Source organism: Mycena indigotica (genome assembly GCF_014461135.1).
Source record: "Mycena indigotica strain 171206Taipei chromosome Unknown Mind.scaff0017, whole genome shotgun sequence".
Classification (NCBI taxonomy): domain Eukaryota; kingdom Fungi; phylum Basidiomycota; class Agaricomycetes; order Agaricales; family Mycenaceae; genus Mycena; species Mycena indigotica.
Genome location: NW_023503016.1, coordinates 1056165 through 1196020, shown reverse-complemented (window position 1 = coordinate 1196020; position 139856 = coordinate 1056165). Strand labels below are relative to the sequence as shown.

The 139856-nt window shown below is 52.1% G+C and overlaps 22 protein-coding genes across 22 annotated transcripts; 15 read left to right on the top strand and 7 right to left on the bottom strand.

The window, feature by feature from the left end:
* Positions 1–3511: 3511 nt before the first annotated feature.
* Positions 3512–4658, top strand: MIND_01402200 (CxC2 domain-containing protein; the record flags this gene model as incomplete). The annotated part of the gene is made up of 8 exons (XM_037370425.1): positions 3512–3731; positions 3781–3870; positions 3933–3938; positions 3989–4124; positions 4171–4252; positions 4306–4378; positions 4436–4516; positions 4567–4658. The coding sequence occupies 8 exons, from the start codon at positions 3512–3514 to the stop codon at positions 4656–4658; spliced, it is 780 nt and encodes a 259-aa protein (XP_037213426.1).
* Positions 4659–33549: 28891 nt separating this feature from the next.
* On the bottom strand, positions 33550–34104 carry MIND_01402100 (ATP-binding cassette transporter; the record flags this gene model as incomplete). The annotated part of the gene is made up of 4 exons (XM_037370424.1): positions 33550–33570; positions 33611–33720; positions 33766–33893; positions 33944–34104. 4 exons carry the CDS (start codon positions 34102–34104, stop codon positions 33550–33552), a joined length of 420 nt encoding a protein of 139 aa, XP_037213425.1.
* Positions 34105–52749: 18645 nt separating this feature from the next.
* MIND_01402000 (ATP-binding cassette transporter) lies at positions 52750–53791 on the bottom strand (the record flags this gene model as incomplete). The annotated part of the gene is made up of 7 exons (XM_037370423.1): positions 52750–52770; positions 52811–52920; positions 52966–53093; positions 53144–53345; positions 53396–53457; positions 53505–53587; positions 53636–53791. 7 exons carry the CDS (start codon positions 53789–53791, stop codon positions 52750–52752), a joined length of 762 nt encoding a protein of 253 aa, XP_037213424.1.
* Positions 53792–53943: 152 nt separating this feature from the next.
* On the bottom strand, positions 53944–56715 carry MIND_01401900 (ATP-binding cassette transporter; the record flags this gene model as incomplete). The annotated part of the gene is made up of 15 exons (XM_037370422.1): positions 53944–54131; positions 54181–54289; positions 54334–54461; positions 54511–54708; positions 54753–54844; positions 54892–55109; positions 55165–55174; positions 55225–55240; positions 55288–55368; positions 55411–55672; positions 55727–55851; positions 55901–55956; positions 56004–56245; positions 56293–56405; positions 56454–56715. The coding sequence occupies 15 exons, from the start codon at positions 56713–56715 to the stop codon at positions 53944–53946; spliced, it is 2100 nt and encodes a 699-aa protein (XP_037213423.1).
* A 251-nt stretch (positions 56716–56966) lies between these two features.
* On the bottom strand, positions 56967–58328 carry MIND_01401800 (uncharacterized protein; the record flags this gene model as incomplete). Its single annotated transcript, XM_037370421.1, has 2 exons — positions 56967–57931; positions 57983–58328. 2 exons carry the CDS (start codon positions 58326–58328, stop codon positions 56967–56969), a joined length of 1311 nt encoding a protein of 436 aa, XP_037213422.1.
* Positions 58329–59499: 1171 nt separating this feature from the next.
* On the top strand, positions 59500–62300 carry MIND_01401700 (uncharacterized protein; the record flags this gene model as incomplete). Its single annotated transcript, XM_037370420.1, has 6 exons — positions 59500–59928; positions 59974–60021; positions 60071–60279; positions 60325–60781; positions 60834–61871; positions 61923–62300. Exons 1-6 carry the CDS (start codon positions 59530–59532, stop codon positions 62298–62300), a joined length of 2529 nt encoding a protein of 842 aa, XP_037213421.1. The 5' UTR covers positions 59500–59529.
* A 6342-nt stretch (positions 62301–68642) lies between these two features.
* Positions 68643–69956, top strand: MIND_01401500 (Ribose-phosphate pyrophosphokinase; the record flags this gene model as incomplete). Its single annotated transcript, XM_037370419.1, has 6 exons — positions 68643–68676; positions 68737–68776; positions 68832–69296; positions 69349–69626; positions 69677–69735; positions 69789–69956. The coding sequence occupies 6 exons, from the start codon at positions 68643–68645 to the stop codon at positions 69954–69956; spliced, it is 1044 nt and encodes a 347-aa protein (XP_037213420.1).
* A 146-nt stretch (positions 69957–70102) lies between these two features.
* MIND_01401400 (PUA domain-containing protein) lies at positions 70103–71794 on the bottom strand (the record flags this gene model as incomplete). The annotated part of the gene is made up of 6 exons (XM_037370418.1): positions 70103–70941; positions 70986–71160; positions 71205–71300; positions 71348–71458; positions 71511–71698; positions 71752–71794. 6 exons carry the CDS (start codon positions 71792–71794, stop codon positions 70103–70105), a joined length of 1452 nt encoding a protein of 483 aa, XP_037213419.1.
* Positions 71795–72013: 219 nt separating this feature from the next.
* On the top strand, positions 72014–73810 carry MIND_01401300 (Carboxypeptidase; the record flags this gene model as incomplete). The annotated part of the gene is made up of 5 exons (XM_037370417.1): positions 72014–72248; positions 72303–72613; positions 72661–72837; positions 72886–73685; positions 73732–73810. 5 exons carry the CDS (start codon positions 72014–72016, stop codon positions 73808–73810), a joined length of 1602 nt encoding a protein of 533 aa, XP_037213418.1.
* Positions 73811–76138: 2328 nt separating this feature from the next.
* MIND_01401100 (uncharacterized protein) lies at positions 76139–76799 on the bottom strand (the record flags this gene model as incomplete). The annotated part of the gene is made up of 5 exons (XM_037370416.1): positions 76139–76247; positions 76297–76402; positions 76453–76500; positions 76552–76665; positions 76712–76799. 5 exons carry the CDS (start codon positions 76797–76799, stop codon positions 76139–76141), a joined length of 465 nt encoding a protein of 154 aa, XP_037213417.1.
* A 5845-nt stretch (positions 76800–82644) lies between these two features.
* On the top strand, positions 82645–84441 carry MIND_01401000 (Carboxypeptidase; the record flags this gene model as incomplete). The annotated part of the gene is made up of 4 exons (XM_037370415.1): positions 82645–82879; positions 82934–83472; positions 83517–84316; positions 84363–84441. The coding sequence occupies 4 exons, from the start codon at positions 82645–82647 to the stop codon at positions 84439–84441; spliced, it is 1653 nt and encodes a 550-aa protein (XP_037213416.1).
* Positions 84442–86570: 2129 nt separating this feature from the next.
* Positions 86571–87667, top strand: MIND_01400800 (TAFII28 domain-containing protein; the record flags this gene model as incomplete). Its single annotated transcript, XM_037370414.1, has 3 exons — positions 86571–87241; positions 87291–87475; positions 87525–87667. 3 exons carry the CDS (start codon positions 86571–86573, stop codon positions 87665–87667), a joined length of 999 nt encoding a protein of 332 aa, XP_037213415.1.
* Positions 87668–87809: 142 nt separating this feature from the next.
* MIND_01400700 (Glycoside hydrolase family 76 protein) lies at positions 87810–88868 on the top strand (the record flags this gene model as incomplete). Its single annotated transcript, XM_037370413.1, has 1 exon — positions 87810–88868. One exon carries the CDS (start codon positions 87810–87812, stop codon positions 88866–88868), a length of 1059 nt encoding a protein of 352 aa, XP_037213414.1.
* A 4354-nt stretch (positions 88869–93222) lies between these two features.
* Positions 93223–94583, bottom strand: MIND_01400600 (Kinase-like protein; the record flags this gene model as incomplete). The annotated part of the gene is made up of 5 exons (XM_037370412.1): positions 93223–93434; positions 93479–93647; positions 93693–93814; positions 93874–94400; positions 94450–94583. 5 exons carry the CDS (start codon positions 94581–94583, stop codon positions 93223–93225), a joined length of 1164 nt encoding a protein of 387 aa, XP_037213413.1.
* Positions 94584–102703: 8120 nt separating this feature from the next.
* MIND_01400500 (Amine oxidase) lies at positions 102704–104354 on the top strand (the record flags this gene model as incomplete). Its single annotated transcript, XM_037370411.1, has 5 exons — positions 102704–103031; positions 103075–103374; positions 103420–104070; positions 104119–104155; positions 104207–104354. 5 exons carry the CDS (start codon positions 102704–102706, stop codon positions 104352–104354), a joined length of 1464 nt encoding a protein of 487 aa, XP_037213412.1.
* Positions 104355–104690: 336 nt separating this feature from the next.
* MIND_01400400 (SET domain-containing protein) lies at positions 104691–106033 on the top strand (the record flags this gene model as incomplete). Its single annotated transcript, XM_037370410.1, has 5 exons — positions 104691–104766; positions 104818–105015; positions 105072–105277; positions 105326–105447; positions 105502–106033. 5 exons carry the CDS (start codon positions 104691–104693, stop codon positions 106031–106033), a joined length of 1134 nt encoding a protein of 377 aa, XP_037213411.1.
* A 2168-nt stretch (positions 106034–108201) lies between these two features.
* Positions 108202–109520, top strand: MIND_01400300 (SET domain-containing protein; the record flags this gene model as incomplete). The annotated part of the gene is made up of 4 exons (XM_037370409.1): positions 108202–108256; positions 108307–108743; positions 108792–108871; positions 108968–109520. The coding sequence occupies 4 exons, from the start codon at positions 108202–108204 to the stop codon at positions 109518–109520; spliced, it is 1125 nt and encodes a 374-aa protein (XP_037213410.1).
* Positions 109521–110104: 584 nt separating this feature from the next.
* Positions 110105–111189, top strand: MIND_01400200 (SET domain-containing protein; the record flags this gene model as incomplete). Its single annotated transcript, XM_037370408.1, has 5 exons — positions 110105–110159; positions 110207–110286; positions 110343–110639; positions 110691–110827; positions 110880–111189. 5 exons carry the CDS (start codon positions 110105–110107, stop codon positions 111187–111189), a joined length of 879 nt encoding a protein of 292 aa, XP_037213409.1.
* A 9652-nt stretch (positions 111190–120841) lies between these two features.
* Positions 120842–122299, top strand: MIND_01400100 (Amine oxidase; the record flags this gene model as incomplete). The annotated part of the gene is made up of 5 exons (XM_037370407.1): positions 120842–121145; positions 121182–121547; positions 121594–121730; positions 121776–122097; positions 122142–122299. The coding sequence occupies 5 exons, from the start codon at positions 120842–120844 to the stop codon at positions 122297–122299; spliced, it is 1287 nt and encodes a 428-aa protein (XP_037213408.1).
* A 6816-nt stretch (positions 122300–129115) lies between these two features.
* On the top strand, positions 129116–129616 carry MIND_01400000 (Amine oxidase; the record flags this gene model as incomplete). The annotated part of the gene is made up of 3 exons (XM_037370406.1): positions 129116–129332; positions 129381–129417; positions 129469–129616. 3 exons carry the CDS (start codon positions 129116–129118, stop codon positions 129614–129616), a joined length of 402 nt encoding a protein of 133 aa, XP_037213407.1.
* Positions 129617–129952: 336 nt separating this feature from the next.
* On the top strand, positions 129953–131125 carry MIND_01399900 (SET domain-containing protein; the record flags this gene model as incomplete). The annotated part of the gene is made up of 4 exons (XM_037370405.1): positions 129953–130028; positions 130080–130537; positions 130586–130707; positions 130762–131125. The coding sequence occupies 4 exons, from the start codon at positions 129953–129955 to the stop codon at positions 131123–131125; spliced, it is 1020 nt and encodes a 339-aa protein (XP_037213406.1).
* Positions 131126–133414: 2289 nt separating this feature from the next.
* MIND_01399800 (SET domain-containing protein) lies at positions 133415–134735 on the top strand (the record flags this gene model as incomplete). The annotated part of the gene is made up of 4 exons (XM_037370404.1): positions 133415–133469; positions 133519–133955; positions 134004–134083; positions 134180–134735. 4 exons carry the CDS (start codon positions 133415–133417, stop codon positions 134733–134735), a joined length of 1128 nt encoding a protein of 375 aa, XP_037213405.1.
* Positions 134736–139856: the final 5121 nt, after the last annotated feature.

Below are 139856 nucleotides of genomic sequence, written 5' to 3'. Positions count from 1 at the left end.
GACTTAATGATCACTTGATATCTCACTGGAAAATCCACGAATAAGCCTAGTGCAAGTTGTGCTCTGTTCCAAATAAATGGCCATCGAAGATATAGGAGCTCCTTATGATTTTACATATTATATTTACCTCCATATATGACATATATCCTAACACACCAATCTTCCAATAACTGAATTAGAAGTGAGGGATCCCCAATGGTATAAGGGTAGGAAGCATGAGAAGGGTCCCCCTATAGGATTACACTTTTCACACCATATTATATGCATGAAAAATCTTGTTATTCCCCGTTCTAATAATGAATAGTACTGCACATCATATTAGCAATACAGCTGTAATCTGCTAGTTGATTATAGATCAAATATATGCAAGTTGGCAAATGAGGTGTATAAATCTACCCACATACTCCGATTGATCTACTACTGGAATTCCTGAAGGCACTATAAGACCTTAGAGAAGTATGTCTCTGACTGCAGCTTGCAGTTTATTGAGAATAGAGCCCTGAAAAGAGAAGTAGAGGAGATCTTGGATGCCAGAGTCAGGTATAAACAGCTTAATTACTTTGTCAGGTAGAAAGGCTATGACATGTCATACAATTAATAAGTACACTTTGGGCCATAGTGATAATATTTAGCTTAAAAAGCTTTAGGAATAGCTAGAATAGTGGTAGTCTAGAAATCTAAGTATTTCTAGTCCCTATGTTTTAGTTATATAATCACTATTATATTATTATTCATTTAATTATTTTCTGTCTTAAAATTACCTTAATTTTGATGGGGATTGTCATCTTTAATATATATGATTAATGTGGAGTGAGTTTTTATGACCATTAGTAGGTTTGATCACTATGTCAAGCTATATCATTTTGATCCCAATTAGAATACAGGCCTTTTCCACTACATGCCAGGTTATTGGCCAGAAGAAAAGGAGTTAGCATTACTGTATAATAGTATATATAGTATTTTCAACATTATATCTATCAGTTTAATGTATTAATGACGCATTTCTAAAGTCTTTGTTAGCTGAAAAAATTCTTTCTAGAGTTTTATGCTACCCTTATTCAAGCTACTCCTAGAGCCTAGACTGATTCTTACACTTGCAGGTGATACTTTGACCATATCTTTGCCCTGGATGAGGTCAGAGAGTTTGATAGGAAGTATGCAGGTAAGCCACAGCACATTGCCTCTACCACCTTTGATGTAATACTCTTCTGGTTTCAAAGGGGTGGGTGATGTCAGGAGAACCTCTCTTTTAGCCTCTCGGTCTCTAGTAAATAAAGGACTTATCAGTGTCTTGTCAATATCTTATATACTATTGAAATATCTTATCATAGGCTTTATTACAAACTTCTAAGCTTCCTATAAGAAACTTATAAGTGTCTTGTCAGTATCTTATATAGTATTAAACCATATTAGATTAAACATAATAAGATTATTAAAAGATATTATAAGAGCCTTATAAGACTATTAAAAGATATTAAAAGAGCCTTATAAGACTATTAAAAGATATCAAAGGAGCCTTATAAAACTATTAAAACATATTATAAAGCTGCTCATAAAGAGCTTATAAGTGTCTTGTCTGTATCTTATATACTATCAAAACAAAACATATTATAACAGTGACCAAATGTCTTTGTAATCAATTTAGCACTGTCACACTTGTGCTTGTGTTCATAACATGTGACGTTAATAGGAACCAAGTTCCAAAATACAATGAGCACAACAAACCCCACTGGGCTAGGGCCAACCAATTCTATAGAGTATACAATCTGCTGCTAAATTGACAATGCATCAGGCCCCTGAAGGATTGCCTGATTCAGTCTGGCCAGTCATTCAACTCTGGCTGTGCATCTTTTTGGTAAATGTGAGTCTGAGAGGACCTGCAGCCACTGTCTACCAGTGCACAACTTCTGCACCCTTCACTAGTCTATGCATTGAGACACCACATTCAAAGGGGAGGGTGATGTTAGGAGAACCTGTCAGGGGAAGTCCCCTTTCGGCCCCTCGGAGGCGTGTCCGATTCCGGTCTGATTCTGGTTCCGACTCCGGTCCGGCCCCCCATCTCGCCCGCACAATCACCGATGCGTTAATGATCCGTCAACGCCCTCCCAACGGTTGCCCGGGGACCTTGCCTGCTACGCCGCCCAAGCCTTCTGTGCCCAACGGCGGCAGCTACGGACAAGCAGTATATAGTCAGCTACCTAGCAGGCGGACCCTCAGAGTTTCTTCTCTTTGGATCCTCCCTGCTAGGTCAGCTTTATTCGTATTTGCTTACCAATATTCACGCTTTGGATCCTCCCCTGCTAGGACCTTGATCTCAGGCCTCCGGGGTTGCCCTTACAGAACCTCCCTTTTAGCCTCCAGAGACATCTCTGTCTCCAGTAAATAAAGGACTTATAAGTGTCTTGTCAGTATCTTATATACTATTGAAACATCTTATTATAGCCTTATGAGACTATTACAAATTCTAAGCTTCCTATAAGAAACTTATAAGTGTCTTGTCAGTATCTTGTATAGTATTAAACCATATTGTATTAAGATTATAATAAATCAGCGGACGAAATTAGTCATAGACGATTACTCAGGTACTCGTAATCAGGGCACGTGCGCTCATTCCTCAGACTTGCCCATTGCCAAATAGCAATCTCCTCCTCGTCTCTCTCTCTCCAGCCCGGGCTGCAGTACCCCCGACTTTTGTGCATCACCATACTTGGCCAATCGAAGACCTTGTTGGAGCCCCGGCTGATGCTTCCCTTGCCACCACGATCCATCGTTACCAGCGACAATCGGCGTGTCGTGCCGAAACTGTCCTGGTTCCACTTTCCTCTCCTGTCAAACGCGCCCGCCCCAGCCATCTAGCGTGTTAGGAGCCTCCCTTCTTTTGCCCGGGGACAAGCCGGAGAGATACGAGATTGGCTCTGAAGCTGAACCTTTAAGCAACCCTGCCGGTGTTCGCCAAAGTCAGCCAGCTGTAAGCATGCTCTTTGCTTTACCGCAGCTCAACATATGACAGGATAAAGCTATGCAAGCCTGGGCCAAAAGCTTTTGAGACAAGTACCTTCAAGCTATGTTATGGAGAAATGGACGTGGCAGGCAGTCTGACCTGTGTGCTTCTCATTCAATTGCGAGACCTGCCACGGCATGGTTTGCGCTGAGTGCTGTGTTCGAAAGCATGAAACCAACCCAACCCATTTTATTGAGGTAAAAATTCCTATCGCGTCGATCTTTGCTGATCTTCCGATGCTAGAAATAGACTGGTGTCTACTCCGTAAGAACCAGCTCACGCGATTGGGCCCTTCGAATCCAATTTGGCCACTTGCTTGGACAGACATGTCCTCTTCCCGAACTGGCCGTCCCGACTTGGTCATAATTATAATTGCCGACAATGGCATTCGCGACGTTGCGATCGACAACTCTTGAAAGCCGGCTATTATCCTGCAACGACCTTCTCGCGCGAACGTGCGCCACATTCTCTTGTCTTGACAGATTTCATTATCTGTATTTGCGTGCAAAAATGACGGCCTACGACTATTACTCGACATTGGAGTCGCTAACCGATGGCTTGGGGATCAATCCACCGGACCGTCACTCCATCTTTTTGCGAATTTCTCGCCAGTATCGACACCTGAGGCGTGATGGGAACTGGGCCGGGCGAGCTCGCCCTCAAATGTCCCGCTTGTCCGCGGCCAGGTCCACCTATCCGAATGATGGGAAGATGCTCCTCCAGGAGACCAGTAAGCTGGTTGCATTTCTTCCGGCAATGATAATCTGATCTTCGTTCAGATGCTTGTGCATCATATCATGTTCATTGCCATGAATGCCTGCTTCCGCCTCAACGACCAAACGAGCTTCGAGACCCTGGTCTTGGAACGGGTTGGCGGCACATGATCGAATGACATCCCTATCGCGAATATCTGTTGACGGTGACGGACAAGCAGGAGGTAACGTGTTTCGTTTCCGACAAAATATCTTCGACTGATTGCACTTGCAGCGGTCTTGCGGCTCTGGACCGTGCAAATTCCAAGTTCTCCCGAGGCTATAGTGTTACTGGTGTTGGTATGGGGGGTTTGCGCAAGGGACGAATTCGTGCTTCCTAATGGTGTAGGTGATTTGCAAGCGGGCGAGCGGTAAGTCGTCTTACAAGAAAGTGAGTCGCCTCTCATACTTCGTCAGCTACAGCAACCTGGACTGCATCTTCGCTTCCTTCATGCGCCGCTTGAACTCCAGACTCCCCAAGTTAATCTCCTACGACATCGTCTGTCCGTGGATGAAATATCTGATTGAACGCTTGGCCAAATTGCCTCAAAGGGCAAAATGCACATCAAAGGTCACTTGATCCAGTGCCAAATCCTGTTTTCTCTACTTTACATTCTCGGTTCGGGTATGACGGACGGCGAAAGTATTGAGCGCTAATGGAACATGATCGGTGGGGTTGCAGGCAAGCACACCGCGTCTGTGGACCTGGCGCTCGATGGGATCAACTCGACGACTTGGAACTGGATGAAGACCCTTGGACCGGGTGAGTATCGTCTGATAATTCGCGTTTTGTTACTCATTGGCATCTGCTAGCGCTGTTATTACTGGACATGGCAGCGGAAGAGTGGGCGAAGCAAGAACAAGACATTGACTTTAGGCGACAACTTCGTGCCCAATCTCTCTGACGCAAAGTCTGAGGGTACGTTGTTTGACTTTGAGTGGTCGACTAATGCTCATCTTGATCAAGGTTGTTGGGAAACGCCGTATGCAAAATGTTCAGACAGAATTGGATAAAGCGGGAGCAGTCCCCATTCGTGATGTTTCCCTGACCAAGTTCATTACAGCGTTGCTGGGACGCTGAAACTGACCAGTGCGTGTTGTTTTTGTCTTGGGGTCTGTTTCACTTCTGATCGTTTTCCGCTTAGGCGGCGTATTCGTGGATTGGTGGATTTGAGGAAGACAGTAGCAACATCAGGGAGAGTCAGTTTTCGGCGACTGCGTCGAAAGCTTTCCTCCGGGCATTGGATGCTCAAAGAATGTTGCAAGAGACACTGGCCGGACGCGTACCTCTCTTCTCACCTTCCGCAATCCCACGATTGGATCGCGGCAATGGTGGTTGCCGCGAGGGTTTGGTGGAGATCAAGCACGCCTTACGAGATGCTCAATGTTGTTCTGCTTTGACCCGTCTGCAACTGCAAGTGCATGTCAAGTCTCGACTGCTCATCTACACACGGCAGCACTCGCACACTCATTCGCGGACACTACACCACCATCCGAGTCAAAGCGTTAACCATATACCTTGGTTACCCTCTAGTGCCGAGGTAATCTTGCTTTTTGAGGAGTACCATAAAATATCTGTCGGGCCATTAGTTTCAAGTCGGATACTATACTGATGCACACACCTTTTCCATTCATCGTTGCTCGTTTCCGTCCGAGTCCCCGTATCATCCACCAGATTACCGACATGGCCGCTGCAAAGACCGCCAAACGACCCGTCCGTCTCTCGAATGTTGCTTGTGTCAACGATTTGGGAGGGAGTAGCTTGTTGCTGTGTTCTGAATCGTCTTGGAGTTTGTTCTGTAAAGTCTCGCTCACTGGCATTGTCGTGGGTCACAATCCTTTCTTCAGAATTCGATGGCTCAAGCACCAAATACAGGGCACACCGGGGTTTCGCGCACCTGGAGCTGAATCTTTGTAAGAAATCATGTGCCAACAATCACCCAATTGTAGTTCATACTCTAGGACCAGGATATAGAGCATACACTGCGGATCTGCAATAAGCCACCATCTGGGACTCGGCCTGATAAGCCGATCTGGGACAGTCCGAGTCCCAGATGGCGGCTTGTTATTTTAAAATAGTTGGCACCGTGGGTTCAAACCCACCTTTTTGCCATTTTTAAATGCAGTAGTAATTATTATATTTCTCAATGAATTCTGAATATAAGAAGATGATTTGGATATCAAAAAATCAACAGGGTGATTTTATCAATCAACTCCAGACATCAAATTCCCATATACGGACCTTTGCTAATCAACTTGCATATTGCTTGATTATGTCAGTTTCTACTGAGAAAATTTAAAAAAAAAACTTTGACTTTATATTGGACTATACAAGGACTCAACATATATAAATTAGGTGCCCACTAGAATATGGCCCCAGCAGAGCTGCTCTAAACAAGAACAAGAAGTGACATTCAAGTTAATGTATATAAAATGTCATTCATGCTCTGCTCTTCACTTCTGCCCCATAACAGAGTGAAAAAAATCTGGAGCTAGAGTAGTCTCTGGGGGCTCAGAATAGGGGGGGAGAGTTCCCCTGACATAGATGGGAAACATTACTGGTATTACTGTAGCATTTTATTCAGTTTGTATGTCACGTGTCACACTAGCTATAAAATTCGAAATTTTTGGCATATCACACTATTTTGCTCAAAATCCCCTTCTGAAAAGGCAATTCTTGACATTTCCGGGCGCCTCCAGTGCCAAGGATTTCCTACTTGAGAAATAATTTAAACTTATATTTTCATATTGAGTGTCACACTACTTTTGGCATTTGAATTGAATAAAATACAACAGTATATAAAGCTTTGGAATTAAGCATCTAAAGAGAAGAAACTCTAAGGGTCTATCTGCTAGGAAGCTAACTATATACTGCTTGTCTGTAGCTGCTGCTATTAGGCACAGAAGGCAGTGTTGCAGGCGAGGTCCCAGGGTGACTATCAGGAGGGCGTTGACAGATCAGTGATTGTGCGGGCGAGATGGAGGGCCAGACCGGAAGACATAATGGACACTAACCGTGCAGTATCTATGACATGCCTTCTTTAGTATCTATGGGTAAACCCATACCCCTACCTACAGATATGGTACTGTGACTGTGTGGGTACGAGTAGGTCCTCCAATACCCATTGATATACCTGTGCTATTCTCTAGCCCTATGTGATAGGCAGAAGTCTCTAGTTAGGAGAGCATGATCTTGCTTATTCCCCTTGATAAAACTGAGTCAAAACTCAAAGATAAACAATGCCCAGGATGGAAATGGAAAGTGCACTTAGCCAAGTGTTAGTGTCAAGAGTGGTTGTCAGGGGAACCTCCCTTTTGGCCCCTCGGAGATGATTACAATTCCAGTTCTGACTCTGGTCTAGCCCTCCATCTCGCACACACAATCACCCATAGCTGACTATATACTGCTTGTCCGTAGCTGCCACTGTTGGGCACAGAAGGCTTGGGCAGCGTCGCAGGCAAGGTCCCAGGGGAACCGTTGGGAGGGCGTTGACAGATCGGTGATTGTGCGGGCGAGATGGAGGGCTGGACCAGAGACACTATCGGAATCGGACCGGAATTAGATCGTCTCCAAGAGGCTGAAAGGGGGGTCCCCCTGACACTGGGGCACAGAAGGCCTGGGCAGTGTCACAGGCAAGGTCCTGGACCATTGGGAGGGTGTTGACAGATCTATGGATAGTGGGCCAAAGGGGAGGTTCCCCTGACATCTATGTAAAGGTCCAAATCAGACTTCAAAGCATGTGACTGGGAAATAGTGTTGCTGTGAGCCCAAGCTGACTTGTCCACGCTAAACTTGGCTTATTTCAAATCTGTCTGATTAAGTTGATTGGGGCTTGCATTGCCCAACATGGAAATTCAGTATATGTCCTGGCTTTTAAAACCAATTTCTTTGCTCAATGGCTTCAGAGCATGAAGAAACTAATGTACCACTTCTTGGATGAAGTAAAAGTCAGATATTTCATAATATTTGACTCTTGCCGTCATCAAGTGACAGAAGTGACCATGTCACTCGATTGAAGAGCTGAGTCATGAGCTGCAGATTCAGCGGCTCACACTGACACTGGTGGCAATGCCAATGGCGGTTGGCAATGGGGGGTCCAACGGCGGCTTGAAAGGAAATTTTTTTCCTTTGTTGCAAAGAAAGAAATCTTTGTCTGCACCAAGGCTGCCCTTAGACCCCCCATTTACAGGCCGCCATTGGGCTTGCACCTGGTGTGAGCTCGAACTCGGCTGGTGGCAACACTGCTGGGAAATTACTAGGGTGCTGTGAGTAACTGTGGTTTCGAAACAGTTCCAAAACCGGTTTCAAAACACGTGTGAGTTTTGAAATCCACGGCCAGTTGACCCGGTTTCGAAACCGACACGTGATGCCCCGGGGAACCCGGGCCCGGCTGTCAGGGCTCAACACCCTCCCAATATCACCTGCACTTACCAGCAGAAGGCCAGGCAGATGGTTTTCATGGCAGTAGGGCTCCGCTGCTGCTCCGGTTGGGCTTGGCCCATAGTGTACCTCAGGATTATGATACCCGGCGCTGTCCCGAGCTGCCGAATGTCAGCAGACTCCCTCGGCTGGCCGGTTTCAAAACTGTTTCGAAACGGGGGAGGGGGGGTTTCGAAACCAGTGTGAGTAATGTTTTTTGCATTACTCACAGCACCCTAGAAATTACCAAATAAGGTAGTTTCCACATCATGTGTATACATGCAGGCTGGTAGCACTGAGCTATCGGCAATTGGGTGCCCATTATTGGCACCTGATTTCCTACAAAGAAATCCAGCTCCAGATACACAAAACCTTGTCTCCATTAACCAGTTAAAATTCACGGTGGCGCACAGTGCAACACTTTTAAGGGCTTCTATATCAGACTATATGAGTGCATGAACAATTTAATGCATACAGTGTCTTTGCTATATTATTTCTATGTTACAAAGTAAAAGCACTAGGAAATTGCTACATGGCTTCATCTCATTCTCATTTGTTGTGCAGCCTTCCACTCATCTGCAGTCTTGTACTGATTAAATAGCTGCAACAAGGCCTCGGCTAATTGGGTTAATAGTGGTCTCCTCATCAAGTCTCCACAATATGTCCTGCGAGTAGTGGGTCCGTAAAATAGACATTCGACTTGGATGTAGAGCGTCAAGGGATCTGTCCCGAACTTGTAGAAATCTGCAACCTTGGTGATGTCATTGTAGAAGAACAAGGGAAGAAATTTGTCATATATGTGTGTCTGCTCAATTTGAAAGAGAAACACCTCCAGATCCCAGTAGTCATCGTCCTCTGCCAAAATGGTTACCTGCCAGTGTTGGGGGCTTGGAGGCAATGGCTGATAGTTGAAACGTAGCATACTTTCACCGTCGTGTACACAATCCGTCCGCAGCATTTTACGACTGATACGAGAGACGCTGCCCAGAGTTCCTACTGCAGTATTCCACTCATCTGCAGTCTTGTACTGCTCAAAGAGCTTTAACAAGGCCTCGACTAATTGAGTTAATCGCGGTCTCTTCATGAAGTCTCTACAATATGTACTGCGAGTGCTGGGTTTGTGAAACAGACGATCGACTTTATTGTAGAGCGTCAAGGGATCTGTCCCGAACTGGTAGAAATCTGCAACCTTAGTGATGTCGTTGTGGAGGAACAATTTGTCGTATATGTGTGTCTCGTCGATTTGAAAAAGAAACGCCTCCAGATCCAAGCACTCATCGCCCTCTGCTGAAATGGTTGCGTGTTGGGGGCTTGGAGGCAATGGCTGATAATCGGAACGTGGCATGAAACCTTCACTCCCGTGTACACAATCCGTCTGCAGCACTTCACTACTAATACGAGAGACGCTCCCCATAGTTCCTACGGCAGTATTGCTGATTTGTGCAATGGCCGCAAAAGGTGTAGAATTGGCCGGGGTGATGTGGATGAAGTGGAGTGGTACAGAAACAGAAGCTATTTTGGCGATTTGATGCGCGGAGCATCTCTTGCCACCCATCGCAGTGAGTTTCGGCGCATCTAGTCTTCTGGCGCTGGAGCGAACGGGTTTGTGTTCGGCGGCTGGTGGAGGAGCACCCTTCAAGACTGCTTTTTTTGTAGACTGTCATCGCTAGTAAGTATAATATCTGATGTTTGTGTATTGTGGGCATTCACACGTTTTGTCGTCACAGCTGGACGGCATTCCAACATATCGGCTTGGATCAATTCCTTTAATTTGTCTTGGTCAGCGAAGTCGACATCTTTTGTAACATTGTCCTTGACAACTTTGCTGCCGGTGTTGTGTACTATTCGGGAGATAGTGCCAGAATTGCTTTTGAGATGTCGTGCAACGGCCTTCTGTGAGGCACCTGCACGGACGGCAAGGCGAATTTCTCCCCGGCTCGATCTAACATGTTTGCCGATTGCCAGTGTAACCTGTTCCTCCCCACTGGCAATCACGCTGAAGGAGCAATTCAGCTGTTTGTATGGTTCTTGGGGGTTACTGACGCTGCGACATCCTGCTTTTTGTTTCCGAGCCCTTCAATGTTATCATCAGTTGATACGTTAGTGATACCCCAGTCGACCTCAGCTGTAAGGCGTTGCTGAGAAAGAGTCGGAGATGTGTACTGTGTATCGCTGTGCGGGCTGTTTGTGAGTTCGTCGCAATCTTCGGACTCGCAGTCAGGCGGCGATTGACGTTCATGAGCGTTTTGGCCACCGGCAACGGATATGGAGTCATCAGGCAAAATCTCTTCAAGTTGTTCGACGTGCCCAAAATCTGCTGTGAGTCTCGCCATGGTGGCAAAGAGCAAGGACAAAAGAGTCACAAAGTCACAGCATTCACTGAGTTACTATTTCCGCAGTCAATTCATGCCTGCGCAAGGAGAAGCGGGGAACATACCCGGATGGTATCCTCCTATCAACCGGGCTAGACGAAATGGCGAGGACAGCCGCGACATGGCCGACACACGCCGCCGCAAGGCCGCCGCAGGGCCGCGACATGGCCGCAACCACCGTCACGCTCCATTGCACTTGGCCGTACAACTCGAAATGAGAAATGGTAAAAGAAGACAGGAAGGTGAATACTGGTACTCAGCTTACTTCAGCCACGGTTGGCAATGTACCAGTGCCCGAGTCATGTTTGTTAGTTCCAGTGCGCCGGCGGGACTCAGGCTGAGTGTTGAATCTTGATTAATGTTGCCTGCAGCCTGAGTGTGCCGCAGGGCCCGGGAACATATTCACATAGGATTAGCCCAAAGTATGAGGTCGCAATTCATGCAGGAATTGTATAAGGTGCAATATTGGGAGATCGTGATATCGCGGCGGCGCATTACTTATGTAACTTGTCGCGCTTGAATGACGCGAATCGCGATAGCACTGCTACAAAGTTGTATTCAGCCCAGATTTTCGAATTGGAGTTTCTGAGAGTGTTGATATTCGACAAAGTGTGGCCAGCGGGAGGGCGAGAGTCGGAAAGACTCAGGTTGCGGCTGTGTGACTGATGTTGCAGCCATCTCACTGATGTGTGACATGGCCGCAGCACAGCCGCAGCAAGGCCGCATCAAGGCCGCGACAAAATCTTGGATGGCTGCGGCCATGAAGGTACAGCCACATGAAGTTGGCCGCAGGGCCGCAACATGGCCGCCCGTACTGCCGCGACATGTCAATACTTAAGTCGTTTCTCTCGTCAAACCGAGCCGCGATTGATTTATTTTAGCACTACATGTCCCCTTTGACCAACCTGCACCCAGCTCTATGCTCTACTGTGGCAGCCACGTCCGTACGGCCTACCTGCGGCCGTGTGGCTGTGCAATCGCGGCCCTGCGGCCGTGTCGCGGCCACTTAGCGTGGCCCCCTATCAACCCTGCCTCCGGATCATCCGCGTCCACCTAGCGCAGGAAAGCCAGCCATAAACGTACAGTACGTGCCAGAATACGATACTTGCAGTAGATTCGATACATAAGGTCAGAGCTAGTGATCGTGGTGAGTAATAGCAGGATAGAAACTAGCAGTATAGAAACACAAGTCACGCACAGATTCGTGGTCTTGACGCGTGGATTCCAGCCTCGTTTCCCGCGTTTCCCTCCCTTGCGACTCACTGTCTTGACACAGCTGAGCCCCCAAGCCTCTCTCAGGCTATCGTGTTCGTCGTCCTGAGAGTCGTTAGGTCATCTTCGCGTGAGAGTCAGACTCGCAGTCAGAGTTGTCGATTTGGAGTCTGGTGTCGGCAAGTAGCGTGCTGTAAGAGTCGATTTCTTCATTAGAGTTTAAGTACAAGTGTGTATGGGCCGCGAGTTTGACGCGGTTGGGATCGAATATGCTCTTCTTCAGGATTTGGCGGAGTTGCCAAGCGTGCGGGACGAGGCCTATTGGAGGCGTCTGAGCGCAGCTGGCACTCGATGAGCTTCCTCTGCGTGTTCTGAGGCTTTGGACCTTTTCTTGGACGCGGTTGACGAGGACGGCAAAGACTCCTGGCAGAGGCAAGGGATGAGCATCACATCGCCGTGTCACGCTAGATTCGATTCTTAACTTACATCTGCTGGATGCGACTACCGCCGCTACTGGGGCTTCTTACTCTCATCTGGACAATGGCGCTCTGCCGTTACTGCAACAAGGACTTCGAGTCATACATTTTTCTCATTCAGATTGCCTCTTCTTATGTTTACTTGGAATCGTTGAGCTTGCACTTCCCAATTTCTACATCTTCGCTTCTTCATCTAAATCTTATTTAGAAGCTTATTTCCGAACGGTTAAGTACTCACCATACTGATGCCTGACATATCGAGCTTGCTCGACTTCGACTCCTCGATGAGTTTTGCGGTCCACCGGAAGCTTTGAGTCGCCTTGAGATGGCAATGTCCGCGACGGATAAGGCTCATAATAAGATGACGACCGTGCTGTGTATGACTGCGCATAAGAAGATCTTGGGTACATAGCCTCCCCACGCCGGGGCGAAGAGTGGGAAGATGATTGACCCCTTCTACCATTTCGTCTGCTGGGAGACCTTGACAAACGTGGTCTGAAGCGATCCTCCCGTGGGCTTGAAGACCGATCTCTAGCCCCTCCTTTGATGTGTGGGAAACGAATGGTCTGTAGCTCTTCCGTCCTGAAAACGAGCGCCTCGTGCGATAGCCCTACTGGTACCAAGCATGGAGTTTCTAATAGCATTGGACTCGGATGTCTCATAGCTCGACGATGTAATTTCATTGCGTCTTTTCGCGCCTACCACCTAGACTGAGTGAGTGACGATGATCAACAATATGGCTAACTCGAGTACCGCAGGATGGTCATCTGTCTCCACCGCTGAACTTACATTCCAGCAATCCAGAGAGTGAGCCGCTTTTGCTTTGTCTGCATCTCCTTCTATCGTCTTGCCTTGTCCTTCGCCTTTATCCCGGACGACGCCCTCGTCCATCCTCATCCTCTGCGTATGAATTTCATTTTCGGTCACTTCCGGATCGATTACGGTGGTGTTAGGGATTGAGACGACCCGGCCGATAAGATGACGGTGCTCCGCCTTCACAGTACCTGAGAGGTAGGCCCATTCCGATCCTGGTAGCTTCTTCCATTTTTGTCCGTTCTTAACTTCGAAGGACCAATTCGGTAAAGGAAATCCATACAGTTCAGCCTCATACGCTTGTTGGGGTATTTCGGAAGTCGGAAGGCAAGCCAATACAGCGTTTGCGAGCTCGGTCATAGACTATGCGATTTGTCGGGATGGGTTGCTTTTGGCCTAAATACATTTGGAATCCTTCTTCTTTTTGCTCTTCGTCCCAGGTAAATTTTTGCCACTTTCCTTGAGGATCTGAGTCCGTGATCGGAGGGGGGGACTCTGTATTGGATGTAATGGCTCCATCTTGGCACGAATAGAGTGGAATCTTCTTCATCGTCTTCCCAGTCCATGGGATTGTCCTGAAGACCAGTATTTAAGCGAGGTATTTCGTCGAAACTGGTGTCAGATCTCGAAGGTGGGTGCGGTGGTACTCTGATGGATTCCATGGTGGACTCAGAGGCTGATATGAGTTTAGTGGGCGCTTAGTCGAGTTCGGGACCGTCATAACCACCTTCATGTTCCTTCAGGCGAGTTGGTGCTTGAGCCATCGAATTCTGAAGAAAGGCTCAACTCGCCGTGTGACTGCGGGCCGTCACTGATTGTGACCCGGACAATGCCAGTGAGCGAGACTTTACAGAACAAACTCCAAGACGATTCAGAACACAGCAAAAAGCTACTCCCTCCCAAATCGTTGACACAAGCAACACTCGAGAGACGGACGGGTCGTTTGGCGGTCTTTGCAGCGGCCATGTCGGTAATCTGGTGGATGATACGGGGACTCGGACGGAAACGAGCAACGATGAATGGAAAAGGTGTGTGCATCAGTATAGTATCCGACTTGAAACTAATGGCCCGACAGATATTTTATGGTACTCCTCAAAAAGCAAGATTACCTCGGCACTAGAGGGTAACCAAGGTATATGGTTAACGTTTTGACTCGGATGGTGGTGTAGTGTCCGCGAATGAGTGTGCGAGTGCTGCCGTGTGTAGATGAGCAGTCGAGACTTGACATGCACTTGCAGTTGCAGACGGGTCAAAGCAGAACAACATTGAGCATCTCGTAAGGCGTGCTTGATCTCCACCAAACCCTCGCGGCAACCACCATTGCCGCGATCCAATCGTGGGATTGCGGAAGGTGAGAAGAGAGGTACGCGTCCGGCCAGTGTCTCTTGCAACATTCTTTGAGCATCCAATGCCCGGAGGAAAGCTTTCGACGCAGTCGCCGAAAACTGACTCTCCCTGATGTTGCTACTGTCTTCCTCAAATCCACCAATCCACGAATACGCCGCCTAAGCGGAAAACGATCAGAAGTGAAACAGACCCGAAGACAAAAACAACACGCACTGGTCAGTTTCAGCGTCCAGCAACGCTGTAATGAACTTGGTCAGGGAAACATCACGAATGGGGACTGCTCCCGCTTTATCCAATTCTGTCTGAACATTTTGCATACGGCGTTTCCCAACAACCTTGATCAAGATGAGCATTAGTCGACCACTCAAAGTCAAACAACGTACCCTCAGACTTTGCGTCAGAGAGATTGGGCACGAAGTTGTCGCCTAAAGTCAATGTCTTGTTCTTGCTTCGCCCACTCTTCCGCTGCCATGTCCAGTAATAACAGCGCTAGCAGATGCCAATGAGTAACAAAACGCGAATTATCAGACGATACTCACCCGGTCCAAGGGTCTTCATCCAGTTCCAAGTCGTCGAGTTGATCCCATCGAGCGCCAGGTCCACAGACGCGTGTGCTTGCCTGCAACCCCACCGATCATGTTCCATTAGCGCTCAATACTTTCGCCGTCCGTCATACCCGAACCGAGAATGTAAAGTAGAGAAAACAGGATTTGGCACTGGATCAAGTGACCTTTGATGTGCATTTTGCCCTTTGAGGCAATTTGGCCAAGCGTTCAATCAGATATTTCATCCACGGACAGACGATGTCGTAGGAGATTAACTTGGGGAGTCTGGAGTTCAAGCGGCGCATGAAGGAAGCGAAGATGCAGTCCAGGTTGCTGTAGCTGACGAAGTATGAGAGCGCGACTCACTTTCTTGTAAGACGACTTACCGCTCGCCCGCTTGCAAATCACCTACACCATTAGGAAGCACGAATTCGTCCCCTGCGCAAAACCCCCATACCAACACCAGTAACACTATAGCCTCGGGAGAACTTGGAATTTGCACGGTCCAGAGCCGCAAGACCGCTGCAAGTGCAATCAGTCGAAGATATTTTGTCGGAAGCGAAACACGTTACCTCCTGCTTGTCCGTCACCGTCAACAGATATTCGCGATAGGGATGTCATTCGATCATGTGCCGCCAACCCGTTCCAAGACCAGGGTCTCGGCTCGTTTGGTCGTTGAGGCGGAAGCAGGCATTCATGGCAATGAACATGATATGATGCACAAGCATCTGAACGAAGATCAGATTATCATTGCCGGAAGAAATGCAACCAGCTTACTGGTCTCCTGGAGGAGCATCTTCCCATCATTCGGATAGGTGGACCTGGCCGCGGACAAGCGGGACATTTGAGGGCGAGCTCGCCCGGCCCAGTTCCCATCACGCCTCAGGTGTCGATACTGGCGAGAAATTCGCAAAAAGATGGAGTGACGGTCCGGTGGATTGATCCCCAAGCCATCGGTTAGCGACTCCAATGTCGAGTAATAGTCGTAGGCCGTCATTTTTTGCACGCAAATACAGATAATGAAATCTGTCAAGACAAGAGAATGTGGCGCACGTTCGCGGCGAGAAGGTCGTTGCAGGATAATAGCCGGCTTTCAAGAGTTGTCGATCGCAACGTCGCGAATGCCATTGTCGGCAATTATAATTATGACCAAGTCGGGACGGCCAGTTCGGGGAAGAGGACATGTCTGTCCAAGCAAGTGGCCAAATTGGATTCGAAGGGCCCAATCGCGTGAGCTGGTTCTTACGGAGTAGACACCAGTCTATTTCTAGCATCGGAAGATCAGCAAAGATCGAGCGATAGGAATTTTTACCTCAATAAAATGGGTTGGGTTGGTTTCATGCTTTCGAACACAGCACTCAGCGCAAACCATGCCGTGGCAGGTCTCGCAATTGAATGAGAAGCACACAGGTCAGACTGCCTGCCACGTCCATTTCTCCATAACATAGCTTGAAGGTACTTGTCTCAAAAGCTTTCGGCCCAGGCTTGCATAGCTTTATCCTGTCATATGTTGAGCTGCGGTAAAGCAAAGAGCATGCTTACAGCTGGCTGACTTTGGCGAACACCGGCAGGGTTGCTTAAAGGTTCAGCTTCAGAGCCAATCTCGTATCTCTCCGGCTTGTCCCCGGGCAAAAGAAGGGAGGCTCCTAACACGCTAGATGGCTGGGGCGGGCGCGTTTGACAGGAGAGGAAAGTGGAACCAGGACAGTTTCGGCACGACACGTCGATTGTCGCTGGTAACGATGGATCGTGGTGGCAAGGGAAGCATCAGCCGGGGCTCCAACAAGGTCTTCGATTGGCCAAGTATGGTGATGCACAAAAGTCGGGGGTACTGCAGCCCGGCGTTTTCGAGAGAGAGACGAGGAGGAGATTGCTATTTGGCAATGGGCAAGTCTGAGGAATGAGCGCACGTGCCCTGATTACGAGTACCTGAGTAATCGTCTATGACTAATTTCGTCCGCTGATTTATTATAATCTTAATACAATATGGTTTAATACTATACAAGATACTGACAAGACACTTATAAGTTTCTTATAGGAAGCTTAGAATTTGTAATAGTCTCATAAGGCTATAATAAGATGTTTCAATAGTATATAAGATACTGACAAGACACTTATAAGTCCTTTATTTACTGGAGACAGAGATGTCTCTGGAGGCTAAAAGGGAGGTTCTGTAAGGGCAACCCCGGAGGCCTGAGATCAAGGTCCTAGCAGGGGAGGATCCAAAGCGTGAATATTGGTAAGCAAATACGAATAAAGCTGACCTAGCAGGGGAGGATCCAAAGAGAAGAAACTCTGAGGGTCCGCCTGCTAGGTAGCTGACTATATACTGCTTGTCCGTAGCTGCCGCCGTTGGGCACAGAAGGCTTGGGCGGCGTAGCAGGCAAGGTCCCCGGGCAACCGTTGGGAGGGCGTTGACGGATCATTAACGCATCGGTGATTGTGCGGGCGAGATGGGGGGCCGGACCGGAGTCGGAACCAGAATCAGACCGGAATCGGACACGTCTCCGAGGGGCCGAAAGGGGACTTCCCTGACAGGTTCTCCTAACATCACCCTCCCCTTTGAATGTGGTGTCTCAATGCATAGACTAGTGAAGGGTGCAGAAGTTGTGCACTGGTAGACAGTGGCTGCAGGTCCTCTCAGACTCACATTTACCAAAAAGATGCACAGCCAGAGTTGAATGACTGGCCAGACTGAATCAGGCAATCCTTCAGGGGCCTGATGCATTGTCAATTTAGCAGCAGATTGTATACTCTATAGAATTGGTTGGCCCTAGCCCAGTGGGGTTTGTTGTGCTCATTGTATTTTGGAACTTGGTTCCTATTAACGTCACATGTTATGAACACAAGCACAAGTGTGACAGTGCTAAATTGATTACAAAGACATTTGGTCACTGTTATAATATGTTTTGTTTTGATAGTATATAAGATACAGACAAGACACTTATAAGCTCTTTATGAGCAGCTTTATAATATGTTTTAATAGTTTTATAAGGCTCCTTTGATATCTTTTAATAGTCTTATAAGGCTCTTTTAATATCTTTTAATAGTCTTATAAGGCTCTTATAATATCTTTTAATAATCTTATTATAAGCTTAATCTAATATGGTTTAATACTATATAAGATACTGACAAGACACTTATAAGTTTCTTATAGGAAGCTTAGAAGTTTGTAATAAAGCCTATGATAAGATATTTCAATAGTATATAAGATATTGACAAGACACTGATAAGTCCTTTATTTACTAGAGACCGAGAGGCTAAAAGAGAGGTTCTCCTGACATCACCCACCCCTTTGAAACCAGAAGAGTATTACATCAAAGGTGGTAGAGGCAATGTGCTGTGGCTTACCTGCATACTTCCTATCAAACTCTCTGACCTCATCCAGGGCAAAGATATGGTCAAAGTATCACCTGCAAGTGTAAGAATCAGTCTAGGCTCTAGGAGTAGCTTGAATAAGGGTAGCATAAAACTCTAGAAAGAATTTTTTCAGCTAACAAAGACTTTAGAAATGCGTCATTAATATATTAAACTGATAGATATAATGTTGAAAATACTATATATACTATTATACAGTAATGCTAACTCCTTTTCTTCTGGCCAATAACCTGGCATGTAGTGGAAAAGGCCTGTATTCTAATTGGGATCAAAATGATATAGCTTGACATAGTGATCAAACCTACTAATGGTCATAAAAAACTCACTCCACATTAATCATATATATTAAAGATGACAATCCCCATCAAAATTAAGGTAATTTTAAGACAGAAAATAATTAAATGAATAATAATATAATAGTGATTATATAACTAAAACATAGGGACTAGGATGTTACACTTTCTAGGCTGATCACTGATGACAGTGGCACATTTGATCCCATCATCAATTTCTGATGATATCATCAACCTCTACCACATCACACCAACCAACCCCAAACGACGGCTAGCACAGCCTTACCATATTTGGTTAGATGATATCATCCATCAATCCATCAATGACTCAGACTGAGTCATATCAATCTGAGTCAGAGTGAGTCATGACGTGAGTCAGGGTGAGTCGGTATGAGTCAGAGTGAGTCAGTATTAGTCAGCCTGGAATTAGTACATAAGTAGGACACTGGTGGCCTTCTGACTCTGGATTAGTGGTTGAGAGCTAGTCGTTTGGTTGACTTCACATGTGTTTGAGCCTTCATCCGACTTTTCATTCTCCTTGTTTCCTTTTAGCGCTCCTCCTCACGTGCAGCCCTCCCACTTCTTATTTTAATATTTGACTTGACTGGCTCCACCGCCAGCGACGCTTTCCCAGCTCTGAGCAGCCCAATGCTCTGAATCAGAATAACAACTCATTTTAATTGTATGTACCTAAACTATTGATGGCTTGGCACTGTCACCGAAGACCTTCAGCACTGACACAATGGTGTTGTGTCATCAGTTTGATGTCCGATCATCAGACACTGCGACACTGGTGGGCATATAAGGGCTAGTAAGTGAGGTGGGCCAAAAGTGGGTAAGGTCACTGTCACTGACAGCAATGACAGTAGAGGCAGTGATAGGTCGCTGAGATATCATTTAACAGAGATTAATGGCCTACATCCTAGGCTTCGGAGCGCACATTGTTTTAAAAGATTTGGTTGAGAATTGAGCTTGTAGTAGGGCAGAAAAGTTGGAGGCAATGGCAGTCTAGGCAAAAGACAGCCAAAACCCAATTTGGCAATTCAGGGTAATTTCAATAGCAGAGTGAATGCCCTGCCAATTCTGGTGAAGAATCACTTACAAGTATGTGAAATAAGCTACATTTGGTAGAGATACAGAGGTAAAACTACAGTGATCAAGGTTTATTGTAAATCAAAAAATTCACCAACTGCCATCATATATGCAAACGACAATAATAGTGTTAATATTCCAGTACTTAAGTTGAAGGTCATCACTGTCCCCCAATGGCTTGTTATGAGTGGGTTTAGCAGTGGATTTCAGTTTGTTACACCATACCCGGGCTCATGCCTCCTTGACAAGTTCACGTGTTTGAAGCTCCGAGGTGCAGATAGAAAAATAGCGGGCAGACTTCCCCAGAGCTCTAGTTGCATTCTGAAGCGACCGTAGCGTTGAATCAGTGTGAATCCGCATCTTAGCATATGCATGCCATATCGACATCCAGCCAATCAAATCAACAGTCATCTTGTTGAAGGGCTTGGGGAATAGACCTTCAAATGCCAGAAGTGCACACTGGAGAAGGTCTTCAAAGTCACAGGCAGCGAACTTCTGTTATGGAATCGTCAAATGACACTCACAGCCATGATTCAAAAATGTTTAGGTGGGAAATGTTAGTGGGAATGTATAAAGTTTTGCAATTAATTTTTTATTGTGTAAAAAACTTTGAGTTTTTCTGTCCAAAAAATGTTGACTTGGCTGGGCAAAAGGATTTTTAGGACCAAAATATTTAATGTTTTGCAATGAGTTTTTGGGCCAAGAAAAAACTTTATATATTCCCACTAACATTTCCCACCTAAACATTTTTGAATCACGGCTGTGACTCCGCCAAACGTTCACAAACTGATTTAGGTTTTTCACAAACTGATTTAGGTTTGTGCTTATACACCTCTGAAAATTGCCGTGATGGTCACCACCACCGCATCACTGCATGCCGTGTCACATTTTCCCATGTCAACGGGTGCATTCTGAAATCTCTTGATGCCAACAAAAAATATTCTTTCTGAGCATAAGCAATAAGAATAGTTGCTGCAGACTTGCTTTAAATGCCAGGTGATAATAAAACTAAAGCTACATTTACTCTGAGATATGATATCTCATCAATAATAAACTTCATAATTTGATGCTTCAGGAGAATATTCCTCTCTGCTGAATAAATTAAAATCTAGATGAGTCCCATTTCAGAGTAGTTTCAGATCTGAAAATAAGCACATTTGGGTCCCATTAATATTGCTACTTGTTTGACACAAACACTATAAGTCAGTATTTCAACTTGAAGTCACTATTACTGATTCAGCTTCTGGTCACCAATATTTATGCAAGGCTCAATATTCCATTGATTTTACAGTGTTTTTAATCAGTTTGTGCTATGCCGCTTGTCGGCCCACCTTAAATCATGCTAATGTACCGTCGAAAGTGGCACTGATTGTCACAACCTTGTATTACTCATCCATCAAATGTCACATTTAGAATGGCAGGAACGGGCCGCATCTTGTCAACCTCCATAATAATTTAATAATTGTTTGTTTGTTTGTAATATGTTAGATGTAGCCACATTGTAGCAGAGATAAAATATCCATTGTCTGTCTTGAAGTCAGGGCTAAAACCAGTCCTGTCTATATCTGAGTCTTTAGGCAGTCTAAGCATTATTATAAGTAAATTCTAGTCAATTTTTTGTTGGAAAATTAGTGTGTAAGCAAGTGGGTTAGCATCCTTGAGTTTACTCTCCAAAGCCTCCCAGACTGACCTCGGGTCTATAATCAGTTTGTGCTACGCCGCTTGTCGGCTTACCTTTGATATTGGGAATACTCGGTAGCTATAGTGTACATAAGTAACTGTTAGTAACAGGAAACACAGTCACACGCACCGCTGGTCCAGCTTCTGAACTGTGTCTGGCCCAAACAACTTGCACATTCGAAAAGAGGGAGTAATAATTAACCCCCAACTTGCACAGAAACTCCGAGAAGGCACTGACAACAGGGGCCTGGGAGTCGGAACCAAAACGAAGCTTGGCTTGTATCGACTGGTGCTTTATTGCATACCCTTCCGAAACATCTTGTCACGAGCCACCGCAACCGCAGCCTGGCGGGCCTCACTATCAAGCAGCTAGAGCTTCTGGCGTCGTGCAGCATCTGACTTTGTACCCATCAGGTGCATCAAGTCCACTGTTGTATTACAGCAGGGACAAATGAAGGGTGTCATTGTGCGAATAGCAGCCAGAAGCATCCTACATAAGCATTCAGCAAAGCTCATCAGAGTGGAATGGCACACTAACTTCTCGGGATAGTCATTGGAGTTGATCAACAAGCGAATAAATGCTTGTCGTCGAGTACCTTCTCCACAAGTCGCTGGCTCGCCATGACAATATGCACGAGCAAGTTCAGGCGTTAGGATAAGTCGCCATACTGCCTGGAATAGATCTCTTCGCAGCTGTGCGATGACAGTTCTGGTAGGAGCTGTCCCGTAAACACGATGGTATTCATCGTAGACTTCATCGGGGAGCTAAAAAAGAACTATTAGCCTGCCAAGTTACCCAAGAGGATAGGACTACCTTCGGAATATATGCCAGATGACGAGCCAGCATTTTCGAAGGTTTAGCCCTGCAAATATTTCGAGTAATTTGCGACCCAGCCATATATCGGCCACATAGAAGCAGTTCCGAAGTTCGCAAGATGTGTCGCATCTGAGTGGATAATCCAAGCCACCACCACGGTCTCCAACGTACAGCTGTCAGCATCAGGACGGTTACGGATTTCTTCCTCAAATTGAAGGAGAGCATCAGCCGTGTAAGCTTCTCCGTGAACGCGTTCGGGTCCATGACTGGAATTAACCATCAGGATATGGCCCTTGATGTTCATTTCCGCCATTCCTGGGTCGCGCAAGGCAGCCTTGGTGACCTCCAACAAGTCGCGATATTAGACACCAGCAACCTCGAAAAGTGGTGCCTCAGCTTCAGCAGCTTGGCTCCTGGCTTTCGGCAAGGCCAGACGAACTGTTCCCTCTCGCCATTCATCCTGCGGGTGCTCTGGATCTGAACTAGCATCTTCTTCGCCAGGTGTGGACCCACCAGCCATCGACTCATCAAGTCTTCTCATCTCACGGTGCGCGTTAAAGCCGTTGAGGTGTTCGCGATTGAAACGGGGGCTCGAGGATAACATCATGAACGAGTTTATTGAGGGAAGATGCAGTAACTACAGTCGTGTCATATGCCCAGTGTAGCAACGAGAAGATCGACCAGTTCTTGAATGGCCCACAGGAACCATCTGGTTGTTCTTTGAACGCGTCGGAGCCAAGGCCAGCTAGTGGATGACGTGGGACTTCAGGAGTCACGTTGAAAGTGGCTGCATCAAAGGCCTCGTCTTCGCCGTTTGTCGTTGGCAGGCATTGCGGCAATTCTTTGAAAACAGCAAAGACACCGAAGTCGTCGGGCTCTGTAGCGACGTATACGTCTGGTACAGGCAAGGTGTTGCTGGAGGCGGCGACGAGTACATCTACCACCGGTAAGGTCGGGGAAGGAGATCGCATTGTGTCGATTTCGCGCAGTTGGGGAAGTGGAATGCGTGTAGCGGCGGGAAGTACATCAGGGACTGTTCGAATGGGTTGTTGCGCTATTCGGGTGGACCTGCGAGGACCAGGAGATCGATTGGGAATGGGTAGCATGGGTTCGTCTTGGATTTGAGCTTGAGATTGCAATGGCGCTGTCGTAGGTGGTGGGGGTGGTAGATGCTCGACCTGTTGCAAAGTTAGCGAATTATACCACTTGCTGTACCATTCACACCTCCATAGTATCAACTACATTCACTGCCGCCTCATCATTAGCCTCCAGCAGCATGGGCTCCGCTTGCGCTTGCGAATTTGCGAGTGACTGGTGACGTTGATGCTGTTTTTTGTGTCGCCAGCTTTTGAGGGATCACTTGTAAGCGAATAGACGTGGCGTGACTGACGCGTGACACGTTTCTTTCTGCTCGACCACCATGGCCAGTAGCAAGTCGTCTTCGGCTGCTGTTGCTGCCAAGTTGTTCCCCAGCTCGATTCAGCCTTACCCAACCGTCAACGACGAAAAAGAAGCCCAAGAGAACCAAGAAACCAACCCAGACACCTCCAACGCGACGCGCAGGACGAGCATGAGCAGGAGGGGGACTATAACGATGAGGAAGCGATGGAGCCGCGCGTTCGGGCTGTAGGACGGCAGCCTCGCAAGAAGAAGGCGAAGAGTGGGACACGCAGCCGAATTGAGGCCAAATCTTTGTGTGTTGCATTCCACCTCCCCTTCACCATGCTCACGACCTCATAGGGAAACATACTTCCGCCATATCTACGACAAGTCGCGCATGCTTGCCCGCACAGCCCAACCCTTCATCAATTTCCGTGGAGTCTTTTGAAATCAAGCTCGACGAGATTGCCGAACGACCTATCCATCCTGACGACAAGCCGCACCTCAAGACATTCGACATCCTTGCGCAAACCATCCCTGAGCTCAATAATCTGATCAAGAAGGAAGACTACGACACGCTCGACAATGTTGTGAGAGTGGTGCGTGATTGTCCTTTCCTCTACGCTTCACACTCATCTGCTCAGATGCAAGAAGGTGCCAACCAAGCGAAACACGCCGACACGCGCCTCTGTCGTCGACGCAAATCGAGAAGATGATCCCGTTTTCCCCTGACACTGCCCTTTCGCCCCCCTTCCTCATCAAGCACAAGCCCGACCGTGGCTTCCATCACCCGGAAACGCCACTCACTCCTTGCGCAGGCGGATATCTCAAAGCTCTCGAATGAAAGGTACGTCTAATTTATTTGTGGTCCCAGTCTAATGTGCTGTTAGCAATTGAAGGACAACAAGATTATCTACAAGTACGAGGACTACCCAGCACTGATGTACGATCAGTTGAAGGCCACCGAAGAGGACGACGAGGCTGGGTTCATGGAGGGCCATGTACCAATCCGGGTGAACCAGGGATATCTGGCCACTCCCGTTGCTGACCGCATTGACAGGTTCTTCGTGCGATCCTCAACAGCCCTTCCAACGCCTACCAATGGCGTGAAACGGTCGAACGCGGAGCGGAAGAATGTTCGACAAGTTACGGGCAGACTTGTCGCGTACGCTCATGTTCAGGTATGTGATATTTCCCCAGATACTATGACTGATCCGCAATAGTGGCGATATTTGAAGAAGACGAAGACGATGAGAAGGTGCAAGCCATTCTCAAGACATGGGACAAGTACGTGTCCCCATTATATTATGCTAGCTCTGACCTTTCCTAGCGAGGTATTCGGCGAACGTCAAGTTCGGGACGCCGCAAACATTGTGTCCGATCCCACTTCCCGTTCCGCACGGGCCGTGCTGCTCGTCACGCCGCCAAAGGCCGCCGCTTCCACTTAAACACTGTGTTCTACTTGCTCCAGCTCCTCTGTCCCATTCCGAGAGTTCACAACACTGCTCATGTATTCTGTACTGCTACCAATTCAATGTCTGTAGTATCTATCTGCCCTGTTGTGCCCGATAAGGACGGCCAGACCACCACGTCCCATTTCTGGCCACCCGCAAACCAGATGTGGTGCCTCGACCGCCATATGAGGCCATGTGTGACCGCCGGGACACAATGCTTGGTCTCCGGGACGTCATACCTGGCCTTTCAGCACCATATTCCCAAACTCCCACAGTGGCTGGCACAAGTGATTGCAACAGTAGAATCTCAGTAATTTCAAGTACAGCGAGCGATACAACAACAATACGATAGCAGGTCGTCAACACGATTCACATGACCGTCTCAGAGTCGCACGGAGCTAGCAGTACATCACACCCACCGGGCGTACTTCCCGCCACCAATCAAGGTCCATGGGTTGACTGCAACGACGAAGTACGGCCCAGGTGATGAATTTCTGGTTCGCCAAGGGCAAAACGGCCAAATCGACGGCAGTTTTTCCGGTTGAGTAGTCCAGAGTGTCGATCGGATTCACCTTCCACCTGTCCATCCCCCACACTTTCAGAATATTCTCAGCCCAGATGCCCTCAATCCGGGGTGGCTCGTCTCCAAAGTGGTAAACCACAGATAGCGGCTTCAAGCCAGTCTCGATCGCCATCGAAGCCATCCCCTTGACTCGTGCGAACACAAAACTTTCAAAGTAGTATTGCAACACCCGACGGATGTACCCCCGCTCCATACTGGCAATGCCACGAAATTCCGCCTCTGGATCATGGTCAGCTACATGAAGGACTGCTAGGTAAAACTAGACGCACGCCGTGTGCTGCGACAACGTCGGGCAGCACAATCTATGTGCTGGTCGTTCCCGCCGCTGGCACACTTTATCGCAGTAGTACATTTGTAGACAAGCAGAGCAAACTTTCAGATCGTGCTTTGATTTGACCGCGTTGCACTGGAAGCTGTTAGTAAAATCCACAAGAATGCTGACTGACACTGGCACCCACAGATTGGCAAATTCCCCTTCTATATTCAGCGCTATCCTTCCGGTCTTCAATGATATAGAACAGTTGCATCTGAGTCATCGAGCTGTCAGGTCGTGCTGCCTGCACCCCAAGGATAGTCCACGTACATTACGCTCCAGTTGAAAGCACAAGCCCCTCAAGATTGTACTTGAACCGTTGTAGTTTTCGAATATTGAAGATCTAGCGTTGAGAGCTTTCACGAGCCGTGGATTCCATATCGACTGCGAAAACGTATAGTAAATCTCCTGGAGCAGGGCTTCCCTTTGGCTGTCGAAACACTTCGCAAAATCGAGGTAGCGCAGAAAAATCTCGATCCCTGATACGACGCCAGTACCAATAAGCATCGGAATGCCGAATTGAAGGTATGACCCTTGCTTTTCCGCTAGCTGCAAGAACACATCCACTATAGTATCCATTGCCGTTGACATGTCCTGTTCGCTAATTTGCGCGCGGTCGGAGTCCAGCAGCGCCAGCAACATATGGAACAGCTTTTCGTATAGATTCTGGGCAACCAAAGCATCATGCATTTGAGGGTCGGCTGTCCCTCCCTCCCTGTAGATACAGCACATATAGCCCAAGACCCACACAGTCATTTCGTGCAGTCCCCAGTGGTGTTCGGATTCCGGCGAGCCACAGATAGCTAGCATAATATCGATCGCCTGTATGATTTTTTTGGCAGCGGGTAGGTCCGTTGAAACCCCGGGGGCTGATAGGGCGATTATGTGCGGTTTGGCCAAGTAACCCATGAGGCGCAGAGTGCCTATTCCAAGGTATGCCGATCCTGTTGTCGGTCACCCCGTTGTCGCGCTTGCGCGGCAATGACACGCAGAAGTCGGCGACGAGCCCTATGTCGTCTAACAAGATCGCGGATAAATCAAGTACGAGTCGAACAGCCTGCTTCTGAGTCTCTGACTCCGGCTCGCTCTGGAAGTTGCTTTCGTCCACAATCGGCGCCAGACGGCTGCTATATCGGTGAATCGTATGAGCGCACAGCCGGTTGTGGTCTGGATTTCTTCGCGAGACGCAGGACCCTCGACAACCTCGCCTTGCGAGTCCACAGCATGCGTCGGCAGTTCCAGATCGGCTCCAAACTGTATCAAGTTAAGTCTCCACTTCCAGAACGAGGGCCATGCTTCAACTGCCTCTGGCTCTGAGATGCAATTATGTTGGGCAATGAGACGCATGAGCTCCCACACTATCGCATACTCTGTCTGTCGGGCGGCCCAGATGGGGTCCGGAATTTTCGAGTCAGCATCAAAGCACGGGTCGTCTCTCTTCGAGCGGAGCGGTTGCTCGGGCATGTTTGAAGAGTTCAAGTAGGATTTAAACCATGGCCACACTGACGTCCAGGGAGTCGCCGAAGTTTTTGGCGCCCAAGTCCTCACTCGGTTGTGTTGCGCGTAGAATAAATTAAGGCGAGTATTGAGCGGGTAATTCTAAGGAAACAGCAGCTGAGTTATGGCACTTCTATAGCTGTCCACTCGTATTTCTTACCCAGAGTGGCTCAGACATGAACGTGAACGCAAACTCAAGAAAGTCACTCGTCACACCATCAAATTAATTTATCAAATTAATTTGATTGGAAGACTCAACCACAAAACTTTGAAAGGGCTACTACTCAGTAATCTACATGTCATTGTCTGTAAGCCCATCGAATGCACCATCCAATACATCTTCATCCTCTTTGACAACGGCTCGGACCGCATTTACAAGGGATCTACCCCATTCGGAGTAGAAGCGCCGGCCATCCGTCGATGAATGTCTACCTGCCTTGTATCGATCCTGTAAGTTATGCCATCTAAGAAAACAGCAATGTGATCACTAAGCTACTCACAGGTGTCTCCTCGGTCTGAATTGGGTCTTGTTGCCTCTCTAATGCACGGATAAAATCGTGTGTGGTGACGTTGCCAAGAGCCCAGAGTAACCGGAAGTGCTCAAGCGCCGCAAAGGTCGCCATCAGCAAAATCGAAAAAAAACATGTCAGGGTTTACATACCTTTACAAACCCTCGCAAAGGCCCAAGGAGCACAAGCCATCAAACGGCCATATATTGCGACCACGAAGATCACATCGCTGACGGTTATGATATTGGACATATGGTTTGCTAGGAGTCGGAGCTATACAATGCCATGTGTTGCTACCTTAATGACATGCACTGAAGAACGATTAGATGGCGCTGTGAAATGAAAGAAGATATACTCGGGGAAAGCAGGGCTGTCCTTGTACTCCAGGGGCAGGAGCAAGCTGCCGTCGTAAGCGTCGTTAAACCCTGAAGGTCCTTGTCTGTGCAGCCGCAGTGTTGGGGGTAATACTCGTGTCAAGACCAGTGGAATCGACAGGAATACCATCGGCGGTGTTGGTTGTGTTGCTTGCGGAAGGCGGTGGCGGCAGACGGATCCAGTTATCGATCTTGTAACGAAGTGTGCCGGAGTCGTCTGAGCGGATGCTTTCGATTCCGCCGTTGACCTAAAAGATTAAAATGAGAAAATGAATGAGCAGCATGAGAAGCATACTGAGCGGGCGAGCGCTTGAGGAACTTGAAGTTGTGAAAGTTGCTGAGGATCATAGCATGAAGGCCGGTATTGGATTGCCAAAAGATATCGTAGGCGTCGCCAAGTCGCTTGTTTCCTATGCTGAAGGATGTTTAGCTTGATGAAGAAATGTCAGTGAAGCATACGTGTTGTCTGTCTCGTCGCCAACAAGCCCAGTATCGCGGTTGAGCCCGTAGCGGATTATGGGCCCAAAATCTTCGAATATGCCGCTGCCAATATGCCGAGCCAGGATACGGCCAACTCGTGAAAAGTCTGGAGGGTTGTCCATGGCTGCTGAAGGGCGCGCTTCATCGACTTCGCCTTCAGGTGGTGGGTTGCTGAAGAATGAAGAAAATGATGATATGATCTGTGACAGTGCAGATAACGACGTACTCTTGGCGTTTACGCTTGTTTGCCGCCTCCCCATCAAACGTCACCCAAATGTGACGACGGTCGTTTGAATATTCACTTCCGACCTCGATTCGTCTTGTTGGCAGCAATTACTTGCAGCGCTTCAAAGTCGGCCTTCAACTTGGCAAAGTCCGCACGGAGAGTGTCTTCGGGGTCAGTTGGGACAGAGTTGGTTCGGTCAACCAGAGGGGAGCTGGAGGGCGGAGTTGGTGGGAGTTGCGAGAGGGACATCGAGGATGCTGGGATATGCGAAGGGAGCAGAGACAAGGTTGATTTTGATGGGCCATGCTGGCTCCTCTCTTTTATTAAAGGTATGAAACAAGAGAGCTTCAGGTTGTTGACAAAAATCAGGTTTTTCCCGTCGCGCGCCCACGCGTGTTTTAACTCCTATCCTCGCGCGTTGACACGATCCTATAGACTTGTCGGTTCCGCCCATCCCATTTCTCATTCTTCGCGAGTACCCTCTGCATCCACCAACAATCTGTGGCGATGATCCTCTGGATTTTGCAACACAACCAAGTCCATCGACCAAGAAAGAACTCGAACGACCTGGTCCCGCCTGCCTATACCTTCCGCGCCGCTGCAGCACCCCGCAAAGACCCCAAATACTGCTGGAATACCCCTCCGACAACTCTCGGTCCGCATTATATGCGTTTTCTGGGCGTAACAGAAGCCCTGCAAGAGATAAGATATCGTATTGTGGTCCGTTTGCGCTTGTTAAAAGGTCAATATACTCACATAAAGCTCTAGGAAATCGACGGTATGCCCATATATCAATCTGTGACTCGCTTTTGGGCACGACCGTTGGAGAAGATTCGTCTAACGCGGACAGAAGCGTTATTGTCATCCGACGTGAATGGAACCCGGCAAGTGTTGGACCCGCGGCAAAATGGACAACGCGTCTTGGCCAGAAGCGCTGGCTGCTTGTGACACTCCAAGACGCGACGAACCACCTTTTGTCTTACTCACAAAGACCAGAGAATGTTTCAAAGGTATGTTTTCTTGCAAAGCTCATGTCTTCTGGGCTGAAGTTAGCATGATCAGGCAGTTGACATTATAAACTGGTGTGAGCGAATGCTGGTACGCCCTCCGCATTCACTATGCCTCTTATCTGACGGCTCTGAAGCCGTCGTTTGCGGTCACCAACAGTGGGAGAACATGATCCCTCCGCAGAAACTTAACACCAGAATACCTAAGCGAGTCCGAGCTGTTCGTTTACTTGAATGATACTGTATACTTTACTCTGTTTGTCAATGAAATGCTGTGGCGCGAAAAGACGGTAAAAGGATGGACATCCATAAGCCAATCAGTGGCTGTGCACACCGCTGCTTTTCGCCACGACTCTCATTGTCGCTCCCCGGGCTGGGCGAGACACAGACACTAGTCCCTCAGGTAGGTGTTTTTTAGCATATTCCGGTCCATTCCAATCTAATGATGCTACGATAGGACTCGGAGCATCAGACATCGTCTTTTCAAATTTGCGAAACCTGTCCTCTGCCTTCATGTCCGCCTGACGATGAAGACACTCGACTACATCCTTTGGCAACTTCTGGTCGTCTACCTGATGACATACTACTGCGTTGCTGGGTGCAGTCATGCCACGAGCCCATTCGCCCGCTGTCCGATTTGCGAAGACATCAGCCGACTTGCAAACCTTACCTTGCTTCCCAGCAATCGGATGCAGCTCGATGAGCGCGTCCGCACTTGGATTTATGAGTGGGGTTACAGGGTCAAGACTGCTGCAGTCGAGCGATTTCTGACTCCGTTCTCAGAGGTCCCAACCTCCGTATGGCTACTTTGAAATCGTTTTTTGACAACATCTAATTCTTACCTCTAGAATGCATTCTCCGACCGCCTCTCGCGGTTTAATTCCGACCGTTCCAAGATGCTCGTGCCCGATTTCATGCACGAGTTTGAACTTGGCGTATTCTAAGCCTTCTTCACACTTCTCCTGCACGTATTTCAAGCCTACGGCAACGGCTGCGTTTCTATTTTGGATTATCGGTACCGTCTTGTCCCAACATTTGGCCAAGCCACAATCCGTCGCTTCACCGAAAACACATCGGCTCTTAAAAAGCTGGCTGCGTGGAACTGGCAAGCCATTCTTGTCGTAGGCCCTTTGTCTTCTAAGCCTCAGATAGTTTAACTCATAGCTTGTCCAGTGCTCGATGCCCGTGATCGAAGGGCTTCTCGATGATCTGAGCGACAACTCCATAATTCTCGACATTCTCTTTTACACTGCTGAGTTTCATTCATTCGCAAAGCTCAAGATACACACGGATGATACTAGGGAACCGATGTCCTCCCCAACCGCCGACCAATCGACACCCCCCGTTACCAATCCCCCAACCATGGTTTTCGTTGGCGCGAACATCATCAGCACGTCAGCCAGTCCCTCTGCTCCTCACAGATAAGCATTGCCATTCCGGGGCTGCTCAACGCGCCAAGCTCCGGACCGTATCCGGCCGCCGGGCCGCTGGTCTGTCCACACCCCGCCTCCCGGTCGGCCCACCGCGCCTTTGGGATCCGGCATCAATTAGCCGATCCCCGGGCCGTTACTCCGGTCCCGATTCACCCGCCCATCCGCTCCTCACTCCCGCCGTTGACCGACGCGTCCCGCCGACGCCATCTCCGCGTTACTGGCTCCCATCGTCACCGTTGTCACCATCGTCACCATCGTCACTCACGCTCGTCGCGCTCCCCGCCGTCACGCCCACTACCAACCACCTCGACCACCCATGCCGTCTGCCACAAACGCGACCGATGACCACCGACTCGACATGCGCTCGCGTTTGATCGTCCGTCAGACTCTCTCGCAATACCCCCTTCCCACCACCCAAGCCGAGTTGGTCGAAATCGTCTCCAAATGCGAGGAGGCTCTCTATAATCGCGTTCGGGCAATCGGGGGGCTGTACACTGCCGTCAAAGACAACAAACCTGGCCAAATTTATGCGCTCGAAGTCGTACTTGACGATGGCCGTGTTGCCTTCAAAATTGGCTACACCACCCGTGGAAAGAAGCGGCTGAGGGAGTGGGAGCGGTGCCGTCCGCGCCCGCTGGGAGGCTGTTTGGGAGGTCCCCACGCCGAAGCGGTTCGGTACGCCGCCAGGGTTCACCGCAGGGTCCGGCGCTGATGCGCGATCCAGAAAAAATCGCGCATTCTTGGTTTCGTCCGGCGTGGCTAGGCCATGTGCCGTGTCGAAGCTGTCGCCAGAGGCATCGGGAGCTGTTTGGGCTTACGGGATGTGGGGGCCGAGCTGGCGTGTTGATGGGGATGAGCTTCATTCTGGAGGGTATGAATGTGCCTGTTCGGGCGCGTATATGTATAAACCAAATGCAATTAAGCGCTTTCGCGTTCTCGGCGCTCTCGCCTACCTACCTACCCTTCGAAAAATATCAAGTTTTTATTTCACCAAATTCGTCACCCACCTAATCTTCACATTTCACCATTCGACAAGCGGCGAGTGCCCGATCTACAAACCAACCACTCGACAACGAGCAGCGAGTGCCCGACTCAACGGCTCACCCAGTAATCTCGTCCTCCCACTTTGCCGACGAAAAATGGCTCGTGCAACATCACTCCGATCCCTTCGACCACGCCACGCTCAGATACGCTCAGCATGGGTTCCGAGAAATCTAAGTTCTCGCCTTGCCCCATCCAGCAACGGACCGGCTGCTCTTCAAAATCGGACATTCGATAGATTGCTGGCGCCGCTTGCGCCAGAATAGATCGCGTTGCTTTGGACAAAGCTTCGTCCTTTTGCTGGCGTTTGCTGTACCTCACCGGATATATCTAGGTATCTTTCTATCTTCTAGCTGACCTGTTGATTAGAACGTGTATTCCACGACAACTTCGACTTTGCGTGCGATGCCTGGTTAGGCAGGGTGTACTGCCCTTTTTAGTTCTATACTTTGTTTCGCAATTCTGTCTATTTCCTTGTGGCTGTTAGGTGGTACCTAGGATCAGGTACTTAGTAGAAAGTGAGTTGCAAGGAGCAACAAGGGTCTCGGCGAGCAATCATAAGGTAAATCCATTTTCTGTATCTGATCATGACGGAAAGCGGTTAGAACCAAGTATGATGATACCAAGCATGATGATACCAAGTATGTATGATGATACCATACTTGATGATACCAAGTATGATGATAATATAACTGAGTCCCAAAAGACAATAGTGATCAGCATGGTCTGAAAAATGACAGACCCTCTCCATTTTCCCCTTTCACATGGGATTGGTGATCAGCACTGTTGGATGATGACGAGGATACGTACTGCTGAGGAGTGCAATCATCAATGTCTTCGGTCATTGGTCTCCTGTATACCGTCACCATTCCAGTCATTACATATCACCACATTTTCCCTTTATCATCATTTTTTGGGAAATATCATCACTTATTTTAAGTTTTGTCCAGAACGGACCGTCATATTTGGGTTCATCATTGGCTCATTAGATGTTACTTCATTACGTGCGCTTTGCCTTGTTCACAACATCCCCAAGTTCCTTGTTCTTCCTCCTTCACGAACCTACAGCGCCAGCCTGAGTGTTATTCAAGCTGACACCCACACAAGACACCCACCAATTGATATTTGACATTGAAGAACTGCATCAGTCGGTTGAGGTTTCGTTCGCGTGACGCTGAGCACTCGGACAGCTCGTATTCCCTCATAAGCTCCTGCGAGGTCGATACTAGAGCCCCTCTTCAGCCCAGGCCGCTTCGTTGCCTCGACTCACCGTCCATTTCAAACAGCTCTTTCAGCGTCGATGGAAACTTGTCTGCGACCGTTCCGTCCATCTTGTAGATCGGCTGCAGCGGTGCTGACTCGCCATCGCGAAGCATCGCATTTGCCCGCCGGTTCTCGCTGCATTAAATCAGGATAAAAAATGATGTCTGTCAGCCATGAAAACGCACGAATTGCGGAGATCCCTCTGGATCTCCTCCAACCATTCCTCTTGCCGCGCAACCTCGACTTGCAGCTCCTCGGGCATGTGCAGTTTCAACAGCTCTGCCACCTGGGCGGCCACCAACGCGTCTACTTGGCGTGCAATGTCTGCTTCAGCGCCGCTCTTCATGTGCTCGATGACTTCGCACCTTTCCTAGTATCACTACCAACGCCGTCAGCAAAAGAACAGAACCGGGACACGCCGCAAGCACATGGATGCCCTCGCGTTGTCGCTGGTCCTGCTCTTGCAACTCCGCTCGCAGGCTAACAAGTGTTCAAGTCAACAGCAGTTTCGATGTCCCTCGCTATCTGCGGCTCTCCACCAAGCGCGGTCTAACAGGTCGAAGATTTCAATGCCGCGCAGCCTATTCGCATTCCCATAAGTGATGTAGACTACTACATTCTCGTGGTACCCCAACGCGTAAGTCCATCATAACAAAACTGTAAAGTAGTTAGCATGAATAACGACACGCGATTGCCTGAAAACTCACCTTCAAGACATCTAACTCATCTCCAAACGCCTACTTTTCGCCCCCACGCTCCTCGATTACTTCATTCTCGCGTCAACGTCGTCGCCCAACAAGGAGGTGATACCGAAACAACTGCAAGTCAATCAGGTATAGAACTCGCCAACATCAAGGCGACCTACGCGTCGTTGTTCTTCTCGACTCGCAGACGCGGCCAAGACACTTTGTCCGCAAACAGGTCTGAATCAAGGTATACAAATGCAGCATTAAGATAGGAACGGAAAACTTACCTTGGACAATGGCGCCAACCATTCCGCGCCAAAACGCGCAAACTCGACGCAATAGTCGATTGAATCCCAACAGCTTTACAGTTGTTGGGATTCAATAACAGGAGGTGATGAAAACTCACCTTGACGTTCTGAGCAATTCAATCATCGACAACTCGTTCCCATCGCCGACGTGTCGAAAATCAAATCGTTGCAGACTAGTAAACACAGTCACGAACACACCCATACTTTTAAAAGCTCCAGACCCGCATTGCTGCTCGCTGCTCTTGAGTCCTCTCGAGCGAGCTCAATGGTGAACAGGCCTGAACCGCGAAGTAAATAAGTGTGATAAGACAGGAACTAAAAGCTTACCTTGTATTGCGGGGCCGACCATTCCAAAACCCGTTGCCCATGCTCCCAAACAAGCCCAATATTGTCTTGCGCGTTGAGCAGTGGCTCGCGTTCCAGATCTATCGAGCTCTGTAAGTTACAGACTCAGATAGCGAATAACTTATTCACTTGCGCAATGTGATGCGCCTGACGGCGCATCTCTCGCGCGCTCCCCACCGCGACTCTCAGCCTGATGCGCCTAACGGCGCATTGCTCGCGTTCGCAAACGATGGCCACGAGGGGACGAGGCATGTTGATGCGAGTGCGTGACCTTCGAGTCCAGGGCGTTATTCACGCCTCCGGCGGCAAAATCCTGCACAAAAATGAGTTTGAAAACGCAAAAAAATGACCAGGAAAGTGCTTACGTAAGCTCAGTTACACAAGCAAATTGACCGTCGTTTCGAACCATTTGAGCGTGTCTGCAACGGGAAATGAGCCCTGAATTGCAACAGAGTCAAGGTGGAGACTGACATTGGTGCAAAAGGCATAGTAGCCACAATGTGAGGTGCCATCTCTCGCGCTCGCGCTCCCGTTTGCAATCGATTTGGTGTTGGCGGCGCGACTCTCAGCATGATGCGCCTAACGGCGCATTGCTCGCGTTCGCAAACGAAGGCCACCAGCGGATGAGGTATGTTGATGCGAGTGCGTGACCTTCAAGTCCAGGGCGTTATTTACGCCTCCGGCGGCAAAACCCTGCAAAAAAGTGAGTTTTTCAAGGCAAACAATGGCGCAGAAAGAAGCTTACGTAAGCCTAGCCATGCAGGCAAATTCACCCTCGTTTTCGACGTGTCTGTGGCGAAAAATGAGCCAGAAGTGGGGATAATCAACGAGGAGACTGACCTTGGCGACAAAGCTTGTCCTCTGATCTGTGTGGGGCGGGGTTGGCCACCTTTTGCCGACCTCTCCCGCCTGCGCCATCCGACAGCCCACCCTACTCTTGCGTTGGTCGTAACCTGCGCAGGGTCAGGCGGTATTGCTAACGATGCTTTCCTTCAATAACCTTGTTGGTAGCATGAATGAGTAACACACCTTATGACCGCAGCAAGCCGTCCTTCACTCCCTCCAATTGCAACGTGGTGGTGGTGGTGGTCCGCACTTGAAGTTGGTGAAGGATGATCGCCGAACTGCAACAAGGTAAGCACATAGGCACTCCGCGTTTTGGCCACGTACCTCGGAACCAAAGGCCGTTGCTTCTTTCTCCACAGCCAGCACCATTCCTCTTGCCCGCGTTGCCCAGTTTGAAGTCGAAGAACGTACAAGGCTTCCACGGCCTGTCTTTGAGCGTGTAGGGCGGGGCTTCGTGTTAACAAGAGCCAGCGCTAAGACCAGGGCCGCGAGCCATTCGAAGGATGTTGTTCAGGGCGAGTTGCCGGTTTGACCTAGGTCGACCCTCATGTGTTGGCGCAGTATTGTCTTATATGTCCCTGTATTGACCGTTTAGTAGTTTTATGGAGAATGGAAAAGAGCGCACCTTGCCGCGACCACGACCACCCAACCATTCGTCCCTCCTCCTCGGAATTGCTTGACTTGGCAACTGGCAGTGGCCTGGAAGACGTGGGAAATGAGGCAAGTGTCTGGCTGCAACAGAGTGAGCAAGCAGACGTAAAGAGCACAAAGACTTACCGCCATCGTGGTCGAAAGACAAGTCACGATTTCGTGTGACGGCACGCGATGATCTTGACTTCCTCCATGCATGTCGGCACTCTCCCGCTTCAAAGCAGCATCCAGCAAGGCGGCAATGGCTCACGCGCCGTCTCAAACTCACGCGGCAACTCAGCGCCTTATCCTACGGCTACGACTACATCAATCCTGCATGTTGCGTGCCGATCCAACCTAGAAGGCTGGAAACAGGTGAGTTGTGAGCGGATTTCAGCGGAACATTGTGCTCACTTATGACCGGGTAGGTCTCCTGGAACGCCGGTCTTTCTTACGATAAACTCGGCCCGCAGATCCCCAACTGAATCCAACAACGACCACTCTCTGCCCGACCGCTGACCAACTCCGCTGCCATGGCCACTCAATGTCTTTTCGCACGACCATCTACGGCTACGATCCCACTCCTTCTGCCGATTTAATCCGGAGACGATGCGAATGCTGGAAAAAGGTGAGTTGTGTGGACAAATCTCAGCAGAGCGATATTCTTACCAGTCCAAAGGCGAGCAAGGCTTCCGGCAACGACCGCTTTTCACAAAATTCGGCCCGCAAATGAGATGGGGACTTTCTCTCGGCAACGCAGGTCCAACTCCCCAAGCCGCATCCGGCAAGGACCAATTCTGAAGACAATGTGAAGTAGGCTTGAATCGGGTGAGTTATCTGCGCATTTTGGTGGACCAATATGCTCACTATTAGTCCCAAAGCCGGTCCTCTCCCCCGTCGACAACCGCCTTCAAGCTCAGCCCGGAAGCAACTCGAAATTGGGACGGACTCCCACCGCCAACCGACTCCAACGACCACCACAACCTTTCAGCGCCAGAATGCATAGCAATTTACCTCTGAGAACAACACCCATTCGCTAAATCCAACGACTATTCATCTCCACATCACCGACGGCTGTTTCGAGCGGGTGGGGACAACGACGAGTTTATCCAAAGTACCAACAACGTCAACGTCCTTGGCAACAACGCTGACATTGCCAGCACCATGCGCGCCGTCGTCTCCAACGTTGACGACCACTAACACCTGTTAGCTCGCAAGACAACTCGGCAAATAACGGCAAAACGCACCTCCAAAGTCAAAGCCGCTCCACCCCGAATCATCCCACCAGCAATCCTAAATTCGCCATCAACTTCGCCTCCTCCGCGTTCCTCTGTCGTGCTCAAGGAAGCAAACGCGGCAGGGAACGGCAAGACTTCGATTTACCGCCCAGAATGGCCCCACCGGCGCGACCACCAGCAACGAAAACCATGCCGGAGGCAAGGCAACACGGCTTTGTCGTCCCACTTCGAAGGGGACAAGCCGGCACATCCAACCCCATCGACTTCGCACCTAAAAGGTCAGGTAAGTCCAGATTGTTGTTAACGTTGTGGAGAGCGACAACTTACCAGTTACGAAGGTCGCGGCCAACAACGAGCTTATTCAAAGCACTGACGACGTCGACAACAACGATGCTATTGCCAGCACCATGGCCCGCCATCGTCTACGACCCAAATAACGGCAAAACACACCACCAAAGCCAGAATCTTCAATCGACTTGACATCGTCCTCGTCAACCATAACATCTTAGGGCGGCAAGGCTCCATGCGTGCGAAGACAGTCGAGGAACGAGGCGGACAATAGCGGGATCGTGAAAATGGGAGGGAGAGCGCCATCGAGGTCGAGGAGAAGAGGGAAGAAGAGAAGGGAATGATGGCAAAACAGCAAGATGGTGAGGCTTTTATATCCTCAGGCTTCGGAGCGCCCACTAAGCGATGACAGCAGCGGTGGATACCGCTTGACAGATGTTCCTAGCGCGGGATTCGAGTCAAGTCGGAAGATGTAAATTGTGTGGGAATGATATCGGAGCAGTTCAAGAGGTTCTGAGACTATATTATACTGTCCCTATGCCTATACTACTGTACTGGATGAAATGCAACTCGTTCCAGCCACCACAAGTCCCATAATCCACGTTAAATGTGAAAACTGAGTTTTCAGAAAGTACAAGAAATGGAGCATTGGCGAGGCTCGGAACGCCCATGGATACAGACCTGACAGGTAGCAGACATGTGCCATGATGCTTCTGGCGTGTTCGCTAAGCTCAGCGCCAGATTGCCGTTGAAAACGGCAGAGTAAACTAGAACATCTAAGCATACCAAGCATTAGCGCTAGTCTGTGGGGGAATCGGAGAGTACAGGCAGATCACTAATTACGTAAGCTACATTTCTGTGAAAATTTGAGGTAATCGGCGCAGGATTACACGCGTAGATGGCAGAAAACAGAAATTTGTGGTCTGGAGAATATACGCATTTTTGAGGTTATATATCGCGGGAGGACGCGTCGTTGCCTGACTCAGGGGCTTAAGTAATGTATTTCCTTAAAGTCTCTAAGCATTTAGAGCATTCCTGAGGCCGCACGTCGCGAAATACTGCGTGAATTTCCTTTTTGGTCGAGTGGTGTTAGGTCACGTGACCATGTTCAACAACAATTTTGCGCGTGAAAGTGCTACAAAGCCCCTACAAATGGTTAGACTAGGACAATCTCTGTTATGGGTGGGAAGTATGGGAAAAAAAGTAAAAGACTGTGTGGAACGGGAAAACGGGAGCGCGCCAGCGCTGCAGCATAACCACTGCTCCATTAGTCCGTTTCTCACTGGTCTCCACGATATCCTTTGTGCAGCACCTCCCGTCGGCAAAACGGCAAATTCAAGTTCGCCGACAATTTGCATTTGTGCGCGGGCTTGGCTCCCCGCAAACCATTCCTACTGGCGGCGCCCAAACGTACATGGCCTGCCGGAGTCGGATCTCCGCTCATAGTTTAGTATCAGAACGGCATTTGCTTGCCGATATCAAATTCGATGGTTTGGTGCCGGAGCTTGGGAAAGCTCCAAAAGCAGCCAGCCTTGGACTGGTTTGTGTATTGACCAGGGAGGTTTTTGTCGTTCTCAGTCTAAGGTTCTGCATCCACTGTAAAATTTTGTGTGAAGACGCCATTTATGTTGATCGGAACTGATGTGTGACACGCTTGCGTTTCTCCGTCATGTTGACAGCATGAACTAGCTCACCGCCTTTACGTGCGACCTTACGACAATACTTGGCAACTTGAAGCTCTCCAAGCACGCTCGCAGCCCTCCCTCTGCTTGCTGCAGAGGCCAGCCTTATCGTCAACAAACTCTGAACACGCAAAACCTGAGCAACACGCTGCCTGAAGTTCAACACTACCTTCCAGTGAACTCTGTCAACGATGTCGCTTACGCTTAGAACTTACGCCTACTTACGCGGGATGTAACATCAAGTCACACTGTCGCCCTCTTTTTCTCTGTCTACCACCACTTCTGTCTCCTCAAGCTCATTCTCACCTCCTCGAAGTCAACCAGGCGTCGCTGGCAAGCCCGGGTCCTGCATCACTGTGAGTTTCATTTTCTGCTCCTTCGGCGCTGGCTCATGGTCTCACAGCGAGCTCGCAGTCTGTACAGACTGTCTTGACGCGCTCGTTCAGTTTTCAGGCCTCACCGCGTCGTCTTTCAACACTCCCACCGCGCTTTAACCACAGTAAGTAACGTCTTGTACGGTGTAAACGACAACAACTAATATATTGTTAGACTCCCCGGCTTGACGGCCATTTCGCCGCCGTTGCGCGCCGCGTGCCTTCATCACCTTCAAAAGGTGCCTCTGACTCGACGCCCACCTGTCGCCATGGTCTCCCGCCATTCCCCCCATATCCCTTGACCCGGCCTCAAAGCGACAACCATGGTCATGCGCCGCCATTGTCGGCGTCTCACGATCACAATCAACAGTGCCGAGGCCAAGCCTGCGCCCGAACAATCCATCACTCACCTTTTGCCGCGACTATGGTGGTTACCTCGCTCGTCGTTGCAGTCAGCAAGTTGAGCGCCGCATTGCCCTTGCTTAACCGCAAAGACTTCGACAACAGCCGCCATCCTTGAAGCAAGCAAATATTGCACGCGTTTGTGCTACCACTGGTCCCGGAAAGCCAGCCGCGATGGCTGGAACTAAGGTACGACTGAGGTCTGCATTATATTCGTGCACTTGCTAAATGCTTGACAGAATTGCTCCCCGGGGCCGACCTTTTGCTGCCGTCGCCGTCATCCCCCTCCTCCCCGGCATCGTTGTCAACGCTTGAGCACGCCGCCATCATCATCGCCGGGCGCTATTACCCCCCCGCGTTTTCGATCAAGGCTCAAAGTTGTCATCATGGCCAACTTGGCCTCGCCGGTCTTTGCCCGGAGGATGGCCGCCTGCCCAGGACCACTTGCCCCGCGCTCGACTTGAAGTTCTGCACCTTGGCGACGAGCGCGAAGGCCATTCATTCACCAACTTCATCACCCCCTCTCCGCGTCGGCCGGTCGGCCTCGTCCGAGCCCAACGCGACTCTCCTTCCCCCGCCGTTAAGTCCGCCAAAGCCGCGCTGGCTTCAAGTCGGGTGGTGGTAAGTCTAAGCTTTTCAAGTTTCTCGTATAGCTGCTGACCGCCATTGACCAGGCCTCCCTCTACTTTCATCACGCCCATCTGACACAACACGTTGGTTGCAAATGCTCTGTACTCGACAACGGCCGCCATCTCCCCGTCTCAGCGCCACGTGCTACCCGCAAGGTTTTGCTCGCCAAGTTCATTATGGTCCGAGCTTCTTTCCCCCACCGTCAAGTCCGCCAAAGCCGACACTGTTTGTGGTCACCTCCATGCGAGCTTCCAGTCTCACATCTGAGCCACGACCATCGCCTATCCGGTTTCATCTTGCCGCCGCGGCCATCCACGCTGGCCACCATCATTCATGCCTGGCCTGGCCATGCCGCAACCATCTCCTCGACTGCCGACCCGAGTCTATGTTGCCATCATGGCAGTCATCCGCCGTTCATCACGACTCCGATGCGCTCACCGCTGTCCCCACCTGATTCGTGCATGGCTCCGGCTGCTGCCATCTGCTTTCATCCCGCATCTCGACAGTCCTCCATGCTAGCGACAACCATGCGATACTCGTCCGCACCCATGCCGATAACTGCGCGATGGCCGTTCACCACCTTAACCCGCCTACTCATCGTGGCAGTTGACCCCGCGCGACCCGTGTTCTCTCTGCTGTAAGATGATTATGGCACCTGGTGAGTCATCACCTTCATCTTTTTTTTTTTGTTGCCTTTGCTGCGCTACCTTCGGGAGGGGAGACCATGCATGGACACTGCAATAACTGCAGAATGGGAATGCCTTCCCAGAAAACGCGCGTTGGAAGTTCTTAATTAACGCGTTTAAGGCCTGAACCAGAGACTGACGATTTTCTAGCGCCAAAATAAGAATCTAACGAGGGAATGCTAAGTGCGAACTTGTGAGATTTAGCATCACGTGACCGCGTTTGGGCGGGCAGAGGAGCCGGCGCAGGAGGAGGCGCAGGAGCCTGCGGCGTGCGGCATGCGGCGTGTGTGCCGAGATGATGTATATACAAATTGATATTCGATCATTAACGAGGCGATGGATTCGGATGTCCGCGACCGAGTGAGTCGTCTGCTGCTGTGCGACTATCCAGTAAAACATTAACGAGGCCCTGCTGCGCGATGGTTTCCGGTGCAAGTTGACAGGATGCTATGATATTGCAACTTATCCCGAACTCGAGGCCCGCAGGCTTACCGATAACGAGGGCGCAGTGCTCACAATCCAGCGACAACCAGGCTGGTTCAATGCATTAATTCAGTCCTGCTGAAACTAAAACCTTTTCAGGAGGCGTATAGTGCCAGTGCTGACGCGATTCTTGAACTGTTCTGTGTTGGACATAAACAGTGGGTTGGAACCAGACTCGGAGTCCATCGGGATGCGAACCTCCTGTGCATGGACGGGAATCTCTATAGCCTCTTCAATGAAATGCTTGTGTGGCTGGAGGAAGTTAACGACCAGGCAAGAACCTCTTTACCACCAGTCTAAACAGTCTCATTCCAAGTAGCCCCACACTTACAACATCGTATCAAGTCTGCCCAACTTCTCTTCCTTCCGAAGCGTGCAACAACACCGCGTCACGTTCACCGTTGATCCAACTTTGGTCGACATATGCAAAGAGCTGAATCAGGCCGTTCCCGAGTTGCCCTCTCCGGTCCTGTTAGCGATACGGGCAGCTTGCTGTCGTGTTGCTAACCTATCTGGAGCTCGAGAGCACGACGACATCGTCTTACGCGAGCTGGCTCGCACTCAGACTCTTGCGCCTGGACGGAGATCATGGTTCCAGGGAATTGTTGCGCATGCGTTTGGGTTCATCATTGGCTCATTAGATGTTACTTCATTACGTGCGCTTTGCCTTGTTCACAACATCCCCAAATTCTTTGTTCTTCCTCCTTCACGAACCTACAGCGCCAGCCTGAGTGTTATTCAAGCTGACACCCACACAAGACACCCACCAATTGATATTTGACATTGAAGAACTGCATCAGTCGGTTGAGGTTTCGTTCGCGTGGACGCTGAGCACTCGGACAGCTCGTATTCCCTCATAAGCTCCTGCGAGGTCGATACTAGAGCCCCTCTTCAGCCCAGGCCGCTTCGTTGCCTCGACTCACCGTCCATTTCAAACAGCTCTTTCAGCGTCGATGGAAACTTGTCTGCGACCGTTCCGTCCATCTTGTAGATCGGCTGCAGCGGTGCTGACTCGCCATCGCTGGCATCGCATTTGCCCGCCGGTTCTCGCTGCATTAAATCAGGATAAAAAACGATGTCTGTCAGCCATGAAAACGCACGAATTGCGGAGATCCCTCTGGATCTCCTCCAACCATTCCTCTTGCCGCGCAACCTCGACTTGCAGCTCCTCGGGCATGTGCAGTTTCAACAGCTCTGCCACCTGGGCGGCCACCAACGCGTCTACTTGGCGTGCAATGTCTGCTTCAGCGCCGCTCTTCATGTGCTCGATGACTTCGGTGTTCAGCACCTTTCCTAGTATCACTACCAACACCGTCAGCAAAAGAACAGAACCGGGACACGCCGCAAGCACATGGATGCCCTCGCGTTGTCGCTGGTCCTGCTCTTGCAACTCCGCTTCGCAGGCTAACAAGTGTTCAAGTCAACAGCAGTTTCGATGTCCCTCGCTATCTGCGGCTCTCCACCAAGCGCGGTCTAACAGGTCGAAGATTTCAATGCCGCGCAGCCTATTCGCATTCCCATAAGTGATGTAGACTACTACATTCTCGTGGTACCCCAACGCGTAAGTCCATCATAACAAAACTGTAAAGTAGTTAGCATGAATAACGACACGCGATTGCCTGAAAACTCACCTTCAAGACATCTAACTCATCTCCAAACGCCTACTTTTCGCCCCCACGCTCCTCGATTACTTCATTCTCGCGTCCACGTCGTCGCACAACAAGGAGGTGATACTGCAAGTCAATCAGATATTGAACTCGCCAACATTGAGACGACTTACGCATCGTTGTTCTTCTCGACTCGCAGGCGCGTCCAACACACCTCGTCCGCAAATAGGTCTGAATCAAGGTATACAAATGCAGCATTAAAACAGGAACGGAAAACTTGCCTTGGACAATGGCGCCGACCTTTCCGCGCCAAAACGCGCAAACTCAACGATATAGTTGATTGAAATCCACAACTATAAAGTTATTGGGATTCAATAACAAGACGGCCCGAAAACTCACCTTGACGTTCTGAGCAATTGCGCCTCCATCACAGACAACTCCGACGCGTCGAAAATCAAGTCGGAGCAGACTAGCAAACACAGTCAGCATCCACAACAAGTAGTAACAAACACACACTTTTAAAAGCACCATACTCGCATCGCAACTCCGACGAAATCAGACTAGCAAACACAGTCAGCATCCACAACAAGTCGCAACAAACACACACGCACACTTTTGAAAGCTCCATACTCGCATCGCTGTTCGCTGCTGTCAAGTCCTCTCGACCGCGCTTTCAGCTCAATGGCAAAAAGGTCTGAACCGAAGTAAATAAGTGCAATAGTAAGACAAAAACTAAAACCTTACGTTGTATTGCGGCACCGACCATTCCAAAACCCATTGCCCAGGCTCCCAATGTTGTCTTGCGGCGTTGAGCAGTCGTTCCATATCTGTCGAGCTCTTTAGATTACAGACTCCGATAGCGAATAATTTACTCACTTCCGCAATGTGCGGCACCTCTCGCGCGTTCCCCGCCGCGCTTTCAATCGATGTTGGTATTGGCGGTGCGACTCTCCGCCTGATGCGCCTAACGGCGCATTGAGACGACTTCGTTCCCATCGCCAACGTGTCGAAAATCAAGTCCTTGAAGACTACCAAACACAGTCAGCATCCACAACAAGTAGTAACAAACACACACTTTTAAAAGCACCATACTCGATCGCTGTTCGCTGAGTCCTCTCAACCGTGCTTTACAGCGAGTGAGCTCAATGGCGAACAGGTCTGAACGGAAGTAAACAAGTGCAATAGGAAGACAGGAACTAAAAGCTTACCTTGTATTGCAGCGCCGACCATTCCAAAACCCGTTGCCCATGCTCCCAAACAAGCCCAATGTTCTCTTGCGTTGAGCAGTGGCTCGCGTTCCATATCTGTTGAGCTGTTTAGATTACAGGCTCCAGCAGATAACGAATAACTCACTCACTTCCACAATGTGATGCGCCTGACGGCGCATTTCTCGCGCGCTCCCCCCGCAACTCTCAGCCTGATGCGCCTAACGGCGCATTGCTCGCGTTCGCAAACGATGGCCACCAGGGGATGGAGTATGTTGATGCGAGTGCGTGACCTCTGAGTCCAGCGCGTTATTCACGCCTCCGGCGGCAAAATCCTGCGTAAAAATGAGTTCTCAGACGCAAAAAATGAGCGTGAAAGTGCTTACGTAAGCACCGTTACTCGAGCGAATTCACCGTCGTTTCCACCCATTTGAGCGTGTCTGCCACGGGAAATGAGCCCTGAATCGCAACAGAATCAAGGTAAATACTGACCACTTACTAGTCACAACGTGAGGCGCCATCCCTCGCGCTCGCGCTCCCGTTTGCAATCGATGTTGGTGTTGGCGGCGCGACTCTCAGGATGATGCGCCGCATGCCTCGCGTTCGCAAGCGACGGAGGCCACCAGAGGACAAGATATGTTGATGCGAGTGCGTGACTTTCAAGTCCAGGGCGTTATTTATGCCTCCGGCGGCAAAATCCTGCAAAAAAGTGAGGTTTAAAACGGAAAAAAAAGTGTCCCAGAAAGCGCTTACGTAAGCGTAGTGATACAAGCAAATTCACCGTCCTTTTCGCGCATTTGGGGCTATCTGCCACGGGAAATGAGCTAGAATCGCAACATAATCAAGGCAGAGACTGACCTTGTTGGCTTGGCAGAAGGCTTTCGAGGCCTATGGTGGAGGGCGGGTTCGTTCAGTAAAGGCTCGTGTGCTGCCTTGATGAAGGAATTGGAGCAAGACTGCGTTGAGCTTTTCAATAAAGTCGTTTATAGCATGAACGAGCAACGCACCTTATGGCAGCAGCGGCTATGAGTCCCCAACCAGCCTTCACTCCCTCTAATTGGAACGTGGTGGTGGTGGTAGTGAAGGATGCTGGAAGAAGGTAAGCACACTCCGCCGTTGTCAATATGGTTTAGCCACGTACCTCGCGGAGCCAAAAAGAAAACCGCTACTCGTTGCTCTACAGCCCTATTCCCACCCGTGCCCATCGACAGCGTTGCCCAGGTTGAAGTCGAAGAACGCGCAAAACAGAGAGGGCATAACTTGAAATCCGCACCTCTCGCTTCAAAAGACCTGATTCGCGAGTGCTGAGCTACAGAACGGTCAGCAAGCAGGTGTGAGTGTATAGCCGGAAGACGGACTGTGTGTCGGAAGCCAAAGGAAAGACTGTCATGGTCGAAAGACAAGTCACGAATTTTGTGTGACGGCACGCGATAATCTTGACTTTGACTTCCTCCTTGACGCCCCAGCTATATCTGGCAAGCCGGCAAGCACTCAGGCGCCGTCTCAAGCTCTCACGGCCACTCAGTGCCGTCCTCAACTAAGTCTACAGCTACGACAGCAAAAATCCCGCTTCTTATGTGTCGATTCAAGCCGGAGACGATGTGAGTCTTGCGGTAGCTTGAAATAGGTGAGTTTTAGGCGAATTATAGCGGACCAATATGCTCACTTATCCCCCAAACGGACTGGACTCCCGGCAACGATGGCCTTTTGTGAAACTCGGCCCGCAATTACGCCGGGGGTCAAATGCCGACACCAGAAGGGAAACGCCGACCACCACCACGATAGCGGTCTTCCAACGGCGACAACTCACTAGCCACTAGGCGGGGACAACGACCAGCAAGGTCTTCTCGAGGAGTCATTGGCGCGAAAATGCATGACAACAGCGACAACTCACGACCATCTCCCCCCATTCATTCACCACGACCGCCAACCCAACGGCTATTCCTAAGTAACAAACGGGGGCAACGACTAAAGCGTGTTGCTACTGAGTTGACGCCATTGAACTCGTCGTTGGAAAGCCATGCAAGTAACTTGCACGTCAGGTCAGTCCAGACCGTCAATGTAGAGAACGACAACTTACTCGTTCTGAAGGGCACGAACAACGGCTTTAACCTCTTTGGCAACAACGATGGCAGTGGCTCTGCCTCGCCCGCCGTCGTTTACGACCGCTAAGATTCAAGTTAGCACAAGAACACTAGGCGGATAGCGGCAAGACAGTCAATCCTCAACGCCGTCGGGCCAGTAACGAACTCGCGACCGTCAACCGCCTACTGCCCGATTCCAATTAAATTTGTGCTGACTTCGGGGCGGGAGCGGGCTAGTGGTGAATGGATGGGGGGTGATGATGAAGATGGCGGAGTCCTTCCTAGCGACAACGCCTGCGTTTCGAGAATGGGGGAGGGAATGATGGTTGGGGAAGCACTCTGCGAGTCAGGTCAGTCCAGGCCGTCAATGTGGATAGCGACAACTTACTCGTTGTGAACGACATGAACCTCTTTGGCAACAACGATGGCCCCGCCCGCCGTCGTCTACGACCACCAACACCTACTAAGATAATAGTAAGATTCAAGTTAGCAAAAGAACACTCGGCGAATAGCGGCAAGACACACCGTCAAAGCCAAACCCCGAATACGGCCATCTACCTCGCCTCGTGAATCATTCCGGCGCGCTCAAGTAGGCGAACGCAGCAGACACATCGACCTGCTTGATGACCAGTAAAGGCCCGCCTCGGCCGTATTGATGCGTGCTGTTTCATCCAGGTGAGTGATGCAAAAAATTGAAGTCAAGTCAAACTCACCGAGAACTGACGAAGGCAATCAAACGGCTTCGTTCTCCAACTTGTTGGCCACCATTGCCGTGATGAGCTTGGACATCGGGACGGGACTGGCGGGTAGAAAATCGGGTGGGGCTGCGACAGTGGAGGGAGTGCGGATGGGCGGGGCTGCGACAGTGGGAGGGAGTGCGCGGACATCGGGACGGGACTGGCGGGTAGAGAATGAGGTGGGGTTGCGACAGTGGGAGGGAGTACGCCGTCGATGTCGACGACAAACTCGAGAAGGAGGAAGATGTGAGAGGAGAGAGAGAGGGAATGATGGTAAAAGGTGAAATCGGTGAGCCTTTTATATCCTCAGGCTTCGGAGCGCCCACTAAGCGAGTGACAGTAGCGGTGGATACCGCTTGACAGATGTTCTTAGGGCGGGATTCGAGTCAAGTTGGAAGATGTAAATTGTGTGGGAATGATATCGGAGCGGCAGTTCAAGACTTATAACACTAGATTCTACTGTCCCTGTGCCTATATTACTGTACTGGATGAAATTAGACTGGTTCCAGCCTCCACAAGTCCTATAATACACGTTATATGTGAAAACTGAGTTTCCGGAAACCACAAGAAATGGAGCATTGGCGAGGCTCGGAACGCCCATGGATAAAGACCTGACAGCTAGAAGACATGTGCTATGATGCTTCTGGCGCGTTTGCTAAGCGCAGGGCCAGATTGCCGTTGGAAACGGCAGATCAAACTAGAACATCTCAACATATCAAGCACTTGCCTTGGTCTGTGAGGAAATCGGAGAGCCAAGGCAGATACGCGCTTACGTAATCAACATTTCTGTGAAGTTTCAAGGTAATCGGCGAAAAGTAGCATGCGTAGATGGCAGAAAACTGAAATTTGTGGTCCAGAGAATATACACATTTTTGATGTTATATATCGCGGGAGAACGCGTCGCTACTGGACTCAAGTGTTTACTTAATACATTTCCTCAAATTTTCCAAGCATTTGGAGCATTTCTGAGGCCGCACGTCGCGAAATACTGCGCGAATTTCCTTTTTGGTCGAGTGGTGTTGGGTCACGTGACCTCATGTTCAACAGCAATTTTGCGCGTGAATGTGCAACAAAGCCCTTTAGAATGGTCAGACTAAGACAATTTCTCTTCTGATGGGAACTATGGAAAAAGAAGTAAAAGACTGTGGGGAACGGGAAAACAGCAGCGCGCCAGCACTGCAGCATAACCACTGCTCCATTGTTCGTTTCTCCTTGCTCTTCACAGCATCATATCTGCACTAGGCCCCGTCGGCAAAATGCCAAATTTCAGTTCGCCGCTCCAGATTTGCATGTGTGCGCGGGCTTGGGTCGCCGCACCCATTCTCATTCGTCGCGCCCAAACGTACATGACGCGCCGGAGTCGGATCTCCGCTCATAGTTTGGTATCACAACGGCATTTGCTTGCCGATATCAAATTTGATGGTTTGGTGCTGGAGCTTGGGAAAGCTCCAAAAGCGGCCCAGAAGGACTGGTTTGTGTACTGGCCAGTCAAGTTTTCTGTTGTTATATAGTCCTCCATGCGCTGCAAAATTTTGCGTGAAGACGGCATTGATGTTGATCGGAACTGTTGTGTGACACGCTTCCGTTTTCCCGTCATGTTGTCAAAATAAACTGGTCTGCCAGTTCCCCGCGACTTACGAGAAGTCTTGGCAACACTCTGCTCGACCTCAACACAGTCAAATTCAAGGTTCATCTGGCAACTCTGTGGCGGCAGCACCAGCCTTGGGTTCAATATCTTATGGTAAATATTACCGTTGTTTCTTGTGCGGTGGTTCAAGCCTTGAGATCGTAAGGTACGTTATGGAATATGTAATTCTGTGACTTGGAATCGGCGCGTGAAGGTCAAGTCACGCTGTCTACTCTTTTCTCTGTTTACCACCACCTCGACTGGTTAGTTTGTTTTCCTCGTGAGTCGTGCCAGGTTCAACAAGCTCATTCTTCCTCCAGTGTTCACTTTGAACCCAACGACTGCCATGGGTTCTGCGGCTAGCTCGTCCCGACAGGACGCGCAACGCGCTCGACAACTTGTGTAAGAGTATTGCCAACGCTGCTAAAAAACTTGTGCTGACTCCTTATACAGCCCCGACGTGTCATACGGCGCATTCACTCTGCACCACTATCAATGAAAATTGCGCAATGCCTCTGTTTGTGGCTCAACGCTGGCAGGTACGGCTTGTCTGTGCCCGTTTCGCCTGGGCTTTTGCTCATTTCCTCTCCAGGTTGAAGACATTCAGCATTGTCCAACTTGTCTCGTCGTCCGCCGCCCGCACGGCGTCCATCGTCTCCCGTCTCCCCCCTGCGATTGCCGCTTTGCTGGCCACGCTCGGCGACCCTCCGCCTTGGGTTACATCAAACCTGACCGCGTCAATCATATCGGAAGGTAAGCCCCCAGACATTAAACCTAATTTTTTGTGCTGAGTCGTTTTCCAGATCTTACACTGTTCTAGCCCCTTCCGCACCAGAGTCTCTCGCACACCAAATTCCATGTTTCGGGTCGATTGACGCGCGTGGCTAGCTTGCAACTATGGCCCACATTATACCTCAGGCTCTTTCGCCGTTGACATGCAGTCTCCATCCCATCTTCTGTCCTCCCGGGGCCACAACTCGCGTTCACTTTGTTTCTCGAAACGATCACGGACGCAATTTCACGTTCAACATTAACATCCACACCGATGCCCTTCACTCCCGCCACCATATTCTTTCCCCCTGCCATCTCGACAGTCCAGCATGATCTCGGACTAGCAACAACTGCGCGATGCTCGTCCAGTCCCCATCCCTTCGCCAACTCCATCCGGCTCCCAATGCCTGGCGTCCATGAGTATTTCCAGGCTCAACTTGAAGTCACTCCGCATCCATTGCCGGTGCTGGCGGCGAGCGCGCAATAGCCATTCGCCTACCTCAATCGAGATTTACCCGGCCCTGGCCAGTCTCTCTGTTTCGCGAGCGCCGAGCCGCATCCCGAGAGATTGCTGCGACTGCAGAGGCTCTCTCAACACGGGACGACTCGGTCACCTTCCACCACTCCTGCTCAAACGACAACACACTCGCCAACCATTCTCACTCGATCGCCTCAGGCTTCTTTCCCGGTGAAGGCAACGACTCACGCCAACCGATGCCGTCCACCTGCAACGAAGCCACTCACCATCACGGTGGTCACCTTCCCCGTTTATCATGACTCCGACAAGCGCGCGATGTCAGCCATCCTGGCCGGACGTGGCATGGCACTCACCGGCGTTGTCTTGTCGGCTATTTCCCCCCCACCCCAACGTATTTGCCTGCGAACCCGAGCTCTCGGAAGCGCCGCTGGACTGTGCGTGTGATGGAGTGCTCGTCGGCTGGGAACAAACTTGAAGTCATGACCGAGCACATGTCGGGCTGGCCATTGACAACGATATGCCGTCCGCCGACTTAGTCTCCCGCGGTGACCCCCAACTGTGCATTATCTCCACAACCTATGCTACGCCTCGGGTTTGATGTCTTGGCCTGGCCTTGGCGTCGGCGCCGTTGCAACCGCGGGATGGAGGCTACAACTGCCCTCGGGAAATGCTATGTGGTCAAGTCTGCGCGTGGGACCAAGGCCGTGATTATGGCACCCGGTGAGTCATCACCTTCACCTTTTTTTTTTTTTGTTGCCTTTGCTGCAATGCCTTCGGGAGGGGAGACCACGCACGGACACTGCAATAACTGCAGAATGGGAATGCCTTCCCAAAAAACGCGTTGGAAGTTCTTAATTAACGCGTTTAAGCTGTGAACCAGAGACTGACGATTTTCTAGCGCCAAAATAAGAATCTAACGAGGGAATGCTAAGTGCGAACTTGTGAGATTTAGCATCACGTGACCGCGTTTGGGCGGGCAGAGGAGCCGGCGCAGGAGGAGGCGCAGGAGCCTGCGGCGTGCGGCATGCGGCGTGTGTGCCGAGATGATGTATATACAAATTGATATTCGATCATCCAGTAAAACATTAACGAGGCCCTGCTGCGCGATGGATTCCGGTGCAAGTTGACAGGATGCTATGATATTGTCGCCACTGTGACTTATCCCGAACTCGAGGCCCGCAGGCTTACCGATAACGAGGGCGCAGTGCTCACAATCCAGCGACAACCAGGCTGGTTCAATGCATTACTTCAGTCCTGCTGAAACTAAAACCTTTTCAGGAGGCGTATAGTGCCAGTGCTGACGCGATTCTTGAACTGTTCTGTGTTGGACATAAACAGTGGGTTGGAACCAGACTCGGAGTCCATCGGGATGCGAACCTCCTGTGCATGGACGGGAATCTCTATAGCCTCTTCAATGAAATGCTTGTGTGGCTGGAGGAAGTTAACGGCCAGGCAAGAACCTCTTTACCACCAGTCTAAACAGTCTCATTCCAAGTAGCCCCACACTTACAACATCGTATCGAGTCTGCCCAACTTCTCTTCCTTCCGAAGCGTGCAACAACACCGCGTCACGTTCACCGTTGATCCAACTTTGGTCGACACGTGCAAAGAGCTGAATCAGGCTGTTCCCGAGTTGCCCTCCCCGGTCCTGTTAGCGATACGGGCAGCTTGCTGTCGTGTTGCTAACCTATCTGGAGCTCTCGAGCAGCACGACATCGTCTTACGCGAGCTGGCTCGCACTCAGACTCTTGCGCCGGACGGAGATCATGGTTCCGCGGAATTGTTGCGCATGCGTTTGGGTTCATCATTGGCTCATTAGATGTTACTTCATTACGTGCGCTTTGCCTTGTTCACAACATCCCCAAATTCTTTGTTCTTCCTCCTTCACGAACCTACAGCGCCAGCCTGAGTGTTATTCAAGCTGACACCCACACAAGACACCCACCAATTGATATTTGACATTGAAGAACTGCATCAGTCGGTTGAGGTTTCGTTCGCGCGACGCTGAGCACTCGGACAGCTCGTATTCCCTCATAAGCTCCTGCGAGGTCGATACTAGAGCCCCTCTTCAGCCCAGGCCGCTTCGTTGCCTCGACTCACCGTCCATTTCAAACAGCTCTTTCAGCGTCGATGGAAACTTGTCTGCGACCGTTCCGTCCATCTTGTAGATCGGCTGCAGCGGTGCTGACTCGCCATCGCGAAGCATCGCATTTGCCCGCCGGTTCTCGCTGCATTAAATCAGGATAAAAAATGATGTCTGTCAGCCATGAAAACGCACGAATTGCGGAGATCCCTCTGGATCTCCTCCAACCATTCCTCTTGCCGCGCAACCTCGACTTGCAGCTCCTCGGGCATGTGCAGTTTCAACAGCTCTGCCACCTGGGCGGCCACCAACGCGTCTACTTGGCGTGCAATGTCTGCTTCAGCGCCGCTCTTCATGTGCTCGATGACTTCGGTGTTCAGCACCTTTCCTAGTATCACTACCAACGCCGTCAGCAAAAGAACGGAACCGGGACACCGCCGCAAGCACATTCGATCTCTTGGATGCCCTCGCGTTGTCGCTGGTCCTGCTCTTGCAGCTGCGCTCGCAGACTGAAAAAAAGTAAAAAGTGTCCAAGTCAACAGCAGTTGAACACTACTTTTCGATGTCCCTCGCTATCTGCGGCTCTCCACCGAACGCTGCCGCCTCGAGTGTTTGCGCATGCAGATCGCCCAAGGTTTCCTATCATCGTTCAAGCAAAACAGCACTTGGGCTTTCAAGGCAACCTACGTCTAACTCTACCAGCCTGTTCTTCATTTCCCGGATAAGCCCTTGCGCCGCCGGCACTCCCACCGGAGTCGCGAGACCATCCGAGCTGGCGCTACTCGCCAACGGCAGCGTCGTGTCGCTGTTCACGGTGCTTGGGGAAGGCGAAACCGACTCCATGGTCGTGGGCGTCTCCAACACGCTTTGGCAACGTGCCAATTATGCTTCTTCTGAGTGGTGTTAGAACTCGCATTAGGCAGAAGATAACAAACAATAAGTGGAGGCTACATTTGGTCTATATCGGGCTGGACTTTCCGGTTTGTACAAATCGTTCATGGCTTGGCCTCTGATTCAGGGTCGGGCTTTTCCTCCTCCTCAATAACCTCGTCTTTCATTACGCTATCGAGCGTTATCCGCTCACCCGCCGCCGCGTTCAATTGCGCAGCCATCAATGCCCGGAAACGCGAGTCTGCTCGCGACACAAGCTGGTAGTATGTTCCCGTCTCCACAATCCGGCCATCTGGTTTTTCATCAATTCAAGACGGAAAATTCTAGGGGACATGCCACACCTTCCAGTACCACTATCCGTTCAGCCCGCGCAATCGTCGACAGGCGGTGGGCAACGAATAAACACGTCGTGTTGCGATTCCGCAAAATTTTGTCAATCGCGTCGTTGACCTACGTTTATCAGATATTGGTCAAGATACGAGAAAGGGACATACCCGATGTTCTGATGTTGCGTCCAGACTGCTGGTAGCTTCGTCAAGAGCAAGCAACGCGGGCTTTTTCAGCAGAGCCCGGGCAATCGCTAGTCGTTGTCGCTGTCCACCAGAAAGGCTCAACCGGCCAACTGCAAACAAAAAATTATTCAACACATCTCCAAGGACGCATCTCCTTACTTGGCGTATCGAAGCCCTGTGGCATTCCCCACACAAACTCGCAGTTCGCGTCCCGGGCGGCCTGTTCAATCTGCTCCCGCGTCGCTTCCGTATTCCCATACGCGATGTTGGAAGCAATAGTTCCCGTGAAGAGGATCGGGTCCTGGGGCACAACGCCAATCACGCTCCGCCACGACTCGAGCGAAAATTCTCGAATATCTAACTACTGTGAGGATTGGCTGACGATCAGGCAATGAGCAAACCTTGTCCGTCAAACGTGATTTTGCCCTGAACCGGGTCGTAGTACCGCAGGAGCAGCGAGTGGATCGATGATTTGCCTCCGCCGCTCTTACCACTGAGAAACTTGTTAACAGGATATGGCCAGAACAGTCAAGGACTCACACAATGGCAACGCTTTCGCCAACCGCGACCTCGAGCTCAAAGTTCTTCAAAACCTCCACGCCCTTCCGGCTGGGGTACTCAAACTGAATGTTCTCGAACTTGAGCAAGCCGCGCCGGTCTGGAGAAATCGCCACGCCAGTGTCCGATCGGATAACGGGGTCTCGGTCTAACAGGTCGAAGATTCGTTGGCCAGAGCCAATGCCGCGCATGATGGAAGACTTTCGACGACAACGATCAGCATAAAACAGGGAGAAAAGAACAGCCTGGACATACAAAGAAGGTCCTTGAAGACAACCGTTAGTATTGCTCTGAGGAAGTAAGGGATTTACATACGACAACATGGAAAGACCTAGACAACGAGATCAGAGTCTTATAATCGTTTTAAAGCCATTCTACCATTCCCGACATATATGGTGTAAAGCAGCAAACTCGTTAAATCTCCAACGGATATTTCTCCTCGAGAAACCAGAGATCCACCTGAAACTAATTAGAGCCGCCAACGAGCAACACAGCTCTTACCATAACCCAATAGACAGAGGAAAGTGACATTCCCGCTCCAGCCAGTTCCCGCAAAGAACGCGGAGCTGGCTGTCGCCTCACGCTTTGCAAGCGAAAGGACATGCTCGATCCGGTCGTGAAACTTCAAACGTTCTTGCTCGTATGCGTTATACGCCTGGACTGTTCGCAGCGCGGAAAGCGATTCGGTGGCAACCTTGGTCATCTCGCCAACGGCTTCTTGCGTCTGGTTGGCGAGTTTCTTGAGGTATCTGCCGTATACGACCTTGAAATGCTTGTGAGAAACATAGCATGGTCGTAGAGCAAAGAAATCACTGACAGCGCCCAATGAGACAGGCGGAACGACCACCATCATAAGCATTGCTAAATTCAAGTCAGTATGGAGCAGATATGCGCGAGGTCTTATTGTACTCAGTTTCGGGGATAAGTAAAACATGGCGCCAACTTAAACAGATTCAAAATTAGTAAGACACACAGAGAGGGATGTACTTACGCCCAACGGAGGACATTACAACCGCTCGTAGTCCATCAGAGAGATTCTGGGTGACGCTGAAGTGGTGTTAGGTCGTTGTTGTTCTCGATTGCGGGTTACACACCTTTCTCCGACTATACTTGTGTCGACGCTGAGCCGGCTGAGCACATCACCCTCTCCCTTTTCCACAAATTCAACCTCCTGCTTCAAAGCGGCTGCATAAGTCCGTTCACGCAGCCGTGCGACGATTCGCTGACCAGCCATTCTCATGAGCCAAGCTCTCCCCCCATTAGCAGCAGCGCCAAGCGTAAACGCCACTAAGAGTATGGAGGATGTCTGCCAGATAGACAGGCCCAACGGAAATTGCTGTGGATAGTAAGCACAAGAGAACGACTGCTCGGAATAACACACACCGGGTTGGTGGAAGAGAAAAAGTCAATGAGCTTTCCGACAGTCATCGGCACGCTCATGAAGACGGAAGAGGAGACCACAAGGAGCCCGACAGCCATAAGCAGTGGCTTTTTCTCTGCGCGTCGTTAGACAAATTGATCAAACTTTTTTGCGCGCGCAATACCGGGTTTGGCAAGAGCAGCAATCTTGCGGAAAGACGACACGTTTCCTGACTTTGGGGAGAGGCGGGAGAGGATAGATTGGCGCGGTTTCGATTCGACAGGCGCTTCGCTGGAGTTTGTAGCGTATTTCCGGCTACGAATGGTGTCGAATAGAGGAAAATGGTGCCGGCTGAGACCAGCAGCAGCAGGCCGAGGTATTGACAATGCCCCAACCAGAAACTGGTGGCGGCAGCCAAGCACCCGACGCGTCGAGAGCCCAAGCATGGCCCCAGTCGATGCCGAGTCGGTGACGCGAGAAAGGAGCGAAGAGTGCACGTGCCAATCGGCATCGGCGACCTTCGGCAGTCGGAGCCGAGATTATAATCATTACATAAGATAACATGGCGATTGAGTGTATGTAGCCCAGATGCCTGCTATCTGGGGTTGAATGATGCTACAGATGCGTCTAGGATAATAGAGAGAAAGAGACCGTCGGAAACCCTTCCTAAGATACCCAAAAAATAATGCCACTTTTATCACTTCAACGCTCTCAAACCCTCAATGACCTCTTGAATGTCCTCGCGATTCCATTCTCCAGACCACTGTTCTTCTCTCCTCGACACGGGAGTGTTGTCCGTATAACCATACGGGTCAAACTCATCCCGCACTGAATCATCAAATGGCCGACTTGATGCTGTTGTTGTTGTCATTGCCCGCTTCCTGAAGCTGTTCCAGGTTGCATAACGAACAGACGTCGAAGAAGGATCTACATCTGCCGCAGGAGACAGAGTTGTTGGAGCGCTGCTGGAATGTCCATGGGTCCGCACTGGCGTGAGTTGGGCGGTAGGGCTATCGGGACTGATATACATGCGTGACTCGCGTCGACCGGCAGCAGTAAAGTAGACGTCTTCGGGGGGAGTTGGTCTGGGAGTGATGGGGCTGGCCATTGAGGAGCGACGGGAATGACTGGTTGTCGGTTCAGCAACAGGTGGTGTTATAAAGCCGGGTCTTGCGCCGGTTGGCGTCGTAGGAACGGTATTAGCATGCTGTGGCGCTGTTACATTGCCCAGGAACAAGCGCTGTGGCTCACTAGATGACCGAGCACGCTGCACACTGGTTGGAGAGACCCCGGTGATGCTGGGAGGTCTATTGACTTGACGTTTCAGTGCGTGATCTATCTCGGTCGCTGCTTGAAAACGCGGTGTAGCCGGAGAGGAGTCGGAAGAAGACATTCCGTCCTGAATTACCGGAGACAGCGGACTCGACATATCCTGTAGTTCCGCTGACTCTTTGCAATTGGATGTCGATGTCAGCCATTCTGCAGGCGACATAATCGGTGGCGGATCCCAAACTCCTCCAGAACGAACACTCGCGGTGTCGCTGCTGATAAATTCATCGCCCTCCTTGTCAGCAATGATGATTCGTTGCGGTCGGACTCTCATCGCCCATGAAAAATCGGCCGAAGTTCTTTGTGGTCGCCGGGTGGGTGAGTTGAGTGTTGCTTTCCGTTCGCGTGAGCAAAGTTATGAGCATTCTGGACACAGATACGCACAGCGTTCGGCATCCAAACCCATAGTCACAACTTCCAAGGGTGGTGGTCTGCGGAGTCCCTGGCCTTCGGTCTCCATATTGGAGAAAGTGCTAAGAGTCGGAGACAATAGTGGTTGTGAATCTTCCTCTTCTTCCAGTGGTCCATTTGTGTCGAATCCAGTGGTGGACCGTAAGTCTCCATCGGACGACAGAGAGTACAAAGACGGCGATGAAGGTGGGCTGACTCTATCGCGGTCACCTCGTCCGGCTCGGCGATTCGGCCGGAGAATGATATTGGTAAGTTTGCGAATGCTTGTAGTTCTCGAAGGCGAGACTGGACTGGCTAGCTCAGAGGCACGGCTAGACATCGTGAAATGAGTCGGTGGCCGTCCTCGTCAGCAGCCGTGAGCAAGCTTTAAGTTGTTGATAGATAGAATCAGGATCATGATACACCTTTGGTGGGAAGAGCAAGGAATAGAGTTTTGGGATGAACACGGAGTTACCATGATGTGTCGATCACCGAGCGGAACGCATTTTAATTTTGCTTACGTTCAGATGATAACAACATCGCGCCAAGCAGACACGAAGATTGCATGTATCGCGACTCTGAGTCATAGAGCAAACTTACCAAAATCTGCATCTTGATTTGAGTCGCCCTATGAAAGTTCACAGCATCACATCGAGTTATGTTCCTGCTTTGCGCCTGTGGTCAAATAGAACCGTTAAAAGTCTCTGTTTCCTTCCCACTTCCCGATACACTGCTGTAGGATCATGCGTTTGCAAACGGACTCAAACTGTATGCCCGAGAAGGCCGGAAGGAGAACGAACTGTCCGAAGGGCACTGGCAGTGACTGACAGGATAATGTGTTTTCTCCTAGCCAACCTATGTAACAGCCGGAGAGAATGCTCACCGACACTGCACCCAGGACGAGGTTTAAAGAGTTTCTCTAGTATATCGTTGAGCCAGCGTTCATCCTGCAAGAAAGAATGCCCACGCTGTGAGTGTCCCGAACAGACCTCAGGCTGGCGTAAACCCTGCCAACACCCGCCGCGTGAACATTGTCGGGAACATTAGCTCATTTTAGTGGCGGCCGGGGATAGATTGGACTTGTGGGCTGAACGTGGAGCATTTACAGTCTATCGGCGCTCGCCAACAGTGTTGATATTTCAAGTTCATGTCGGTTCTTTTTAGCTCCCAGTGGTCTTGGCGGCTTAAGGTAGATGGGTTGTTGTTGTTGCAAAGTAGCATCTTCGTCAAGAAAGCTACCGGGTATTGTGAACAAATGGCGCGAGCGGTCAGGAATGTTGATCGGGTTCATGTGGCTCTCCTCTGGACGAAGTCGGAATCCGTATGCATGACTGGCAAAGCGGGCAAGAGTTTGTTCTCCCTTCGGTAGATTCTTGTGAACCGGTGCCAGTGCATGGAGAAGGCTCAGACGAGTCAATTTCGCGCTTCGAAAAATGGAAGAGCTTAGAGCTGCATGTGCTGACATAAATACCCTGCCTCGTGATCACGTGCACACGGTCAACACGCCCCCCCTCATTCACCACCACGAACCGACCCTGACCATGTCTCGCCGCATCGCAGACATCAGCCTGAGGCATCTTCCCGAGCTCTCAGACGCGTCGTTCGAGATACCTACGTTTCCTGACGGGTCAGATTCGTTCTCATTCCAGCTACCCAGTTCCACCTCGAGGAACGACGGCGATGATGACCTTCTGCGTACGACCGCAGACTTCTCCTCAATTCTAGCGTCTCCCCCGCCAAAGGAGCCAACAATTGCCCACGGCTCGACTGCGAGGAGTAACGATACCAAGTCACTATTGCCGACGACAAAAGCCAATGCCACCGGTCTGGCATTCCTTCGCCCAGCACGTTACACCTCTCCGCCTCAGCGACTGGATGACGAGAATATCCATGTCACCTTAAGTGGTCGAGGAAAGAGCAACATGGAGTTAGACATCTCGGTGTGTATCTTTCCTATGCTGCTTCGCGGATCTGACCGCTCGCAGAAACCTATTCTTCCACCACCTTCGCCGCCGAAAGCGACTTCCAGAAAGGTGCGTAAACCACCAGCTTGGCGGAACTCTAACTTAAACCCAGGCTCAGTTGCAACGCCCAAGGACCAGCCTTATTCCCTCAATAAACAAGTTCAAATCTTCTAAACTTACTCCGCCGTCGAAACTTTCTGCTCCTGAAGAAGCTACCGATACCCTCGAAGCGCCGACGACGGATGTGGGTTTGACACAATTGGATGCATCCGAGCATGAGTTAGCCTATGAGGCGGTTGATGGGGAAGACGAAGAAAGTGAAGCCAAGTGAGTTTTTCTCGTTTGAGTTTGCATGAATTGACTAATTACCAGATCATCACCCTCCCCTACGACACCGGCGATTGGCGTTGTAGAAGACGCATCGCTCGAAGCTGAGGACGCCATTGTCGTTGATGCAATTCCCCAAACGCTTTCTTCGCCTGAATTATCTGAGGAAAACCACGACTCAGTTGCCTCTCGCGACGAACAACCCACCGAAAAGATGAATGGAAATAGGAGGGATGATGAATTAGAGCAAAGTGAAGGGGAAGGTTTGCAACGCGGTCACGTGAGGTTTGCGTTGGACGACTCTTCCGACTGCGAGGTTTTACCCAATGCTGTCACTGCCGAGGACCATCCCGAGACTCTGGACACGTGTTCCGATCCCAGCAGCAGTGACATGGTATCGGAGTCGTTTTCACCTATGAACGACCCGGAGGTGGATGGGCTGAGCGAGGCAGATACTCCCATGGAAAATCTTGATCAAGGTGCTGCTCCTCAAACGACGTCGGTGAGTCTCCGATTCGCTCTTGCTCTTTCAGTTGTCTGACCCAGTAATGTAGGGTAACAGCAATTCTGTGTCGACAAAAGCAAGGCCCCCACGACCCATGAAGAATAGTGTGGCGGCACGTGCTCGAGAAGCAGCAATAGCTTCTCGAGCCCATCCCGCAAAGCCTCAGCTTACGCATGCGCGGTCTGTGTCAGCGTCTGCCTCCAGCAGCAAACCTACTTCAAGAAATAACGCCCGTTCTGCTCGCGATCATCTTCGGAATGCGTCGGATTCATCAACTCGCAAACAAGCAACGTCCAAACAAAATCCCGTGCGAGCTCACGTGAAAACAACAAGTGATCCCCGACCACGCAAAATAGAGTCGAAGCCGGTTCCCCTCCCGCCTTTACCATCCACGATCGTGGTCGCGGCTGTCACGGCGCCTCTGGTTCCATCGGAGGCAGGAGGGTCCCAGACGACATCAAATGATTCAGCCATTTCTTCGTTTCCCCTTTCATTTCCCGAGGTGGACGGTACCTCTGGTGTGCAAACAACAACACCGATACGGGAACGCGACGGAAGACGTGATCCTCCACTTACACTGGAAGAGCTTTCTCCACGAAAACGTGTGCTGGATGTCCCAAATTTTCTGCAGGAGGATCATGACGATGAAGAAATGGAGATGGACAGTCAGCCACCTGCTGGTGTTATTCCTGAGGTCAAACTTACTGCTCGATCATCGTTGAAACGAACGCGTCCACCGTCTTCTCTATCAACCACAACGACAGATCTAGGGAAGGCACGAGGAGAGAAACGGAGTCGGGTTGTGCTTTCGAGACCCGCCAGGCTCGATGGAACTGGATCATTGAGGGGAACACGACCACGAGCTGTCGCATCTTCATCAAAAGGGAAACGAGTTGTTTCTGCGCCAGTTCGCGCGTTGGCTTCTTCCACTGCTCCAATTTCAGCGGCTGAAAGAGAACGACAACGCCAACGGACACGATCGGTGCTTGCTTCCGCTGCCCAGCGTGAGCGAGAACAAGCGGAGGAGAAGAGGGCCTCCACCTCCAGCCAATCACGCCCAAGGATGGCAAGTATTGGCTCCAAAAGTGTAAGTGACTGGCATTTTTCTGTTGATCTCGGTTTCTGATAATTTTTTCAGATTACCCATCACCCTCTTCCACAGGCGTCGACATCAAAACCGTACACGATCCCCGATTTTGCGGCTATACACGCGACGTTTGCCGCTCAATCCGCTCTTCGTCGGTCACAAGCGCAGCCACAACATACACATGGCCAGGCGCCAATGCTGAGCACGACGCTGAGGGCACAAGAACGAGCCGCATTTGATGCTGGTGTTCGCGCGCGAGAAGCGCAACGCGAGACTGAAAAGGAGAGTGAGAGGATTGAGCGGGAGGAGAGGGAGCTGGAGGAGGAAAGGGAGGCGAGGAAACGGGCAGTAGTCAAGGCCCATCAGGTGCCTGAATGGTACAAGGAGATGCCGAAGAAGGGAAAGGACAAAGAGGCGGAGAAATACTAAAACGGCGTACCGAACTTTGAAAGGAGATCAAGGACCCACTATAATGTACGATACTATGTATATTCCAGTCTTCTTGCTACTTTACTAATCCTTATAGCGTTTTCTGCGCAAGATTCAGATTTGAGTGTGGCCCAGACGGCAAGATTTTGTTACTATGTAGTCATAGCTCTGATTGGTCGAGAGAGGCCTTGAGTTTGGAGCTGCTCACGTGATGATTTTCTCTTTCATTCAGACCCTCACCCCGTCCAAATTTCTTGCTACCACTGGGAACGGGCACGCGAGACGTAAACAAAGCAGTCTTGTGGGCAAAAAGAAGCAAGACCAACATGCGCTACGCCTTGAGTTTGCTTGCTTTCGTCAATGCGAAAGGCGGTCCCCTCCAATTTCAACGACACATCGATTTTAGGGTCTACGCAGCGCGCGACATTGCGCATGGTGAAGAGTTGACGCTGTCCTATTTCAACGTCTGGGACACCACAGCAAACCGCTAGGAGACTGGCTTTGTCTGCGCATGTGACGCGTGTCTTGACCCCGACTCCGACTGTCGCCGCGCCAAAATCCGCTCGTTCGTTCCGTCTGTCCAGATGTGGGCCGTCAACCGGTCGCTACCCGACGACTAGCTCATCAACAAGGGTCTCGAACAAATGGCGCTCATCGAACAAGAGAAGCTCGAGGGCGAGTCGCATTACCATGCCGCGATTAACGCCATCATGGAGGCGTACGCAAATGTCTGTGGGCGGCAACTCTTCAGAGTCTGGATGTGATGATTGCCCTCAAGTCGCATAACCGTCACCCGTTGTGGCGCAAGCACGTTGACTGGAACTCAGAGCTCAAGCGGCTCATGGACAATCAGTAGGTTTTCTTACTGGTAAGAAAAAATTGATAATTTGTACAACGCTGAAATGGTACTAGTAGTGACAAGCAGTCAAGTACGACCGGTGTAGGCGTGCTTCGTGGCGAGCTCCTTCGAGCCCTTCCGGTAGGAAATGGTGATGTGGTCTGGCTCGGTATCGACTGAGCCCCCAGTATGTGCCCCGCGACTGTACGGTGGGGTTAGTAGCTTTGGACAAGCGATGTAGAAAAACTGCTCGCCGAATGCGGGCCTTGTCTGCACTCGAGATAGTGGGGTCTGTCTTGTTTGCTTGCCAGTGCTCCTGGACCTTGGTCTCGTGGAAAGTGGCAGGGTCGACACCACCGTAGTCTGCCGCGGTCTCGCCAGCGATGTCGTCCTTCGCGGCTTGCGACCATACGATTGGGATATTGCCAGAGGACATTGGTGCGGAGTGGTTAATGCGTGAGCTTGATCATGGTGTGTACTTTATAGCATTGAGATGGTCTAGTGGGAACAATTACCATGACGTTCAGCATTTTGAGTTCTGAATGATACTTGCAAATGGAAGAGGAAGAACTGTAGACCGGAGGTGGACTATATCCTATCATTGACCGGCTCCGGAATTTAATGATAGGAAATAGTCCACCTCCGGAGTGGGCCATACTATTCTGAGTAGTGTTCTCTTGAAAACAATTGAGCTTCGAGTGCCATGAATTGCGCATGGTTCAAGTAAGAGTCATCCGGCACTAATACGGCCCGGGCGCTTATTTTGCTCGCTGCTTTGCTTTCTCCGCTCAGCCTCCATTCTACCCGCCATTTTTGCCCTGCGACGAAATTTCTCATGCACAGCCAGACTTCGAATGGCCTCCACCCACTATAACCCACAGCTCGGTGCAACGCTGAAAAATGAACGCTACACAGTGTTAAGGAAGTTGGGGGAGGGAATCACGGCGGTCAGTTGGCTGGTGCGCGACTCCACCGCAACTGGGAGGTGTGTGGCTGTCGTCTTCATCAGCTTGTTCACTATTCAAGCATCTTTATCAGCACCAACAAGTACTTTGCCGCCAAAATTCTCAGTGCTGAAGCTACTGCTGAGCCCAACGGGCCAGCACGCGAACGCGAGTTCCTGCAATCCATAACCGACTATGCTGACAAAGTGGACGATGACGAGGGACTTGACTATTTGCCTGCACTCTACGACAGCTTCAACGAAGGACCCCACCTCTGCCTCGTTTTGTCGCTCTACAGCACTTCTGTCTCTGCCCTGCGACGATCCTCCCCCCACCAAATCTCTCCCTGTCTATATGGTTCGGAGTATCATCCACATGACCCTCCAGGCCCTTCGTGTGCTGCATGACCTCAAGATCGTCCACACCGATGTCAAACTTGACAATATCCTCTTCACCAACGAGCGCTTCTCGCTTGACGCCAACCTCGACAAGTATCTCCAGCAATACCCTGCGCAACTCAGCAGTCCTGAGCCACAGCCTATTCCTCACAGTTGGACACACGACACGTCTGCATTTGAAGCTGAGAAGATGACCGTCTCGCTCATCGATTACGGCCACGGTGCGCTTGCACTTGAATGCTATATCCGTCTGATGCCAGATTCCCAGCCGAATGGTCAGAAGGCACGCCTTTTGGTCAGGGTTTCTGCCCACTCTCTCTCCGCCCGCCAGAAGTTTTGCTTTCGTCTGGGTTTGGAACCGCGATTGATATATGGTCTGTTGGATGTCTGGTAGGATACTTCTCGAGACACTTGCTTGTCTAATATTTTATCAGACATTCGAGCTCCTGGTTGGGCGGTGGCTCTTCCATCCAGAAGATGGCGAAGACGATTGGACAATAGAAGAAGACCATCTCGCCAAGATGCAAGAGCTGACTGGCCAGCGCTTCTCCGCTGACGTCCTTGCGCGGGCCAAAAAAGGAGCAGAGTACTTCGATTCGCAAGGCAAATTCATCCGTCTTTATCTAACATCAAGTGCTGACATTACTCGATAGGCAGCCTCGTCCGTATTCCGGAGCTGATACCGGTGTCGATTGAGCAGGCGATGCAGAACTACAACATTCCGGGTTTGGCGGAGGAGGATATCAAGGAGAGCGCGGACTTCATCCGCGCGTGTTTGCAGTTGGACCATACGAAGAGACCGACTGCGGGGGGAACTTCTGAAGCACAGTTTTGCTATGAAGGCGTGGAATAGTTGAAATGTTGACCTGTGGACCGATGGTGTTGATTATCTAAGGTGATCATGAAATATCTTGCTTTTACTCCTTCATTGGCCCTCACGGCTTCATTTCTCCGAAGGCATCGAGCTAAACTTGAATATTTTCTTAAAAGCAATGCCCCACAGTGAATTTCTATATTGGTTCAGCATCATCAGCTAGATTCACAGCGAGGCTGAGTAAACAAGCTGCACAAGTCACTCGGGTTGCCAACGGGTTGGCGGGAGCACTTTTCTTGACATCAAAGGCCTTTGACAGATATTGATGATATACCGCTAACTTGGTTCTAACTACTCGGACGCGGATGTGAAGGGCAACTCCGAGTCCAAGAACGAGATTATCAATAGTTGGAGCAGTAATTGGGACGACTTAGAGATTGATAAGAATAGACGGCTTTGACGGCCAAACAGTGAACATTGGAAGACAGAAGATGTCAGAATCGGGAAAGATCAACCATACATCAAACGTGTTACGGCATCTGTACTTGAATCTTATAAAGTCTGCCGGCGACTTTCTCATTACTTATTCCCCCCTCTCCTTCCTTCCCTTCTTTCTTTGTGCTGCCGTTTGCGGTCCTTTCCTCTGCCAGACAGAGTCCCCACGATCTTTTTTTGCGCCCACCGTATAGAACCCTCAATCTTTAGAAAAGATGCTGACGACCTCTCTTTTCACACTCATCGCCGCTGGTGTGTCTCTTGCTGCCCCCATCCGTCGGGATGTTGCCCTCGATGCCGCCGCTACGGCCGAGGCCCAACAACGCGACAATGGCGCGACCCGTGCTTTCACTGCGACAACAATCACCACCTCCGATGGTCGTTGCCTTTCCGTCAACCCCTTCTCTGGCGATTTCCGCTCCAATCTCACCCCTGTCACCGCGGTGGCTTGCAATGGCTCGAAGAACCAGACCTGGGATGTCATCACCAAGGGCAAACACAACAACGTCGCCGGCCAGGCCCTTATTGTCAGCAGCCTTACCAATGCTTGCCTCAACTTCGATGCCCGCAGAGCTGCCGGAAACCAAGTCCTCCTCTTCAGGTGAGTTTTCGTGACTTAATATCAAGAAGTTCAATGATATTGACGCGTTCGACTAGCTGCGGTGGACGTGCCGATGGAGGAGGAGAGGTCACTAACTCCCAACTCTTCGCTTTCAACGGCGGTGCTGGTCCCCTGGCCCTCGTACCCCAAAACGGAAACAACAAGGTCTGCTTGACCGTCAAGGGAAACAACGTCGACCAAACTGCCTGCAACGGTGCTGGATCCGCTTCCGGTCTCGAGGTTGGTCTTTTGTCACGTGATATTCTCTTGACTTAATACTTGGACAAGCTTTTCACTTTCGGTGGCAAGCCTGCTGGCAATGGCAACAACGCTGGTAATGGCAACAACGCTGGTAATGCGGACAACGCCAACACCGGGAAAGCGACCAACACCGTCACTACTCCCAACGTCCAACCCACCAAAGGCACTCAAACCACCACTGGTCCCATCAAGGTTTCCGGTGCCAAGGGTGCGTCATATTCATTGGATCTTCCCATCCCATCCACTCAACTTGCGTTTCTGTTTTCAGGTATTCTTGAGCCTTCTGCTGTCGCTCAAAGCCAGGCCCGTGACGATACCGCCAAGCGCGCTGCTACTGGTGTCCAGATTAAAGACTCTACCGGGAAGTGTCTGAGCGTCGACATCACCAAAGGCGACTTCCGCGAGAACCTGATCCCTATCGACATGGCCGACTGTGATGGCTCTGAGGGCCAGAAGTGGGACTTCATCACCTCCGGAAAGCACAACAACAACAAGGACAGCACCCTGATCGTCTCCTCCCTCATGAACGGATGCCTTAACTTCGATGACCGTCGCGCTGCTGGTGACCAAGTCATCATGTTCTCTTGCGGTGGCCGTGCCGATGGTGAAGGTCAGACAACCGACAGCCAACTGTTCCCCTTCACCGCCAACACCGACCTCACCAAGCCCTATGTTCTCTCCCCCAAGAACTCGAGGAACGGCCGCTGCCTCGTCAACGGTGGAAAGGGACGTCTTGACAATGCTGCTTGCGATGCCACTAAGCCCGCTGCCAACCAACAATTCACCATTGTCGGTGCAGGTGCAGGTGCAGGTGCTGCCACCACCAAGGCTGCTCAGACGACTAAAGCTCCGGAGAACACCAAGGCTGCTACTACCACTCCCCCTCCGGCGCAAACCACTAAGGGTACACAAACCACCACTGGTCCTATCAAGGTTTCTGGTGCTAAGGGTTCGTGTCTCATAATGTTGTTTAAACAAACTCACACTGACCCTCCATAGGCATCCTCGAGCCCTCTGCTGTTGCTCAAAGCCAAGCCCGTGACGATACCGCTAAGCGTGCTGCTACCCGAGTCCAAATCAAAAACTCTGCTGGCAAATGTCTGGGTGTCGACATCACCAAGGGCGATTTCCGCGAGAACCTGATTCCCATCGACATCGCTGACTGCGATGGCTCTGAGGGCCAGAAATGGGACTTCATCACTGCCGGAAAGCACAACAACAACAAGGACAGCACCCTGATCGTCTCCTCCCTCATGAACGGGTGCCTCAACTTCGACGACCGTCGCGCCGCTGGTGACCAAGTCATCATGTTCTCGTGTGGTGGTCGTGCCGATGGTGAAGGCCAAACCACCGACAGCCAGCTGTTCCCCTTCACCGCCAACACTGATCTCACAAAGCCTTACGTTCTCTCTCCCAAGAACTCTAAGAATGGCCGCTGCCTCGTCGATGGTGGCAAAGGCAGGCTCGACAACGAGGCTTGCAACGCCGCCAAGCCCTCTGCTGCTGAGGTTTGTTTTCAGTTTCTGTTCGCGTCATTTGGTCTGACCGTGGCAATTCTAGCAATACACCATCGTTGCATGATTTGGCCCAGGATAGGCTTAATTTTCTCTTTTTTTTTGGGTGTAAATAGTTACTTACGACTGGGAATGGCGCCTGCGCTGAAATCGATTCAAAAAGAAAGAAAAGAAACTTCCAGTGCGATGATTTGCCCAACCTGAGCCAGAAGTCGCAGATTCTGAGTAACAGAGAAGCAGAGTTGGTGTGTGTAAGTATGGACGAGTACATACTTCCGAGTTTTAACCTCGGCATCATTCAATCGGAAGACACGTGAAAGTGGGAGCCGGACCGAAAGCTGTGTCGCCTATTTTGGAAGTGTGCCTGCGACGAAGCTTCTTTTTTCTCTTTTTCTTCTGTACCATACCGCACCCGTTTTTTCGACCTGGCTCTCATTCCATGCTGTAGCCTCGAGACCACTCCTACCCCTTCATTCCATGTATCACAACAACTCTATCCGCATCCTTACTGGTGGGTCGGCCTTGTGGGGCCCCTGACATTGTGTGGGCTTGAGACTGACTCCAACAACAGGGAACAGTCACCCCGAGCTCGCCCAGGCTGTGGCCGAGCGGTGAGATAGCGCTTTCATCGTCTTTTCTCCTCAGTCGATGGACCTAGCGTTTAAGGCTTAATGTCCCCCTCGTTCCCTGCACGGTCAAAAAGTTCTCCAATGGCGAGATCAACGTCAAAATCTCCGAATCAGTCCGCGACGAGGATGTGTTCATTCTCCAGTCTGGCTGCGGCGACGCCAACGACAACCTGATGGAGCTCCTTATTCTCATTTCCGCCTGCAAGACTGCTTCAGCCCGACGAATCACGGCGGTCATTCCATCTTTCCCATACGCTCGTATGGACAAGAAGGACCAAAGCCGTGCGCCAATCACTGCGAAGCTTGTCGCCAACATGCTCGTCGTTGCCGGCTGCGACCATGTCATCACAATGGACCTCCACGCCAGTCAGATCCAAGGCTTCTTCGACATTCCCGTGGACAATCTTTGGTCTGAGCCACTCATGCTGACTTATATCAAGCGTCGCATTGCTGGCTGGAAGAACAGCATCATTGTCAGTCCCGATGCAGGCGGAGCCAAACGGTATGTGGCTTTATAAACGTGCCATCGTAAAAATGAACACTCCCTTTCACAGAGTGACAGCAATCGCCGACAAGCTGAACGTCGAGTTCGCACTCATTCACCGGAAGCGCGACACGAAGCACCATAACGAGCCGGAACGAATGGAATTGCTGGTCGGTGACGTGAAAGACAAGGCACGGCGTTCATTTCAGCTCCATGCATCCTTTAATTTGCCTTTGCAGGTGGCGATTCTCGTGGACGACATGATTGACACTGGCCAGACGCTGGCGATGGCCGCGAAAGCGCTCCAAGAAAAGGGTGCCAAGGCAATCCATGTCCTCATTTCGCATGGTGCGTCCCTGCTTTCCGTGTATGAAATTCTAGAATTAACGTTACTGCAGGGTTGCTCTCTGAGGCGAGTTTGGCTCTGGTTGAGCAACTCCCCATCGCCGAGCTTGTGGTACGTCTATTCTTTTTTTTTTGTTCGAGCAGTCGAGCTGATGATATTTGCAGGTAACCAACACAATCCCACAAACCAATAACCGTGCATTGTGCTCGAAGCTGATGACGATAGACGTGAGCCCGACGATTGCGGAGAGTATTCGGCGGACCCACAATGGAGAGAGCATCAGTTTGCTGTTTAATGAGCGGCAGGAGACTGGCTCTTTTTCGGTGATTTAGAGTAGACATGGACCTTGATACCTAGACTGAAAGCACAAAAATGTACGAGGAAAATCTAGCAATTCAACAAGCATATCATCCGGTTCAGATTGAAAGCTATTTCCGCGAAGTGTTTCTGTTTCAGAGGTTGGTTGTGCATTATTTTATCACGGTGGTACACGAATTGTGATGTTCTCGACGACATACTCTGAATCGGCATATCCAAGCAGCTGCGGCATATAAGAACTGTTTAAGCCTTTCACCTTCATGATCTGGGCTGAATTGTAGTTCGCCAGACCACGGCCGACCTCTATTACATCCGCGTCGGTATACTCTTCGCTTTTTGCGACCATAACTACATCTGCAAGACTTGCTGAAGAGACTGAGCGCGACAGCGGCTCAAGTGACGCGACGGAAGAGGTCATAGAAGATGCGGCTAGAATAGAAGGCGAGGCTGGCCGCGTTTCGCCAGCGAGGGTAGAAGGGATACGGGCGGCAACAGATCCTGGACTTGTGTTTTTGCGGATGACGATTCGCACTGCTTGGCCGGAGGCAAACGCGCCGATGACGCCAAAGACACCGACTGCGAGTAATCTGCCACCGGATTCGCGGCGGGAAAGGACGTTATGGGCGCCGGAATCGATGATAACGCTTCCTGCGGGGAATAAAGTGTGGCTTGTCCACGCTTTCAAGTCTCGCATTGGCAAGAGAGAGGCGGTAAACACGGTGTGAGGCGGTCGGATGTGGACAATTTCTGGCTCGTCTGCAGGCTCAAGTGTTGGACTTGTCCTTCCGGATCCGGGTAGTGAGTCGGATGCAGGGGTACCAGGGTTCGAGGAGGACGCCTTTTGTGCATGATGGTATTCGATAATGGGCAGGATGCTCTCTGGTCTTTTGCTTGAGCAAATAATGGTCGTGACGCCAGCGCCAGTCGCGATTTCTGCTGCAATAAGTTTCGTTTCCATTCCACCAGTTCCGAGACTCGATCCAAGGGTACTTGTGCTCACTGTACGTGAGATTAGCCCGATAAATCATTGGAGAGTGTCTGACCTTGAGAACGAATAGCGGCGATTGAGGTGACAACCTCTATATGTTGGGCATGCGGGTCTTTTCGAGGGTTCGATGTGTACAATCCGTCAACATCCGTCAAGAGAAACAGGTAATCCGCATGTAGCATCGAAGAAGTAACCGCAGAAAGAGTGTCGTTGTCGCCAAATTTTATTTCCTGAATCTCTTAGTCTAGACGAGGCGAACTCTGAATCTCCTTACGCTAACGGACACGGTGTCGTTTTCGTTGACGATTGGGACAACCCCCATTGACAGCAGCTCTTTGAAGGTGTTTACAGCATTTAGATAGCGCGTGCGCTGGAAACAAGTGAGCTTTGGAGACAGAATAGGGGGAAGCCGAGCACATCTGCAATATCTCCTCTTGTGAGCAACACCTGAGCGATTGGCTGGTCGAACTGGCTGAAGAGGTTGTCCCAGAGACCGATAAGTCTACCCTGACCAACGGCAGCCAATGCCTGTAACAAAACGTGTTAGACACGTTGTTCATCGTCGACAGACAACTCGCACCTGTTTGCCCGCTAAACTCTTCGGTCTGCTCGCCAGATTCATGCGCTTTAGACCAACGGCAATAGCGCCGGAGCTGACGAGTACGACTTTATGTCCATGCGCTCTAAGTAGAACCACTGTCTCCACGAGGCTGGAAAGCAGCGACAAGAGCGTTTGATGCGTCTTCTCATGAACGATGGAGGAAGAGCCTGCATAGCACCGTCAATCCTAGCTCCCGCGACTCCAGTAAGCCTAACCTAACCTAGCTTAATGACGATGGTGCATGGATGTCGGGCGCGTGCCATGGTGAACCGAGTCAAGATGCAAATATTTCGGAGTGAGACTCGCCGAGTTTGTTCGCCGTTGATCCCTTACTCGACACTGTGCCGAATAGTCTCCCCCAGGTTTTTGGACTCAATGCTGGATCGTACAAAAATTGGTTGTACGCGTTGTGCTTCGTATGACGCGCCTCCGAATCCATATCACATTGTCGAATGATCGCAACCGCAACTTGACCTCTAACCATGAGGGTCCTCCCACTCTTTCTCCCCGTTCTCTCCCTTTCGCTCTCTTCAGCGTCTCCAACTGGAGAGCAGGTCGTTCTGGGCCTCGACCGCGCCCGTTTATCGTCCCATAACGCAGCCAGCACAGTCAACACACTGCTCAACGACGCTACCAAGGCCATTCTCCGCGGCAAGAAGAACTTACAGAAGTGGATTCACGATGGCAGAGAGTATATCAAGCAGAACGAGCTCTTATGTGCGTAGTCCTCTCCTTATCTCCACGAGACGGAACTTAAATTCGCCTTTCCAGACGAGCTTGTTTCGCACCCTGTGTTCGAGGAGCACCAATTGAGGGTCACGAAGCCAACCGCCCTTTGCGACCCCAGCGTGAACCAAATCTCCGGCTACCTTGATATCGCTGAAGACAAGCATTTGTTCTTCTGGTTCTTCGAGTCACGTAACTCTCCCTCTACGGATCCTCTCGTTCTCTGGCTCAATGGCGGACCCGGCTGCTCCAGCTCAACTGGCTTGTTATTCGAGTTAGGGCCATGCTCTATTGCTGACGACGGCAAGAACACGACTTTCAACCCTCACAGCTGGAATTCCAATGCCAACATGATTGTGAGTTCTAAATGCAGCCTCTTCTGGTTATTTGACAACGCGTTCAGTTCCTCGACCAACCTGTTAACGTCGGATTCTCGTATGCTGAGGACGGCACGACTGTCAACAACAGCCCTCTTGCTGGGAAAGATGTCTACGCATTCCTTGAGCTATTCCTCCAGCGATTCCCCGAGTACTCCAAGCAACCCTTCCATATCAGTGGCGAGAGCTATGCAGGAACTTACGCAAGTTTTTCGTCTTTCTCTCAAATACTCTATTAATGTGTATTCCAGATTCCCAATATTGCCAGCGTTATCTGGCAAGCCAACCTCCAACTTGCAGCAGCCCCGAACCCAAGTCTCAAGAAGATCAACCTCGAGTCGCTGCTAATCGGCAATGGACAAACCGATCCTTATACTCAGATGGGCACCGTGGCTGAGTATGCCTGTTCCGGGCCTTTCCCCGTCTATGATGACCCCGAAGGACCCCAGTGCACAGCTCTACGAAGCAAAGTTCCAACTTGCCAACGGATGCTTCAGTCGTGCTACAAGTACAACAACAAATTTACTTGTGTTCCTGCGATGCTTTACTGCAACTCCCAGTTGTATGGCCCGATCATGCAAACGGGCGTCAACGTCTATGACGTGCGCAAGAAATGCGACCGCTCCAAGGACGGCGACCTCTGTTACCGGGAGCTCAACTGGATTGAATCATGGATGAACGAGCCAGCCAACAAAGTCGCGCTTGGCGTCGACCCGAGCCGCAACTTTGCCTCTTGCAACATGGAAATCAACCAAGCCTTCCTGTTCCAGGGCGATGGCGGACACAACAGCGCGGAGCTCCTGACGGACCTCGTCAACGGTGGCGTCAGGCTGCTTATATATGCGGGCAACGCGGACATGATGTGCAACTACCTCGGAAACGAGCGCTGGCTGGAGGTGTTCGACTCGAAGTTCCAGAGCGAGTACAAGGCGGCGAAGCCTATACCATGGATAACCCACTCTACGGGCCAGCTTGCGGGCTCGGTCCGGTCGGCCGGCGGCAAGGGGATCACCGCCGGAAACGTCACTTTCGTCACTGTGTTCGATGCAGGGTATGTCTTGACTCTAACTTCGAGTCTAAACCTAACCATTCCCCAGACATATGGTTCCGTTTGACCAGCCCGAGGCTGCGCTTGACCTCTTCAGCCGCTGGATCTCCAATTCCCCCTTGTCATAGAGTAACTCACACATAGCATATGATATCTTATTGCAATATCTTGTAGTGACATCTGTGTGTGTCTGAACTGAATCTTGAGTGGCAGCAGCTTTGGGCAACACTCGGCCGGCCACCGCGCATGGCTACCGACGATGTCGGGAACTTAATGCGTGATTTCCCTTCTGGAGGATATTTCACTTCGGCTGATGCAATTTAAGAGTACTACATTCTCGTCAAATATCCTTCACCATCGTGACAAAACTGTAAAGTAGTTAGCATGAATAACGAGACACGATTGCCTGAAAACTCACTTTCGAGAAAACAGCATCCAGACACAGCTCTAACTCCGACGCCTGCTTGTGCGCCTCGCGTTCCCGCGTCAACGTCGTCGCCCAACAAGAAGGTGATACAGGAACAACTGCAGGTCAATCAGATAGTAGAACTCGCATCATCAAGGCGTCAACTTACGCGTTGTGGTCTTTCTCGACTCGCAGGCGCAGACACTTCGTCCGCAAATAGGTCTGAATCAAGGTAAACAAGTGCAGCATTAAGACAGACACGGAAAACTTACCTTGGACAATGGTGCCGACTATTCCGCGCCAAAACGCGCAAACTCAATAGTCGATTGAAATCCACAACTGGAAAGTGGTTGGGATTGAATAACCAGACATGGCCCGAAAACTCACCTTCGAGACATTGACGCCTGCGTCTCAACCACAGGCAACTCGTTCCCATCGCTGGCGTGTCGAAAATCAAACTAGCAAACAGTCAGCATTCGCAACAAGTAGTGACAGGCTCCAGACTCACATCGCTGTTCGCTGCTGTCAAGTCCTCTCGTCCGTGGTTTACAGCAAGCGAGCTTAATGGTGAATAGGTCTGAAACGAAGTTAATAAGTGTAATAGCAAGACAGGAACCAAAAAACTTACCTGGTATCGCGGCGCCAACCATTTCAGAACCCGTTCCCAAACAATCCCAATATTGTCTTGCGCGTTGAGCAGTAGCTCGCGCCCCTTATCTGTCAAGTTCTTTAGATTGCAGACTCAGATAGCGAATAACTCACTCACTCCTGTGATGTGATGCGGCCTGACGGCGGATCTTTCGCGTGCTCCTCGCCGCGTTTTCAATCGATGTTGGTGTTGGCGGCGCAACTCTGAGCTTGATGCGCTTGCTCGCGTTCGCAACCAACGGAGGCCGCCAGAGGAAGAGAGTCGTGTCCGGGAGCTCGTGAAGTTCAAGTCCGTGGCAGAAAAATGCAAATTGGGCATGTAGGTAACGGATTTTGAGCCAGAGGTGGGACGAAGTCAGGGCGGAAGACCGAATTGGCATCCCAGAAGGCTGCCAAAACCTGTCGTTGTTTGCGTGTGGGGGCGTGTGGGGCAGGGGTGTGTCGATTGGGTGGAAATGACAAGAGCTGGGACTTGTTAGAGAAGTTTGGGCATACAATCAACAAGACACGCACCTTTTTGTCAAGCTCTCCCACCTGAACGACTCCAACAACCACCCTTCGCTTGGTCTCGTCGCGGGTGTTGACCCCCGGTCGCCAGGTATTCTAGCGTTGACGGTTCAATAGGCTTGTTGGCAGCGTAAACGAACAACACACCTTATAAACGCCCACTCCCTGGAACATGGTCATGGCTGAGCCTTACGCGGGCATCGAACTTGAGGTTGGTGAAGGATGTAGGCCGAGCTGAAACATGGTAAGTAAGCGTTGAAATGGGGCCAGAAGACTGACTGTGGCTGGTCGTGGTCAACAGACAAGTCACGATTCGTGTGACGGCACGCGATAATCTTGACTTCAGCCTTGTCGGCACTCTCAATCTCCCGCCTCAAGGCTGCATCCGGCAAACGAACAAGCACTCGGGCGCTCTCTCTCAAGGCTCGGGCGCTCTCGGGCCTTGTCTCACACAGTCTACGGCTACAACGACATCAAGACCATTTCACCCAAAGACGACTTCAAACAGGTGAGTTATAGGCAGAGCTCAGCAGACCAATCCACTCACTTATCCCCTGTTCCAACAGCCCTTTTCAATCTCATCCAGTCCCGGCAACGGCTGCTAAGGCAGCTCCCGGAACCATTCGGCGGCACTAAGCGCGCTACAACAAGAGGCTCAAAGCAGGCGAGTCAAGCAGGTCAATACGCTACTCCGAGTCGGCCCGCAACTGCAGAGTCACATGCAAGTGGGAGCAGAAAAGAAACGCCGACAACCAACCAACTCCAACCACTGTCTGCGCGGCGTTGACTCTGACGACGACGACGGCCTTCTTGAACATGAGCGCAAGAATGCAGTACGACCCACAACTCACCTGAGAACAACTTCACCCGCTCTTTGCGAAACCCAATGACCACCTCAACCGTTATCACCGCCAACAACGACGAGCACCACATCTGTTGTCGGGGATGAGAAGAATACGCCAACTCCCAAACGACTACCCCGCCACAATCCATTGTGTGGAGGACTTGCGAGCAAGGTCAGTCCAGCTGTCAATGTGGATAACGACCACTCACCAGTCGTGAAGGTTGCGGACAACGACGTCAACATCCTTGCCAACAATGATGGCACTGTCGATTCTGCATCCCCCGCCATTGTATCCAACGTTCACGAACACCACCACTATAATCAAGTTAGCGCGAGAAATATCGGCGAATAACGGCAAGACATACTGCCAAAGTCAAGGCCTTCAGTCAGACACAGCGACGAGCTCGTTAGGGCTGACAACGACCTCAATCGAAATGGCCCCGATCTTGACAATGACGACGGACGCGTTGGGAACGGGCGAGTGGTGGCTCGATGGTGGAGACGATGAAGAATGGCGGTTGACCTTGCTACTTCCAACCGATGGCCTTGCAACGACCACGTTTCGGCAAGTACGCAAACTGGAGAATTCAGCACAGAGATAGCAACGGCAACATCGGCACTCACCTATAACTGCTCGCGATACACACTGCCGACCTCGAAACATGCTGTCGGCTTCTAAATCCCGAGCGGGGCAGAACCCTTCTCCCCCCATGGCAACTCGGCGCAAACTGGACAAGTCAGCGCGGAGACAGCGACGGCAATGCCAACACTCACCAGTAACTCGGCACACAAGAGGCTTCAGACTTGAAAGTTTCTGGATTCTAAGCGCGTAACTGATCAGCAAGACGAGGAGAGGATGCAAGCCGGAGCGGAAACTCACCTGCCGACAAGCACAAAGATTGCCTCCGTCCACGACGACCAAGACGGCTCAAGGCCATAGACGACAACGACGGCGACCCTATGGTCGATTCAAGCTACCACGTTTCCAACATCGGCGACGAGCGGGTGAAGTACGCAGAGAAGTGGGAGAGAGGAAGGGGGAATGATGAAAGAGGCGATTGGGGGCTGGGCTTTATACCCAGTACCCGTCGGCGCTCGGCGAAAGCGGCTTACGATATGTTAGGGGATCGCTCGCCGGAAAGACGCACTGCTGACAGGTGTGCCTAGCGATCTCGCCATTGCCGTTAAAGCGTGGATTTGGTTTGGAGAGCATTGCAGTCGAAGTGGGCAGACAGCATGTATATAAATAGTTGAATATGATGTTATTGCATGTTCAGACATGTTTTAGCATCAGGTTCCACGCTCTCAGAGGCTAAAGTATAAGAAAGTAGATTTAGAGGTTAGAAGAAAAATACGACATACCAAGACGACGGAGCGCCCAAGTTGCAAGCGAATGACACAAGGGATGATGGTGCCGTCACTCCTGGGCGTTTCATGGCGGAATCCCGCGAGTTCCGCCACTGAGAACGGGGGAATTCTGCAGGATGAATGAAATTAAAGTGGACTAGACCGCTCTGTGGAAGATCGGAGGACGCTAGCTCGCTGGTATATGCCACCACGTGCGCTGATTGAAATCTGAAAGCAATCGGACAGCTCCCTGGCACAGAACCCCAGGAATTAGACCGACAACATACCTGCAGAATATCATATATTTGCGGCTCTCCTTGGGCGGGGGGGAAGGGTGGTTTCGCCGGAGCGATTACGTAAGCACGTGATCCTCAAATTTCAGCCAAATCGGAGCACCTTTAGCTATAGAACGCGGGCCACATCTAAAATTTCCATTTTTGGTCGCCAGCGGTAGCGTGCGATAAGGTCACGTGACCGCTCGGCGGAGCCCATTTTTGAGACTTGCACTTGTTTTTTTTTTCTTTTTTTAGTGTAAGACAAGTATAATTGTCTTATGGCATGGAACATAATAAGAAAAAGAATTTGTGTCATAAGACTTAGAATTAGAAGTCTTGTGGAAAATTTTAAATAGATTCTTGGACTTACGTAAATCTAAGATGTCATTAATGTCAGGATCACGTGATTACCGGCTTGGAGACTTAAGCAGTCCTTAAACTGTTTCTAGAAAATTACTTCATGCTATATTGCTACATTCCCTGCTTGTGAGCTGGTTCTGTTTTCTATTTCTCTACCTACTTAAAGTGTTTTGGGTGTCTATATAAGGAGTGGAGACTTGCAATAGTTTCACTAATTTTTATTTACATTTATATATATATATAAAATACTATTATATATATTCTGTGATATCCAACAGAATGTCTGTGTGGACAAAGTGTTAAGAAACATATGTACATACTTAGTATATTACTTCACATTCATAAGAAAAGTTACACCTTTTGGATTTCTAAGCACTTTTTGAATAAATACATGATTTTGGAAGCACTGATATATACGGTGTTCAAATTGTTCCTCTATATGAAAGCCTCTGCAGTTTCTCAGCTATCAGAGATGATACCTTAAGAAATAGTCCACTAGGAGATGTATGAGAGCAGGTATACTAGGAATTCAGAAACGTGAGAACTGACATTAGCATAGCCACCAATGTCAGATCAAGAACAATTTGACAGAATGTGTCAAAGCTTGTGTGGGGCACAGAGCACCAATGCCTGGGAGTATAGCCATAAAACTTTTAGGATATGTTACACCATGGTCTGGGAGCTGTATGACCAAGCAACAAAAGTAAACATCAAGGAACTGGCAAGATATTCAAAATATATTTTTCAAAACATTTCTACAGGCATTCTCAATGAGGACAAGCAGCCTATCCAAGAAAATGGAATGAGAGAAAGTGGTGCATATACTCTATCATCTGACAGTTGCCTGATAGGATCTGACCTGGAAATTCTCAGTGATAAGGATATTGATGTTAAGTATATAGGAAATTAATACTTTTACTTAATTCCTGGATAATGAGAGGTAGGAAGGGTCATGGATAAGGACCTGATATGTACTGTCATGGTTCTGGATTGTTCACTAATCAAAGCACAATTCTGCTGTTGAAAGTGGCAGAGTGAAATGCAACATCTAAACAGATTGAGGATTAGGTCTAGCCCCGGAGTAGATTGGAGACCATGAATGGATATATATATGCTTACGTAATCTGTATCCGTGTATAAATTTAGAGTAATGGGCAGAATATCAGAGGCAAAAATGGCAGAAAACCCAAAATTTGTGGTATAGAAAATTCAAGCTATACATTGCAGGGAGATGTGTCATTGGTGGACTGAGATAATTATGTAATATAACAGTCTGGAGGTTCCAAGCCAATTGGTGCATTTATAAGGCGACAGACATCAAAGTACTGCGCGAATTTCCTTTTTGGTCAAGTGGTGTCGGGTCACGTGACCTCATGTTTAACAACAACTTTTCGCATGAAAGTGCAGGAAAAATGATGGAGGCATGTGCCGTATTAGAAACAAACAAACTTGGATAAAGAGTCAAACCAGCAAAATTTATCGTCTGGGGGGAGAGTTTGAAAAAAGTGAAAAGACAGAGGGAAACACCAGCGCTGCAGTATAACCACTGTTCCATTGTTCCATTGCGTCTTATTCTCCACAGTATCCTATCAGGCGCATGCCCCGTCGGCAAAATGACTAATTCAAGTTCGCCGCTCCGAATTTGCATTTATGCGCGGGCTTGGCTCGCCGCAGCCTATTCTCATTCGCAGCGCCCAAACGTACACGACCCGCCGGAGTCGGATCTCCGCTCATAGTTGAGTATCACAACGGCATTTGCTTGCCGATATCAAATTTGATGATTTGGTGCCGGAGCTTGGGAAAGCTCCCCAAGAGCAGCCAAAAGGGACTGGCTTGTGTACTGGCCAATGAAGCTTTTTGTTGTTTCAAGTCCTGCATTCACTGCAAAAAATTTGTGTCAAGACAGTACTTATTGATGTTGATTGATGTGTGACACACTTGCGTTTCTCCGTCATGTTGACGACATGAACTAGCTCACCGTCTTTACGCGACCTTACGACAACGCTTGGCAAGCTCTCCGTGCATACTTGCAAGCCTCTCTCTTTACTTGCTGCAGAGGCCAGCATCTGCCTTTTGCTTCGACAAAGCTTTAACACGCAAGCCAGCCACAGGCCGACTGAAGTTCAACTATGTGTCCCACAACTTTCCGCTGAACTCTGTCAACGACGCCGCTTACGACTTACGCGCGATGTAACATCAAGTCACACTGTCGCCTCTTTTTTCTCTCTCGACCACCACTCGAGTCCGTATTTGCCCATTTCCACCCAGCGACACCTCATTCAGGCTTCCTCTGGCGAAGCCTACACTACTGTGAGTTAGTTTCTGCTCCTCCTGCTCTCAGGGCCTTCCTCATCATCATCCTTGTAGCGCCGTTCGGGCAAGTCCTGGTGTCTCGACGCGCTTGCAGACCAGTTTCTGGCCAAAGCAACTGGTTGTGAGTTCGTTTTTCGCTTTGTCAAACGCGGCTTGTGCTCATGGTCCTTGCAGCGCCAGGTATCATGACACCCACCAAGTGCCTCGACGCGCCGTTCATCCAATACTGCCGGTCCAGTGACTTGGCAGTTGTATTGCAGCCTAAACGACTTGCCGCTACCTCCCCAAGGGTCACGAAGTCGCTACTCGAGTCTTCACCACCTCCAATCCCGCCCTCTCGGAAAGCGCCTCCAACAGGCCTCGCCAGCAACAACCGCGCGAGCGTCCAGCCTTTCCCGAGTGCTGACAGTGGGCTCGCTGCAGTCGTTGAAGACTTCGCGCTCCGCTGGTGACGTGTTCGCTCGCATGTCGCCCTGGTCGTAAGTAGCATATTTCAGAGTATAAACAACAACTCACAACTTACAGCTTAGATTCATCACGTCAATGCCAAGCTTCGGGTCACTCTCGTTTGCCTCTCGTTCACACGGCATGGTCTTTGGCTGCGCCATACCCATACCCTTCACTCCCGCCGCCATATTCTTTCACCCCCCGCCATCTCGACACTAGCAAGAACCGCGCGATGCTCATCCAGTCAACCGTCCCCATGCCTTTGCCAACTCCCCCGGCCCCTTTCTGGCTCCCCGGCCACATTTGCTGCTGCCCGCTTATGCCTGATACCTGCGACGAGCGCATGATGGCCATTCACCCCCGACCGCCGACACGCGCCATCATACTTCTCGGGCGGCCACGGCCAGCGTCCGAGCCCAACTTGGGCATTGCGCGACTCTTCTTCAAATGCTGGCCCGCTCACCATCTCGCATCAAGGCTGTCTTGTCGGCTATTTTCGCTCGCATTGCATTTGCCTTGTGTCACCTGCAGTGGCCCGGACACCATCATCTCCGCTAACCAACTTTGGCGCATGGTGTTGCCGCTTTCCCCATTCCTTCCTTCCGCTCCCACTAGTCGCCGAAGGTCATCAAGCATTCGCAAACCACTTGGCCGTGGTGAACCCATTGCACTTCGCCAACGGTCCGGCCTGTCTCTCGCCGCGGCCGTCTATCCCGGCGGTCCACCTTTCTCGAATATTGCGCATGTTGTATCGCACCGCCGCCGCCCTGGGAAATCCAGCTGCTGAGGTAAGACTCGAGTTTTACATTATGTTCGTGCCCTTGCTGATTCCTCTTGGCCTTGCCGTCAAGTCTACGTTGCGTTGTGACGCCGAATCAGCGCTGTTCGACTGTGCGTGAGGCTGGAGCACTCATGTGGGACACAAGCACCAATCGCGAATCTGCGTCACTTGCCAGAGTTGCCAACACTTTCCCTCCGACAACGCCACCCGCCATCCCGATTGTGCTTGCTTAGCCAAGTCTATGCCGCAAGAGCAACAACAAGGCAATGTAGCTCATGTGATGGAGTAGGAGGACACTCACGATACCAGTCTAAATGCTGTGTTGACGGATCGATGGACGCAGCGAACGATGGGCTCGCTAGGGGGGTGCGCGCAAAACTTGATGTCACGGACGTTCTGGCTGCTTTTGTGGAGTGCTTGCTGGGACAACAACTCGTAAGTCTATCTTCCTGTGGTTTCTTGTGTGTTTGCTTATTTCTTGGAAGAGAGAATAGCGCCGATGCCCATTCGGGCTCCGTGGCGTCAAGTTGGTCAACTCGGTCAAGTCTCGGTCGTGATGACGGCAGAGGTGAGTCTTCACCTCTGTCTTTTTTTTTGTTTCCCTCGCTGCGCTGCCTTCGGGAGGGGAGACCACGCACCAAAGTGGTAGAAAGTGCAGAATGGGAATGGCTACCCAGGACACGCGTTGGAATGTCTTAATTAGCGCGTTTAAGGCCTGAACCAGACACTGACCGTTTTTTAGCGCCAAAATAAGAATCTAGTGGAGGAATGCTAAGTGCGAATCTGTGAGATTTAGCATCACGTGACCGCGTTTGGGGCGGCGCGGTGCGGAGGAGGAGCCTGCGTCGGAGCAGGAGCAGGAGCCGATGTGGAGGTGGAGCGGCGTGCGGCGGCGGAGGATGAGGATGGCGTAGTCTCCCCCAGGTTTTTGGACTCAATGCTGGATTGTATAAAAATTGGTTGTCTTCGTATAACACACCTCCGAATCCATATCACATTGTCGAATGATCGCAACCGCAACTTGACCTCTAACCATGAGGGTCCTCCCACTCTTTCTCCCCGTTCTCTCCCTTTCGCTCTCTTCAGCGTCTCCAACTGGAGAGCAGGTCGTTCTGGGCCTCGACCGCGCCCGTTTATCGTCCCATAACGCAGCCAGCACAGTCAACACACTGCTCAACGACGCTACCAAGGCCATTCTCCGCGGCAAGAAGAACTTACAGAAGTGGATTCACGATGGCAGAGAGTATATCAAGCAGAACGAGCTCTTATGTGCGTAGTCCTCTCCTTATCTCCACGAGACGGAACTTAAATTCGCCTTTCCAGACGAGCTTGTTTCGCACCCTGTGTTCGAGGAGCACCAATTGAGGGTCACGAAGCCAACCGCCCTTTGCGACCCCAGCGTGAACCAAATCTCCGGCTACCTTGATATCGCTGAAGACAAGCATTTGTTCTTCTGGTTCTTCGAGTCACGTGACTCTCCCTCTACGGATCCTCTCGTTCTCTGGCTCAATGGCGGACCCGGCTGCTCCAGCTCAACTGGCTTGTTATTCGAGTTAGGGCCATGCTCTATTGCTGACGACGGCAAGAACACGACTTTCAACCCTCACAGCTGGAATTCCAATGCCAACATGATTGTGAGTTCTAAATGCAGCCTCTTCTGGTTATTTGACAACGCGTTCAGTTCCTTGACCAACCTGTTAACGTCGGATTCTCGTATGCTGAGGACGGCACGACTGTCAACAACAGCCCTCTTGCTGGGAAAGATGTCTACGCATTCCTTGAGCTATTCCTCCAGCGATTCCCCGAGTACTCCAAGCAACCCTTCCATATCAGTGGCGAGAGCTATGCAGGAACTTACGCAAGTTTTTCGTCTTTCTCTCAAATACTCTATTAATGTGTATTCCAGATTCCCAATATTGCCAGCGTTATCTGGCAAGCCAACCTCCAACTTGCAGCAGCCCCGAACCCAAGTCTCAAGAAGATCAACCTCGAGTCGCTGCTAATCGGCAATGGACAAACCGATCCTTATACTCAGATGGGCACCGTGGCTGAGTATGCCTGTTCCGGGCCTTTCCCCGTCTATGATGACCCCGAAGGACCCCAGTGCACAGCTCTACGAAGCAAAGTTCCAACTTGCCAACGGATGCTTCAGTCGTGCTACAAGTACAACAACAAATTTACTTGTGTTCCTGCGATGCTTTACTGCAACTCCCAGTTGTATGGCCCGATCATGCAAACGGGCGTCAACGTCTATGACGTGCGCAAGAAATGCGACCGCTCCAAGGACGGCGACCTCTGTTACCGGGAGCTCAACTGGATTGAATCATGGATGAACGAGCCAGCCAACAAAGTCGCGCTTGGCGTCGACCCGAGCCGCAACTTTGCCTCTTGCAACATGGAAATCAACCAAGCCTTCCTGTTCCAGGGCGATGGCGGACACAACAGCGCGGAACTCCTGACGGACCTCGTCAACGGTGGCGTCAGGCTGCTTATATATGCGGGCAACGCGGACATGATGTGCAACTACCTCGGAAACGAGCGCTGGCTGGAGGTGTTCGACTCGAAGTTCCAGAGCGAGTACAAGGCGGCGCAGCCTATACCATGGATAACCCATTCCACGGGCCAGCTTGCGGGCTCGGTCCGGTCGGCCGGCGGTAAAGGGCACACGGCTGGGAATGTTACTTTCGTTACTGTGTTTGATGCAGGGTATGTCTTGACTCTATCTTCTAGTGTAAACCTAATCATTCCCCAGGCATATGGTTCCGTTTGACCAGCCCGAGGCTGCGCTTGACCTCTTCAGCCGCTGGATCTCCAATTCCCCCTTGTCATAGAGTAACTCACATCAAGGATGTTTTTTGCTGATACACATAGCATATCATATCTTATTGCAAACTCTTGTACTCCTCACGTTTTCAACGACATCTGTGTTCATGTCCGGTTTTGCTTTGTGTCTGAACTCCACTGCAGGTATGCCCTTGAATGATCCACAGTTTCCTGGCCAGTGAGTCTAAGCAGCAGGCTGCAGAAGCACATTTGGGAGCGTATCAGTGTGGTGGTGAATAGAGATTACTTATCTGGAGCATAGAAAGGTGGTAGCAGTTGTGAACAGGGAAATGGTAAACAGTAGTGGCAATTGCAATACTGCCAACCCTTCGAAACAATCCTTTCCCTAAAGTTCCAAATCTATTTTGAACATCTTCAGATTTGAAGAGGATGAAGCAACAAATCATGTTGAGTAGTTGAAGAGAGAAGACCTCCTTTGAGAGACTGTCAATTTTGTTACAACTGCAGTTACATAGGTAGCATGTTATATAATATTTTAATAATCCATTCTATTGCAAACTGATACTCCTCGCACGCTGGTACAACGGCCGTTCTCGCTCCCTTTCCGCGGGCAACGGCGACGCCCGACCATTAATATGCCCGTTCCCCTCAACCACCGCCCCGTTTGGAATCACCCCAAATTTCGCAGGGCTCATCTTGAACGGGCTGATATTCATCGGCCTAGGGAACTCGAATGTCGATACCGTTGGTTTTCTCGGCGTTGGCGTCGAGGGCCGGACGCCGACTGAGGCCATTGCCGCTCTTCCGTGCTCGATAGCAGCCTCCCATAAGCTGCGAAGCGGGCCAACGTCCTGCTTAAGACTCGTCTCGATGATCATCTTTTCCATCTCCAGACTGAGCACGTCGATAACCTCTCCCGAGGGGATCACCGGCCGCAAGCGGGAGAGCGGTATTTGCGGAGCAGAGGGTTGGATCGTGTGGAGCTCAGTATGCAGGAGTTGAGAGGCTTGGTTCGCGTTGTCAGTTCAGCGAGAAATAAAAATATGGTTAACAGACCTTCGCGGTCAACAGCGGTTGCAAGCTGGAACAGTCGGTGCGACATTGCTTCCGTGACTTTGGCGGAGTCAGGGAAGAATTGCGGGGCGACGCGGGTGAGGGCAATGCTCATGAAGAGAAAGAGTTGGTGGAGGAAGAGAACATGCTGATATGCAACCCGTTGAGGGAAAAATATGTGTAAGATGGTGCGTCGTGTAGTTTGGCTGGAGCTTCCAGGTGCGCCAAGGAGAAGGCCAGTCGGAGTCAGAGGTGGCGAGGGCGAGACAATAAAGGATAGCTCGAAAGCAAAGAGTGAAATATAGAGTAGATAGCGCCACTGCCGATTATGGTTAGACAAGAATCGAATGAGAAGAGGCAAACACACAAAGGCAACAGGGCTCGTTTCGCCGATTGCGGTCCAGAATATAAGGATAATAATGGTCACAGCGTGATACCCGATGGACTGCATAAGACCGTGGCGAAGATACTCGCCAATGGTGGAGCAGTGACCCCATGTTAACACGTCGGGACCGAATCTAGCCAGTTGAGTTGAAGACAGGAAACATTGAGCGAGACTCACCTATCGTAAGCAAATCTAACAGTGGGGTTCTTCACGGCCTCATATGCATCTCTTACGCGAATGAAATGCGCCTCTCCCTGGGCGCCAACGCGATCTGGATGGAATCGCTTCGCAAACTGCCTGAACGCAAGCTTGAGCGTGTTGTCATCGGCAGTCGTTCCAACACCGAGATATTCGTAGAAGTTGGGCTCCATGCTCCGCGCCCCGTCAATCATTGTGTAGATGAGGTAGCCCAAAACAACGACAGCGAAGGCGTAGCGGTAGTGGCGCTGGTACTCAAAGGTGCCAGGCTGGGGAGGAACGATGCGGAAAAAGTTGAAAGCGAGGTGGTGGATGAACTGGAGCGAGTATTTGGTGGCTTGGTGGGGGGACGATGGCCCAGCCAATAATGCCGAACAGCGGAAAGGCCATCTTGAGTGGCACAAAGTGACCTGTGCACTGGCCAGACTGGGAGGAGAGAGAGAGGCTGGCGAAACGCCAAAGGCGGAGACTGAGTGGAAGCGAGAGTCAACCTTCGTTTGCTGAAAACGCGTGACATCACTTTTCTTGTTCCTTACACTCATGTCCAATCCTGCTCCCTATGGCCAGCCATACGCGCCAACCCCAGGCAGGGGCCGAGGCAGGGGAGCTGGTAGTGCGCCTACATCACGTCCAGGCTCCGTTGGCCCCAGCACACCGCATCTTTACAGCCCAGACATTCTCGCAAAGCTGAAAACCACAGTCGTCGATGGAAAGACGATCTATCTGTCCGAGTTCAAAGAGGGATATGTGCCGACTACCCCGAGCCCCTTCACAAGAACAACCACCACGTTTCCGACAGCGGCAAGCACTTTCAATTCCGCTTACCCCACCGCAGCGAGTCCTTTCCCCGCAACGTCATCAAGCACCTTTCAGGCCGCTGCGAGTAACTTCCCCACCGCCGCCAGCACGTTTCCCTCAACGCCATACAACTACCGGCCTTCTTCTTACACCAATACTTCTTACGCGTCTGGCTCGACTCCATATGGCTCATATACTACTCCCTCCACCTACGCCAGTCCAACACCCGCGACTCCTGGTCTTATAGGTCTCAGTGGCGCGCCAATAGTTCCTGCCGGCGCACCACCACCGTCAGCCCGACAACCAGTTATAGACGAAGATGGGGAAGGCGACGATGAACTCCTCCCAGCAATGGCAGACGACGACTATTCCGCGCAACTCTCATGGCAAAGCGAGTCCAAAGACAATCTCAAGTAAACAACCCCATAATACTTGTGTTTTTGTTTACTAAACTGTCAACAGGGTCTTAATGGACAGCTTTACGCCAGAGCAATACGAGCGCTTCGAGGCCTACAGGCGGCACGCGCTGCCCAAACAAGCCGTGCGAAAGCTCATCCAGCAAACTGTAGGCATGCAGGTATCTCCACCAGTGGCCCAGATCGTCGCGGGTTTCGGCAAAGTGTTTGTTGGTGAGATCGTCGAGAAAGGCGAGTGGAATTTTGTTCTTGATATCGACTTGCGGTAACTCCGCTACAGCACGGGCAGTCCAAGAACGTCGAGGCGAGACGGGGCCGTTGACGCCGGACCATTTACGGGAGGCATATAGGATGTATCAACAAGAGACGGGTGCCGTTGGGGCAGCGCGGCCACTGAAGAAGAAAAAGTTGTTTGTACGATAGCAGGTACTCCCCTTAACCAATCTAGTAAGGCGTGTTCCCTGAGCCCTCTGACATTGAAGTATCACTTGCTAGGTGTGGGGTAACTGCTTCTAGTCCACCGATCGAGAATGATTTGTTTGTCAAACCCTCCTTTGTTTGACCAATGCTACCTACACAAGTATTGGGCGTGATATGCACAACCGATATTACGGGCGACAAACAGATGTTTCACGACATAGCGGCATTGAAGGCCATCCTCGACACACTCCCCGACTCTGAAGCTAAGTGGCTGACCAGTGTTGATCTTGACGGCTTTACGGTTGTTCCCCTTGAAAATCTCTTCATGCGCTTCTACGTTTCGCTCTTGCAAACTCTCCGCCACATGCCAGAGGATGGGCGGGTCATAATCGTGATATGCGGGCATAGCGAACGCGACACAGGCGATGTCTATGTTGGGCCCGACCAGCAGGGTTACTGGAAAAGCTCTGTATATTCGAACGAGGTTGGATTAGCCGTCAAAGAAGTCAGCTGCGGCCTTCGCCCGGACCAAGTTCTCGTTGTCCCTCTGCTGTGCAACGGCAGCAGCCTATGGCAGCGCCAGCTTTGGACTCTCCTTGCTGCTGACCAAGACAGGAGGCTGCTGCCAACAGACCACTTTGAGCAAATTTCCGCCATCCTCCTCCAATCAGATGGTCGGTGTACCTCAGCAGCCCACCCTGTAAAACCGACCCCTCCTCCTCCCCCGCCTACTACCCCGTTGGATCCAGCGACAAGCCACGAGCTTGAAGCGCTCTGCCGGCGCGCGGTCGCGTTCCACATCCAAAACACAGGCAACGCTGTAGCCACCATGACAGGCGCCCTCGACATGCTCAAGGGACGCGCTGAAAGACTGTGTCCGCAGCGCCAACACCAGCTGCTCGCTGAGCTCCGCGGATGGACACGTGACTGTGCCCGGGCCGAGCGGATTGCGGAAGAGTTTGGCTGGACGATGACCAATCCACGGCGCGCGGAGCAGTGGCCGCTGGGAAATGGAAGCACTGAAATGGCGGAGGCACAGGCGGCGGGCGCGAAAATTCGAGACGAGTTTAGGCTTGACCTTGCGAGAGGGCGGTGGTCATCGTCGCCAGGATCATGGCTTGCAGCGGCTTGGAGGACAGCAGGGAAGCCATTGGTCGAAGAGGAGGACTGGGCGCGAGCTGTTGCTGTGTCGTTGGGGAAATGATCGCCATAATTGGACCAACAACCCTTCAAGTTTCGATTGGAGAGTCGGCGACCACTGGCATGATCTGATAGTTGGATCCGAACTTCAAGTCAAAGGAACGGTATCACAGATGCACTGCTATCTTCTCAAGCTCTGAGGAGTTAAGACCTCTGGAAGTGACAGTATCACTGTTAACACTGTATCCTGCCTCTTCCATTTCCAAGTATCGGGTAGCTTGATTTGGTCCTCAGGCATTAGTGCGCCGTCATTCTCAAGGTAGCCATACTTAAACTGCAAAACAAGTTAGTAACCGTCTGTCCGAGATGGCTTCTATCCCCATCACACCTATAGTGCACCATATTCCCCTCTAGTTAGAGGGTCAGGACCCCCCACGCTGACCCTCTAACTAGAGGGAAATAGAGCACTATAGGGCAGCTAATTCAAGCTTAGCGCGCTGCTCTTCTCAGCGGGGGAGACCGCTCACTGGCGGTCACTGGCCCGGCCCTTACCCACCGTCACCCCGCCGTCACCCCGCCGCCTGCCCCGCCACTGCCCCGACCCCGCCCACCCCGCCATCGTTGCCATCAGCGCGATGTGACGTCAACCCGATCAACATCAATGCCATCTGTCAACGACGTGGCGACCGTTGACGCCGCACGTTCCGCGGCTGTCCCGGCCTGTCGCCGTTGACGGCCCGCCCCCCGCGCTCGCTGTGCTTGACGTCGTTGAGCACAGCGAGCTCAATTGTTGTCCGTTTGACACGGGACCATGTGTATTAGATAGATATGAAGTAATACAGTTGATTTCCATCACATTTAGGCCCGCGCATGCGCCGCTTGCCCGGCCGACCCTCCCGCCCGCTGTCCCGCCCTCCTGCCCGCCCCCCGCCCGCCCCTGCCCGCCCCCCGACTCAAAAAATTGAAAGTTGGGAAATCGAAATAGAACACGTGCCGTATGAGTGGCATCACTCAAATCACGTTCGTTGCTGAGATATAGCGTGTTCTTGTTAACTCAAGTTAATGATGTAATTTTTTAAAAAAATGAAAAAGTTGCGTATTGACTGGAAAGCACGGGCAGTACAAGTTTCACCGGAAAAAACGCGTTTATTGTCGAGATATGATGTGTTCTTGTTAACTCACTCTGCACTACGTATAGTTGTTAACTCAACTTTGATTGCAAAAAATAAAAGTTACATTTTGATCAGAAAACATATGCTATAGAGGTTTCACCTGAAAAGACATGTTTGTTGCAAAGATATGATGTGTTCTTGTTAACTCACTTTGTAATAAGTATAATTGTTAACTCAATGATTCTAATAAGATGATATTTCAATAAGTAGACAAGTTATAGAGTTGATTGAAGCACCACTCTAGATACCCAAATGATGAGACCAATATCCCCACCAACAGTATGTTATTAGTTCACCTATATCACTCATTGATTATTCATCAGACCCATTGATCTAGCAATATCTCCACCAGTTCTTTATAGATGTAGATGATTGCTATACAGGTAGACAGGTAGTGATATAGTCTTAAGATGTTCTGATATGAGTATAGTCTTATACCTTGGGACTATACTGTTAAACTACTTTTTTAAAGTGTTTTTGTTTCAAATTTGATCAACCACAATGATGTCTTGATATCTAGGTCAAGAATGAATAGATAATTACGATTGAAGTTGTTTTCTAGTCTAATAGATATCTATCATAGCCCTGTAAAACCAATCTATTTTTAAGCATCTTGTCTCTCTTTATATATGGTATGTATGCCATTATTGCAATATGACCACAACTCACTCACAGGTAAGAATTCCTCAATGAAATGAGAGTAGAGCATATAGAGTAACATACCTATAAGAATATCTCTACATGTCCCTAGAGGATGAATTGTGGCAGATATTCCAATACAGATTGGATGCAAAACCAGTTTACATGACTGGTAAGGTCTATAGCCTCAGTATTGGACATTGAGATGGAGGTATAAGGATATGTGGATGTCTATTAGGACCCTGTCCTTCAATTAGTTATGCTTTCTACACATGTCAGAGAAGTTATCTGAAGAGAGGGTAGGTACCCATAGAGCAAAAGAGAGTGTCTTCGCTATTACAACTGGTCAGAAAATAATTTCAAGTATGATCCAAAACTTGGATGTAGGATGGTATAGACCCTCAAATGAACCTGTCCAGCACTTGAATCAACCCTATAGCTATTATGGATCTCTCACAGTACCATTATCAGTGTTATCTATCCCAATAATGATGAGTTTACCAGGGGATGGGCTGTGTGAATCTGACAAATTTAAGCATATCTACTGGTAGGGGTATGATCCACCTCTAGAAAAATGGTGCCCCTATCCCTCCAACATATCATCACACTATGTTATATGACAGCTAAGGCCTCTGGGATTTGACTGGCCCCAATCATTACTGTATGGTTATCACTGAGTAGAATGATGGTGGACTCACCTATGATACTATATCAACTTGGATCATGAGATTCCATGCATAGGGTCTCAGGATATCAACAAAATACTACTCATCTCAGTACTGAAGTATGTTTGGCAGTGAATAAATGAAGGTGTGGGGAGCAGATAATATGGATGATTATGCCAAATGGGTGTGGGGTGCCATACCCTTTGAATGAGCTCTTTCCCAGCTTTATCTAGTGAGGTTAGCTGGAGATCCAAGGTTATCTTTCACAGTTGATGGAAATCAAAATACCACTGATGAGTGGAATGCATGGCATTTCTACTGCCCTATCCACTTGGATTTGGAAGAGGACATACTAGAGCCCTAGCCTAGGGTATCTGAAGTCACAAGTGAGCAACCTTACAATTTTAAGCCCTGCATATACTCTTTTATATGAATGAATGGTTAATATAGCTGTTATATCATGTGATAATAATCCAATACCATGTCCAATTGATAATACCCTTGAGAACCTTCCTGGTAGTAGTTGAATCATATACTTAGGTCAAGTAGTTATGGAGATAGAGGCCCATCAGTTAAACCAGGTGGGGTTGAGTTAACAAGCAATATGAGTTAACAAGAATGGGTCATATCTTGACAAGAAAACCACTATTTTCAATGAGACTTGTCCTCTCCATATTATCTAGTCAAAATGCAACTTTTATTTTTTGGGGTCTAAGTTGAGTTAACAACCACATATAGTGCAAAGTGAGTTAACAAGAACATGTCATATCTCCGCAATGAACATGTTTTTTGTGATAAAACATGTAATGCACATGTTTTCTAATCAATACACAACTTTTTCATTTGTTTTGAAAAATTGCATCATCAACTTGAGTTAACAAGAACGTGCTATATCTCAGCAGCGAACACGATTTGATTGATGCGATCGATACAGCACGTGTTATATTTGAAATCTTCAACTTTTATTTTTTTAAGTCGGGGGGCGGGCAGGGGGCAGGCGGAGGGGCGGACAGGAGGGCGGGACAGCAGTCGGGGTCGGCCGGGTGATCTGAGCACGCGCAGGCCTATATGTGATGGAAATCAACTGTATTACATCATATTTATCTATTACACGTGGTCCCGTGTCAAACGGACAAGAATTGAGCTTGCTGTGCTCAACGATGTCGAGCACAGCGAGCGCGGGGGGCGGACTGTCAACGGCGACAGGCCGGGACAGCCGCGGAACGTGCGGCGTCAACGGTCGCCATGTTGTTGACAGATGTCAGTGATGGTGATGCCATTGACGTCACCAACGATGGCGGCGCTGATGGCAACGATGGCGGGTGGTCGGGGTAGCGGCGGGGGTGACAGCGGGGTGACGGTGGGCAAGGGCCGGGCCAGTGACTACCAGCAGGTACTCTTCCTCGCTGAGAAGAGCAGCGTGCTAAGGTAGAATTAGCGGGGGTGCCCTATAGGGCTCCAAACCCCTCTAGTTAGAGGGTCAGCGTGGGGGGTCCTGACCCTCTAACTAGAGGGGAATATGGTGCACTATAGGTGCCCCATCAAATGGTCAAGCGCCGCCGAGAACGACATTGCGCAGATGACCGCAGCGCAATTCGGAGGGACAGACCCTCGCGTCTACCACGAATATTTGGTGCAACGGTACTGGAGCAGCTACAAGACGTATCCCGCTATCAGCCAGGCTACCGCGGCGCGTATCCGGTGAGCATCGTCGCTGCTCGCCACATCGACCAGCCTGGCTTACAGCCTACCCTGAAGGCGGGGAGCACATGTGGGGGGCTCAGACCCCAATGCACCCGACCATATCACCGTGGCGTTTCGCCAGGGACGCAATGAACTCTGTACCGTGCACATCTCTACTGGCCGTTGAGTTACGGCGGGCAACGCAGACTAATGCTTGCTCATATTTCAAACTTGAATGCTCAGAACCCAATTGAGTATTCTATTCGCACAACCAAGCCTTGTCCGCGAAACTATACTCGAGCAACTCTTTCGCCGTGAATCGCCGCCTGTCATCCAGCTGCAAACACGCCTGAATGAACTCTGCACTCTCTTTGATATCTTCCTCCGCCAAACCAGCGATGTTGTGGTTTCGTATCATCTGCTCAATGGAAAGTGGTGTCGGCTTTGGAATGCGCCGGCGGAGGAGGTCACCTGTCAAGATGTTTTTAGAGACACGAAAGAAAGGGTAATATTACCTTGAGCATCAAAATACTTGGCTCTGTTTTTGGCGCGAGCGAGAACGTCAGCAGAAAATTGCTGGCCGGTCAGGTCTTGCATCTGGGCAAGAAGATCATCCTCCAATGTATAGCTGTCGCCTCCGTCTTCTGGATGGAAGAGACACTGTCCAACAAGAAGCTCAAATGTCTGCACAAATGTTAGATGGGAAAGTTGGGGCGTGGGATAGCTGACCAAGCATCCGACAGCCCATATATCAACTGCGGGTCCAAAGCCAGACGAGAGGAGGACTTCTGGTGGGCGGAGGGCGGGCGAGCAGCAGGTCATCCCAAATATAACGCCCTCTGACGATTGGGCTGGGGGGTAGTCACATTTCATTGAAAACAGGACACCTTTCGATTGCAAGCGAACTCACCATGCGAGTAGTCGAGAAGCGCAACCGTGATCAGCTCCGCTTGGAATGCCGAACTGTTGTACGCAAAATCGTGTGGAAGCGGTTGAGGTTGACTGTCGAATTGCGAAGGGTATTGCTCAAGGTAATCTTTAAGCTCCTGTACCGCCGAGAAGCGGGCGTTGGTGAAGAGAATGTTGTCCGCCTTGACGTCAGTATGGACAATTTTGAGGTCGTGCAGCAGTCCAAGGGCGTGGAGGGTCATATGGATGATGCTGCGCACCATATAGACAGGAAGACACTTGTTAGGTCCAGAGCGTCGAAGGGCGGCGACTGAGGTGCTGTACAACGACATGATGAGACAGAGGTGAGGTCCCTCGTTGAAGCCGTCGTACAGATGGGGTATGTAGTATTGTCCTTCTTTGATTGGCCCCTGTTCCGAGTCCCTAGAGTCTAAAATGGCTTGGAGGATGTTGCGCTCGCGGGCAGGCCCATTATGCTCGGCAGTAGCTTCAACACTGAAAATTTTGGCAGCGAAGTACTTGAGGCGGCTGGAGAGATATGAACAACGAAGCGTCGTTGAATGCCCGCATTACTCACTTCTCTGGCATCGACAAATCATGCACCAACCACGTCACCGCTGTGATTCCCTCGCCCAGCTTCCGTAGCACTGCATATCGTCCGCCGTTCAGTGTTGCGCCGAGTGTTGTTGGTTCATAGTGGGTAATGGTCATCTCGACTCTTCGGAGATGATGGTGGTGGAAAAGGGTTTAGCCCCTAAGCCACAAATGACTCCGAGTTGGAGTTGAGTTTTGACTCGGAACAATCGAAACACCTTTCTTTTGTGTTGGCATCGAATGAACATGTTCAAGTTCGGGCAATGTGGGGTCCGGGGTGGAATATCCCGGCCGGCGCCCCAACTCGCTAATCCCGTGGATGTGAGATAGACTGGCTCACTGACATGTAGACATCTCAGATTCTCACCGTATCGCAGAAACTTGTTTCGAGGCATCCTTAGACACGTTGTTGGCCTGCCTCTGAACTTGAATCATCGAGCGCCTGGTGAAGTCTCTCACTCCAATAATAATGCCCATATCCAGTGCTTGTGTTGTGGCCATTTGGGCGACTTTTTTCTGGAGCGGAGACCTTCGACGGAGTAAGTTTCAATGACTTGAGCTTCAGTAGCGAAATAGCTGCGTTTAATTGCCATCTTAGGCCAGTCGATAAAGTTGACAAGTTTCTGCGTCTTCTTGGAAATCACTTTGGACGCCGCCGGTGAAGGTGGCGAACGCATCTGTCTCTGCCACGGCCCAGGGCAATGTTCAGTAGCTGCCTGATAACTAATGGGAGATTCACTCGAAACCTCTAGTACTGTTCATATTGACACGTTCCTCTTTCTTCCAACACTTGAGTAGATTATGAATTGTTGACTCGAACGCCCAAGCGCCGACATTTCGATTTTTTTCAGTCTCCCTTAACTGTTCACTTGACATATGTATCCTCACCATCAATATTTCCGCCCTACGAGTCTGAGAAAGTACGCACACAGCTTGTTACGGTCCCGGACCATGGTCTTCCGGTGTCGTATGTATCTTTGCCTGCAGGACTTATCGAACTTGAATGGTCGGACCGCGAAAGACAATTCAAAGAAGACGTCACGTCACGTCACGGTGACATTTTCTTCCCCTTCCCCATCCCCACCCTGAACATGTCTAGACGTGTGTCTGCAACGTTTCCGATTGAATATTTACGCAGTTTTCCGCCGTGAATTGTAATCTGTCACACTCTCCTCCATGTCCCACCACCCGCTCGACCCCCTCACCCCCGATGAGATCACCGCCGTCTGCGACGCGGTGAGGTTGTACACCGCGACCAACACGGATGTCAGGACACTCAAGTTCATGACCTGCTATCTGTTGCCGCCCCCCGAAGAAGGTCAATCACGGTCAGGCGTAATCATCCATGGGACTCATATGCAAAGGCTGTTTTGGCGCACCATGCCATACCTATAGCCCCTGGTCGGAAACCGGAGCAGCCGGTGCCCATAACGCAAAAGGCGCAAGTCGACGTGTGTCCGCTTTTGACTATCGTAGCCCGAATACTGACGGTATGAAGTTTCAAGATGTCGCTTCAGGGTGTGTTGTTTTGCACTATCTTGACACAAGACTTATACTCCCAAGGCGGCATTAAAACAGCATTTTGTCACTACGAGAAGGCACATGGATGGTTGACTTGCTGGATCTCCTTGAAGACGGTCTCCAGCCAGCCATTCCGCCGGAAGAGCAACTTTCGGTGCGAGGTTGTAGTTAGAGCAGACCCGCGGGTCCAGCAATTCGCGAAGGACGTTGGTACGATTCCACCCTTGAGTAGCTTCTGATCTTAAAAACGCCATAGGGGTGCTTCCCGAGGAGATATTTTGCGAATCGTGGGCCATTGGCTACGACGACCGTTTCCCACCGACGCAGCGGCTGCAACAAGGACTCATGTTCGTGCGCTTCTCGCAACACGACAATCTGTACGCCCATCCAATGGTATGTGGTTTCAACATCTTGTTTCCTGCCGTCAAAACATGCCAGGATTTCACGATAATATACGACTCCATTGCTGAGAAGGTCATTCATATCGAAGTTTCCACCGCACTACAAGGATGGACTTGTCTCGTCGAATCTGTCAGGGGAACCCCCACCTTGGCATCTGTCCATCGCATCTCGGCATCAGACACCTGTCCATCAATTACCTACGTGATGCCCAAGCGACCGTCGTTTTGTCCACCGATAGGAATCAACGTAGGTAATGCATCAGGATCTGCAAGAAGATCCTCCTGGGACCTGGCATGCGACATGGCGCGGGCATATTGCATGGAGCAACGATCATTCTTGGCGCATCAAGAGCGCGGTATATAGTTGGCTACCTGGCAGGTGGACCCTCAGAGTTTCTTCTCTTTGGATCCTCCCCTGCCAGGTCAGCCTTGTTTGTATTCGTCTACCCTTATTCACTCTTTGGATCCTCCCCTGCCAGGACCTTGATCTCAGGCCTCCGGGGTTGCCCTTACAGCAGAAGAAACTCTCTACGGGATCAACCGGACAAGATTGCCAGGTTCGGCGCTGACTCAGGCTCGGAGTACGAGTCCGTTCCGCCCTCGTCACCGCCCCTGCCACTTGTCCCCTCCTCCTCTACTCCTGTGGTCCCCGCACCCGTCATGCCGTCCGGAGTTACTCCTACCGCAGACGCCCGGCTGGACTCACTCGAGGCGAAAATCGATAGCCTAACCGAGGCCCTTGCTTTACTCACCAACCAGGCTTCCGCTGCCGCTGCCGCCGCTAATAATGCTGGCGGACCCCAAACACCATCGCCGGAGACGTCGATTCCGACTCCGACTCCGGTCCAGGGCGACTCGAAGCCCTTTTTGGCGACATCAACCTCGCCTCAAAATTGGTCTTGCGACCAAACCCCCCGTTCACCTTCAACGGCGACCGGAAACGCGGCCGCCGTTGCTCCTCTACGCGGTCCGCACCTCGCCCCCCCTTGCCCCTGAGGCCTTCGTGGTCAACGGAGAGGCGAGCGAGGAAAAGGCCGTCCGCTATGCCATGTCGTTTATGGCAGAAGGACCCGCTCAGCAATGGGCGGAGCGCCACGGAAGCAAAGCCCCGTTTCCGTTTCCGTCCTGGGGCTCGTTCGTTTCCGAAGTTTCGACTCCGGTTCGTCGAGGAGAACGAGCAAGATCACGCTCTCTCCAAGCTGGAGACTTCCGCCTATCACATGGGCACAAAGGATGTCTACCAGTACACCGACGACTTCGAGGACCTGATGGACCTCGCCGGATTCGAAGACGGTTGGTCAAGGTGACCAAGTTCCGCCACGGACTTGACCCCCTGATCAACAACGGAATCACGTCCTCGAACGACCCCCGGACCTCCGGGATTACCTTAGCTGGCGCACCCGGGCCTTCCGTCAATACGAGGCCCTGGTCCGGGCCAAGCTGATCAAGTCAGCCGCCCCCAAGACGCCTGGCGGTTTGATTCGGACTCCGTTTCCGGTCAACCGCATCCCGGCTCCGGCCCCTTTCCGCCCGGTGGCTCCGGTCGTGCCACCCGCGGCCCGCGCCCCCTCCGGCGCCTCCAGCTCCCGTCCCTATGGAGTTGGATCGCACCAGGGCTCGGGGTGCCCCTCGTCGCGCCTGCTTCAGGTGCGGCGACCCAAACCATCTCGCCGGGGATTGCCCCCTCCCCGCTGATGTCCGCTCGATGGACATCCTCGACGAGGTGATCCAACAACTCGGTGACGAGATGTTAGCGGAGTTGATCGCCCGCTACACGGACACAGCTGCCCTGCCGGAGACGGCAGCGGAGTCGATGGCCGGAGAGGATTTTGTCCCCGCGACGAGTGACTGGTGTGCCCTCGTTCGCGTCTATAAATCGTTTTGCCTCTTTGTATGATGAATGCAGTTCCTTGCCCTACAATGAGCCCGAAACGAAAGACACACCCTCTCCTGCCCCCGCCTCGACTCCGTCTCCGACTCCGTCTCCGACTCCGCCCGCAACTCCGGTCATCGTCCTTCGCCGCCTCACTGCCTGGGAAAAGAAACTGCCCAAGCAGTACACTGTTGCCGCTGCCCCTGGGGCGAACTCCCTCCACCTCCCGTTGGAGCTAGAGTCCACCACCAGCGCGCTGAAGCTCTCGCTCTCTGGGCTTGTCGACTGCGGTGCCACCTCCGACTTCATTGACACGAACTATGTTGCCCGGAATGGCATTCCAGTCCGCACCCTCGATCAGCCGATTCCGGTTTTCAATGTCGACGGTACCCCTAATGATGCCGGCTCCATCAAACAGATCGCGGACTTGGTCCTGCGCTACAAGGGCCATGCCGAACGAGTTCAACTGGCCGTCACTCATCTTGGCAAGCAAGACCTCATCCTGGGGTACTCCTGGTTGCGGAAACACAACCCAGAGATCAATTGGGAAACCAAGGAGGTCAAGATGACACGGTGTCCCCGCAATTGCTCGACCTGCCGCGAGGAGGAGCGTGTCGAACGGACCGAGTTGCGGCGACTCCGGTCACTCCAGAAACGTCTCCGCTCCGGCCCGTTCCCCTCGGTTTGCACTATGGACCTCTCTGGCCCCGAAGACGGAGACGATTCCGACTCCGGTCTCAATTCCGACCTGCCTGATCTGACACCAGACTCGGACTCGGACGACGAGGATGACCAGCTCGAAGATGGTGACCGCATCTTCTACACCTCGTTTCGTCCCTCAGAGGAGATACGCGCAGGTAGCACCGTCTCACAGCGCCTGGCCGAAGCCTTTGCCAGGAACTCTGCCCCTCCGCCCTCCGAGATCCCGGACTGGGCTAAGGAGTTCCAGGACGTCTTCAACAAGGAGTCCTTCGATACGCTACCGGAACGGAGAGCCTGGGACCACGCCATTGAACTCGTCCCCGACGCTAAGCCCACCAACTGCAAGGTGTACCCCATCTCGCCCCTCGAGCAACGCGAGCTCGACGCGTTCATCGAGGAAGGGCTTTCAACGGGCCGGATTCGCCCCTCCAAGTCTCCGATGGCGTCTCCGGTCTTCTTCGTCAAGAAGAAGGATGGCGGACTCCGTTTCGTCCAGGACTACCGTGCTCTCAACGCGATGACTGTCAAAAACCGGTACCCCCTTCCGCTGATCAACGACCTCATCAACCGGCTCAAAGGCGCTCGTTACTTCACCAAACTTGACGTCCGTTGGGGCTTCAACAACGTCCGGATCAAGGAAGGTGACGAGTGGAAAGCGGCTTTCCGGACTAACCGAGGCCTGTTCGAGCCCTTGGTGATGTATTTTGGCCTGACAAACTCTCCCGCGACATTCCAAACGATGATGAATGACATTTTCCAGGACCTCATCCTCTCCGGAGACGTCATGATCTACCTTGACGACATCCTGATCGCCCATTCTGACCTCCGGAAACACCGGCAGATCGTTCAGGAGGTCTTGCGGCGACTCCGAGAGCACAAGTTGTACCTCCGAGCAGAGAAGTGCGACTTTGAAAAATCGTCAATCGAGTACCTCGGAGTCATCATCTCCCATAACCACGTCGAAATGGACCCCGTCAAGGTCGCAGGCGTCTCCGCTTGGCCGACTCCGGAAAACAAGAAGGACATTCAGCAGTTCCTTGGGTTCGCTAATTTCTACCGCAGGTTCATTCGGGACTTCTCAACCCTTGCGCGCCCTCTTTTCGTGCTCACCAAGAAGGACCAGCAGTGGACTTGGGGCGACGCGGAGGCCTCCGCGTTCCAAGCAATCAAGGACGCGGTCACCTCGGAACCGGTCCTGGCGATTCCGGACGACGCACGGCCTTTCCGACTTGAGGCGGACAGCTCTGATTATGCGACGGGGGCGGTTCTTTCACAATCCGCCCCGGACGGGAAGTGGCACCCTGTAGCATTCTATTCCAAAAGCTTAAATGATGTCCAGCGCAACTACGAAATCCACGACAAGGAGATGCTCGCGATCATCCGCGCACTCGAGGAGTATAGACACTTCCTCGAGGGTGCCGCGCATCCCATCGAGATTTGGACTGACCATAAGAATTTGGAGTACTTCAGGAAGACGCAGCACCTCAACCGGAGACAGGCCCGCTGGTCCCTCTACCTCTCCCGGTTCGACTTCACGCTGCACCACAAGCCCGGTCGCGACATGGGCCGACCTGACGCCCTCTCCCGGAGACCCGACCATGGAGTCGATTCCGACAACTCCGATGTCGTCCTTCTGCGGCCTGAACTCTTCCACGTCCGCGCACTCGAGGGCGTTTCCGTTTCCGGTCCCGGCTCTGAACTCCTCCGCGACATCCGTGATGCCCTCTCCGGTGAGCCTGACCTGGAGGAGCCCGTCGCACTAGCGGCCCGGCAACTTCTTAAGGTCCAAGGTCAAGCCCGAGGCCCCCGCTCTTCACGGTCTGACGAGTGGGCCGTCTCCGGCGGTCTTCTCCATTTCCGAGGAAAGATCGTCGTACCAAAGGACAAGGACCTCCGGAGACGCATCATCGAGCTCTGCCATGACACCCGAGTTGCCGGACACGCAGGTCGTTTCAAGACCTTGGAGTTGGTCTCCCGGAACTACTGGTGGCCTCAGATGTCTCGCCATATCGGCCGGTATGTTGCGACCTGCGACTTGTGCTGTCGCACCAAGGCACTTCGGAGACTGCCCCACGGAGAGCTGCACCCCACGGAAACGCCCCCGGAACGCTGGCATACCGTCTCCGTCGACTTCATCGTAGAGCTTCCCGAAGCCCATGGGTACGACGCGATCATGGTCGTCGTTGACACCCTCGGAAAGCGCGCCCACTTCTCGGAGTGTCATACGACGGTCGATGCAGTAGGGGCAGCCCGCCTCTACTACCGGAATGTCTGGCGGCACCATGGGACTCCGGAGAAGTACGTCTCCGACCGCGGCTCGCAGTTCATCGCGGACTTCACCCGAGAACTCTGGCGTCTAATCGGCATCAAGCCTGCCACGTCCACCGCGTACCACCCGCAGACAGATGGTCAGACAGAGCGCGTCAACCAGGAGTTGGAGCAGTACTTGCGGATCTTCACCAACTATCAGCAGGACGACTGGGATGAGCTGATTCCGGCCGCGGAATTTGCCTACAACAACCATGTTCACTCCTCCACACAGCAGGTCCCCTTCATGACGGACACGGGACGGCTCCCGCGCATGGGCTTCGAACCCGGAGTCCGTTCCACCATGGAGTCGGTGAACGAGTTCCGCGACCGGATCGCCACTGGTGTTGCTGAAGCCAAGGCCGCGCTCACTAAGGCCAAAGAGGAGTACAAGCGCTACTACGACCGGAGACGCACTCCGTCTCCGGAGTTTAAGGTTGGCGACCGTGTTTGGCTGGATGCCTCTGACATCAGGACGACTCGCCCCTCGGAAAAGTTCTCCCATCGCCGCCTCGGACCGTTCAAGATAGTCGCGGAGATCAGCAAAGGTGCCTACAAGCTCGACCTCCCTCCGCGCTACTCGAAGCTCCACCCGGTCTTCCCCGTCGTCAAGCTCGAGCTTGCCCAGGACGACCCCTTCGACGGACGCCCCGGCTACGACCAGCCCCCTCCGGACCTCGAGGACGGAGTCCCGGAGTGGGAAGTAGAGGAAATCTTGGACGCAAGGGTGAGGTATAAACGGCTGAACTACTTCGTCAGATGGAAAGGCTACGACGCATCGCACGACCAGTGGGTCCGCTTCGACCGCGTCTTTGCCCCGGAGAAAATTGCGGAGTTCTATCGTAAGTACCCTGGCAAGCCACGACACATCGCCTCCGCGACCTTCGACTCGATTCCGTTCCGGTCTATGCGTCGAGACGCCGCATTCAAAGGGGGGGGTGATGTCAGGGGAACCCCCACCTTGGCATCTGTCCATCGCATCTCGGCATCAGACACCTGTCCATCAATTACCTACGTGATGCCCAAGCGACCGTCGTTTTGTCCACCGATAGGAATCAACGTAGGTAATGCATCAGGATCTGCAAGAAGATCCTCCTGGGACCTGGCATGCGACATGGCGCGGGCATATTGCATGGAGCAACGATCATTCTTGGCGCATCAAGAGCGCGGTATATAGTTGGCTACCTGGCAGGTGGACCCTCAGAGTTTCTTCTCTTTGGATCCTCCCCTGCCAGGTCAGCCTTGTTTGTATTCGTCTACCCTTATTCACTCTTTGGATCCTCCCCTGCCAGGACCTTGATCTCAGGCCTCCGGGGTTGCCCTTACAGAATCCAGATACCAGCCCCCCGGATCTTCAACTTGACCCGCTAGTGGTTTCCGGACGGGAGCGCGTTCCTCCTCCCCGCAAAGCATTTGATTTCCTGCCAGACTTGATGGCGGCGGCAGACAAAGACTTCAAACAACGTGATGACCTCAAGCCGCTGCACATACTGCAACCGGAGGGCGTCAGCTTCCGGCTTGATGGGCAACAACTGGAGTGGCAGAATTGGAAGATGCATATTGGTATGTCTGTTTCCTTTTCCCGAGTCGATGCCTATTGTCTGCAGCGTTTCACCACCGCGAAGGCCTTGCGCTGTCAACTATCACCTACAATGACCACGGTGAGGTGCGGCCGCTGTTTTACCGCCTTTCGTTATCGGAGATGGTGGTTCCATATGGGGCGCCAGAGTACCCTCACGGGCGAAAATCTGCTTTCGACGCGTGAGTTGCCTACATACTCGTTGCTCGGTCTCATTCGCCGTAGTGGAGAGTATGGAATGGGTATCATGGCCAGTGAACTGTCTCTTGGATGTGATTGCCTGGGCCAGATTCATTACATGGTACTCCTTTTTTATCTTCCACCAGACATTTTGCTCAAGCTCTTGCAGTCCGGCATTTGTCAAGCACGACGGAACAGCGGAGGTTATCCAGAATTGCATTTGCATTCACGAAGAAGATGCTGGTGTGCTGTGGAAACACACTGATTTCTGTCCTGGAGGAAGGGGACAGACCGTTCGTCGCCGACGCTTGGTCGTTAGCATGGTTTGCACATTGGCCAACTATGGTTTGCATGATGTCATCGTTTTCACCCCCGCTAACTTATCACTAGAGTACATCTTCAACTACATGTTCTACCAAGACGGGACAATCGAGCTTGAGATCCGCATGACTGGCATATTACAAGTATATGTTGCCCCCGATGGAGAACAGCCGCTGTATGGGACCCTCGTTGCGCCGAATATCAACGCTCAGTTCCACCAACACATTTTCTCCATCCGTGTGGACCCGATGATTGATGGGCTCAACAACTCGCTTGTCGAAACGGACATAATGGCTTCGCCTTTTCCCACTGGGTCGACCGAAAACTTTGCTGGAAATGCGTTCATTGCAAAAGACACTGTCCTGACGCGGGAATCGGGCCGCGACTTGCCGCCGCCTGGGGTCGAGCGGCGGTGGCGGATTGTTAACCGGGGCAAGCAGCACTACAGTACGGGCAGCGATGTCGGGTATGCCATAAATATCAAATCCGGCGGGGTCGAGCTTATGACAGCCCATGACGGGTGGGTCGGGAGGCGGGCAACGTTTGCGAAGAAGCCGGTCTGGGTGTGTCGTGATGTCGAGGGTGTGAAGGGCGGCCGGATGTGGGCAGCAGGGAACTATGTCCCGCAGACGAAGCAGGCGCCGGAGGACTCGATTGGGGAGTGGGTGAAGGGGGAGGAGAGCATCGAGGACGAGGATTTACTCGTGTTCCTGACGATTGGTAAGCGAATTCGACTATCCTGTTCAACTCTTCTGAGCGGACACACAGGCGCGACTCATATTCCGCGACCAGAAGATTGGCCAGTGTAAGGTTTTTTCAACTATTTCCGTTGGCAATTGTCTCATAGGAGTCGCAGGATGCCTGTCGAGCATATCAACATCAACTTTAAGCCAGTTTCATTCTTTGCATGCAATCCCAGTATGGATGTTCCTGGTGTCCATGACCCCAAGAGCGTCCTTGCTTTTACCCCGGATCCAAGCAACAGGAATCAACCCTGTCATTAACCGCGGATTTTTTTATTTGCACTCTGAATAGATTTTTTGTCCTTTTACAACTTGAGCATTGAGAAAAAAGTTTAGATGCCTTCGTTCTTGTAAAAGGACGGAGAAGTGAAGTTTTCTCTTTGTTGGTGTCACGGTTACGTAATTGTTTTTCTTTCCTTTCGACCACGTATTGCAGGTGGAACATTGTCTGTATAAGCGCTGCCAACTGCTTGGAATGACTACTTGACGCGGGCCGGACGCCGCGAAAGAAGGAATATGGGCACGCCGACGTAAACAAAGTAATCTTGTGGACAAAAGAAGCATCCGCCTTGTGTATTAGGCTTTTCGTCCCCTACCATGAAGCGGGGGTTCCTCAACAGTGCGAAGTCAAAGGCCATCCGCCTTGGCTCTGACGCAGGCTACGGCTCCAGCAGTATGTTCTTTGCGTTGTGCCGCCCACACTTGGTTCATCTGGTTGTCCTAGGCACAATCGGTGCACCGTCGATGCCAACCCCAGATCTCTCCTCCAGTGGCACTGATACAGTCATCCTGCCGGCCAATGCAGCCCCCGACGAGCCCGTGACTGTTTGTTTCTTCTGGCCCGGCTCGAAAGAGGTGTTGATGAAGATGCCGGGCTATCCCAAACCCTTGCGCAAAGTGTCCGAGCCCACCTTTCGAGTCGGTGAGGCTGGCAGCAAGGGCCTCGGCCTGTTTGCGACGCGTGTGCTTTGAGCCAAGGAGAGCTGATCATCGATGAACAACCGTTGCTCATTAGCGTTCGCGGGGTCCCTGTGGCGGTGCCGGCGATGCTTAATCAGGAACAGACGACCAAGTACCAATTGAGAGAGTTTGAGAAGTACCTGGAGGTGGTGTTGAAGAAAATGCGGCCTGCGGATCGGGAAGCTTTCATGTCTCTTGCGAATAGCCATCTAACTGATGGATCAGTGAGTATTGACTTATATTTCTGTCGCGACACTCAAGTGTTGACCCAGGGACCCATTGCTGGCCGTATTCGAACGAATTCTCTCGGTCTGGATGGACTCTGTCCTGCCATGACTGGCCCGATGGCACAGTATAGCTCTGTCCCGCATTATATTTCGCGCATGAATAACAGGTCAAGTCGTATGACTAATATTTCTGTCTCCCTTTGCTGAAATTCTACTTCCAGTTGCTCACCCAATACAACCTCCAATTTTCACGACACGTCGATTTCTTATACGGTCTATGCAGCGCGCGACATTGCGGAAGGCGAAGAACTGACGCTGTCCTACTCCGACGTCTGGGACACTGCAGCCAACCGGCAACAGACTTTCAAGCCATACGGTTTCGTCTGCGCATGTGATGCGTGTCGTGACCCCATCAGCTCCGACCGTCGGCACGCCAAAATTCGCGCGTTTGTTCCGTCTGTCCGGATGTGGGCCGTCAACCGGTCGCTGCCTGATGACTGGCTCATCAACAAGTGCCTCGAGCAAATAGCGCTGCTGGAACAAGAGAAGCTCGAGGGCGAGTCGCATTACCATGCCGCGATTAACGCCATCATGGAGGCGTATATCTGTCTGGGCGATTCGCCCAAAGTGCGAAAATGGGCAGCACGTGCCCGCAAATGCCCGTGGGCGGCAACTCTTGAGAGTCTGGATGTGATGATTGCCCTCAAGTCGCATGACGGACACCCGCTGTGGCGCATGCGCGTCGAAAAGTGAGAAGGAGGCTTGATCAAAGCAGCTAGCAGGACGATGCATAACTTGCTGTTGTTCTGCAACGAATCAACAATTTGTACAACACTGAAGTATCTTGCCAAACTTGCTGGACTCATCATATAACTTCGAGTCGTTCTCGTGATCCTTTTAAAGTAGTTTGCAAGTATTGGTGGTACACTATGCCGAGTGAATGACTTAGCTCAAGCGTGGGCATTTGCTCGGAAATGGACAAACACAGAAAGAAGGATGACTGTTTGTTGACTGCCAGTGTTTGATCAGTCACGACCCGACGACTGGCGGAACGGGGTCAAACCTCACGTTCGACCCCGACGACTGGCGGAACGGGGTCAAACCTCACGTTCGACCACCACTCCCGAGCCGACCATCTAGCAACAGCGAAGCCAACAAGAAAAAGTCAACACAACTGCAACGAATAGCGCAGCACACCAGCCCGCGCGAGGAACGGATATTCCCATTCCTCACAGCCCCGTGGCGGCGAACAGCAGCGGACTTCGATGGTCGGTTGACAATCCAAGGCACAGAAGGACAGGAGAAGGAGAAAGCTGCCAAAGAACATGACAAACGAGCCGAGTGGCTCTCTCTTTCTGACACCCACCTACTGATCTACACAGATGGTTCCTTGCGGGAAATACACAAGACAAGACGAGTAGGAGCTGGAGTCGTAATATATCGAGGAGGGGAGGAGGTATTCACACACTCAAGCGGTCTAGGCGGACATGCAGAGGTATATGATGGGGAGATAACGGCCCTGTTGTTTGCAGCGGGCAAAGCGACGGCACTCTCGGGACAAGACGCAACCATCAAGCATCTGCACTTTTTTGCCGACAACACGTCAGCGATTAAGACGGTGTTTGAACCCAAACCACGACCAGGCCAACTCCAGGCACACATCTTCCACCAAAGGATTTGCAAGTTCCTCGACGACGACCCAGAGCAAATGGTGGAGATCTCATGGTCCCCTGGACACTGCAACATCGCAGGGAACGAGCGGGCAGATGAGCTGGCAAAACGAGGGACAGAGATGGCGACAACAAGCAACGGGACACGGGCGAACGCGCTCAGAAGGGCGAAGGAGAGGGTCCAGAAGGAGTGGGTCAGAGAGTGGAAATCAACGCCAAAGCGAGGACACTACGCAATCGCAAATCGGTTCCCGCCGTCAACAAAGCCCACGAAGCAGTTCATGGCATTAGATGGGAAAAGAGAGGTTTTTGGGAGGGTAGTACAGTGTCGAACAGGACACTGTTTCTCAGGCGAGTACTATGCCCTCCGCGCGTACCATCCGAGAGCGTTGACTGCCCCTGTGGCGAACACGAGCAGACCCGCGAGCACATCATATGCGAGTGCCCCCGCTACGAGCAACACCGCAATATCTTGCGGAAGGCATCGCGAAGCCTGTCACTCCCGCAAATTCTCGGGACACACCAAGGCATAATGGCACTAGCAGATTTCTTGGAGAAGAGTGGCGCGTTCACCAAAACGGGGTACCCACACGCCCCAACATCCCTCCCCACCTTCGACAACGAGCCAGATCCACCTGAAACGGACGACGAAGAGGAACAAGAGTAGCGCCGAGCGCTGAACAAGTTGGACCAGCTCCCAGCGGGCACTTTATTTATTTATTCTCTATGCTACATGCTCCATGCTTTACGGCCCAACGCCAACAACCTCGCAGGACTGCACAGCTAGTCCAGACCATGTCAAACCCTCCCCGCCATTCGCTACACCCCATCCAGACCGAAACCAATCCCGCCGCAACACCCTGTCGAGCGGCCAGACGGATCCGCCGTCCCGGCCACCGCGTCTTAGTAGTTAGTGTACTTGTTGCGGTATATAAATGCAGATACAAAAAAAAAAAAAAAAAAAAAAAAAAAATGATCAGTCACGTTTCTGGGTATTACGTAACGAACCGCACGACTTTTGCATTCTGACCACGTCTGACCACGCCTGACCACCCACTCCAGACCATGATGCTTTCTCAGTGCTTCCACGTCCTCGACACTCCACATCACGTCCAGACTTGCGATGACTGCTCGAAGCGGGCTGGAAGCACCAAAGAAGAATGGGGCACGCCGCGGCCAAGCAGGAACTAGGCAACCTTGTGAACAAGAAGAAGCATCCATCGCGCCTCTCGTCTTTCACGTCCCCTCACCATGATACGAGGCTTTCTCGACGGCGCGGCTGCGCTCCTTAGCTATGGCTTCCGCGGTGCGTCTTTTTTTGTGCGGTTTCGTTGTTTTATAATCGGGGTTTCTTAGGCACAGCTGCTGCATCCTGTTTCTCTTCGACGGAAACTGTTGTCCTACCAGTCAATGCGGCCCCGGATGAGCCCGTAACCGTCTGTTTCCTCTGGCCCGGCTCAAAAGAGGTGCTGATGAAGATGCCGGGCTATCCTCAACCTCTAAGTAGGGTGTCCGAACCCACATTCCGAGTCGGCGGGTCCGGAAGCAAAGGCCTTGGTCTGTTTGCCGCTCGTGCTCTCAGTCAAGGAGAGCTTATTATCCACGAACGGCCGTTGCTCATTAGTGTTCGCGGGGTCCCCGTGGCTGTGCCTGCGATGCTTGATCAGGAGCAAACGACGAAATACCGGCTGAAGGAGTTGGAGCGACACCTAGAGGTCGTGGTCAAGGAAATGCGACCTGAAGATCGCGATGCCTTTATGTCCCTTGCGAATAGTCATACGACTGATGGATCGGTGAGCAGCCACGGTTCTTTCGCGATACTGCAACTGATATTGCTTTAGGGCCCTATAGCTGGTCGAATCCGAACGAATTGCATCAGTCTGAATGGACTCTGCCCTGAGATGAGTGGTCCGATGGCGCAGTACAGCTGTGTCCCGCGTTATATCGCGCGCATGAATAACAGGCACGCTTCCCTCCTACGTTTTTTGTCTCCCTGCTGATATTCTAATCCCCGTAGTTGCTGTCCCAATACCACCACCATTTTTCACGAAGCGTCTATCTCCTACACGGTCTATGCAACGCGGGACATTGCGAAAGGCGAAGAACTGACGCTGTCCTATTCCAATGTTTGGGACACTGCAGCGAACCGTCAACAGACTTTCAAGCCATATGGATTTGTCTGCGCGTGTGATGCTTGTCTCGACCCCGTCAACTCAGACTGTCGTCGCGCCAAAATCCGCTCATTCATCCCAAACCTCCAGTTGTGGGCCGCCAGCCGGTCTTTGCCTGACGACTGGCTCATCAATAAGTGTCTCGAACAAATGGCGCTTATCGAACAAGAGAAGCTCGAAGGCGAGCCTCATTACCACGCTGCTATCAACGCCATCATGGAGGCGTATATTTGTTTGGGCGATTCGACCAAAGTGCGAGAATGGGCGGCACGCGCACGGAAATGCCCGTGGGCGGACAGCATTAAAAGCTTGGATGCCCTGACTGCCCTGGAGTCACATAGTCGCCACCCATTGTGGCGCGCGCGGATTAATGAGAATCTAAAGGGTTGCGGGTCATAATGAAGGTGGAGGAGCGTAAGTTTTTTTTAGTAGCAACAATTGGACAACAGTGACCAACAAGTATCTTTCTCCACGACCGGTGTGGACGTGCTTCGTGGCGAACTCCTGAGACCCCCTTGAAGACAACGACAATGCGATTTGGCTCAGTCACAAGCTTGAGCGCTTGGGCTCTTGATCCCGGTGGCTCTCGTGGAATATTGTCGTACATAGGCGACCGTTCCAAAGTTTGTGGAATGCTTCATAGCATTGAGATGGTGTACTGTTTAAGCACAGGCAATGAAGGACTTCGTCCGGCTTAGATGACACTAGAGAACTGTATAAGTACTTGTGCTGTTGTGCCTTTCGTTCGTTCTACAGTCACATGAGGAATTTCAAGTGTTACGTAACAAATGTCTTTTGCATTCCAACCATGCACTTCAGGTGGATTATACATGCTTGCAAGTCCCCAACATTTTGCGGTGACTACCGGAAACGGGCGCGGCGCACCAGAGAAGCAATGGGTACTGGCACGCCAAACGTAAACAAAGCAACCTTGTGGACAAAAAGAAGCACCCCATCCGCCTTTAGTCTTTTTCACCCCCACCATGATACGAGGTATTCTCGACGGTGCCGCCACGCTCCTTGGCTATGGCGCCAGTAGTATGTGTTTGGTGTGGTCAAAATGTGTTCATAATTCAATTTTCAAGGCGAAACTGCCCCACTCGATTTCTCTTCCACCGAGATTGTCGTCCTGCCAGCAAACGCAGGCCCCGATGAGCCCGTCACCGTCTGTTTCTTCTGGCCCGGCTCAAAAGAGGTGTTGACGAAGATGCCGGGCCTCAGCCCTTACGCACGGTGTCCAAACCCACGTTCCGAGTTGGAGAGGCGGGAAGCAAGGGGCTTGGTCTTTTTGCTGCTCGTGCTCTCGGTCAAGGAGAGCTTATCATCGATGAGCGGCCATTGCTCATCAGCGTTCGCGGGGTGCCCGTCGCAGTGCCCATCTGGTATAGTCAGGAGCAGACGACAAAATACCAGCTGAAAGAGTTTGAGAAGTACCTAGAGGTGGTTTTGAAGGAAATGCGGCCTGCAGATCGGGATGCTTTCATGTCCCTTGCAAACAGCCATACGACCGATGGATCAGTGAGTTATCACCCACATTGCTTCTGCGGCACTAACTCGTCCTGTTGCAAGGGACCTATAGCTGGTCGAATCCGAACGAATAGCATCGGTCTGGATGGACTTTGCCCTGAGATGAGTGGTCCAATGGCACAGTATAGTTCTGTCCCACATTTTATTTCGCGCATGAACAATAGGCCCGTCTTCCTATCGTATTTTCGTGTTTTTCTGATACTCTTCTTACAGTTGCTGTCCTAATACAAGCACCAACTTCCACGACGCGTCTATCTCCTATACGATCTATGCAGCACGTGACATTGCGGAAGGCGAAGAACTGACGTTGACTTATTCTGACGTCTGGGACACTGCAGCGAATCGCCAGCAGACCTTCAAGCCATACGGATTCGTTTGCACGTGTGATGCGTGTCTTGACCCCATCAACTCCGACACTCGTCGTGCCAAGATTCGCTCGTTCATTCCAACCGTACAGTTGTGGGCCGTCAACCGGTCTTTGCCTGACGACTGGCTCATCAACAAGTGTCTCGAGCAAATGGCGTTGCTGGAGCAGGAGTAGCTCGAGGGCGAGGCGCAGTACCACGCCGCCATCAATGCCATCATGGAGGCGTATATCTGTCTGGGAAATTCTCCTAAAGTGTGCCATTGGGCGGCACGGGCACGGAAATGCCCGTGGGCGGCAAACATTGAGACCTTGGATGTGCTGATTGCCCTCAAGTCGCATAGTCGCCACCCGCTGTGGCGCATGCGGGTCGACGACAAGCCAAAGGGAGAAATGGCGTCGCAGCTCAAGCGGTTGGCGGCACTCGCGGGCGGGACGGACAACGGAAGAGGGCTCATAATGTTTGCAGGAGCGTAAAATCTGATAAATTGTACAACAGTGTTATCTTGCTCAACGACCGGTGTAGGCGTCCTTCGAGCCCTTGCGGTATAAGCATCTCGGCACGCAGGCCACACGCCGCGTACCTCGGATCTTCCTCCGCCGCAGGCTCCTCCTCCGCCGCCTCGCCGCTCCCAAACGCTGAACTGGTCAGGTATGGCAGATTATCCCATTTTGCTAAGGAAACTGACGAGTAGTCAGCGGTGCAAGCGTGTTTTCTGCATTCAGCAGCACTTGCCAGGCTGGGTATGCTGGCCGGAAGTGAGCGCGTGTTCCCGCTGACGTTCTACGTGAAACGGGAGTGCTGGGCCATTAGCTAAGGGCGGAGAGCTCGATAGTAAACTAAACCGACGAGGTAAGCGTTATCTCCGTGAATTCATAGTTTTGCAACGTTGGTCTTTGGAAAGCCATTTATCACAAGCAGCGGACGCGAATCAGGGAGTGTGTTTTCTGCATTCAGCAACACTTGTTGGGCTGGTTTGGGCGAAATCATGGGGCTACAACGGTCAGGTTTGCCCATGTTCGTCCGAGTTTTACTCAACACGTACTTTGTGTCGATCGATCGAGAGGACCACAGCACGTCCTTCGCGCACGCCAGCGACGACCTCCACAGTCCAGACTACACCCCTTCCGTTCAAGCCCGAGGCGTTGCTCGCGGTTCTGGCAGCAAAAAAAAAAAAAAAAAAAGTTAGTTGAGCAAAATGTACCGCGGAAAGTGCTCACGTAAGCGACGCGATCAGGGAGAATTTTTGTCTCCAGCTCGGCCGGCGCGTCGTTGGTATATGTCGGCAGTGGTCGAGGATAGCTTCAAGCTCAAGGAAGTAGACGAGTTCTGCAAAACACGGTGAGCCACACAAATGGTGACAGCGAGCGGCAAACCAACCTGGCTGTCAAGCAGTCGTAGGGCTAACGCAGCGCCAGCTGGACGGTTGGTCGGTGCATTGTGGTGTTCGGCGTTGGCGCTTGAAGGTCGGGTCACGCCTTGGCAGTGCTGTGACGCCCGGCGCCGGGACCCGGACCGACGCTCTTTCCACGACCACCACGAACTACTCTCTTCCATCCCGAAACCGAGCTCCCACAAACTGGCAGCGTGGCCGGCCGGCCAAGGACTCTGGCTTCCAGCCCTCCGACAAGCATCAGCAGTAGTCTACTGCGACATTCTTACGGCGACCACCACTTCATTCCGCGCGGGTCCAGCCAGCTACGGGTTCCGATCACAACCGGCACGCCTCGCACAAGTGGAGATGGCGGCACCGTTTTGCGGAACACGGTGAGTGTCAGTCCGACTGGCCCGCTGACCGTCTTTGCAGCCGGCCCAGCTCTCGCAGCAGCAACCACCACCGGCAACGGCGAAACTCAGGCCAGGCGGCACACGGCGTCTGGCTTTCCCTCCATCTCACGACTACATACTGGGAGGCCTCTGCAACGGGCCGATCAGCAAACCCCCTCCTCCGACAACGGACTGGCCTCGGCGCAATAACGCGTTTCGGGCCAACGAGGCAACTTACCACCCGAGTCCGTTACGGCCTGCCTTTCTCTCCCAAATCCCGTTAGCGGCGCCGCCCGGGATGCCAGCGTGTTGTCTCTGGACATGTTCGGCGGCACCTGCGAAATCGGGGGGCTACAACAGTCAGGTTTGCCCACATTTGTCCGGGTTTGGTGACGAAACTCACAATTCATCAGTTGCTGGAGTTGGTGCGCAAAACTTCCTGCCCTGGCTCTTCAAGTGCTACGAAAATGATTGGCTATGCGGAAATTTGACTGAGTTGACATGAAAACTTACCTGCAAGCGACGCGATTGGCTGCCCGAGCGGCCCTAAATCGCGCTAAGCGGGAGGTTGTCTGCCGACTAAACTGGCAATAAGGATGATGAGTTGTGGGCAATTGCGAATAGGCAGGTTAGGTTGCTTTACTGACTTTGTGTCCCGACACCAGGCAATTCCTGGTCTTCTATCCGCACATCCGCCAAGCAACGACACCGACCCTAGTCAGCGCGGGACAAAGTCTGCGAAACCAGGTGAGTTGAGGGCAGATTTGACAAGTTATAATTCGCTCACGTTGCGCCCCAGTTAACACCAAAGGACATCGCCCTGTCGGTGTCTCCCTTTTCCATCCCCGCCCATCAACAGCAAACACAAGTCAAGTCCCATCGTCAAAAGCTCCAAGACCAAGCTGCCCCACACCGTTCTCAACGACGAGCCCGCCAAGATTGCTGTTACTCCCCGCCAAAGCCGCCAAGTTGCAGCAACGACAACGACAACTGCCTTCCGAACACGCACGCTACTCGCGCAAAGATGGCAAACAACTCCCCAGTCAGCAGTATCAAAAGCCAAGCTAAGCAGGTCCCGCAGCTGCCAAACTTGAAGTCGCACTTGAAACCGCGTCAATGGACTGCAAAAGTGACGACTATCCCGTTCCGCCTTGGGTGTTTTCGAGCGCGTCGGGCGGCGTTGACTCGCCCGCGTCAACAGAAACCCCGACGTTGTCGTTGTTGAAGGCGTCCAATGGAGCGATATGGTCGCTCTCGGAAGCGTATCAACAAACAAGTCAGCGGCAACAGTAACCACTCACTTGGGACGACCCCAACGATGACCACTCAAGTCCCACAACTGAAGTCGCCGCATCCAATGACTGCCTAGGTCGGAAAATCATGAAGCAGTAAGGAAGTTCTTCTCACGGGATCATTTGCGCTCGCCTGCTGGAGCTGCAATGGTGAGTGTGCGTACCAACAACGAGTTGGCATACTTACGTTTCAAAGACGAGGGATTGTGCCTTTGGTGTCGCTTGCGAGCTCATTCGCGCTCGCCTGTTTTAGCTTTAAATGTGAGCACGAACAGCAAAAGCAAGTTGATTTACTCACTGATTTGCGTCAGAGGCCTTCGATAGCGACAAACGAAGCAAGTCGATGACGAGGTAAGCCACCCTTCCAAGTAAATGAAATGTCAATTCACTTCCTTTTAGTTTCGTTTGCACGCTCGAAGCTCTACTGGTGGAATAGTTGAAGGAGCGCAAGTTGATTGAAGTTTGGTCAGTGGCTAATATAACGTTGTGATTAGAACTTCCAAACATGCAGGATAACTCTGACAATCGTCTTGTGTCAAGTATAGAAGACTACTTGCCTTCGGTTTGGCTTGCGGGCACAGTGTGGGACGGGACGAGGTCAGCGCAGGCAACTCCGACGAGCCGGGAGTCTAATGTGGTATATGCGCTCGACCCGTTGAGTCTTGACAAGGTATAAGCTCGATTGAATTCAAGTTGACACTAACTTACCTTCAGTCTGATTCGCAAGGATGGATGATGAATAGTCGAACGATGAGCTAGCAACAGATGTCAGTACACGTTATATTAGGTAGAAGGAATGGAATATTTTGCGCACCTTCAATTCCGCGTCACGGTGCCGTCACATACTCGTGACTCGCATCACTTCATCTTGTCCTTCATCCCAATCGTGCAAACGGCTAGCCTCGACTACCACAATGGCTCTACAACCCCGACGCATGGCCGTCTCAGAGCTAGGGAAACAGTGGGGAGAGGAATGGCCGCGGGTATTAAAGCGGTGAGTCCGGCTTAGCCCGAGGCACTTGGCCGTGCCGACCTCACCCTCTCCGGCGTAAACGGCAGCGTTTAACCACCACTTCCCCTCATCTGGCAACACACCAACTACTGGGTGCTCGAACCTGTGGCTATCTCCCTCGGCCAACGCCGCTCCCGCAAGACCCCACGTCCCAGACACCTCCGGAACCCACCGAATCAACTCTGCGAAGCCATCTTGGTCAGCAAACTGGGCGACAATGAGCAAATAGCTTACAAGGGGACGGGGGAGGCACTGGGCAGGGCAGGGCAGGGCAGCGCTGGGAACAACTGTGTTGTTCCTCGATGTTGAAGGCGACAGGCAGCGATTTGGTGTCGGTGGAGGGAGCGGGCAACGAATTGGGCTCGGGTGAAGCGGTTGAGGTCTGGAACGAGGTTAATGGGCCAAATGACGTTTTACGCAAAACTGACTATTTCTACAGCGAATGCAGAAGCAATCTCAGTCTGCGCAATGCCCAAACTGAGAGAGTCGGCCCGGCAACAAGCAAGAGTTGGAAGGAAGCGGCAAGCTCAATCAACAACGGCGACTCACCTTTAATATATCGCGCTTTACTAGTACCGTCTTCAACGCTGACAACAACCGCAACGTCAGGCCCACCTCCGACCTGTAAATCCGCACGGCCTTGACTGCAACGAGAGTCAGCAACAGCAAGCATAATCAACAACCGCAACTGACCTGTAACTTGGGCTTCCACATCGCGAACCTGCCTCCGTCGGAACAGGTATTTCGTCACTGAGAACAAGGTCAGCGAGTCCAAGTCAATGAATTTGCGATCCGCATGGCATCCTGGCAAAGGCCTTTGCTTCAACGGGCAAGAGTTCAGCAACAGCAAACACAATCAACAACCGCAACTCGCCTGTCATCGCAAGCCCGCCTCCTTCGACAACGTCAAAGACAATCCGTCAACCGACATAGGCAGTTGTCGCAAGGCCAGGCAGCCTGTTGGCAACTGCAGCCCATCTACAACGAGCACGAGTCAGCGGCAAGACAATCAATCAAGAACTTCAACACACCTCAAATCCGCCTCCGACTGTCCCTGCGACTGACCTGAAGCGACGCGCTCGTTGGAGGGAACATGTATATCGTCACTGAGAATAAGGTCAGTGAGTCCAAGTCAATGAATTTGCGACTGACATACCTTCAGTTTCGTTTGGGTGCTACGAGGACTGGGAAGGTGGAGGTGAACGACAAGGAAGGCGGAAGAGGTGGTAGATTGGAGAATAGACTATGTACAAGAAGTGAATATATGAGGGATGTTGGGAAAGATGCTGTGGAGGGAGGGGCTGTGGACACAGTCAAAGTGAAGGGGGAAAGAAGAGTATGCGCGTAATTTGATGTGAGCCAGCTTTTATAGACAGCGCGCAACTGCTACGTGGCAGTTGAACTCGACTGAAACATTTCCCAAGGTGATATCCATCCACTGGGGCTGTTACGCCGGGAGCGGTTGCTGTCGAGGGTGAAATACGCGAAATCACGTATTTCGCACTTCCAAGCAAACAGTGCACGCGGAGATGCGCTTCCCGTCCGATCCTCGCGGGCACATGTCAGGGGTGAGGGTGACATAAGATTCACACACGTTCGGCACAATCGGAAACGACGATGTGGTGGGAGAGTACTATCAGACTGAAAGGTAATGGAGGGAAACTGGAGGGTTTGAGACTGTGGATGGCGGGGATGGAGTGGTGGATAACATTTATAGATAGTGAACATCGTTTCCCACGCTTTAGATCTTCTGATCAAGGGCAGAGCACGGTACAACGAGCAATTGTTGTGCCCATTCCCTTTTTGGGATGTTATGTTCGTGGCCTTCAGTGAACGCTCAGAAAATCCTGGAGAGCCAAGTTAGATTTGAGACTAGTGGTGACAAGACTTGCGTGACAAAAGGACTCTGAGTAATGATTGGAAAAAAGACTAGGCGGTAGCGGCAAAACTGACACACTCGAACAAAAGGTACACAACGGCATAGGGCCAAAAGCCAGCCGAACAAAGATTCCAGGAAGATTAGCCTAAGCGGTATTATTTGTCGTATCACCCCTGTGCCGTATTTGGTTCCTGATGTCACCACAGGAACCTGACTCAGGGAACCGCTTAAGCTTGACTCGGGAACCTTGTACGCGCCTCGCCGATATGGCGCCATTATTCTTCGTTATTTTCCTTGGCTATCGGCGTTGTCACGCCGTGTCACTTGTTTTCTTCCCACCATCACGGAAAACTCACCGACGCGTCAACAGACGCGTACCTTTCTGATGGCACCATGTCACGCCTGGCCCAACGCGTCAACAAACGCGTTGCGACACGTGTGCCCTTCTGACGGCAGTCACGCCTCATTAGACCTTTCCTCAAAACCACCACCATGTCCACTTTTTCCCACTTTCTGCCCAGTCGCAGCCACCACTCGACGACAGCGACCACGTTCCGCCTGCATTGGAGGTAAGCACTTCACTTTTTACTTTTTCCCGTCGTCTTAGCGCTCTTTTGCTTTGCAGGACGTCACCTTCAGTGACTTCCTTGTTGCGGACTCGTCCAGCAGCGGCGCCGACTTTGTCCCTACCACTGCCCTAGCAACCCCCTCGGCTAGGACTTTGCCGCCAGCGGCGCCAACTTCATCACCACCCAAACATGGCTGCCCGACTATGTGCTGTGTATGTCTTCCTTTTATCACTCATGTCTATGTGGCTGACTCGTTGATGCAGGCCTTCGCTGCCAAAGGTGCTGACTTCACCACCAGAACTTGGCGACCTATTCAATTGCCAACTTGCAGGCCAGTGCCCCCCGAAAATGTGTGTCTTACTTGTCCGAGGGATGTTTCTCTGCTGACTCACACTTTGGTTCCCAACAGACAAATGCGCTCGGACGTTGCTGTTAGTGGCGCCGACTTCATCATTACCACCCAGCAACCATTGCCGCTTCACCACATGCCCTAGCAACCTCCTCCGGCGTTGAACGCGTGGTTAAGTTATGTTGCTTTACTGACTTCTGACTTGGAGATATTACTCGATGCCCAGTGAACAAATGCAGGCCCCGATGTAGCTGCCCGTCCTAAGGCTTAAACCTCACCCAAGATTGGTGCTCGGTATGTCCTGCTGAGTACTTCCTAGATACTGCGCTCACTTCCCGCAGGGCTGCCGCTGCACACGGTTTTGCGCGCCAAATTGGTGAGCATTTTGCGATTACGTAAGCACTTTTCGGCCTTATTTTTGCCTTCAAAATGACTTATTTTCTGCTAGATTTTGCCGCCAGAGGCGATGCATAACGGCCTGGACTCAATGTTCCGACTGATCAGCATGCAGTTAGTCCTCGGCTTCCTCACTTGATTCGGGGCTGATTTCCATGCAAGAATAGCGCCGGGCCGCGATGCCAGAGCTGCCGGCCGCGGATCCAATCATTGATCCGGATTTCCCGATGTATTTGGGGGTGCAATTTGGCTGCTCAAAAGCGCGCTAACTCGGCCCAATTTTCGCGGGGTTTTGCCGCCGGAGGCCAGAGTAACGGGTGGGCTAGCATCGTCGCGTTGGCAGCTGTTTGCTGCTGGTTTTGGTGAGTGATTCTGATTGCTCCAAAAGACTTGCTGACCTTTCGCGACAGCAGTCTGGCCTACCGTCCTCGATGCCAAAACCTGTGTTGATTGATAGACGCGTTCCGCGCGGCAAGGCCGCGTGGTCCACTCAGGCTGCACCGCTATAACAAGGTTTGTGTTCAATTTATTTAAGTTTTTTGTTCTCTGACCTTGTTTAGATTGATTCCCCAACATGCTCGTTCCCGTCGGAGCTTGCCTGCGGCGCTGTTATAGCCAACGCTGCCTTCATCACCACTGCCATCGACAATGGCCTCGCCATCGAGCATTCTGCTCCAGCAACGACGGTAGAGCCCTAGGTTTGTGATCTTCTCCTTTATTTGCATGCTCTCTGAATGTATCTATAGATAAACAATGCTTTGGGCACTCTCAACGCGCCAATTTTTGCTGGAGCGGACACTGCTCTCAAGGCTCACAACGTCTTGGCGGAGGACGCCACCCGCCATGATCCTTGGCCATCGTCTCTGCCGTAGTGCGCTATCAACGCCAACGTCAGGCCCGAGCGCCCTTCCTCCCGAAACCATTTATCCTTCCCCCGAACAGCAATCTCTCGCTGGAGCTGCCCTGAATTCGCTTCCTGCTCTCCGCAATACCAACTTTTTGCTGGAGCTCGCCTGCGGCGCCATTGCACTGCCAATACAATGCCTGGGAGTCCCGGCTTCCACTCTCGCCATCGCGTAAGTTTTGTACTGTTTCCATTTGTTTGAATACTTATTTCTTGTTCAGATGTGACTACACAGCCCAATAATGCCAGCAACTGCTTTCACGACTAGCTGCAAGCAAGTGCTATGCTCGCCAGCCTCGCTTCCCGCTCCCCGCAAGATCGCCTTTTCGAGACAAACCGTTACTACACAGCCCAAATCACGACAGCAACCGCTTCCTCATCGCTTCCCCCGAGCCTTTAAAATCTGTTCTTTACACCACTCATTTTTGCTGGAGCTCGCCTGCGGCGCGCTGTTGGGGACCGAGTCCATATCCTCAGCCTGGTCGGCAACACTTCCGCGACTTGCCAACGTCGATCTCGAGGCCATTTTCCTTCCTACCAACACTTATTTTTCGCTGGAGGCTGCCTGCGGCGCCGTTGGACCTCCACCGCCATGACTTTCGCACCATCCCGACTTGATCACCCAGCGCCTCGCTTCACACTCCCCATACACCAATCTTTCCGCCCAAGCTCCCTCACCAACACAAACGTCGCGACGATCCCGACTGAATCTCCCAACAGTTGCGACCGCGCTTATTGATGACAACGCCAACGACAATCCCGAGCCCATTTTCCCTCGCCGAAACACCAAACTTTTGCAGGAGCTCGCCTGCGGCGCCGTTGTTGACTTGCCCCAACCCAGCGGCCTTGCAACTGGGCACTTCCCCTCCAAAACTTGCCCCGGACCACCCATTTCTCGCGGGAGCTCCGCCTGCGGCGCGTTGGCCAAACCTCGAGCGTTGGTATCAGGAACGGCAAAGTCGCAGTCCGTTCCGACTGGAGCATAGGCCAGAGTGTGCAGCCCCAAACAATTAAGCCTGCGACGAGACCACCAGGACATTCGAGTTGCGTGATGAAAACGCGCGCGGGGGGTGGTAGACAATGGAGTTGGCACCGCTGCGGGGTTTGAGACTAACCATTACGACAACGGGAGGGAATGGGGGCCAAGGCACCGGAGAGGGTTACCGTGAGGGAAATCGGATCGGGAGCTACACGGGGATACTTGGTAGTTTTTTTTTTACGCGTCAAACGCGGTAGTTTACGCGTCGGGTAGCTTTGAGGAACTGCACTTACGCGTCAAACACGTAGTTTACGGCGTCGGATAGCTGTTTGTAGTGTAGGATGTTTGTTTACACGTCGGATAACCTGTAAAAAATTTTGTCTTTTGGTGCATAAAATAAGAGCGCTCGCTGCGAGCCTTAGCGAGCTGCGAGCCTTAGCGAGCTGCGAGCCTTTGCGATGGGTGAGTCAAGCGTTGAGGTGGACAGCGGAGGGAATCAACGTGCGGATGCAGGTGGAGCGGCGGCGGCGTCGGACGCGTTCATAATTCAATTTTCAAGGCGAAACTGCCCCACTCGATTTCTCTTCCACCGAGATTGTCGTCCTGCCAGCAAACGCAGGCCCCGATGAGCCCGTCACCGTCTGTTTCTTCTGGCCCGGCTCAAAAGAGGTGTTGACGAAGATGCCGGGCTATCCTCAGCCCTTACGCACGGTGTCCAAACCCACGTTCCGAGTTGGAGAGGCGGGAAGCAAGGGGCTTGGTCTTTTTGCTGCTCGTGCTCTCGGTCAAGGAGAGCTTATCATCGATGAGCGGCCATTGCTCATCAGCGTTCGCGGGGTGCCCGTCGCAGTGGACCCCCTCACCCCCGATGAGATCACCGCCGTCTGCGACGCGGTGAGGTTGTACACCGCGACCAACACGGATGTCAGGACACTCAAGCTCATGACCTGCTATTTGTTGCCGCCCCCGAAGAAGGTCAATCACGGTCAGGCGTAATCATCCATGGGACTCATATGCAAAGGCTGTTTTGGCGCACCTTGCCATACCTATAGCCCCTGGTCGGAAACCGGAGCAGCCGGTGCCCATAACGCGAAAGGCGCAAGTCGACGTGTGTCCGCTTTTGACTATCGTAGCCCGAATACTGACGGTATGAAGTTTCAAGATGTCGCTTCAGGGTGTGTTGTTTTGCACCATCTTGACACAAGACTTATACTCCCAAGGCGGCATTACAACAGCATTTTGTCACTACGAGAAGGCACATGGATGGTTGACTTGCTGGATCTCCTTGAAGATGGTCTCCAGCCAGCCATTCCGCCGGAAGAGCAACTTCGGTGCGAGGTTGTAGTTAGAGCAGACCCACGGGTCCAGCAATTTGCGAAGGACGTTGGTACGATTCCACCCTTGAGTAGCTTCTGATCTTAAAAACGCCATAGGGGTGCTTCCCGAGGAGATATTTTGCGAATCGTGGGCCATTGGCTACGACGACCGTTTCCCACCGACACAGCGGCTGCAACAAGGACTCATGTTCGCGCGCTTCTCGCAACACGACAATCTGTACGCCCATCCAATGGTATGTGGTTTTAACATCTTGTTTCCTGCCGTCAAAACATTCCAGGATTTCACGATAATATACGACTCCATCGCTGAGAAGGTCATTCATATCGAGTTTCCACCGCACTACAAGGATGGACTTGTCTCGTCAAATCCAGATACCAGCCCCCCGGATCTTCAACTTGACCCGCTAGTAGTTTCCGGACGAGAGCGCGTTCCTCCTCCCCGCAAAGCATTTGATTTCCTGCCAGACTTGATGGCTGCGGCAGACAAAGACTTCAAACAACGCGATGACCTCAAGCCGCTGCACATATTGCAACCGGAGGGCGTCAGCTTCCGGCTTGATGGGCAACAACTGGAGTGGCAGAATTGGAAGATGCATATTGGTATGTCTGTTTCCTTTTCCCGAATCGATGCCTATTGTCTGCAGCGTTTCACCACCGCGAAGGCCTTGCGCTGTCGACCATCACCTACAATGACCACGGTGAGGTGCGCCCGCTGTTTTACCGCCTTTCGTTATCGGAGATGGTGGTCCCATATGGGGCGCCAGAGTACCCGCACGGGCGGAAATCTGCTTTCGACGCGTGAGGTTGCCCACAGACCCGTTACTCCATCTCATTCGCCGTAGTGGAGAGTATGGAATGGGCATCATGGCCAGTGAACTGTCTCTTGGATGTGATTGCCTGGGCCAGATTCATTACATGGTACTCCTTTTTTATCTTTCACCAGACATTTTGCTCAAGCTCTTGCAGTCCGGCACATTTGTCAAGCACGACGGAACAGCGGAGGTTATCCAGAATTGCATTTGCATTCACGAAGAAGATGCTGGTGTGCTGTGGAAACACACTGATTTCCGTCCTGGAGGAAGAGGACAGACCGTTCGCCGCCGGCGCTTGGTCGTCAGCATGGTTTGCACATTGGCCAACTATGGTTTGCATGATGTCATCGTTTTCACCCCCGCTAACTTATCACTAGAGTACATCTTCAACTACATGTTCTACCAAGACGGGACAATCGAGCTTGAGATCCGCATGACTGGCATATTACAAGTATATGTTGCCCCCGATGGAGAACAGCCGCTGTTGTCAGGGGAACCTCCCTTTCGGCCCGGAGACGCGCCCGATTCCGGTCCGACTCCGGTTCCGACTCCGGTCCGGCCCTCCATCTCGCCCGCACAATCACCGATCCGTCAACGCCCTCCCGACGGTCGCCCTGGGACCTCGCCTGCGACGCCGCCCAAGCCTTCTGTGCCCGACAGCGGCAGCTACGGACAAGCAGTATATAGTCAGCTACCTAGCAGGCGGACCCTTAGAGTTTCTTCTCTTTGGATCCTCCCCTGCTAGGTCAGCTTCATTTGTATTCGCTTACCAATGTTCACGCTTTGGATCCTCCCCTGCTAGGACCTTGATCTCAGGCCTCCGGGGTTGCCCTTACAGCAGAAGAAACTCTCTACGGGATCAACCGGACAAGATTGCCAGGTTCGGCGCTGACTCAGGCTCGGAGTACGAGTCCGTTCCGCCCTCGTCACCGCCCCTGCCACTTGTCCCCTCCTCCTCTACTCCTGTGGTCCCCGCACCCGTCATGCCGTCCGGAGTCACTCCTACCGCAGACGCCCGGCTGGACTCACTCGAGGCGAAAATCGATAGCCTAACTGAGGCCCTTGCTTTACTCACCAACCAGGCTTCCGCTGCCGCTGCCGCCGCTAATAATGCTGGCGGACCCCAAACACCATCGCCGGAGACGTCGATTCCGACTCCGACTCCGGTCCAGGGCGACTCCGAAGCCCTTTTTGGCGACATCAACCTCGCCTCAAAATTGGTCTTACGACCAAACCCCCCGTCACCTTCAACGGCGACCGGAAACGCGGCCGCGCGTTCCTCTCGGTTCGCACCTACGCCCGCCTTGCCCCTGAGGCCTTCGTGGTCAACGGAGAGGCGAGCGAGGAAAAAGGCTGTCCGCTATGCCATGTCGTTTATGGCAGAAGGACCCGCTCAGCAATGGGCGGAGCGCCACGGAAGCAAAGCCCCGTTTCCGTTTCCGTCCTGGGGCTCGTTCGTTTCCGAAGTTTCGACTCCGGTTCGTCGAGGAGAACGAGCAAGATCACGCTCTCTCCAAGCTGGAGACTTCCGCCTATCACATGGGCACGAAGGATGTCTACCAGTACACCGACGACTTCGAGGACCTGATGGACCTCGCCGGATTCGAAGACGCGCTGGTCAAGGTGACCAAGTTCCGCCACGGACTTGACCCCTTGATCAACAACGGAATCACGTCCTCGAACGACCCCCGGACCTCCGGGATTACCTTAGCTGGCGCACCCGGGCCTTCCGTCAATATGAGGCCCTGGTCCGGGCCAAGCTGATCAAGTCAGCCGCCCCCAAGACGCCTGGCGGTTTGATTCGGACTCCGTTTCCGGTCAACCGCATCCCGGCTCCGGCTCCCTTCCGCCCGGTGGTTCCGGTCGTACCACCCTGCCCGCGCCCCGCTCCGGCGCCTCCAGCTCCCGTCCCTATGGAGTTGGATCGCACCAGGGCTCGGGGTGCCCCTCGTCGCGCCTGCTTCAGGTGCGGCGACCCAAACCATCTCGCCCGGGATTGCCCCCCTCCCCCGATGTCCGCCCGATGGACATCCTCGACGAGGTGATCCAACAACTCGGGTGACGAGATGTTAGCGGAGTTGATCGCCCGCTACACGGACACAGCTGCCCTGCCGGAGACGGCAGCGGAGTCGATGGCCGGAGAGGATTTTGTCCCCCGCGACGAGTGACTGGTGTGCCCTCGTTCGCGTCTATAAATCGTTTTGCCTCTTTGTATGATGAATGCAGTTCCTTGCCCTACAATGAGCCCGAAACGAAAGACACACCCTCTCCTGCCCCCGCCTCGACTCCGTCCCCGACTCCGCCCGCGACTCCGGTCATCGTCCTCCGCCGCCTCACTGCCTGGGAAAAGAAACTGCCCAAGCAGTACACCGTTGCCGCTGCCCCTGGGGCGAACTCCCTCCACCTCCCGTTAGAGCTCGAGTCCACCACCAGCGCACTGAAGCTCTCGCTCTCTGGGCTTGTCGACTGTGGTGCCACCTCCGACTTCATTGACACGAACTATGTTGCTCGGAATGGCATTCCGGTCCGCACTCTTGATCAGCCGATTCCGGTTTTCAATGTCGATGGCACCCCCAATGACGCTGGCTCCATCAAACAGATCGCGGACTTGGTCCTGCGCTACAAGGGCCATGCCGAACGAGTTCAGCTGGCCGTCACCCATCTTGGCAAGCAAGACCTCATCCTGGGGTATTCCTGGTTGCGGAAACATAACCCAGAGATCGATTGGGAAACCAAGGAGGTCAAGATGACACGGTGCCCCGCAATTGCTCGACCTGCCGTGAGGAAGAGCGGGTCGAACGGACTGAGTTGCGGCGACTCCGGTCGCTTCAGAAGCGTCTCCGCTCCGGCCCGTTCCCCTCGGTCTGCGCCATGGACCTTTCTGGGTCTGATGACGGAGACGATTCCGTCTCCGGTGACGACCCGGCCTGCCTGATCTGACGCCGGACTCCGACGACGACGATGACGATGGTCAGCTTGAAGATGGTGACCGCATCTTCTACACCTCCTCGTTCCGCCCCTCGGAGGAGATACGCGCTGGCAGTACTGTCTCGCAACGCCTGGCCGAAGCCTTCGCCAGGAACTCCGCCCCTCCGCCCTCCGAGATCCCGGACTGGGCTAAGGAGTTCCAGGACGTCTTCAACAAGGAGTCCTTCGACACGCTACCGAACGGAGAGCCTGGGACCACGCCATTGAACTCGTCCCCGACGCTAAGCCCACCAACTGCAAGGTGTACCCCATCTCGCCCCTCGAGCAACGCGAGCTCGACGCGTTCATCGAGGAAGGGCTTTCGACGGGCCGGATTCGCCCCTCCAAGTCTCCGATGGCGTCTCCGGTCTTCTTCGTCAAGAAGAAGGACGGCGGACTCCGCTCGTCCAGGACTACCGTGCTCTCAATGCGATGACTGTCAAAAACCGGTACCCCCTTCCGCTGATCAACGACCTCATCAACCGGCTCAAAGGCGCTCGTTACTTCACCAAACTCGATGTCCGTTGGGGCTTTAACAACGTCCGGATCAAGGAAGGTGACGAGTGGAAAGCGGCTTTCCGGACTAACCGAGGCCTGTTCGAGCCCTTGGTGATGTATTTCGGCCTGACAAACTCTCCCGCGACGTTCCAAACGATGATGAATGACATTTTCCAGGACCTCATCCTCTCCGGAGACGTCATGATCTACCTTGACGACATCTTGATCGCCCATTCCGACCTCCGGAAACACCGGCAGATCGTTCAGGAGGTCTTGCGGCGACTCCGAGAGCACAAGTTGTACCTCCGAGCGGAGAAGTGCGACTTTGAAAAATCGTCAATCGAGTACCTCGGAGTCATCATCTCCCACAACCACGTCGAAATGGACCCCGTCAAGGTCGCAGGCGTCTCCGCTTGGCCGACTCCGGAAAACAAGAAGGACATTCAGCAGTTCCTTGGGTTCGCTAACTTCTACCGCAGGTTCATTCGGGACTTCTCGACCCTTGCGCGCCCTCTCTTCGTGCTCACCAAGAAGGACCAGCAATGGACTTGGGGCGACGCGGAGGCCTCCGCGTTCCAAGCGATCAAGGACGCGGTCACCTCGGACCGGTCCTGGCGATTCCGGACGACGCACGGCCTTTCCGACTCGAGGCGGACAGCTCTGATTATGCGACGGGGCGGTTCTTTCACAATCCGCCCCGGACGGGAAGTGGCACCCTGTAGCATTCTATTCCAAAAGCTTAAATGATGTCCAGCGCAACTACGAAATCCACGACAAGGAGATGCTCGCGATCATCCGCGCACTCGAGGAGTATAGACACTTCCTCGAGGGCGCCGCGCACCTGTCGAGATTTGGACTGACCATAAGAATTTGGAGTACTTCAGGAAGACGCAGCACCTCAACCGGAGACAGGCCCGGTGGTCTCTGTACCTCTCCCGGTTCGACTTCACGCTGCACCACAAGCCTGGCCGCGATATGGGTCGGCCTGACGCCCTCTCCCGGAGACCCGACCACGGAGTCGATTCCGACAACTCCGACGTCGTCCTTCTGCGGCCTGAACTCTTCCACGTCCGCGCACTCGAGGGCGTTTCCGTTTCCGGTCCCGGCTCTGAACTCCTCCGCGACATCCGTGATGCCCTCTCCGGTGAGCCTGACCTGGAGGAGCCCGTCGCACTAGCGGCCCGGCAACTTCTTAAGGTTCAAGGTCAAGCTCGAGGCCCCCGCTCCTCACGTTCTGACGAATGGGCCGTCTCCGGCGGTCTTCTCCATTTCCGAGGAAAGATCGTCGTACCAAAGGACAAGGACCTCCGGAGACGCATCATCGAGCTCTGCCATGACACCCGAGTCGCCGGACACGCAGGTCGTTTCAAGACCCTGGAGTTGGTCTCCCGGAACTACTGGTGGCCTCAGATGTCTCGCCATATCGGCCGGTATGTTGCGACCTGTGACTTGTGCTGTCGCACCAAGGCACTCCGGAGACTGCCCCACGGAGAACTGCACCCCACGGAAACGCCCCGAACGCTGGCATACCGTCTCCGTCGACTTCATCGTAGAGCTTCCCGAAGCCCATGGGTACGACGCGATCATGGTCGTCGTTGACACCCCCGGAAACGCGCCCACTTCTCAGAGTGTCATACGACGGTCGATGCAGTAGGGGCAGCCCGTCTCTACTACCGGAATGTCTGGCGGCACCATGGGACTCCGGAGAAGTACGTCTCCGACCGCGGCTCGCAGTTCATCGCGGACTTCACCCGAGACCTTTGGCGTCTAATCGGCATCAAGCCCGCCACGTCCACCGCGTACCACCCGCAGACAGACGGTCAGACAGAGCGCGTCAACCAGGAGCTGGAGCAGTACTTGCGGATCTTCACCAACTACCAGCAGGACGACTGGGATGAGCTGATTCCGGCCGCGGAGTTCGCCTACAACAACCACGTTCACTCCTCCACGCAGCAGGTCCCCTTCATGACGGACACGGGACGGCTCCCGCGCATGGGCTTCGAACCCGGAGTCCGTTCCGCCATGGAGTCAGTGAACGAGTTCCGCGACCGGATCGCCACTGGTGTTGCTGAAGCCAAGGCCGCGCTCACTAAGGCCAAAGAGGAGTACAAGCGCTACTACGACCGGAGACGGACTCCGTCTCCGGAGTTTAAGGTTGGCGACCGTGTTTGGCTGGATGCCTCTGACATCAGGACGACTCGCCCCTCGGAAAAGTTCTCCCATCGCCGCCTTGGACCGTTCAAGATAGTCGCGGAGATCAGCAAAGGTGCCTACAAGCTCGACCTCCCTCCGCTACTCGAAGCTCCACCCGGTCTTCCCCGTCGTCAAGCTCGAGCTCGCCCAGGACGACCCCCTTCGACGGACGCCCCGGCTATGACCAACCCCTCCGGACCTCGAGGACGGAGTCCCGGAGTGGGAAGTAGAGGAAATCTTGGACGCAAGGGTGAGGTATAAACGGCTGAATTACTCGTCAGATGGAAAGGCTACGACGCGGCCGCACGACCAGTGGGTCCGCTTCGACCGCGTCTTCGCCCCGGAGAAAATCGCGGAGTTCTATCGTAAGTACCCTGGCAAGCCACGACACATCGCCTCCGCGACCTTCGACTCGATTCCGTTCCGGTCTATGCGTCGGGACGCCGCATTCAAAGGGGGGTGATGTCAGGGGAACCTCCCTTTCGGCCCGGAGACGCGCCCGATTCCGGTCCGACTCCGGTTCCGACTCCGGTCCGGCCTCCCATCTCGCCCGCACAATCACCGATCCGTCAACGCCCTCCCGACGGTCGCCCTGGGACCTCGCCTGCGACGCCGCCCAAGCCTTCTGTGCCCGACAGCGGCAGCTACGGACAAGCAGTATATAGTCAGCTACCTAGCAGGCGGACCCTTAGAGTTTCTTCTCTTTGGATCCTCCCCTGCTAGGTCAGCTTCATTTGTATTCGCTTACCAATGTTCACGCTTTGGATCCTCCCCTGCTAGGACCTTGATCTCAGGCCTCCGGGGTTGCCCTTACAGCTGTATGGGACCCTCGTTGCGCCGAATATCAACGCTCAGTTCCACCAACACATCTTCTCCATCCGTGTGGACCCGATGATTGACGGGCTCAATAACTCGCTTGTCGAAACGGATATAATGGCTTCGCCTTTTCCCGCTGGGTCTACCGAAAACTTTGCTGGAAATGCGTTCATTACAAAAGACACTGTCCTGACGCGGGAATCGGGCCGCGACTTGCCGCCGCCTGGGGTCGAGCGGCGGTGGCGGATTGTTAACCGGGGCAAGCAGCACTACAGTACCGGCAGCGATGTCGGGTATGCCATGAATATCAAATCCGGGCGGGGTCGAAGCTTATGACAGCCCATGACGGGTGGGTCGGGAGGCGGGCAACGTTTGCGAAGAAGCCGGTCTGGGTGTGTCGTGATGTCGAGGGTGTGAAGGGCGGCCGGATGTGGGCAGCAGGGAACTATGTCCCGCAGACGAAGCAGGCGCCGGAGGACTCGATTGGGGAGTGGGTGAAGGGGGAGGAGAGCATCGAGGACGAGGATTTACTCGTGTTCCTGACGATTGGTAAGCGAATTCGACTATCCTGTTCAACTCTTCTGAGCGGACACACAGGCGCGACTCATATTCCGCGACCAGAAGATTGGCCAGTGTAAGGTTTTTTCAACTATTTTCGTTGGCAATTGTCTCATAGGAGTCGCAGGATGCCTGTCGAGCATATCAACATCAACTTTAAGCCAGTTTCATTCTTTGCATGCAATCCCAGTATGGATGTTCCTGGTGTCCATGACCCCACGAGCGTCCTTGCTTTTACCCCGGATCCAAGCAACAGGAATCAACCCTGTCATTAACCGCGGATTTTTTTATTTGCACTCTGAATAGATTTTTTGTCCTTTTACAACTTGAGCATTGAGAAAAAAGTTTAGATGCCTTCGTTCTTGTAAAAGGACGGAGAAGTGAAGTTTTTTCTTTGCTGGTGTCACGGTTACGTAATTGTTTTTCTTTCCTTTCGACCACGTATTGCAGGTGGAACATTGTCTGTATAAGCGCTGCCAACTGCTTGGAATGACTACTTGACGCGGGCCGCGCGAAAGAAGGAATATGGGCACGCCGACGTAAACAAAGTAATCTTGTGGACAAAAGAAGCATCCGCCTTGTGTATTAGGCTTTTCGTCCCCTACTGTACCATGAAGCGGGGGTTCCTCAACAGTGCGAAGTCAAAGGCCATCCGCCTTGGCTCTGACGCAGGCTACGGCTCCAGCAGTATGTTCTTTGCGTTGTGCCGCCCACACTTGGTTCATCTGGTTGTCCTAGGCACAATCGGTGCACCGTCGATGCCAACCCCAGATCTCTCCTCCAGTGGCACTGAGACAGTCATCCTGCCGGCCAATGCAGCCCCTGACGAGCCCGTGACCGTTTGTTTCTTCTGGCCCGGCTCGAAAGAGGTGTTGATGAAGATGCCGGGCTATCCCAAACCCTTGCGCAAAGTGTCCGAGCCCACCTTTCGAGTCGGTGAGGCTGGCAGCAAGGGCCTCGGCCTGTTTGCGACGCGTGCTTTGAGCCAAGGAGAGCTGATCATCGATGAACAACCGTTGCTCATTAGCGTTCGCGGGGTCCCTGTGGCGGTGCCGGCGATGCTTAATCAGGAACAGACGACCAAGTACCAATTGAGAGAGTTTGAGAAGTACCTGGAGGTGGTGTTGAAGAAAATGCGGCCTGCGGATCGGGAAGCTTTCATGTCTCTTGCGAATAGCCATCTAACTGATGGATCAGTGAGTATTGACTTATATTTCTGTCGCGACACTCAAGTGTTGACCCAGGGACCCATTGCTGGCCGTATTCGAACGAATTCTCTCGGTCTGGATGGACTCTGTCCTGCTATGACTGGCCCGATGGCACAGTATAGCTCTGTCCCGCATTATATTTCGCGCATGAATAACAGGTCAAGTCGTATGACTAATATTTCTGTCTCCCTTTGCTGAAATTCTACTTCCAGTTGCTCACCCAATACAACCTCCAATTTTCACGACGCGTCGATTTCTTATACGGTCTATGCAGCGCGCGACATTGCGGAAGGCGAAGAACTGACGCTGTCCTACTCCGACGTCTGGGACACCGCAGCCAACCGGCAACAGACTTTCAAGCCATACGGTTTCGTCTGCGCGTGTGATGCGTGTCGTGACCCCATCAGCTCCGACCGTCGGCGCGCCAAAATTCGCGCGTTTGTTCCGTCTGTCCGGATGTGGGCCGTCAACCGGTCGCTGCCTGATGACTGGCTCATCAACAAGTGCCTCGAGCAAATAGCGCTGCTGGAACAAGAGAAGCTCGAGGGCGAAGTCGCATTACCATGCCGCGATTAACGCCATCATGGAGGTGTATATCTGTCTGGGCGATTCGCCCAAAGTGCGAAAATGGGCAGCACGTGCCCGCAAATGCCCGTGGGCGGCAACTCTTGAGAGTCTGGATGTGATGATTGCCCTCAAGTCGCATGACGGACACCCGCTGTGGCGCATGCGCGTCGAAAAGTGAGAAGGAGGCTTGATCAAAGCAGCTAGCAGGACGATGCATAACTTGCTGTTGTTCTGCAACGAATCAACAATTTGTACAACACTGAAGTATCTTGCCAAACTTGCTGGACTCATCATATAACTTCGAGTCGTTCTCGTGATCCTTTTAAAGTAGTTTGCAAGTATTGGTGGTACACTATGCCGAGTGAATGACTTAGCTCAAGCGTGGGCGTTTGCTCGGAAATGGACAAACACAGAAAGAAGGATGACTGTTTGTTGACTGCCAGTGTTTGATCAGTCACGACCCGACGACTGGCGGAACGGGGTCAAACCTCACGTTCGACCACCACTCCCGAGCCGACCATCTAGCAACAGCGAAGCCAACAAGAAAAAGTCAACACAACTGCAACGAATAGCGCAGCACACCAGCCCGCGCGAGGAACGGATATTCCCATTCCTCACAGCCCCGTGGCGGCGAACAGCAGCGGACTTCGATGGTCGGTTGACAATCCAAGGCACAGAAGGACAGGAGAAGGAGAAAGCTGCCAAAGAACATGACAAACGAGCCGAGTGGCTCTCTCTTTCTGACACCCACCTACTGATCTACACAGATGGTTCCTTGGGGAAATACACAAGACAAGACGAGTAGGAGCTGGAGTCGTAATATATCGAGGAGGGGAGGAGGTATTCACACACTCAAGCGGTCTAGGCGGACATGCAGAGGTATATGATGGGGAGATAACGGCCCTGTTGTTTGCAGCGGGCAAAGCGACGGCACTCTCGGGACAAGACGCAACCATCAAGCATCTGCACTTTTTTGCCGACAACACGTCAGCGATTAAGACGGTGTTTGAACCCAAACCACGACCAGGCCAACTCCAGGCACACATCTTCCACCAAAGGATTTGCAAGTTCCTCGACGACGACCCAGAGCAAATGGTGGAGATCTCATGGTCCCCTGGACACTGCAACATCGCAGGGAACGAGGCGGGCAGATGAGCTGGCAAAACGAGGGACAGAGATGGCGACAACAAGCAACGGGACACGGGCGAACGCGCTCAGAAGGGCGAAGGAGAGGGGTCCAGAAGGAGTGGGTCAGAGAGTGGAAATCAACGCCAAAGCGAGGACACTACGCAATCGCAAATCGGTTCCCGCCGTCAACAAAGCCCACGAAGCAGTTCATGGCATTAGATGGGAAAAGAGAGGTTTTTGGGAGGGTAGTACAGTGTCGAACAGGACACTGTTTCTCAGGCGAGTACTATGCCCTCCGCGTACCATCCGAGAGCGTTGACTGCCCCTGTGGCGAACACGAGCAGACCCGCGAGCACATCATATGCGAGTGCCCCCGCTACGAGCAACACCGCAATATCTTGCGGAAGGCATCGCGAAGCCTGTCACTCCCGCAAATTCTCGGGACACACCAAGGCATAATGGCGCTAGCAGATTTCTTGGAGAAGAGTGGCGCGTTCACCAAAACGGGGTACCCACACGCCCCAACATCCCTCCCCACCTTCGACAACGAGCCAGATCCACCTGAAACGGACGACGAAGAGGAACAAGAGTAGCGCCGAGCGCTGAACAAGTTGGACCAGCTCCCAGCGGGCACTTTATTTATTTATTCTCTATGCTACATGCTCCATGCTTTACGGCCCGACGCCAACAACCTCGCAGGACTGCACAGCTAGTCCAGACCATGTCAAACCCTCCCCGCCATTCGCTACACCTCATCCAGACCGAAACCAATCCCGCCGCAACACCCTGTCGAGCGGCCAGACGGATCCGCCGTCCCGGCCACCGCGTCTTAGTAGTTAGTGTACTTGTTGCGGTATATAAATGCAGATACAAAAAAAAAAAAAAAAAAAAAATGATCAGTCACGTTTCTGGGTATTACGTAACGAACCGCACGACTTTTGCATTCTGACCACGTCTGACCACGCCTGACCACCCACTCCAGACCATGATGCTTGCTCAGTGCTTCCACGTCCTCGACACTCCACATCACGTCCAGACTTGCGATGACTGCTCGAAGCGGGCTGGAAGCACCAAAGAAGAATGGGGCACGTGCGGCCAAGCAGGAACTAGGCAACCTTGTGAACAAGAAGAAGCATCCATCGCGCCTCTCGTCTTTCACGTCCCCTCACCATGATACGAGGCTTTCTCGACGGCGCGGCTGCGCTCCTTAGCTATGGCTTCCGCGGTGCGTCTTTTTTGTGCGGTTTCGTTGTTTTATAATCGGGGTTTCTTAGGCACAGCTGCTGCATCCTGTTTCTCTTCGACGGAAACTGTTGTCCTACCAGTCAATGCGGCCCCGGATGAGCCCGTAACCGTCTGTTTCCTCTGGCCCGGCTCAAAAGAGGTGCTGATGAAGATGCCGGGCTATCCTCAACCTTTAAGTAGGGTGTCCGAACCCACATTTCGAGTAGGCGGGTCTGGAAGCAAAGGCCTTGGTCTGTTTGCCGCTCGTGCTCTCAGTCAAGGAGAGCTTATTATCCACGAACGGCCGTTGCTCATTAGTGTTCGCGGGGTCCCTGTGGCTGTGCCTGCGATGCTTGATCAGGAGCAAACGACGAAATATCGGCTGAAGGAGTTGGAGCGACACCTGGAGGTCGTGGTCAAGGAAATGCGACCTGAAGATCGGGATGTTTTTATGTCCCTTGCGAATAGTCATACAACTGATGGATCGGTGAGCAGCCACGGTTCTTTCGCGATACTGCAACTGATATTGCTTTAGGGCCCTATAGCTGGTCGAATCCGAACGAATTGCATCAGTCTGAATGGACTCTGCCCTGAGATGAGTGGTCCGATGGCGCAGTACAGCTGTGTCCCCGCGTTATATCGCGCGCATGAATAACAGGCACGCTTCCTCTTAGGTTTTTTGTCTCCCTGCTGATATTCTAATCCCCGTAGTTGCTGTCCCAATACCACCACCATTTTTCACGAAGCGTCTATCTCCTACACGGTCTATGCAACGCGGGACATTGCGAAAGGCGAAGAACTGACGCTGTCCTATTCCAATGTTTGGGACACTGCAGCGAACCGTCAACAGACTTTCAAGCCATATGGATTTGTCTGCGCGTGTGATGCTTGTCTCGACCCCGTCAACTCTGACTGTCGTCGCGCCAAAATTCGCTCATTCATCCCAAATCTACAGTTGTGGGCCGCCAGCCGGTCTTTGCCTGACGACTGGCTCATCAACAAGTGTCTCGAACAAATTGCGCTTATCGAACAAGAGAAGCTCGAAGGCGAGCCTCATTACCACGCTGCTATCAACACTATCATGGAGGCGTATATTTGTTTGGGCGATTCGCCCAAAGTGCGAGAATGGGCAGCACGCGCACGGAAATGCCCGTGGGCGGACAGCATTAAAAGCTTGGATGCCCTGACTGCCCTGGAGTCACATAGTCGCCACCCATTGTGGCGCGCGGCGCGGATTAATGAGAATCTAAAGGGTTGCGGGTCATAATGAAGGTGGAGGAGCGTAAGTTTTTTTTTAGTAGCAACAATTGGACAACAGTGACCAACAAGTATCTTTCTCCACGACCGGTGTGGACGTGCTTCGTGGCGAACTCCTGAGACCCCCTTGAAGACAACGACAATGCGATTTGGCTCAGTCACAAGCTTGAGCGCTTGGGCTCTTGATCCCGGTGGCTCTCGTGGAATATTGTCGTACATAGGCAACCGTTCCAAAGTTTGTGGAATGCTTCATAGCATTGAGATGGCGTACTGTTCAAGCACAGGCAATGAAGGACTTCGTCCGGCTTAGATGACACTAGAGAACTGTATAAGTACTTGTGCTGTTGTGCCTTTCGTTCGTTCTACAGTCACATGAGGAATTTCAAGTGTTACGTAACAAATGTCTTTTGCATTCCAACCATGCACTTCAGGTGGATTATACATGCTTGCAAGTCCCCAACATTTTGCGGTGACTACCGGCACACCAAAGAAGCAATGGGTACTGGCACGCCAAACGTAAACAAAGCAACCTTGTGGACAAAAAGAAGCACCCCACCCATCCGCCCTTAGTCTTTTTCACCCCCACCATGATACGAGGTCTTCTCGACGGTGCCGCCACGCTCCTTGGCTATGGCGCCAGTAGTATGTGTTTGGTGTGGTCAAAATGCGTTCATAATTCAATTTTCAAGGCGAAACTGCTCCACTCGATTTCTCTTCCACCGAGATTGTCGTCCTGCCAGCAAACGCAGGCCCCGATGAGCCCGTCACCGTCTGTTTCTTCTGGCCCGGCTCAAAAGAGGTGTTGACGAAGATGCCGGGCCTCAGCCCTTACGCACGGTGTCCAAACCCACGTTCCGAGTTGGAGAGGCGGGAAGCAAGGGGCTTGGTCTTTTTGCTGCTCGTGCTCTCGGTCAAGGAGAGCTTATCATCGATGAGCGGCCATTGCTCATCAGCGTTCGCGGGGTGCCCGTCGCAGTGCCCATCTGGTATAGTCAGGAGCAGACGACAAAATACCAGCTGAAAGAGTTTGAGAAGTACCTAGAGGTGGTTTTGAAGGAAATGCGGCCTGCAGATCGGGATGCTTTCATGTCCCTTGCAAACAGCCATACGACCGATGGATCAGTGAGTTGTCACTCACATTTCTTTCTTTTGTGTTACTAACTCGTCTTGTTGCAAGGGACCTATAGCTGGTCGAATCCGAACGAATAGCATCGGTCTGGATGGACTCTGCCCTGAGATGAGTGGTCCAATGGCACAGTATAGTTCTGTCCCACATTTTATTTCGCGCATGAACAATAGGCACGGCGTCCTATCATCTTTCTCTGATACTCTTACAGTTGCTGTCCCAATACGAGCACCAACTTCCACGACGCGTCTATCTCCTACACAGTCTATGCAGCGCGTGACATTGCAGAAGGCGAAGAACTGACGTTGACTTAGATGACTGGCTCATCAACAAGTGTCTCGAGCAAATGGCGTTGCTAGAGCAGGAGAAGCTCGAGGGCGAGGCGCAGTACCACGCCGCCATCAATGCCATCATGGAGGCATATATTTGTCTGGGAAATTCTCCTAAAGTGCGCCATTGGGCGGCACGGGCACGGAAATGCCCGTGGGCGGCAAGTATTGAGACCTTGGATGTGCTGATTGCCCTCAAGTCGCATAGTCGCCACCCGCTGTGGCGCATGCGGGTCGACAACAAGCCAAAGGGAGAAATGGCGTCGCAGCTCAAGCGGTTGGCGGCACTCGCGGGCGGGGCGGACAACGGAAGAGGGCTCATAATGTTTGCAGGAGCTGTAAGGGCAACCCCGGAGGCCTGAGATCAAGGTCCTAGCAGGGGAGGATCCAAAGAGTGAATAGAAGTAAGCAAATACAAGTGAGGCTGACCTAGCAGGGGAGGATCCAAAGAGAAGAAACTCTAAGGGTCCGCCTGCTAGGTAGCGGAACTATATACTGCGCTCTTGACGCCGCCAAGGTTGATCGTTGCTCCGTGCAGTATGCCTGCGCCATGTCGCAGGCCAGGTCCCAGGGGGATCGCCAGGCGGGGGCGGCGATGCGCCTGACGGAGGCGGTGATGCGATCACCGGAGTCGGAACCGAGTCGGACCGGAATCGGGATCGTCTCCGAGGGGCCGAAAGGGAGGTTCCCCTGACATCACCCCCCCTTTGAATGCGGCGTCCCGACGCATAGACCGGAACGGAATCGAGTCGAAGGTTGCGGAGGCGATGTGCCGTGGTTTGCCAGGGTACTTACGGTAGAACTCCGCGATTTTGTCCGGGGCGAAGACGCGGTCGAAGCGGACCCACTGGTCGTGCGACGCGTCGTAGCCTTTCCATCTGACGAAGTAATTCAGCCGTTTATACCTCACCCTTGCGTCCAAGATCTCCTCTACTTCCCACTCCGGGACTCCGTCCTCGAGGTCCGGAGGGGGCTGGTCGTAGCCGGGGCGTCCGTCGAAGGGGTCGTCTTGGGGCGAGCTCAAGCTTGACGACGGGGAAAGACCGGGTGGAGCTTCGAGTAGCGCGGAGGGAGGTCGAGCTTGTAGGCACCTTTGCTGATCTCCGCGACTATCTTGAACGGACCGAGGCGGCGGTGGGAGAACTTCTCCGAGGGGCGAGTCGTCCTGATGTCAGAGGCATCCAGCCAAACACGGTCGCCAACCTTGAACTCCGGAGACGGAGTGCGTCTCCGGTCGTAGTAGCGCTTATACTCTTCCTTGGCCTTAGTGAGCGCGGCCTTGGCCTCGGCAACCCCAGTGGCAATTCGGTCGCGGAACTCGTTCACAGACTCCATAGCGGAACGGGCTCCGGGTTCAAAGCCCATGCGCGGAAGCCGTCCCGTGTCCGTCATGAAGGGGACTTGCTGCGTGGATGAGTGGACGTGGTTGTTGTAAGCGAACTCCGCGGCCGGAATCAGCTCATCCCAGTCGTCCTGCTGATAGTTGGTGAAGATCCGCAGGTACTGCTCCAACTCCTGGTTGACGCTCTGTCTGACCGTCCGTTTGCGGATGATACGCGGTGGACGTGGCTGGCTTGATGCCGATTAGACGCCAGAGTTCTCGGGTGAAGTCCGCGATGAACTGTGAGCCACGGTCGGAGACGTACTTCTCCGGAGTCCCGTGATGGCGCCAGACATTCCGGTAGTAGAGGCGGGCTGCTCCTACTGCGTCGACCGTGGTATGGCACTCGGAGAAGTGGGCTCGCTTCCCAAGGGTGTCCACGACGACCATGATCGCGTCGTACCCATGGGCCTCGGGGAGCTCGACAATGAAGTCGACGGAGACGGTATGCCAGCGCTCCGGGGGTGTTTCCGTCGGGTGTAGCTCTCCGTGGGGCAGTCTCCGGAGCGCCTTGGTGCGACAGCACAAGTCGCAGGTCGCGACGTACCGGCCGATATGGCGAGACATCTGAGGCCACCAGTAGTTCCGGGAGACCAACTCCAAGGTCTTGAAGCGACCGGCATGTCCGGCGACTCGAGTGTCATGGCAGAGCTCGATGATGCGCCTCCGGAGGTCCTTGTCCTTGGGCACAACAATCTTCCCACGGAAGTGGAGAAGACCACCGGAGACGGCCCACTCGTCGGAGCGTGAGGAGCGGGGGGCCTCGAGCTTGACCTTGGACCTTTAGGAGTTGCCGGGCCGCTAGTGCGACGGGCTCCTCCAGGTCAGGCTCACCGGAGAGGGCATCGCGAATGTCGCGAAGAAGTTCGGAACCGGGACCGAAACGGAAACACCCTCGAGTGCGCGGACGTGGAAGAGTTCGGGCCGCAGAAGGACGACGTCGGAGTTGTCGGAACCGATTCCATGGTCGGGTCTCCGAGAGAGGGCGTCAGGTCGGCCCATGTCGCGACCGGGCTTGTGGTGCAGCGTGAAGTCGAACCGGGAGAGGTAGAGGGACCAGCGGGCCTGTCTCCGGTTGAGGTGCTGCGTCTTCCTGAAGTACTCCAAATTCTTATGGTCAGTCCAAATCTCGACGGGATGTGCGGCACCCTCGAGGAAGTGTCTATACTCCTCGAGTGCGTGGATGATCGCGAGCATCTCCTTGTCGTGGATTTCGTAGTTGCGCTGGACATCATTTAAGCTTTTGGAATAGAATGCTACAGGGTGCCACTTCCCGTCCGGGGCGGATTGTGAAAAGAACCGCCCCGTCGCATAATCAGAGCTGTCCGCCTCGAGTCGGAAAGGCCGTGCGTCGTCCGGAATCGCCAGGACCGGTTCCGAGGTGACCGCGTCCTTGATCGCTTGGAACGCCGGAGGCCTCCGCGTCGCCCCAAGTCCATTGCTGGTCCTTCTTGGTGAGCGCAAAGAGAGGACGCGCGAGGGCCGAGAAGTCGCGAATGAACCTGCGGTAGAAATTAGCGAACCCAAGGAACTGCTGAACATCCTTCTTGTTTTCCGGAGTCGGCCAGGCGGAGACACCTGCGACCTTGACGGGGTCCATTTCGACGTGGTTGTGGGAGATGATGACTCCGAGGTATTCGATTGACGATTTTTCAAGTCGCACTTCTCCGCTCGGAGGTACAACTTATGCTCCGGAGTCGGGCGCAAGACCTCCTGGACGATCTGTCGGTGTTTCCGGAGGTCGGAATGGGCGATCAGGATGTCGTCCAGGTAGATCATGACATCTCCGGAAAGGATGAGGTCCTGGAAAATGTCATTCATCATCGTTTGGAACGTCGCGGGAGAGTTTGTCAGGCCGGGTACATCACCAAGGGCTCGAACAGGCCTCGGTTAGTCCGGAAAGCTGCCTTCCACTCATCACCTTCTTTGATCCGGACGTTGTTGAAGCCCCAACGAACGCCGAGTTTGGTGAAGTAACGAGCGCCTTTGAGCCGGTTGATGAGGTCGTTGATCAGCGGAAGGGGGTACCGGTTTTTGACGGTCATCGCGTTGAGGGCCCGATAGTCCTGGACAAAGCGGAGTCCGCCGTCCTTCTTCTTGACGAAGAAGACCGGAGACGCCATCGGAGACTTGGAGGGGCGAATCCGGCCCGTCGACAGCCCTTCCTCGATGAACGCGTCGAGCTCGCGTTGCTCAAGGGGCGAGATGGGGTACACCTTGCAGTTGGCCGGCTTAGCGTCGGGGACGAGTTCGATGGCGTGGTCCCAGGTTCTCCGTCCCGGGAGCGTGTCGAAA